The sequence below is a fragment of the Leuciscus leuciscus genome (assembly GCF_965113295.1).
Source record: "Leuciscus leuciscus genome assembly, chromosome: 1".
NCBI classification, from domain to species: domain Eukaryota; kingdom Metazoa; phylum Chordata; class Actinopteri; order Cypriniformes; family Leuciscidae; genus Leuciscus; species Leuciscus leuciscus.
In genome coordinates, this window is record NC_138725.1 from 21,058,894 (window position 1) to 21,203,072 (window position 144,179).

Here is a 144,179-nt window from a genome sequence, read left to right on the forward strand (position 1 = left end):
TCGCTCCGGCTCCGACTCTGGCTCGAACATGTAAGGCTGGCTGGACAAGTCTTCCGTTGTTGACATTTTGTTAATAACGTGTGAATAAAAAGTTTCTGTGCCGCTAGATAATTGTATCCCTGCTATCAGACTACAAAAATGGGCGAACGGGGTGGAGTTGAACCGAGTGTCACCGCAGCAACCTGGAGAGGGGGCGGGGTATGAAGTGTCTCAATTGTATTTAAAGAGACCGCAACAAAACGAGTTGCTCTCAGACGCACATCAGAAAAGGGGTAGAAAAGGGTCCTGTGGAGCTATAATAATGAGGAATTCAGACCCAAGCATTGCAGTTCCGCTTTATATAGACTATAAATGTATCATTTATATGTAAAAAGGAACAATTTAAAAGCATGATATGTCTCCTTTAAATCTAAATAAGGCCGTGTGTAGATGTATGACAGAAATAAAGTCAAACTGGTCAAATAATAATTGCAATAATGGTTCAAAGTCAGTAGTTCTTGTGTTTCTTTTACTGTTCTTGTTTCTCTTTCCGTCAATGATTCTGCTTATTAACATCAGGTGTCACCACTAATGGCCAATCATCACTTAATTAATCACTTAATTATCTCATTAACTTCAACACTGCTTCAGTGTTAATTTTAACACCCTGTAGTGTGGACACATATGTACACTGAGGACACTTTACACTCTTGAGTGTGGACTCATATACACTCCCAGCCCCAGGAGTGTTAATTTAACACCGCTCCATCTGAAAGCAGGTGATGGCGATTTACTACTAATTAAGGGAACCGGCTTTACTGACGAGATGCGCATAACAATATCGTGCGATATATCGCCCAGCCCTATGTTAAAGTAACACTGAAGCAGTGTTCAAGTTAGTGAGACAATTAAGTGATCAATTGAGTGATGATTGAGCATTATTGAAGACACCTGATGATAACAAGCAGAATCACTGAAGGAGAAAATCTCAAATTGTAAGCCACCGTTATGGTGATGGGTGTTTGCTTTAGTTGGGCTCTTGACCCTTACTGTAAATTATTAATTTTAGACTTTGTTTGTCTGCTGTTATTGATTTATAACAGTCAAATGAACAAAGTAAAAAAAAGTGTGATCTGAAAGTGTTGGTTATGTTTAGATATAATCATGCTGTAATCTGAAAATGAAACTTATTGAGATAGTTTGGTTTATCTTGTTAGTAGCAGCTCTGTGATTCAACAGCATTTTTCTTATAATGCAATATATTTAATAAGCATTGTTCTGATCAAAACACTTTCAAATGTATTTATTTAGAAACACAGACATCAATAATCAGCCTGTGAATCTCAACAATGGTGACAATAATAAAGCATGATGCAGTGGCTGCCACCAATCACAACTCATTAATGGCTCCCATCATGCATTGCGGTATGAATAAATTATGATCTGAATTGTCTATGTAATTTACTTTTCCCAATTGTCACCATTGTTGAGATGCATAGACTGAATGTTTATGTCTGTGTGTGCCTAAAAAAAAAGATTAAATGTTTATGTCTGTGTGTGCCTAAAAAAAAGATCTTTGAACAAATCCTTTGTATTATATCTAAAATTCTGGATATTTATGCAGAATCACAGTTATACTGTAATCAACAACATAAATCAAAAACATAAAGTTCAAATGATGATTGTCATAACATAACCGTGTTAGAGTGGGACCATATGTGCTCTGAGCAGTGTTAATTTAAGACTGGGGAATTTACTGTGTACTCTCGCATTGCGCGCTGAGGACGGGGCCTACGCCAAAGAACTTTATAAATTTATGCTTGCTGGGCTGTTAATAAACATGCGCTTGTTATATCAATTTATCTCCCGAGTCTTTCTGGTAGAACTGTAATTTTTTAAAAATCCTATACAGTTTGTATTGGTATTATTACAAAAAGGTATGCAGTGAATGTTCTTGCTAAATTGCTCCCAAATGTAAGATTGTTGTATCATAATAGTAGAATAAGTACCTCTTAGTACTATAATACTTACAGTATAAATATTGCTTTAATTCTCCTGGTTGTTACCCATTTATGCCCCAAACTTTGCATAATTATTGTTCCCTTACACCTACATGCAAGTACTTCATAGGTACACTATAATTACCGAAAGCTAAGCTGTAAATGCGTCTTAATTACGCAGTACTTTCCGGGCTATAATCTAAAGCGTTACCCATTTGGCTTTTCTTGAGGTTTGGACACTGAATGAAAGTGAAATCATGTAGAGTCGTTTCTAGCAGTATAAAGATAATCAATAAACATTGATTATCTTTATTATCGCCCCAACTAAATAAAAAAACTGCAAGAAAATGATTTCCCATAGTTTAGTTTGTTCTTGGTGAGGACGTTAAAGTGTTAAGAAGGGTTTATCCCTTTAACCCTTAATCACTGTTAAAAAAGGACAACACTTAAGGTGTTTGGGGTCATTTTGACCCCAAACTTTTAAAGAGCAATTGCATAAGGAAATATAAATTTTTTATATGGAAAACTATATGTGACCCTGGATCACAAAACCAGTCTTAAGTTGCACGGGTATATTTGTGGCAATAGCCAACAAAACATTGTATGGGTCAAAATTATTGATTTTTTTTTTATGTCAAAAATCATCAGGATATTAAGTAAAGATCATGATCCATTAAGATATTTTGTAAATTTCCCACCTTAAATATATAAAAAATGCTTTTTTGTGAGTGGATGCTGCACAATCGCCTATAGAAATGGACAACTTTAAAGGAGATTTTCTCAATATTTCGATTTTTCTGCACCCTCAGTTTCCAGATTTTCAAATAGTTGTATCTATGCCAAATATTGTCATATCCTAACAAACCTAGTATCAATGGAAAGATTATGTATTCAGCTTTCAGATGATGTATAAATCTCAATTAAAAGAAAATTACACATAAGACTGATTTTGTGGTCCAGGGTCACATATATCATTTTTTTTATTTACTTCTCAACTATACATTTATGCTGTGTTTTTGTGGAAATTTTTAAGCTTTTTACCTATTTACTGCACAATTACATAACTAGGCCATAAATTGGCTCATGAAAAATGATTTTTTAAAGAAAAAATCACTTAAATGATGATCATAATTAAATCTAAATAGTTTCTGGACATTGCTCTATGTGTTAGGGATAGAATACTGCCATCTAAAGGTTAGTCAAAAAACTTTATTTCTTATAGGTAAGGAATTAAAGTGCAATGGCCACATGTATCCAATAGAGGGCCATAGAAACTCATTCATTTCCACTTCATTTTCTTGATGGTTTTTCTTGAAGCTCACAACTTTGATATATATTTTGTGATGTGAATATTTATTTAAACATTTTGAAATGCATAAAAAATCTGTAGTTTTGTCAGAATTTAGTTAGTTAGTTAGAATTTGTTGTTTTCTGATATATTTTGAATTATCTGCTTTTGCAAATGAAGAAGAAACATTACAAGTCACCACTATGACATGATTGTAATCACACACTATTTATTTCAGAAAATTATTTATCAACAATTATTTATTTTTTTAGAACAAGAGATTTTAGAACAAGATGAATTTTAAAAGTAAATAAACCAATATAATACAAAACAACAGCACCAATAAACTGTAATGAACAGGAGTGAAGGGTACACAGAACAACTTTTTTTATAAATCACATGGCTAATAAACATGTGAAAGAACAAGCAGAGTGCAAAACACTGATAATGGTACTTCATATCATGAACTAAAGTCGATGCACATCTGGCAGATGTTGACAGTATGAGCAGTCCAGATGTTCTTCCAGTTTGTGCAGTCCCATCTGGACTTCACGTCTCTGCTGCGTGGACACACCTCACAGCGCTTTCTTTTTGTGGATGGATGAACTAAAGTCCATGCACATCTTGCAGATGTTGACAGTATGAGCAAGGCAGATGTTCTTATTGCACTTTGTGCATTGCCTTCCAGACTTCGTGTCTTTGTTCCGTGGACACACCTCACAGCGCTTCCCTTTTGAGGATGGAGGTTTTGTGGAAGGTCCTGGAGCTTCCTCTTCACTGTCAGATGAAGGATCTTGAATTTTCTTCAGTACGTTGACTGAGGCTGGTGTGCGAGGCAGGCGTTTTCGGCTCTTCATGTGTGGACTCACGAGAGCTTTTCCAAGTTGTTCCAGAAACAGCCTCCTCTTGAAACACTTTCCTCTCTCCCATTCTGGATTTATTGCTTTCCACACCACAAAAGCATTGATGGCGGACACATCAATCATGGCTGAGAAAAGAGCCATTGGCCAACGAGCTGTTCTCCTCTTGCAGCTGTAGGTTGCTATCATCTGCAATATTACAAAGACACATAGATTAGTACATTTGCTGACAAAAGAAATGCATTATAAATTTAGCAAATTATGCATAATTATGAATATCAAATATGGAAATACCTTGTCAATGGTGTCAACTCCTCCTTTACAATGATTGTAATCTAAGATTACTTGAGGCTTCTTGTCCTCCCTGTCGCTTATTATCGCCTCCTTGTGGCAGGTGCTCATTAGCAACACATTTTTGCCTTTTTTGGGACAAAAAGATACAAGGCAATGTGTGTCACTGAAGGCAAAGAGAGAAGAAAAGCGATCTCTGCCTTTTGTTGTGAGAAGAGCAGGTGGAAGCTCAGGCTTGTTTTTTCTTATTGTCCCAACCATTGTTAGCTGTTTTTTCAGCAGCTCCAGGCCAAGGGCATGTGACGTAAACAAATTGTCACACGTTATAGTGTGTCCCTGAAGACCAGCGGTCATGTCGAGGACGACGCGCATACCCTGGTTTTTTTCAGGCTTTCCATCCAGAGGCTTCCCTGTGTATACCTGCATATTCCAGGCATAACTGCTTGTGGAATCACATGCAGCCCAGATGTTTATTCCATACCTCGCAGGTTTGCTGGGAATGTACTGTTTGAAAGCACATCTTCCTCTGAACGGAATCAAGCACTCATCTACAGTTACATCTGGGCCTGGGTTATACATCAGAGGGAGACGCTCAACCCACAGATCCCAGATGTCACGTATTGCAGCCAGCTTGTCCGTCTCACGTCGACCTCGTCTTGTGTCCTTGTTGTCAAAACGGATAATTATTGTCAATACTGTGAATTTTTGCAGGGACATGACGGCACGAAAAATTTAACGACCAGTTTCAGCATCCCACAGGCTTGTCAAGGCCTCATTGTGTGACCGATAAACACCGGCAAGAAGGATCAATCCAAAAAAAGCTTCCAACTCTGTCCAATCTACATCCTTCCAGCTGTCACCATACACTCTCTTGCCTTCCAAATTAGTCATTTCAATCAAGATGTTCTGGATAGACGGTGGAAAAAATAATAAAAAGGCAGACTTTATGTCATCGACGCGAGAGCATGCATACCTTGTCGGTCCTGGTGTTAGTTTGATGATTCTTGATGCTGAAGCTCTTCCTGGCCTCTGTAGAGGTGGAGTAGAATACCAGACAATGTTTCCATTTTTTTACAAATACATTTCGTCTGCATGGCCTTCCTCCTCATAATCCTCCTCTTCAGATTCCTGGTAATCTTCTTGAAACTCTGTTTCATCTTCTGTTTCAGTGGTAAAGTCATCAGGATTATCTGGGTCAGCGTTCTCCAGGTTGTAACAACAATGACTTTGTGTCGGGGAATTAATTAGCTCAAATTAGCGGTAATATTCATCAATGTGAATATGCATCTGTTGCTTCCATAAATTAATTTATTCAAAATAGGGAATAGGTCAAAACCTCGGCTTATATCAGCGATTACACAATTACTTGTAATAATCACTGATAGAGACGGGTAGAATTTACTCAATTAGGGGGAATTTGAGGTAGAAGTTGAAATGTTCATTTATCATGCAGACGGGCCGTCCGGCGGACAGAATGTATAATTTATGAACAGAAATCGGGCGTCTTTAACACTGATAGATAACACTTTCTTGTGGCCACAAAGAAGATAATTATCTTCGTGTTTTAGACACTTTTAGGTTTCTTTTAAGAATAAAACCAATCGTAGAGCTTATAAGGTAAAATCTGCACTCCTCAGGGACTCAGAATTTGAAACAAAACAGGCAAACTTAATTCAAATGATTTAACAAAGTTTATTTAAACAAGCTAGCGATTACACAATTACTTTAAATCACGCAGGAATAAAAATGCATAAACAAAACAGGCAATATAACGATCGTAATACAGAAATACAACAAAATAAAAAGGTTTGAGAGAGAGGAAGGGAGAGAGATTGGGAGAGAGAGAGAGAGAGAATCAGCGAGAGGAAACTAATAGTTGAGATAAGAATGATTTTAGGTGTGCGTGTGAGATGTTGAGATGGTAGCGTTTGTAAGGAGAGATGGGTTTGCCGGCGGCTCCGTGAGCACGTGGTAGTGTGTTTGTCTCGGCACACATGTGTGTGTGTGAATGTGTATGTTTGTGTGTGTGAAAGAGAATTTAGAGAGAGAGATAGAAACAGTTTTAGTCATTCACCACAAAACCCCAACGTTTCTTAGTAATATTTAGACAACTTTAAACAGCATTTCCTTCAGATTGCAAATTTAAAAGATCTACGTTACTCTGTTTGGAAGATCGGCCTTCTGTGTGTGTTCGTCTGTGTTGGATAAAGACACCTGGATCACGTGGTCACAGCGTTCTGGTTGCTATGGCGACTTGAAGCGAGCGAAGACTATTTAGATTATCTTAGCCTTAAGTTGGTTTCGTGGGTTGGTTTCAGAAGACTATACTGAAGTAATAGTAGTTCTAAGAAAAGACTTGGAAATAAAAAGGAAAATAAAAAGGAAAACGAGCGAAGCTTCCTTGAGGGAAGGAGGCGTGTCGTCTTTCTCTCTCTGGCGGACTGCACTGAGAGGAGAGGGGCGCGAAATTTTAAAGGGCTAAACTCACGCCTCCCTCACGTACGTGGGCCAATCGTCTTTAACAACGTATGGGCCCACCTCCTGACGTTTCGAGGTCTATACGCCCCCTTTCCGCGGGGTTTTGAAACGATGAATTCGTCCATAACTTTAATAACACTGGTATTCAATAAACAATGCATTCTCTGATATTTTGTGTTAAAGATTCAACATCGTTGGGGTTTGTGGAACACGGCAATACCGTGAATGACAGTTCTAAGATCTAAAATCAAGGAGGTACATCATTTCTTGTAATTGTGGACACCACAGAGTGATTACAGGCCAATAAACTACATAGGCATAATATTTGGGACAGGGGATCATACACATCAAGAAAATACATTTAAAATATTTTATACAAGGATTTTGGGTCACACGTGGTGGGGCCTGCGTGTGTTTCTGTGTGTGTGTGTGTGTGAATGTGTCTGGAAAGTTCACAACCGCACGCTGAACTCTTGTCCCCGGCGCTGCGGGGTGAGGGTTATGTGTGTGCGTTCGTTTGACTCCTTGAATTGAGGTACTCAGCAGAGACCACATGTTTTGGCATCTGGTCTTACAACACTGTTTTATTGTTGTGAAGAGTTAATTAGTGTCTACGTGTAAATCAGTGTCCGAGAGACTCCCTGGGGGGGGGGGGGGGGGGGTGCTTTCGGGATCGCTCTCATTGGTCAGTGTTAGGCTCTCCCGGCCATAAACAGACGGTCTTTGTTGATTTAGACGTAAGAGATCATGTAGAGAGAGAGGTAATCAGTGATTTACACCATTTTTCGGCGCCATCTGGTCTGCACGTCTTGCGCAGAGCAATCTCAAGACAACAGAGGTGTCGTGAATGAGAGTGCTTTGGAATGTCAGAATAGCTTGAGTCAGAGCGAGACAGGGGTTTTTGTAGATTTAGACTGCATTAATTAATTTAATTTAATCACCATACAAACTGGTGATCTGCTCTCCGTTACAAGGTGTTCTTCGTTATCACTTTCATCCAGTATGAAATGCAGGGTCTGCTCAAGACTGTACCTTTTGTCCATGGTGCTGTCACAGAATGAACTGTGTGTGGGAACCAGACTGCCACTTTTATACTCTAACTGGGATGTTTTCAAAATACTGCTACAGCTCTTTCATCTAACTGTAAACTTTCTCCGAGTGCTAAAGTTCAGCTGTATTTCATCTTTCTTTTATCTGCCCTTTCCCTCTCTCTCTCTCTCTCTCTCTCTCTCTCTCTCTCTCTCTCTCTCTCTCTCTCTCTCTCTCTCTCTCTCTCTCTCTCTCTCTCTCTCTCTGTGTGTGTGTGTGTGCGGGAACAAGCTTGTTCCATGTTGCATATGTGACATTTTTTAGATTTATGCTAGTTTAGTTGATTTTATTTGCCAGTTTCTATAAAAATGCTCTCTGTTGCAGTGACATACATGTGTGTGTGTGTGTGTGTGTGTGTGTGTGTATGAGATAGAAAGTTTGTTCCACTTTGGGTTTATGCTCTAGGACCAGACCTTGATTTAAATGTAATTTTTTTTAGATTTATGCCAGTTTTGTTTATTTTATTTGCCAATTTCTGTAGAAATGCTCTCTGTTGCAGTCACATGCATTTGTGTGTTTGTGTGTGTGTGTGTGTGTGTGTGTGTGTGTGTGTGTGTGTGTGTGTGTGTGTGTGTGTGTGTGTGTGTGTGTGTGTGTGTGTGTGTATGAGATACAAAGTTCGTTCTACTTTTTATTTATGCTCTAGGACCAGACCTTGGTTTATTTGTAGAAATTTTCAGATTTATAATGGATTTACTTTTATTTTTCTGACAAACAAAATAAAAAAAATTCATTTTTTTCATTTTCCCATTCATTTTCAATGTGGGGTCATTTTGACCCCAAACACCTTAAAAGGTAAAAAAAAATGTACACACCTTTAGAACAACCAAATCAAGCCCAGTTTTTTTGTGCATGTTTAGATAGATAGGAAAAGTCACAGAGTTTCATGCCCCTGAGATGAAGTTAAAATGATGAAGATGAAGTTTAACTTTTAAAAAATGAAGGAAAAATCCATTGGGGTCAGTATGACCCTTAAAGGGTTAAACATTTACTTTATTCACTAGGGGTGTAACGATTAGTTTTAACAACGATTCGATTCGTATCGCGATTCGTGGTTGTCAATATGATTCAAGGACGATATTGGTTCATTTAGAACGATACAATCCGAAACGATTCAGTGACTTGAAATCGATTCAGTGACTTTTAGCCAAAATTATTGTAAGGGAATCAGGTATCAATTAATTATGGATATAAACAAACAAGTAAACAACAATTAATGTCAAATGCATTCACATTTTATTTGAATAAAGTAGGGCTGCATGATTATGACAAAAATCATAATTGTCGATTATTCCCTTGAAATTGTAAATTACGATTATCACAACATTGAATGATGTTTTGAATAGTTTGGCCATGGGACCCACATTTACCCAAAAGGTCATCAAGCCGCGACCCACCTTTTTAGGAATTATATAGGCCTATTATAATACATTTGCTTACACAAGTTCTGTCCCCCTTTACTTAACATACAAAACAAATGGTAAGAATATGACAAATACTGATAAACAGTAGGCACTGCGAGGTTAAGCTATTAAATAGCACTCCGAAACTAGTTTTTGTTAATACAAAACATGGCTATGAGCCACCACAGTCATATAAAAATATACAAAATAACCAGTAAGTGGCATTTTGTTATGGAAACAAATAACAATTAGGCTAACATGGTGATACACAATACTTAGAAGCACTGGTAAAGAAACATGGAAACTGCTCCTGATAAATAGCAACCCACATAGCAACATTGTGTCGGCCCAGATCCGGCCCACATCTGGCACACGTGGAAAGATGATCTGGCCCACATGCAGCGTGGAATTACGGCACTTGGGTGGGCCGCTCCTGTTTGCCAGATCTGGGCCACAAGCAGGCCATAGCAATGCCACATCTCAGCCAAGAGCAAAGAAATAAACCACAGCTGGACCTTATCTGAGCCACAAAATCTGTGTATATTAAATATGGAGTCATCTCAGCCTTAATAAGCCTGTTAACAAGCAAAATCACTGAAAGAAAGAAGAGAACAGAAAAAAGAGATAAGCAGAAACACAAGAACTACAACTGACTTCAGTCACAGTCTAAGATGAAATCAACTGAAGAGAAAAGAAGACATTAAATCTGTGAAGATCTCAGCAGAGGAGGATTAAACAACTCCACAAACAGCATTACCAGCTTGAGGTGGGAGTAAGTCACACATGTGCAAGTCACAAGTAAGTCTCAAGTCTTAACCTTCAAGTCTCAAGCAAGTCCGAGTCAATTTTGTGAAAAGCAAGTCAAGTCAAGTCAAGTCACTGCTTTATGTCAAGCAAGTCAAGTCAAGTCGTAGCTTGGGTCACAAGTCACTGGCAAGTCATACAAACGTTTGATGATTTCACTGAATTTATATATTAAAATAAGTTAAAACTACATAAGCTGTGGACTATGGTTTTATTTGCAACATTTTTTTTTTAAATATGCATTTCCACATACAGCTGAGTGGTTACTACAATAAAAAAAAAATTAAAAAAATAAACATTTCAAACTACATAGCCTAAAATGTAAATGTAACTGAAATTAGGCCAACATTAAAGCATGAAAAATAAATATGCCTCAAACATTGCAGAAGACCATTAAAAGGTATTAAACAATTCACAATTCAAGTATAATGGTTCCTATGCCACCAAATGGCATTCTTCAAACTGGCATCCCCTTTATGGAACATGAACACATCCCAACAAGTTAGATCTTTCCTTTTTAACAAAAGAATAACAAGAAAAAAACAGTAATAATTGAATTGACACAAAACTTGCACCTGTCAATCAGGTGGATTGACTATTGTACATGATTAATCTGTGTGAGTGAGTGATTTATTAATATTTGTGAATGAATGTGTGTGCATGTGTATGTGTGAAAAGTGTATTGTTTGCATGTCCATGGTTGTGTGTGTGTGTGTGTGTGTGTGTGTGTGTGTGTGTGTGTGTGTGTGTGTGTGTGTGTGTGTGTGTGTGTGTGTGTGTGTGTGTGTGTGTGTGTGTGTGTGAGTGTGTGTGTGTGAGAGAGAGAGAGAGAGAGAGAGAGAGAGAGAGAGAGAGAGAGGTGATTTGATTGAGTGTGATTGATTCATTAATATTTGTGAGTGAATGTGTGTGCGTGTGTATGAGTGAAGAGTGTATTGTTTGTTTGCATGTGTGCATGGTTGTGCTTGCAAGTTTGAATTTTTGTTTTGTGTATTTGTGTATGCATGGTTCGGTTCGAAAGTCTGTATGTTTTTTTTCTTTGTGTGTAGGTGTCTTTTTACAATCTTTTAGTGGTATTAACTAGCGATTTCTTTTTACTTACTCTATGCCCTATATACTAGCGTTATAAGCTAAACAGTTTTTAGAGATAAAACTCTTTACATTCAATTATCATGAAAACAAATCCCAGAGAACGGTAGACTGTACCTATGCATTATTAATTATTATTAAATTACAGTTAGATTTTTTTTATATTTCTTTTAACATTCAAGTCAACCCTGGGATCATAGCAGACTATATTGGTAGCATATAACTAGACAGTACAAAGGGATGCATGCAGGTAAGAAAAAAATGGAATATGGCATATTTTAACCTGATTTTCATTTTCAAGAAAAAATTTTTTCTCTGTGCTTTTGTATGTAAGGGATTATTCAGATCATAAAAAAAAAAAAATTAATCCAAGGCACTCGAATATTATTAAAAATATATAGAAAGCCTTTATTTCATCATGGCTTTAATATTTTAAAAATAGGGTGACAAGTACTTGCACAACTATGCGTTGTGGCTAATGAGCCTTTGTCAGGGTGTGTGACCAAAGCCCCACACAGAGATTCCAAAAAATACACGGATAAAGTGACCCAAGATTTGACCCGGGTTCGTTTGATTTAGGTTCATTCACACTGCCAGTCTGGCAGTGCCAGTGATTTCCCGGAATCAGAGATTGCGTTCACACACAACCCCTAAAGACATGTAATGTCTTAAGTTTGCTTATGAGCTGCGATCTCTCTCTCTCTCTCTCTCTCTCTCTCTCTCTCTCTCTCTCTCTCTCTCTCTCTCTCTCGCGCTTGTGCATTTTTAATTTTTTTCTCTGATTCATCATAAACTTGCGCATTACACCGTTTCACAGCTGGCGAACGATCCCGCGCTTCAGCGTCATCACTACGACACAGCATTATTACGGCTTTTGTTCACACAGCGCGCGTTCCTGCTGCGTCACGTGATTGTTGCGGTGCGTTCAAATACAGATATTTATTTTTAAAAAGACAAGTTATTTCGAGTCATTTACCTCAAGTCCGAGTCAAGTCTCAAGTCATGAATATCAAGTCAAAGTCAAGTCAAGTCTTTTATTAATATTTGTCAAGCAAGTCTCAAGTCCTAAAATTTGCGACTTAAGTCTGACTCGAGTCAAGTCATACGACTCGAGTCCCCCATCTCTGCCAGCTTCACTTATTACTAACCAGACTGACTTTATTTCTGTCAGACGTCTACAGAAGTTTTTATTGAGAATTAACAGAGGTTTAACTCTATGTGTTTCATTTGAAGTCACCATAATAGTGAATAGTGTTTACATTAGTTGAGCTCTTAACTCTTATTATATATTTTGTCTTTTTTGGCCGCTTTGACAGTGTGTTTGTCAAACACATTTGCTGCTGCAAAGAAAGATAAAGTGAACTGAGATCAGGTGATGATGGTTTCCTGTTGATGGTTTTATAATCATCATGAAATAACCTGTTTCACTGAGGTCATTTGAATCTAGCAGTTGTGTTATTCCATTAATATATTCACATCACAAACCCTGCATTACTGCAGCGTGAGGTCCAGCAATATTATAACAATCAGTTAGAAAATTTTAACAAACATGCGCACAAAAAATGTATCTGTGGTGACACACAGAGATATCAAAAATCAGCGTATGAATCTCAACAAGGGTGACAATATATATATATTTTTAGATAAACAGATTAATTCAGAACATCACTGAAAAGCTACTAAATGTCACAACAAAAACAACAGCAAAAAAATAAAAGCACATATTTAGAATTAAACAAAATAATAGGACAATTCAGCTGCATAATTTATTCATGTTGCAATGCATGCTGGGAGTTTTGTACAATGATGGTACCCAGCATGCATTGCAGCAAGGTACTTTTGATTGTCACCATTGTTGAGATTCATACGTTGATTATTCTGCCGTGCAAAGGCAAAAAATCGTAACTTAGTTTTTGGTCGAAAATGAGTTACTTATATTTTTGGCACATTCAAGACTTCCTTTATCATGTGGATGAGTATCTTGATTCAATTCCGTTGTTTTTTCGAGAAAATAATGAGTTGTCTTAACAGTAACTTCCAAAAGCCCATGAGAAACAAAGGCAGAACACCGTAACATCAGTTACCGCTCTTTGGCTTTGCTCAAATTGAGTTACGGTGCTCTGCCTTTGTTTAGCCGCGCGTCAATATGAAGTTACTGTGCCGGTGTTCTATCAAATAATGCTACCTACCAGATTGTATGGTTATCATCCTTTGTTTTAATGTCCATTAAAATTAAAATGACGGTGTAGCCTGTGTACTTTGTACTGCTGCCATCAGTCCCTGTAACTTCTGATGAGCTCAGAGCTTTGTCCTGCATAAACGCGGTCAAAAGATTTAGTATGGTCTGAAACCGCTCCATCGACAAACGTGCGATAGCAGATGAATACAACCAAGAACTAAAGCCCCGCCTCACCCAGTTCAGGTAGCAGACCTAGTTGAAACACTCATGCATCTAGCTGGCAGAGTGCCAAAACTTCGCCGGCGACTTCAGCCCCGCCCTAAACACGGTCGAGCCAACGCTGGACTAATATATCTATGGAGGTATTTTGTCATGTCAAATGTATTAATAATGCCATCAGAATGCAACCAAAGCACAGGATAGCAATAGATGGCTATAAATAATTGTAAATCATACAAAATAAATGCCATGATCACTAGATTTTATACAGGTGTTACTATAATGATTTTGTTAATGGTGATCAGCAACCAAATATTGATAATGTGGAAGTTACTGCCTTTTGCCTTGGCATGACTTCTCACTTTTTGCTGACAATACAAAGGCAGAGTACAGTAACTTAAAAATAGTGGTCAAAAGTCAAGTTTGAGCTCAAGATTTTTTTATGTATATAATTGTCATTACTAAAACATCTATTTGCCAGATTTCCAGTGTCCTACCTATAATTAATTTGGCGGGACAACTAAAAATCTTTAAAGTCATTTTTCTCAGTTCCACACTCTAGCGACTTAAGGTCTTTTGCCTTTGTAGGGCAGTATTGATGTCTGTGTTTGTCATCGAACAGTAATGTTTCGTGCTCATGTTTGTTAAAGTCTTCTAACTGATTGTTATAATATTGCTGGATCTCACGCTGCAATAACACAGGGTTTGTGATGTGAAGATAATAATGGAATAACACAAATGTTAGACTCCAAAGAAATCAGTGAGACAGGTTTTTTAATGATGATTATAAATCCATCAACAGGTAACCATCATCACCTGATCTCAGTTCACTTTAGTTTTCTTTGCTGCTGCAAATGTGTTTAACAAACACACTGTCACAGCAGCCAAAGAAAACAAAATATATGATAAGAGATAAGAGCCCAACTAATGGAAACACTATTCACAGTTATGGTGACTACAAATGAAACACATTAGAGTTAAACCTCTGTTAATTCTCAATAAAAACTTCTGTAGACGTCTGACAGGAATAAAGTCAGTCTGGTTAGTAATAAGTGAAGCTGGTAATGCTGTTTGTGGAGTTGTTTAATCCTCCTCTGCTGAGATCTTCACAGATTTAATGTCTTCTTTTCTCTTCAGTTGATTTCATCTAAGACTGTGGCTAATGTCAGTTGTAGTTCTTGTGTTTCTGCTCATCTCTTTTTCTGTTCTCTTCTTGCTTTCAGTGATTCTTTTTGTTAACAGGCTTATTAAGGCTGAGATGACTTCATATTTAATATATACAGATTTTGTGGCTCAGATAAGGTCCAGTTCTGGTTTATTTCTTTGCTCTTGGCTGAGATGTGGCATTGCTATGGCCTACTTGTGGCCCAGATCTGGCAAACAGGAGTGGCCCACCCAAGTGCCGTAATTCCACGCTGCATGTGGGCCAGATCATCTTTCCACGTGTGCCAGATGTGGGCCGGATCTGGGCCGACACAATGTTGCTATGTGGGATGACGTACCAATAACGTAATTTATTGGTATTTTTCTTTTATTTCGTAACTTACTAATTTACGACGTTGCATGCTCGTATTTCTTTTGCGCTTTAGTGAAGTGATACAGCGCGCTCTGGCGCATTTGCGCGTGCAATTAAAGAGTGCGCGCTACTGCAGTATAGCGGCTGAGAGGACAGGAAAGTCAGTTTTTCTGAGGTGAGAGACTTTGTGCTGCTTGTTGTCTTTGCGCTGCTGCTGGCGCGTCATGAATCGAGAAACGTTTAATGCCTTTATCATTAAAAGTGCTAAGAAAAAACATCCATATAGTCTGACGTGCTTAAATCCAATGCGTTATTTCCTAGTATCGATACAATCGATTGATTACCATTTAAAAACGATGTTAGATCGATAAATGTCGTCCGGAAGGCCAACTTGCTGAGCACAGATTGATGTAGTTGGATCACAGGAATATAAATCGATACATCGATGTAGTTGATGAATCGTTACACCCCTAGTAATAACATTTGGAAAAAATAAATAAATAATTATATAGATAAATAACGTTTTATAAATAATAAATAACCATTTACAACATAACTTAAATATCATCTGACAACATAATTTAAATTAACAGTACATAAAACAAGATTTCAGCTGAGCAGAGAGACCCAGGTGATGCTGCTGGACCCGGGTGGGCTCCACAATAGAGACCCTGGTAAGGCTTCTCTGCTGGTGGGACATCATCTAGGATGGTCTCCAGAGTGTTTGACTGCATAATTTCCAATGTCCACTGCATTGTCTAACAACAGGTTTGCAGGGCTGACTCAATTGACGGCTGCCATCTCACTGAGATCATTTCAAAAAGAGGGAAGAATAAAATAAATTAACTCGCATCCTCAAATCAAAGCATCAAAAATTTCAACATGTAAACACATTCTATGGACATTCATTTTTGGTTTTGGCCATTATAGCTTTAAAGTTCTCTGACTTGCCTGTTACAAATAATCATGGTCAATGGGAACCTCCTCCAGGGCAGACACCTCTGTAGACAGCTGGTCTCGCCAGGGAGCCCCACTGACTGTCTCCAAAAACATGCTCCCCCTCATCCTCTGCATCATCCTCCTCATGCTCATCCTCCGGGGCCATTATGTCACCAACCCCAAGACAGATGTTGTGGAGGATGGCACAGGCTACTGCAGTCAGATTCACCCGTGTTCACTCTGAAGGAATCACTCACATGGCTGGGCACTTGTAATGACACATCAAGGATGTTTAGAGGCTAAAAGCAGGTTTAAAACTTGCCCCATTGAAGTCAACAGGGTGCAAATTTTAAAAAGAGGATAACACGGTGTAGGCAACACCGATTTTTGTCATTGTTCTCTGTATTGACAGCACTCCAAATTTACAAAAAAATGGCTAGTAATAAATGAACACACATATAAAATGTCTTTCGTCCTGTAGGCGTCCTGGAGAATATTTCTGTTCGTCCTAAACAAATTTTCTATCGTCCCCAGGACGATAGGACGCCGTTAGTCTCGAGCCCTGCCTGATATTAACAAGCAGAATCACTGAAGGAGAAAATCACTATTATGTCACTATTATGGGGATCAGTGTCTGATCTTTAGTTGGGCTCATGATCCTTACATTTTTAACTTTATATTTAGTTTGGCTGCTGTAATTCAGTTGTAACAGCCAAATGAACAAAGAGAAAAAGTGATCTGATGGTGCTGGTTGTGTTTTAAAGGAGCTGTATGTAAGAAATGTATTTAAATTAATCATAAAATGGCCCTGATGTGTCACTCGACATTAAGAAATCATGTTCATTTCAAATACTTATATCACTGACAACAGTAGTATGGCTAGGATATTGTCATTTAAAAAGTGGACTTGCAGCCCTCAACTGATGTTGATGTTGTCATTTTGTGTTTTGGCCTGACGCGCCTCCCTCCACCTATCTACCAATCACGAAGTCAGTAGTGTTTCGGGATCCGGGTTTCCAGCTTTGCTCTAACCTACCCTAACTCTAGTCGAATAAAAATGTCTAACGTTACTAAATCAAAAAGACCTCGTTATAATTCAGAAATTCGTCGTGACAAAGTCCGAAATAAAACCAGAATTTGTATTGGAGATACTTTTGAAAGATGGAGACGGCTGAAAACGGAGAAGAATTTGAACACAGACGCCATCGTTGCTAATTTTCTCCTGGACAGGTAAGATTCATCTATGCTTGGCTAACTTGTACTTGATGTCAATGGACATTTCATATATTCATGACAGTCGAACAAAGTTATGCATGTTCGTGCAAAGTAACGTAACGTTAGCTCACATGGACGTATACTAACATTAGCAATGCATTATAGGAGCCCGTTTCTCTGTCATTATGCTGAGACGCTGAGGAAAACAACATTAGCACGCCCAAGCCTAACTTTACCTCAGAAGAAATGATTCGTCATTCGTTCTTCACGTATATCGTGGACTAAGTTACATATGCTGCAAGTTGACCTGTATTTCACATCACATATTTTAACGTTATGGACGTGTGCTGCAGGGTAAGTAAAAAAATACAGCTGGCCACTTTCACTTATAGCATCAGCTAAATGAATAGCTGTATCTTTGATATTGGTTACACATAGTGACATAGGCTTGTGCTTGTTGTAACTTACATTAATGACAGATACATAATGTTACAAGTTAGACTAACAGCTATACCGTTCTGTCTGTCACATACGAGCATAAGTTACATCTTTACGATTATACTGTCACATACGAGCATAAATCTTTACAATTATATTTTGACAATTAGAAATTTTTTTAATTACTTATCAAAATATCTTTCATGAAGCATAAACATAATTAACAGAAACACCGCTCTACAGTATTTTTAAAGTGATTGCAGTACCAGTTTTGGCCACAATCCTACATACGGTTCCTTTAACAATCACTTTTGACCTGAATCACTGAACTCTTTAGAGCCTATCTCTGAGTGTGACTAGATTAAGGTAATCAGAAATCCCTGTTTCAGAGTATTGTCAGAGAATGTCTAATAAGGGGAGAACTTCCAATCTCAGTAAACTTCCGGCTTCTGAAATGGTTGCAGTTTCACTCCGGTTCCATATGAGGGCGCTCACAGGACGAGTGCAGAATGAATGGGAGTCTATGGGAGCTACAGTATACCCCTCAAAATCCACTTTTCTCAGGATATAATTTTTTTTTCTAGTAATTTATATGTTGTATTCGAAAGGAGATTTTTTAGAGTCACTTATTTGCTTTAAAAAGTCTTTTAAAATGTCAATGACGTCATACACATCGTACGACCAGAGATACTGCTTTACGGCAATCCTTCAGTCACTTTGGTGCTTTCGCACTCTGCACTTTCTTTTCTCTTTCTTTTCTCTCGAGGAAAAAGTTGCTGTGTTGAAAAAAAAATCCGAAGCAGGACCAGAATGTTAAGGCGGACTTTTTCGCCCTAACATTCTGGTCCTGCTTCGGATGCCACGATGCCATCAAGCGGTATCTCAGTCCTTCACTGACCAATCAGCGTTCATTAGCAGAATGCTAGCATGTTATGGGCAGAAACAACTCAACCTGTAAGAAATCGAAACACTCACACTCATTTTTATCATCAGTGTTTAACGGCTTTAACTACAATCATTAAATGTGTGATTCAGACATTTGTGTTCCATCAAGAGAAACTGATACTTTGGGAAAGTTAAATAACAATAAATCAATAAATCACTGAGATCTATTGGGATTTCTGCTGTAGATGAAAAACTGTAAGTGTGTGTCTGATCTTCAGCAGCATCTGATCATCTTCATTTCATTGCCTCTTAGAGTCTGTGTTTTGGTTTAAAATAGTTAATTCTTACTGATTGCAATGTTTGACTTACTAATTATGTTGGCTTGAGAAAATTTGAATCATTATTAATATTATTATTATTATTCTGAGACTACATTTTCTAATTGTAACTCCTCCTAACATCCACCAAACTTTGTGCCGGAACACGCCTCATCTTTGCGCTGACCCCACCCCCCCCTCCCCTCCCCTCCCCTCCCCTCCCCTAATGGACTTAATGTAATCTACTAGAATCAATCATTTCACAGGATGATTTCAAGTCGAAATGAATCCAAATGTAACAATTTATTATTAGTCAGGTATATGTATCATGCCAATTACAAAATCAATTCAAAGAAAATCAATACAATAACATAAAATGCTCCGAGATAAAGAGTAAAAAATCTACCTGACTCAGGAAATACATAATTCTGAGTGTCCTCCAGACACTCGGCATTATGGGTCGATCTCATCACAAATCGCCCCGAGCCTCTGGAGACATTTCTTTATATACTCAGACCAAGACAAAACATCCCCCAAAGTGGGGAATGAACTTACAATAGGAATTTGCATTGACTAGAGTTATAGACACAGGGAGTTCACACCTTGTCGAGGAACAGGAGGTAGTTTGGATGAAGGACCCTGGGAAAAAGTGCACATCCAATAAGCAAAGTATATCTCTAAACCCTTATTAACATTTGGCTTACTTCTGTGGAGATGAGACCATTGTACCAGGCGCACTGAGACATTTCAAATGATACCAAACATTACTGTTAATTCACTTATATTGTCATAGAATATTATCATTTTATATATAATCTTTCTAAGTGAAGAGAAGGATGTGTAAAGGGAAGGAAGTGGGGGAGAAGGAACGAATGTTAAGGAAGGGCAGGAGGGAAAGAAGCTTTCCCGCAACTTCACTCTGTTTGTGGTGTCCATATCTCAGGAGATCAAAGTATCTGAGGTTGAACTCTATCTGAACTGTTGAAGACACTCTTTTACAGACACTGTGACTTCATGACAGAAAAACAGGAGCCTTGACCATTTTCTTGACACACGGGACAAGAAAGTTCAAAATATAAAACAAATGACATGATGAATAATAATAAAATGAATATATGAATAAATGATTACATGGATAAATGATTGAATGAATAGATAAATGAATAAATGTGGGCAAAAGAAAATGTGAATTTTTGATTATCTCAGCTTGTTGCTTAAATTTGTGGTCATGAGTTTATATATTTCAGTACCATGATAGGTGCATGACACTTCTGAACCTAGAAAAGTTATACTGCTTTTTAAACCAACTGAGAATCCATTTCCCAGGAATTTGAACTCTATCCCAGTCCGACCAATAGATGCACCCATGTCAAATCCATATCTCACTTCCACACCGACTGGACCGGCTTTAGCTGATGCACTGGCGATGTCGGCCCGAGCAATTGCTCCAACTCCATCCAAACTGGCTTCAGCCCAAACTGAAACACTGGGGCCTTTGACTTCTGCCTCAAATACACTGAATTCAACACGAGCTCGTCCAACTCCTGCTTCTGCAAAGGCTCCAGCCATATATGTTCCAGTTTCAGCATAGATGCCTTCTGCACTGACATCGGCTGGTCGGTCATATGGGTTAATTATGTATATGGTGTCGAGTACATGGAGCCAATATGACTTTATAGTTTCCTCTTTGTATCCTTTTCCTTCATCCAAAAAACAAAACAAATTAGCTTTAATGCAGTGCACATATACACACATACACAATCCTCTATACAGAATGTCTGTAACTGCCCATAAAGCCTGGAACACACCAAGCCGACGCCGACGAACTAGCGCTGATGGAAGCCGACTGTGTTGTCGGGGTAAAAAGCTGTGCTTGAACACACTGAGAGAACTACAGCGGACTGTCAGCTAGCATGCGCGTTCTGCGTCTGGGTGTGAAAGAGACAACTGTCTATTTCTGCAGCTATATTCGTCTATATTCGTCATTCAAAAAGGGAAAACTGCAGATACACAAACCGTAAACAAAGCAGTGTGTGCTTACCGTTTTGAATATCAATCCTGCTGAACACTTTCTTTATTCCACTCCTCTCGTGTTAATATTGAAATATTTGCCAAGGAACACTCAGGTAAGATCACGTAACATTAGAAAAGCCTTCTGTCTGTACCGTTTTTACTTCTTTGCTCGCTGTTTTGCTATTATTCTCGTGCACTGACTCGTTCAGTAAGCTGAACAGCCAATCAGAGTTCTCTCATTCACTCAAAATATGGAATCGGACGGAAAAAAGAAGAAGACGAGGACCAATTTCTGCCGACGGTGCGGAACACACTGTGGAAACTTAGTCGGCCTATGCACAAAAACTGCCCGACGGCCGACCGTCGGCTTGGTGTGTTCCAGGCTTAAAGATGAACTGAACTGAAAAAAAAAACATTGATAACGTGTTGTTTATGACAATTAAAAGTAAACTACACTAAAAAAAATTATTAAAAATATCAATATAGCTTTTTTTTTAAAGCAACACAAAAATTGCGTTTGTTAGTATAAGAACGCTGACAATTCTGATGACGTCACTGGAATGGTAGGACCTGCGAAGGTATATGGCAGCTGCAGCTGCAGGTCCTATACACACGAAAATGAGTCATTTTGGTTACGCGTTTGAGCCTGTGAGGGACAGGCCAGTAGTACTGACTACCACCACAAGGAGGACAATCAGTTTCAGGCTCCTAACAGTACAGGATCGTTTGGGGGGAGCGGCGCGCGCTGTATCGATTCGCCTCACTGATCAAGTGCATAAGAAACTACGAGCATGCAACGCCGTTACGTTGTAAATTACACGAAATAAAAGTAATGCAGGTATGATCCAGATTGTATTTGCAATGTACATAGTCAATTATTAATGGAGCAATAGTGGTTCATGGTGTTATAAGAGGGAAATGTGGTGGGAGGTTGGAGGGCTGTAGTAGCCTGTCATGCACTCTCATTTATTGTATACAAGCACATTATGCATTTTATTAAATAGAGACTGCTTATATATGTCGTGTGCATTTAGAGAAAAATACTAAAACATGGTTGAGGTACTGTGCGTTTTAGAAAGTCGAGGCAGATAAATGGCAAATGTGATTGGACGAATTCATCCAATGGGATCGCTTGTTCAGTTAGCTGCACGCAAAATGTTAAAATCAAAATACTGCACAGATACCTCTTATGGACCTAGCAGCTAACGTTAGTTCTGCGAGTTGAACTCCCTGCATCAACAATGTTTCCTGACACGATGAACATCAGCTAGCTTCAGGGTGAGTAGAGAGGGACATTGGATTCTGTTTACAGACCTGCTGCGGTTTAGTTAGCTGCTAGTAAACGCATTATTGTTGATCTGTGATATCGTCGCAGTCATGATTTATTTATACAGTTTATATAGTCGGAGTGGTGGCTAGCTTGTGGAGTTTGACAAAAGTGCTTCCAACGTGTTTAGCTGCTAGCTCTTTACCTAGGTTGGATCGTTTGGTATCTAGCTTGGTTTTGTGACTCAATTTCAATGAATGCCGAGTGTGTCAGTCTCAGTTTTGTTGAACGCTATAAAGCCTGGTTTCCTAGTCAAAGGTAACGTTAGCCTGTGAAAATGTATCGTAACCCCAGCTGCCTTAATAATGCGTTTACTAGCAGCTAACTAAACCGTCAGCAGGTCTGTAAACAGAATCCAATGTCCCTCTCTACTCACCCTGAAGCTAGCTGATGTTCATCGTGTCAGGAAACATTGTTGATGCAGGGAGTTCAACTCGCAGAACTAACGTTAGCTGCTAGGTCCATAATAAGAGGTATCTGTGCAGTATTTTGATTTTAACATTTTGCGTGCAGCTAACTGAGCAAGCGATCCCATTGGATGAATTCGTCCAATCACATTTGCCATTTATCTGCCTCGACTTTCTAAAACGCACAGTACCTCAACCATGTTTTAGTATTTTTCTCTAAATGCACACGACATATATAAGCAGTCTCTATTTAATAAAATGCATAATGTGCTTGTATACAATACATGAGAGTGCATGACAGGCCCTCTAACCCAACAGCTCTCCAACCTCCCACCACATTTCCCTCTTATAACACCATGAACCACTATTGCTCCATTAATAATTGACTATGTACATTGCAAATACAATCTGGATCATACCTGCATTACTTTTATTTAGTGTAATTTACAACGTAACGGCGTTGCATGCTCGTAGTTTCTTATGCACTTGATCAGTGAGGCGAATCGATACAGCGCGCGCCGCTCCCCCCAAACGATCCTGTACTGTAGGTGGAGCCTGAAACTGATCGTCCTCCTTGTGGTGGTAGTCAGTACTACTGGCCTGTCCCTCACAGGCTCAAACGCGTAACCAAAATGACTCATTTTCGTGTGTATAGGACCTGCAGCTGCAGCTGCCATATACCTTCGCAGGTCCTACCATTCCAGTGACGTCATCAGAATTGCCAGCGTTCTTATACTAACAAACGCAATTTTTGTGTTGCTTTAAAAAAAAAGCTATATTGATATTTTTAATAAATTTTTTTTGTGTAGTTTACTTTTACTTGTCAGAAACAACACGTTATCAATGTGTTTTTTTTTCAGTTCAGTTCATCTTTAAGGCCAAAAAAATATATATTTGTGCAATCTGTTATGCTTGTGTCTCTTGTGCATGGATACGTCCAGTTGTGAAATCTGGAGCTTTTAGGGTTTGCAGCTGTTATCAGTCCGACTGGCAGGAGCGTGTAGTGGGTGTGGCCAAACTATTGCATATCACTATCAAATGCATTCAAAACATTTCATCTCGCAAGCAAATGTTTTAGCCAGGGATGGGTAAACTGGGTCTTGGATAGGGTTGCCAACTGTCCCGAATTAACCGGGACGTCCCGTATTTTGGGTCTAATTTATTTTTCCCGTATGGGACCTCCCTTGTCCCGATTAAATAGACTGCTACGCTGATCTAACCACTGACTGATACAACAGCAACACAACACTTGAGAATGATCACGACACTGCATCATCCAATCACAGCCCACACTCACACGCATCAGACCATACGAATAACAAACTCTAAATTGAGAATTAATAAATTGAAACAAATTATTGTTTCATTTGCGAACAGAATCCTCTGCTGGCTGGTCTGGATATTCCATACTCGCGCTAATGGCAAATCCCTTTCACTGTCCGGCCAGGTTTTGATTTCAGCAAATCAGTTTTGGTGAATTCAAACAACGTGATTATTGTTCATGAGTACAACATCCAGCCACGCAAGAAAACATGAAATCTTCCTGAGGGAAAAGTGTGCTATTACTTTCTTTAATTTCTTTAAAATGTAGTGTATAATATTACAAAATCTTTCTTTTTCAGATAAATGCTATTATTTTAAACTATGGTTTGTGTGTGATGTGACTTTTTTGTGACCTTAAAATTCGTTTTAGAATTAAATTGTACATAAATAGGTTAAGCAAAACGAATGTGTTTATATCTGAGAAAATGTTAAACACATACGAACCTGAAATGACATATACTGTGTGATACAGTACAAATATTTTGAGTGTCCCTTATTTTCCTGTAAAGAACAACAATTGTCCCGCATTTTTCTTATCTGAAGTTGGCAACCCTAGTCCTGGAGCGCCACTGTCCTGATAAACTCTCCTGCCTGTATCTTTCTAGTAATCCTGAAGACATTGATTAGCTGCTTCAGGGGTGTTTGATGAGGGTCCCAGATAGCAAACAACAGATAGCACCCAGATAGTTCTACGTCACGGCGCTTCCTCCGCTACGTCCTACGTCATACGCCAGCATCCATCTCTGTGAACGCGCGCCGACCGCCACCGGAAGCCAGTTATTTTAGTTTATAAAGTTTTAAATATGTATATTTTTACGACAAAACCACACGTTTATCCCCCTGGAGCCGGATGGATTATTTTTGAGAAGGATGCATGCACATTTTCGGACTTGAAGCAGCTGGACCCCATTGCTTCACATTATAACCACTGAAAGATCTAAGACATTTTCTAAAATAACTGAAAATGTGTTCGTCTGAAAAAAGATTGACATATGCATCTCGAACGGCTTGAGGGTGAGTAAATCATGGCTTAAATATCATTTTTGGGCGAACTATCCCTTTAATAGGCTTGTTTGACTTGAACCGGCGCTGCACAGACTGATTGGTGAATGACATCAAAGTATCGCAAGAGGGATTAGAGAGACGGCTCGTATGCTTTTGAATCGTTCTTGCGGTATTTTGATGTCATAAACCGATCAGCCTGTGCAGTGTCGGTTCAAGTCAAACAAGCCTAATGTGTCAGTGTTAAAGGTGCTATAAGCGATCTCGGTTGGCGTAACCTCTTGTTGATGTTTGAATTATTATCAAACAAAACGGAGGATAGCTAGACCCTCCCTCCTCCTCATCCGCGCACTAACCCCCGAAACCCACCCCCACATCATTCTTGTCGGTTATTGGCTGGAACAGTTTGTTATGTTTCGTGCTGTGGGTCGCTCTGTTTGTTGCTCAGTTTGTTTTTGCTGCAGTTTGTGGAGCCTGGGCTGTCTGCAGAGACCGTGTTTTTTTACAGTGTGTTCAGGGGACAGGCAGCGAGCGGATAGTGAGGAGATGTTTGCGGTATGTGAAAAAAAATGTTTTGGCCTAAAAAACACGTGAGATCGCTTATAGCACCTTTAAGTGCATTGAATCAACATCACTTTTGCAGCCCGCAATTAATGTTGAAAAAGTGTTGAAATTTTATCCAAAAATAAATTGCAATGGTTTTGGATCGATGTTACAATGTGATGTATTCAGTTTTTCTCTGTTCTATTTTAATTTGAGATGTTTATGTATTGTACACTGTGTTATTATTGGATCCATGACTATTTTGGAGATGATTATTATCACAGTGATCAGCTGCTTCTCACATATTTGCTAAAGGGCATTTACGTGCTAGTAGCGCCCTCTTGTGGCGATGTTCAGAATAATCACTCAACATTGCCCAATAATACTTTATTAATGTCATTGTCGTATACAGACTGAATACTGTTTAATTCTTCAATGGATGTTTATGGAACATCTGTTTGTATATATTAATAAGTTTATGTCTCCTGTTCAATTAGTTATACTCAAACAGCTCTTCAGTAAACAAAGTGAAAACTTAGACCAGGGCTATTCACTTAGCTAAAGTCGAGGGCCGGATAATCAAATCGAAAAGTTGCGGTGGGCCAGTGGGTTTAGCTTATTTATTGAAACATTATTTATTATTTATTGAAACATAACAGTTTAAATGAATAAGCTAAAGAAAACCTAAAAAAAGTATTGCATTTTTAAGTTTGGATATTGCTATAGTTTAAAGGTGCATTGTGCAACATTTCATGTTAAAAATACCCGTTTTTCTAACCCATACATGCTTGAACAATTGCCTGATGGGCTGAATGAGCCCTTCTCTGATCACTGCGATTGCCTCTATAATCCTGTACAGTAAAATAAATAAGAGGGATTCGGGTCGGAATTTGAGACTGGGCCTATTAAATTGCCTATATTGCAGTTTCGCTTGTCGCCAGAGGGGGCATAGTTCTGCAAAAACTCAGAGACTTGCGCAATGCACCTTTAAGTTAAATTCCCAGTGTTTTGGATATGTGGGAATTTGATTAACTCTTTCCCCGCCAAACACGGAATTTTCCGGGTTTTATGAAAAAGCGCTTCCCCGCCAAACACGGAATTTTCCGGGTATCCGTGTTTTAGGTGGTATACGGTAAGGAAGACCCGCGTGCATGCTCTGAAAGAGTACGGAACTTTTTGATCAAAGAAACCGACTGCGATCGGCTCAAACATGAATGGAGTAGCGAGAATAACGTTAGGTCAAAATATCTGAAATGAAGAGGTTTACGGCTGATCAAGTACTGGAGGTGTTGATGGACTCGGAGTCCGATCACTCCTTATTTGATCATTCTGAATCTGATCGGGACGAAGTAGTTAGTGAGAGAGATGTTCATGTCACAGAAATATCTTTATGCACAATGTTGGATAATATATATATATAAACACTATAATGTTTGTGAGTGTGCATGTAGGCTATTTGTGTGGCTGTGTGCATAAATATGAGCGTGTAATGCCCAAATTGTTTCTCTTTGTGCACATTTACCACACTGTAATATGTATTTACAGGTGGAACTATAGATATAGAATATTGTGCAAAAATTGATGATTATGGCTTACATCTTATGTAAACCCCAAATTCTAAATTAGAATATTGTGAAAAGGTTTTCATAAGCTGTAAGCCATAATCATCAAAGTTATAACAAATAAAGGCTTGAAATATCTCACTTTGCATGTAATGAGTCTACATAATATATTAGTTTCACCTTTTAAGTTGAATTACTGAAATAAATAAACTTTTGCACGATATTCAAATTTTTCGAGTTTCACCTGTGTGTGTGTATATATATATATATATATATATATATATATATATATATATATATGTGTGTGTGTGTGTGTGTGTGTGTGTGTGTGTGTGTGTGTGTGTGTGTGTGTCTATGTCTTTTTTATTGAAAGTAATTCCAATTATTCATATAATTATTTACAGGTAAAACACAGCGAGGGGGAAATGTTTCCACATCCTGGGAAATGTTACTCAGTGTACCACTCAAAAGCAAATTACAGTGCCTAAATTTTATATATTTTAGATTTATTTATAATTGTAATTTATTTTGGAAGGTTTTATATATGATGGAAAAGACATCTGAATGTATTCTGCTTGAAAATGCACTTGTTTGATAAAAATGCCTTTTTCTCAGCTTTTTGTCCAGAATGTTGTGTTTTTGACAAAACCTATCTATGTTCAAGTGGCAATAAAAAAAGAAAAAATTAAGATAAAATATTATTTATTTTTTTGTTTAAAAGCAGACGCTCAGGTCTTTATTTTGATATGTAGCATGTTCATATATTCATAGAACAAAATATTCTGTGGGCCATTAAAATTTAGCGAAAATCATCAAAAACCCTGGCGGTGGCTGGCAACTTTTCAAAAAAATGCTGGCGGGGAAAGAGTTAAGAGGGGAGAAACTGATGTTTTTGTGTTAATTTAAACTTACCTGATGCCACTGAAGGGCAGATGCTGACAAGTAATAAAAGAAGAACAAGTTGTTTTCCCCATTTTCGTGGTGTTGCGTATGTTCCTGGAAAGAATATATATATTGATGCAGTGTTGTATATTGATGCAGACATAACATACAATTATTTTTTTCTAATCAATTCGTTTTTCGGAACGATAATGTTACAGGAGGACGCATGGACAGAAACTATAAACGTAACACTAAAGTGAAAAGCATGATAACTCTTTAATATTGACTAAAGTCATTGTAAACATTGTACATTTGTGTAAGGTTTTGGATAGTAATGACTCAAGTGTTACTCCATCCTTCTAAAGAGATTATTACCTCTTTATTTAAGACTTTTTCTTAGACAATTGAAATGAAATAACTTCACAGTTTTAATATGCTCATGTTATTAGCACATTAGTTTATAAACCTAAATGTAATTTGGACATTTTATGGCAGTCAGTTTCTGGCAAAAATGTGAATTAACTTGAGTTTTAATTTAGTGCAACTGTGCTGCCAGCAATTTACAGACAAATTACAGGACCATTTTTTACAGTAAAAAAACTGTAAAAACAGTACTTTGTAGGTGAAGCTGCTGCCAGTTAATTACTGCAAATTTACACTGCAAAGTTTTAGTGTGTTTCAGCTCTGTAATTTTACAGTCATGAAGACGTTCTTACCAGGAAATGGATCAGGGTCTACTGCCATTTTCAATGTCTCTGTGGCAGATCACAAATGCATTAAAATACAAATAAATAAAGAGTATTAAAGATAAAGATAAAAGATGTAGTTCTTCAATAAAGAACTCAATATATGTTGTTTATCATTACTTATAATACCAATAAATCAATGCATTTGGATAAAACGTTGTTGCAAGAAATGCACTCTCACCTCGGGCTGCTATATAAGGTTGTTAACTTTCTGTTCTAGTAGGTCAGAGGTAACGCTCCTTCCTGCTGTGTTACATGGTAAAAATCTGTATTTTGTACACATCATACATCCTTCATGAACTGCTCTTGTTTCTCTACACACAATGATCATCTTACCACGATTTATAGACATCATATATAAAATAACAATTAATGTTATTCATGTAAATAAGTAAATAACAATTCATGTCACAGTATTAAAGTTTTATAAAGTTTCATATATTGTTTTGTGTGATTTTCCACAAAGTGGTAAAAAGAAAGCATCTCAAGGATCACACAACGCATGCAAATAGAGCAGTGAAGAGTTATTTTAGAACTCAGAAGAAAAAAACTAAATCATTTACCTATAACAAAGTTTTTAAATCCCAACAGAACGTTAAAGGTTTAGTCGCGCATACATCATGAACTCACTCTGAGGCCCACACGGAAGAAACAAAAAGTATTCTCGTTGCTTGATAAACTTAAGGTTGAGCCACTGTAGTCACTTGGACTATTTTAAACATTGTCTTTACTAACTTTCTGGGCCGGCTGTATGAAATGTCATAGAAGCCTATGAAGGAGTGAGACAGCTCTCAGATTTTAATAAAAAATATCTTAATTTGTGTTCTGAAGATGAACGAAAGTCTTACAGGCTTGGAACAACATGAGGGAGAGTAATTACTGACAGGATTTTTAGGTGAACTAACCCTTTAATTCTCCTGGTTGTTCTCCATTTATTCCCCAAACTTTACATATTGTTCCCTTATACCTACATATAATTTTTATAGGTCCACTATAATTACCGAAAGCTACACTGTAAAATGGCTTTAATTACACAATAATTTCCAGGCTGTAATCTAAAGCTTTACAGAGTGAAGTTTCTTCTTCTTAGAGACTGCAAAAACTGCCCCCTCGAGGACTGAGCATGATCATCACCTATGGAAATGACGCATCCATGGAAAAGAAAACACTGACACGGATGCAAACACTGCCTGAAAGACCAGTGCTAGCTTCCATTGATTGCCTTGTTTAGATATGGTAAACAAAACTCCTTGAATACTTAAATGTCCACCACTGCGATTACAGCAAAGATCATTCAAAACCGGTTCTGCCTGATGAACAATGCCAACACTGTTTTTTCTTTCTTTTTTCAATTACATTATAATTAAATTCCATAATATGTCAGTATTTCTAAATGAATGAGGTTTTTATACAACAGAATACACAATGTTTTATCAAGTATCCTAAAATGTGTTTTATGTGTCAACATACAATAAAGAATTAAAATTACTCTTTGTATTTAAGACATAAACAATATTTAGTATGTTTAAGGCTGAGTAACTACACACTATACACTGCTTTTTACATTTTATATATCTGTAATGCCCCCAATGGCTTTTTATAATCAATTTAATTGGATAAACAAGATGTTTCTTTTTAAACCTGAAGTTTTTATCAAAAACATGCTATAGCTATAGAGTAGACAAAGGAGTAAACAAAATATGTAGAATCTACTGAAAAATGTAAAAACTTACCTAACTTTTCTCACCAGACAATTTTGTTGGTTAGCTGTACAGTACAAAATCTATGGGTAGTTACAAGAAAAAAAAAGTACCTTGGAGGTGTGGTTGTTTTCCAGCCAGTTTTCATGAAGGTGGAGCTCTCGAAAGGTGAGGTGCACGTGTTGTTATTTCTCCATCCAGAAAATTACATTGACGTCAGCTGTTTGATTCACATTTCTGAACAGAACAGGAAGAATGTCATACACCCAACATAAACAAAACTGGTTTTGTCAAATTTAAAAAATGCTCTGAAATAAATTGCAGAACATGCCATAAACACAAAGCATTTAACTGATGTAATAATTGTAATGTTTGAGCTGTTTGTTTGCTTATTTACAGTTTTCTCATTGTCTAGTCAAGTTTATCCATATTATTATTTATTTCAGTTATAACAGCCAAACTACATTTAGATGTAAAAAATGTAAGGGTCAAGAGCACAACTAAAGCAGACACTGATCACCATAATGGTGACTTGACATTTGTGATTTTTCTCCTTCAGTGATTCTGCTTGTTAACATCAGGTGTCTTCAATAATGCTCAATCATCACTCAATGAATCACTTAATTATCGCATTAACTTCAACACTGTTTCAGTGTTACTTATAACACTCTCCCCCAGTTCCACAGACAAGGCTTAAGATAGTCCCAGACTAAAATGCATGTTTTAGCTGTTTTAATCGAAAGCAACTTGTACTGATATATCTTAAAATATGTCAGTGCGATTGTTTTGTCTCAAGATGCACACCAGTAATGTTTCTTTCTAAGGCACGCTTATAAAAACGACTTAAATGCCCTAATTGAACTAAGGCCTAATCCTGGCTTAATCTAAGCCATGTCTGTGAAACCGGGCCTCTGAGTGTGGATTATATAAACACTGAGCAGTGTTAATTTAACACTGGGGATTTTGCTGTGTACTAAAATAAAAAAAATTAAAAATTAAAACACCTGTATATATTAAACAGAGTACTCTATTTTGTTACCAGTAACATCTTATTTTTACAATTATACAATAGATCGTAGAATATTATTAACCGTATCCAATGATATGGAAAATACATTGTATGTAAAGTATTAGAGCGTAAATGAAAGGGAATGACCTTTAGACATTGTTTAACCAGAAAACACAGGTGTGGCTTGTACTGTAAAACATTTGCAAGGTAAACTAAGAAGAAAGTATGGTATGCTCTGTCAACAAGATCACAATGCACGCCATGTACACAGCAAAAACTCCAGTGTTAACCCTTTTGTGGTGTTCATATTTTTGTTACTCAGCCAGTGTTCGTGGGTCTGGTGGACCCGCTGCATTTTTGGGTTTTTAATTCAACACAATCAAAAATGTTATGTTAAAATACTCAACAGATGTTTACTTCATCCCAATTACAAGCAATATAAACAGCATATATGGTCAATATTTTCTCTTTACCTTTGTTAGATCACGTTTAAGAATTGCAACCTCGTGTGGGAATGGCAGGAGTAGAAACACAAAACTCACTCTTGCACTCTTTCACACTTACACACAATCTCTCTCACACGCACGCACACACACACTCATGCAGACACATACACACACCCACAACACACACACCCACAACACACACACAGACACACACAAAACACACACCCACACCCACACACACACATGCACATACACACACACACTCACTTGGATATGTGGTGTATGGTCACTCTCCATAGGCATAATGGTTTTTCTAATGTACAAACTGTATAATCTATCCCCCTACACTAACCCTACCCCTAAACCTACCAATCACAGAAAACTTTTGGCATTTTTTGAATTTCAAAAAACACCATTTAGTATGTTTTAGTATGAGGACACAGATGTCGTCATAAACCATGTTTACGTTGTAATACCCATGTCATTATACACATTTGTGTCCTCATAAACCATATACAAGAACATACACACACACACACTAACAGCAGGCCCTGACAGGAGGAGGACAGAGTAAAGGTACACAGGACCTACAATTTCCACACTTTTATTAGCCCCGGGTCCAGTGGACCCGAACCTCCTGTGTGTAATATAAATGTGTAGGGGGGGATGTACAGTGTGTTTTCATTAAAAATGTGTTCTGATATATATTCCTCACAGAAAATGAGCCAAGGCCAATGAGTCTCAGTTTGAAAAAATAATTAATTGTATCATTTTTCTTTTGCTAAAAAATGAAAACGGGTCCAACAGACCCGAACACCATACAAGGGTTAAAGGGATACTTCGGGATTTAGCATTAATATTTGTATTAGTAGAAAACCTGTATTATTTTCGAATTACCGTGCTTTCCACCCTTTCACCGTTTTTCCTCCTCTGTTAAAAAAAAAAAAATCACGTCCACATAAAAACGTAAAAACACCCTATGAAGCACTGTCAAGAGCATGCCAAACCAACAGGTGGCGATATAACCCTAACCCTAATGCCATGTTGGCCAATCAGAAGCCTGGAAAAAGGATTATTACAGGTTCTGACGTCACAAGCCAGAATCTACGGTTTCACCGACTACACGACAAGCACTGCAACCGGAGTTTCTGAAAATCTTCACCCTGGCAGCACAGTAAAATCCCTGGTGTTAAATCAACACCGCTCTGTGTTTATATGGGAACCACCAGCAGGGTGTTAAAAGTAACACTGAAGCAGTGTTAGAGTTAATGAGATAATTAAGTTATTAATTGAGTGATGATTGAGCATTGAAGACATCTGATGATAACAAGCAGAATCACTGAAGAAAAGAGAAACACAAGAACTACGACTGACTTCCGGAGATGAAATCAAATGAAGAGAAAAGAAGACATTAAATCTGTGAAGATCTCAGCAGAGGAGGATTAAACAACTCCACAAACAGAACACGCAGGAGAATAAGTCACAACTACACACTAACATAAACAATACCGCACAATGAAACAATGAACTGAATTAACTGAAACAGAACAGGTATGATGTACTGATTAACAAACAATGAAACTAAATAAAGAACACAGGCTGGCAAACCAGGGACAGTACACAGTGAACATGAAACCAAAACTGAATATAATCATTACACAGTTGGTGTCAGTGGAAATAAAGTCCACAGAGTCCTGACTCGTTTACACACTTGGCAAAGAAATTGCCTGCTTAGGTTTCTTTTTAAACAAACTACATTTTGCTCTATTTGTAGATCCGGATTCTTCTGATGGGCAGGAAGGGTTCTGGGAAAAGCTCATCAGGAAACACTATACTGGGACAAAAAAAGTTTCAAGTAGACAAACGTAAAAAGAAGCATAAAGCTGAAGTTTGCAAGGATAAAACACAGATCGGAGAGAAGCAGGTGTGTATGATTGATTGTCCAGATCTACTTCATCCAGATCTGAATCAGGAGAAACTGGAGGAACTGAAGGATCAGCTGATCAAACTATGTTCAGCAGGACTCAGTGCTGTTCTGCTCACCGTTCCTCTAGAAGAACCTGTGCAAAATGAGGAGGAGATCCTGGATTATATTAAGTGTTTATTTGGTCCTGAAGTTCAGAAGTACATCATGATTCTGTTCACACATGGAGATGAACTGGACAAGAATCAGACCATTGATGAACATCTACAAGATAAAGATCATGCAGATCTCCAGCAACTGGTGACAGAATGTGGAGGAAAGTTTCATTGTTTAAAAAAAAGAAGATCGTAAAAGGTCTACTGCAGAAGATTGAAGTATTAATGGGAGAAAATGGAGGGAAATTTGTCATGGAAAAAATGAAAAGGAGATTAAGCAAGGATGAGCCTGATGTCGAATGTAAGTTTAAAAAAAAAAAAACAATCAAAAAGGATTGACAGCAAGGAGACAGTTATTATGGTTATGTTTTAAATTACTTCAACAATAAATGATTTGTCATGCTAAAATTAATTAAGGGCATTTTAAATTGTCTTAAAATGTAAAAAGAAGAAGAAGAAAAAAGAAATCTAAATTCTAAAAACTAAAACTCTAAAAACTTGTACGACTGACCTAAAAAGAGAGTTTATTGAGAATTTTAAGCTTTAAATAAACAGCACATTGATATTGATTGATACAGATCAGACTGGTTCTGCTGGGAAAAACTGGATCTGGGAAAAGTGCCACTGGAAACACCATCATCGGCAGAAACGTGTTTCAATCCTCCATCAGTTCAAAGTCTCAGACGAAACAGTGTCAGTCAGAAACTACAAAGAGGATCGGTAAACAGATCTCAGTGATCGACACGCCTGGACTTTATGATAATAAACTCAACGAAAAGGAGGTTAAAACTGAAATAATGAAATGCATAACTTACACATCTCCTGGACCACACGCTTTTATTATCGTCATTAAAGTGGGTCGATTCACTGAGGAGGAGAAGAATACAATAAAGGAGCTCAAATAAGTGTTTGGAGAACAGATGGAAAAATATTCCATGATCCTCTTCACCCATAAAGATCAGAAGAAAAATAAAACCATTGAGCAGTTTCTAACCGATTCTTTTGTTTAGACAATGATTCTGCCAGTTTCCCACAGTTCAAAGATCTGATCAGTAAAATAGAGAAGATGATGGAAGAAAATGGACACTTTACAAATGACATGTTTAAAGGAACAGAGAAATGCATTCAGGAGATCCAGAAGCAGAACTTGGATGAGAAATAATGGGATATATATAACGCTCCACTCAAATCACAAATCAACCAATTTGACCAATTCATATTTGACCAATGTTTTGCAGGAAATATTATGTAGTGACAAACATTTATCAATTTGTGACAAGAGAAAGTAGCGAAAAAAGACTGACTTATACAGCAATGGCTTTGCATCTGAATAGAAACATTTGTAAAGAGATTGATAAAGTACTATTTGACTTTATATGGAAACCAAAATACAGTACATAATGAAATCATGTGAATTCATATGAAAATTGTGAATTTTAAATAATACATTTTAAGTAAATTGGCTTAGTCAGATTGTTAGAAATCCTTACTCCATTTGGAACTTAATCCCTTCCCATATGCTTTCTAAAGTTGTTTATATTCATTTTCTTCTTGTTTGTAATTATAACATAGACAAAATACCAGTGAAATGATCTGAATTTCATCGCCAGGCATTTTTATCATGGTCCTTCATTTTCAAGCTTAACTTTTTACCGCACAAGTATATGGAACAAGAAGGATATGTTATAAATGCAAATCATTGTTTTTGACAGCGGCATCATATTGGTAGATCAGTTATTTAATTTAATGGTTTTCTTTTCACTTACAGTGAGTTTTTTGCACATTATAAGATTCCTGTTACAGGGGAATATACAAATGTTTTGATGCAATATCTCCAGAAATTTGTATTTGTATCCACACCTACTATAGTAAGTTCTAATAGGTAATATTTATTTTCCCCTTAACTCACAAAACAGATACAAATACATGTATAAATTAAATAGAAATACATTTTTTTTTTTTTTTTTTACCATCACTTTGGCACCCCCATGGTGCTGCCCCCCTCCATGCGCCGCATATAGCGCATACCCACTTTTTGCGCCACTGCATAAGAGCGTTATTTCAAACAGGTTTAGCTTATAATCAATATTTAATTACAAACAAAGTTAATGATGTATCATTTAAAATTATACATAGAATTTACCCAGTTAAACTTTGTGAAATTCAAAACCAATTTTGTGACTGATTTAAAATGAATTTTTTTGCGACGGTTGCGCTGAAACTGTGGTTCATGTATTTTGATTCTGCCCATTTGTAAGACCATTCTGGCAAAATGTTTGTGATTTTATCACTCAGAACATTGATGGCCAATTTGTGTTGTTTTGGAAACATCTATTATTTGGTAAATTAATCCCCCTAGTGTTACATTTGTTGTGTTTTATTGTATACTGTAGTATTTGTAAGATACTCTTCTTTTTTGTTAACAGTAAAAAAAAACTACCACCAAAAAATTCAGCCTTTGAATTGGGACATCCTTCATCGCGCCGCTGTGACGCAATCGCACTTCAAATGCGCCCCCCACACACACACCCACAGTTTCAGCGTCGAGTCTTCTGAGGTGAGGAGAGCTGTTCACGGTATTTCTCATATTTACACAACTTAAATATAAAGCGATACTTGTTTGTCTTTCCTGGCGTCTTCCTACTGAAATAAACATTTAGTGCAGCAGCAGCGAGCATGAGGAGAATATGTGGAGTTCATTCAGACCTGAGCGATTTTGTGTTCGTTTGTGTGATTGTCTCGATGTTTGGAGTGAGAACTGTTACTGAATGTCAATAGCCTGACTTCGTCATACCCATATTCTAGTCAGAATGTGAGTCTGATACTGCTCCACTGAGCTTTGAATATGAGGTGTGTCTTAACCGAACCAGAAAAAAAAAAACTCTGCACTCAATTGGATAGACCTACAACCAATCAAAGCAACACAGTGAGCGACGCATAGTTGTCAACAGAGCTCAACTGCACACACACAGGAAGAAGTTGTAAAGTAATGAGTAAAGTAATAATAAAGCACTCCATGAGTGCGACCAAAGGAGAAACCACAATGACCACAGGGTTTTCATTGCGTCCCATCTTCTTAGCGACCATCGGAGTCAGCTGATAAATTAAATGTTTACCGAATCCTGTAGAAAGGACGGCAAACACATCTTTCCGATCGACAAATGCCTTGATTGCGGTTCTCTGTTCGTCTTTTAAAATGAATGCGCTGTCGATTTCTTTTATATCAGACGCGATGGCGGAATCTAAACTTCTCAATTTTCCTGCTGCAGTCAACCCAAGCGCTCTTTGGTGACGTGGGTGATTAGATCATCTGCCATCATCGATTAAAGCCCGCCCTGGCAATTTGATTGGCTCGGCCTTCTGGGAGCCGAGCATAATTACTCCTCAACGGATCGAGTTCAGACCGAACTTCCAGACCAAAAAATGTTGTGGGCGGGGTTCGGGCTGGCACCCAGGCTATAATAGGCTTGTTTGAGATGAGCAAAATCTGCGCAGAACCGATCACCGGTGATCACCGCTAGATGCATGCCGGTTAGAAATGTGTCCGAGTCCGGTCCGCCTTGCTCTGATGTCATGCTGACGTATGTCAAAAAACTCTCGCGACCGCAAGCCGCACGTGTCGTATTCTGCAGTTGCTCTCCACCGACTGCGCTGATCAAAAGCATGATGGGAAACGACTTGTGACGACACAGCTTAATGCTCATTGGTTTAAACAACCGTGATGTATTGTTCTCTTTTAAAATGTTTGAATGTTAAAACTCTGGTATCATGTTTTATGTGTATATGTTATGTGTATACACGTTATGTGTGAATAAACGCTCTGACAGTGCGATTTGGGTTATGTGATGTCATTTTTATTAATATATATATATATATATATATATAAACATGTCTGTATTAAAGAAAAAAATATTGATAAACACGTATTTGGAATGGAATTAAATAACAAATACTTTGGGTGTCTTGTTCATTATATTTATTTTCATATAAAAGCAACAGAACTTAAATTACATCCAGTTTATTAGCAACACTGTGCACGAGCGTGAATCCCGTGAATCCTGCGATATCCGCCTTTGATCTCACAGGTGTCAGATTCACTGCGAGAAGAGAGATCTGTCCGGCTTGTCTGCGCTTTTTTCACTCCTCCCCTCACTACAGCCGCTCCTACTCTCACCTACACTTCAGGTGAGGCAAGGCGCATCTCAAACAAGCCTAATGTGTCAAAAGTTAAAGTTTGAGATCTGAGATCAAGTGTTGCTGCTGCCGTTTTATTTCTACTCTTAACATCTTTGGATTAAATTTGGTATTCTTTACTTTGCATTGTTAAAATGAAGGTGAAGATACCACTAAATACTTTACATTGAGCCTATAGGGAGCCACGTGAGACAATGTAAACCTATAACCTACATGTAAAAAATTTAATAATTATATGAATACAGTTTGACATAGTAAACGTTATTATTTTGTGGTGCTCTTTATTTTAATAAAGGTTTTATGATCATTGTCAGTTTCCGCACATACAAAACTGTAACATGTTAATGATCTAATTACATTATTGCAATGTAAAATGTCGAACTATATTTAGATTCAAATGGACATCTTATGGTTTAGTAGGGTAGTTATTTACCTGAGTGTCAGCGGTGTTTGTTTTGTGTTATTGATGTTTTATCCATGTCGTATTGTGAAAAATAACAGTATTGTCTTTCAATAGAGCAGTTTTATCTATCCTGACTCAAATAATGTGTTTCTAACAGCAAACACTCAGAATAAAGTGAGATGATCTGCTGATGATCCTGAATGGCTTGTTGAATGAGTGTTGATAGTCTGAGGCTCATCAATATTAACAGATCTGCTGAAAACACTCTTTATTTCATGACAATAGTTCCTGTTTTCACCTCATTTATTATGCTGATGTCTTCAGATCTCCTGTAAATTGCCACTTAAAGCTCATTTCATTGGTGTCAGCAGACTGAGGGGATTTGTTGGAGACAAATCTGTAGATGTACTTCTGTTTATGCTTATAACTGTTTTTCTTATCATTGTTTATACATGGAAGATTTTACACTATTTATGTTCTGTTGTCCATGAGCATAAAAACAAACTCAGTAACAGATATATTTTTTATTTTGCTAGATCAGCTCCTCACACTGTAATTCATCATCAGTGAAGCTCCTCCCACTGTAATTCACCAATAAATGCTGAAATATTCCCATCAGCTACAAATGAAGACGAGCATCAGAGCATCAGGAAGAGCTGAAATCTGCAAAGACTGAGTTTATTAAAGAGGAAAGTGAGAACATGAGTGATCCAGAACCCTGCAGAATGAAACACACTGAAGATCCTGAAGAACAAAGAGGTTGGTGTTTATTCTTCATTCATTCATGATGCTGAAGAACATTCATGTTAGAAACATTCAAGCACTTCATCACATTTAGATAAACAGTTAAACTATTAAATGGTTACAAATGTTTTTTGTTTGTTTTCAACAAATGGTTAGTAAAGGGAGGTTTGAGAAACTTGAGCAAAACCAGATTTGTAAGTAACGTTGTATAGTATGTCATAAATAACAGAATTTCCCATTCGAATGGGAGCTCACACTTTTAGATAAACAGTTAAACTATGAAATGGTAAAAACAGTTTCATTTTTGGTTTTCAAAAATGGTGATTAAAGCGAAGTTTGAGAAATTTTCATATTGATTGTCAACATCAGGTCAAACTAAATATTATTATACCTCTTTTATTTTACATTTAAATCTGGTTCACATTTTCTGCATCCATGGGCCAGTTGTTCAAAGGTAAGCTGATCGGATTTTGGTTATCGGATTGGATCAAATCTTGAAAATGGGTTGTTCAAAATGGAAAGAAGGAATCTGAAATCAGATTAGATCATGGAATCCAATCCTAGTTTTAATCTGGATCAAACCTTCAGTTTGTGTTGTTCAAAACTTGTCAGTAGGATTTGGATGACTTTGATCCAAAAAAAAAAAAAAAACAGGATTATCCTGATCCCAACAGTTCAAAAAGTTTAATCTGGATCAGAATTATCAAGATTTGGAAATCCCATGTTTTGCTATCCAGGATCAGGTAATCCATCTTACTTTTGTGCCGGTTTTTTCAAAGCAAAATGGATTGGATCACCCTGATCTGGATGTAAACTTTTTCTGATTACCAAATCTGGATTACTGGTGATCTACAGAAGCCCCAAAGGGACATGGTCATGTAAAAAATATGAGATAGGGAAAAAATATATATTTCAATGCTTTTGCGTTCTCTCCGAAAAGTTTTGTATAACGTTCACCAAAAAAAACTTTGTGTTCACTTGCAAAGATCTTTTGACTGGTTCATCTCTTATGATTGTGCCAATGTAGTTTACAAACAGTGATAAAACACTATGAATTAAATATAATATTTTTGTTTGATTTTTACAGCTGTTTGGGGATTATTTAATGGCGCCAAAATCTCTTTTTTACTTTACAGTAGGCTACCGAAAGGCTTAATATATAGGCTATGTCTACTTTTAATGTATTACTTTAAGTTACTAGCCAAGTTAAAATGACTAATTTTCTTTGTTACTTTCACTTAACTAGGTTAAGTTTACTTAATTCCATATTCCAAGTACATTTAACTTAAAGATTTCTAATTAAAGCTACTGATAAATATGTTTAGGTTTTTACTTGGCAAATCTTTGTAAATTTACTAGCATTTTCTGAGTGGAAAAAGTTGCCTAGCTTTTTTCAAGTAAATCCTACTAGGATTTCTAATCCTAATTTTTTTCAGTGTAGGGATGTAGGCTCGTAGTAGTGAGTGAAAGTAGGAGGGAGCTGAGCCTGTGATAGATCTGTAAGCAAGCGCCAATGCCTTGAACTTGATGCGAGCAGCGAGAGGTAGCCAGTGCAGAGAGATGAACAGAGGAGTGACGTGGGCCCTCTTGGGCTCATTGAAGACAAGACAAGCTGCAGCGTTCTGGATCATTTGTAGAGGTTTGGTTGCACATGATGGAAGTCCCGCCAGAAGAGGATTGCAGTAGTCAAGCCTAGTAATGACCAGGGCCTGGACGAGAAGTTGTGTTGCATGCTCAGTTAGGAAAGGCCTGATCTTCCTGATGTTGTGCAGTGCAAACCTGCATGATCGAGCTGTCTTTGAAATGTGATCTGTGAAAGTCAGCTGGTCATCAAACGTTACTCCAAGATTTCTGACCGACCGATCTGATTGATGATGAATCTAGCTGGATAGAGAAGTTGTGTTGTAGAGATGGATTGGCAGGCAGGAAGAGAAGCTCAGTCTTTGCCAGGTTGAGCTGCAGGTGATGTTCCTTCATCCATGCCGAGATGTCCGCCAGACAGCTTGAGATCCGTGCAGCTACTGTGGGATCATCTGGTTACTGATAAAGTTGTATTTCTCATAAATTCTTGAAGTTATTAATTCTTATCACAGTAACTTTGGTAACAGGGTTGATAAATGTGATCGACACTGAACAGTTTGTGTAAAAATTAAAACATTTTCTTTCATTTCAGACCTGAGTGAAGTGAACGAGGAGGAAAATCATGTCAAACCTGGAGAAAAACCTTTGAGTCGCTCAAAGATTAAAAAGACATTTTTAAAGAAAAGAAGAGCCAAGAAATATTTCACCTGCACTCAGTGTGGAAAGAGTTTCTCAAATACGAGTAATCTTGACCGTCACATGAGAGTTCATACTGGAGAGAAGCCGTTCTCATGTGATCAATGTGGAAAAACATTTATTTGGGCATCAAACCTGAAGACACACCTGACGGTTCATACGAAGGAGAAGCCACATTCATGTTCTGTGTGTGGAAAGAGTTTTTCACTGCTGTATAGTTTACAAGTACATCAAAGAATTCATACTTGTGTAGGAGTTCATATGTGTTTTGAGTGTGAGAAGACTTTTACTTCAGCACAATGTTTAAAACTGCACCAGAGAATTCACACTGGAGAAAAACCTTACAAGTGTTCACACTGTGACAAGATATTCAATCAGTCATCATCTCTAAAAAGACATGAGAGGATCCACACTGGAGAAAAACCTTACAAGTGTTCACACTGCGACAAGAGATTCAATCAGTTAGCAAGTCTGAATGCCCATGAGAGGATCCACAGCAGAGAGAAGCCGCACACGTGTGATCAGTGTGGAAAGAGTTTCGCCTTTAAAAGTGAACTGAAGCGACACATGAAGATCCATGCAGAGGTTTGTTCAGTTATCTTCTATATTCACTCATATGAAAAACAATTACAGTCTGAAATCACAGTGAGTAGTTCATCTTTAGATGTTGAGAAACAGACTCGTTAGTTTCTTATCAGCCAGAATGAGCGACTGCACATTTTGTTGGTTGATCTCACATAGGGTCGTGTGATATTAAATAGAGGGCTCCTATTATGCAAAATTCACTTTTACATGGTGGTTGAACATAAATGTGTCTTGGCTGTGTGTGTACACAACTACCCTATATTGATAAAATTCCACCCAGTGCTTTTTTTTTAATCCCCATAAATCATAAGTACTGTCTCAGAACAACCCGTTCTCAGATTCGAGGCAAAGTGAGTAGATTTGCAGAAGCCCCTCCCACAACTGTTGACTGACACTGCAGTTTTGCATAGACCCGCCCCGAGTGAGCTAAACACAGTCCGCCATTGTTTCCACGCCGGAGCCGCTGTAGACAAGAATGTCTCCTAAGCGATTGAGATGTTTTGTTGTTGGATGTAAGAATGAACATAGCAGTCTTTATTTACTCTCGTTGTTACTCGAGGATGGATCTGTGCTAACTGTTCATGATCCAGCTTACAGTCTCCGGAGCGATACTGGTCACGGCAGAAATGAAAGGGAGAGCGTGCTCTTTAATACAGTTCATCAGAGTTGTTTTGTGGATATGAAGTTTGTTAAAGTCCCTGTAAAGGCAATTCTAAAAAAAAATTCTAAACACATTAGAAATGTTAGAAATGTCTTGCTAAAATATATTACAAAGACTGTGAACTGTGAAGTACTGAATTGTGGAGTTAGACCGTTAAACAGTTTTTCACCATTGCTGTGTTACGGATTTTTTGGGCGGGGCTAAAACGGGGGCTCGATGACGCACTGAAGCCCCTGAGCTCCTGGACACGCCCCTACTTGATGACGCACTGGAGCCCCTGACGCTGTCCCCTCCCCTAACAATAAATAGAGCACATTCACATCAGTTTGCTGATCGCGAGTTTATATGATATCTATGGTTACTACAGCCTACAGTTTGCTAGCTAGCTATGCCTCATCACGGAAATGCATATAACCTGGATGCGATCACGTACAAAACAGATCAGTGTCCTTATTTAAATTTCCGAAAAACTAACGTATCACATCAACGAGGTGGATTAATTTTGTGAAGAGCCACCAGAGCTGAGGATCACCGCCAAAACCTGCCTCTGTAGTGATCATTTTACAAGGGATAGTTTTATAAACTTTCGTCGGAGACAACTGGGATTCACTGATAATCCGCTGTTACTGGTGAATGGGGCCGAGCCGACTATCTCCCGCCTCGGCCTTCATCCTCCCGTCGCGCCGACAACTGGTGCCATCGTTGGCAGTGCGTGCCCACCAATGAGTGTAAGTTGCCTTGTGTGCTTATGTTATAATTAAAGTAGGTAGTCCAGGCTCGAACATGTATGGCTTTGTAAAAACAATTAAGCTGCTAGGAGCATCCATTCCGGCTGTAGCGGTGACAGACAGTTGAGTGTGGCGACGGTACACGGTAGCTTTCCCGCGAGTGGGCGTGGTTTCAGCGCAGCCAGCGGACACGCCCCCAGCGTTTGAGAGCAGAGACTCCTGCTCATTTTTTCAAGATTTTGATAGCTTATTTTATGTACTTGGCGGCTTTTTTTTTTCATTCAAATTTGGCTGGGTGGCTAATAACACATTTTTCTGTGGTGTGACAAACTCAGAACACATACTTAATTTTGACTTTACAGGGACTTTAAGCACCCCCTGAAAAGGTGTGTATATATTTGTTTGCTGTTAGTTGTAATGAGTGTTTTGTGTAATTCGCTGTGTATGTTGATGATAATACAAGGGCGTGAGAGAGTTTATGGATCAGACTTTAATCTTCTTAGACGGTGTTTATTCAGTTCTTGCAGTGATTTTCTGGAGTAAAACTGACGCTTCATCTTTTGTGGGATGTACAATAAACTTCATTATAATAATAATATGTTACATTTATATAGCGCTTTTTCTGAGACCTCAAAGCGCTTTACATAGATGGGGGAATCTCCTCAACCACCACCAATGTGCAGCATCCACTTGGATGATGCGACGGCAGCCATTTTGCGCCAGAACGCCCACCACACACCAGCTTACTGGTGGAGAGGAGACAGTGATGAAGCCAATCAGTATATGGGGATGATTAGGAGGCCATGATGGACAGAGGCCAAGGGGCAAATTTGGCCAGGATGCCGGGGTTACACCCCTACTCTTTTTTTTGAAGGACATCCTGGGATTTTTAATGACCACAGAGAGTCAGGACCTCGGTTTAACGTCTCATCCGAAGGACGGTGCTCTTTTTTGGCGGTATAGTGTCCCCGTCACTACACTGGGGCATTAGGACCCACACAGACCACAGGGTGAGCACCCCCTGCTGGCCTCACTAACACCTCTTCCAGCAGCAACCTGTTTTTTCTCAGGTGGTCTCCCATCCAGGTACTAACCAGGCTCAGCCCTGCTTAGCTTCAGTGGGCAACCAGTCTTGGGCTACAGGGTGATATGGCTGCTGACATTAAACTCATCAGTATATTTTTTTCCTTCATTCGGACTGGGTTCGCTACGACAGGCTTGTATTAATAGTGGATAAAAGCAGATAACAAATAAGTTCTAACCGTAATTAAACTAAACTATACCGGTTCTATCTCCATACAGCATATTCTCTGGCTCTGTGGGCATTATTGTCCGACTCTCGGTCGAAATGAACACCTACTGAGAGTTTCTGTTTTGATATTATCATTCTGTGAGATGAGATTGTCCTGACACTGAAGCGTGAGCTTGTGAGGCTCCGCACTCTGTGCCGGCAGCAGCTGCTCATTTGCATTTAAAGGGGGACACACAAAAACGGCGTGTTTTTCTGAGCCCCAAAAAGTGACAATTTAAACATGCTGTAAAAAATGATCTGTTTTTGTTATGAGCTAAACCTTCACGTACACACTCGGGGGCATCAGAGACTTAATTTGCATCTTGGGGAAAAGGAGCATAATAGGTGTCCTTTAAATAGTACAATACAATATTGCTTTAGGTGTATAAAATAAAATAAATTAATAATATCTAAACTGAAAATGATGTAACAAGTCTACACTGTATTGCCAGAGTAATTCAGGTGTTCTAATCACGTCCATGGTCACAGTTGTATAAAATCAAGCACTAGGCATGCAGACCATCTGTGCAATAAGTCCATTCGTGAAATTGACTCACTACTAAATATTCCATGGTCAACTGTTAGTGGTATTATAACAAAGTGGAAGCAATTTGGGAAAAACAGAAACTCTGCTACGAAGTGTTAGGCCACATAAAATCACAGAGCGGGGTCAGCGCATGCTGAGGCTCCCAGTGCGCAGAGGTCGACAACTTTCTGCAGAGTCAACAGCTACAGACCTCCAAACTTTGTGTGGCCTTCAGATTAGCTCAAGAACAGTGCGTAGAGCTTCATGGAATGGGTTTCCATGGCCGAGCAACTGCATCCAAGCCTTGCAGAGTGGCCTAGCCAGTCTCCAGACCTGAACCCAATAGAAAATCTTTGGAAGGAGCTGAAAGTCCCAAAACCTGAAGGATCTGGAGAAGGTCTGTATGGAGGAGTGGGCCAAAATCCCTGCTGCAGTGTGTGCAAACCTGGTCAAGAACTACAGGAAACGTATGATCTCTGTAATTGCAAACAAATGTTTCTGTACCAAATATTAGGTTCTGCTTTTCTGATGTATACTTAAAAATCATACAATGTGATTTTCTGGATTTTTGTTTTAGATTCTGTCACTCACAGTTGAAGAGTACCTATGATAAAAATGACAGACTTCTACATGCTTTGTAATTGGGAAAACCTGCAAAATCGGCAGTGTATCAAATACTTGTTCTCCCCACTGTACATACAGTACATGCATACATGCATTCCCTGACAGCAAAGTAAGCCATAATAAAGATTCAGTGAAAAAAATATTATATTCCGTGAAATCGACAGAATAAAAAAAAAAAAAAAAAAAAATCATCAGTATATATAGGCATTATATTTGCCATCGACCACCCTGCCGTTTAAGATATCGGCATCGGCCATAAAAAAAACAATATCGGTCGACCACTAGTTTGACTATTTTGACAACTGATTGTTTAAGCACATTGGTCAACATGTGTTGTTTGAATGGTGCTATACAAATAAAAGTGACATTGACATTGACATAATGCAATACGTTTTAATTTTTGCAAATGGATATGTCCATACGCGCTTGTTCCAGTCTGAATTTTCTATATAGTACATCTCAAAATTGGTTGATCGTGATTGTTTGTTATAAGATTGTTACATGAAATTTTGGGAAGATTGCCCACCCCTAATTTGAAGATCAATGTACCTCATTCATGAAAAATTTCAAGGGACATATTTTGTATAGCAATTGTTTACTGTCCACTGTTACATCAGGGTTCACTTTTATGGCCTTCACATTTCTCTGTTTTATTATGAGTTACTGAAAATGAATCGTTTTTTCTTTTATTTCAGAGGAGAATGAAGAATTGAGTGAAGTTGAGGAGAAAAACCAAGTCATAACTGGAGAAAAACCTATGAGCTGCTTTCAAACCAAACAGAAAGATGTAAAGAAAAGAAGAGCCAATAAATCTTGGCTCTGGCAAAGGCCCTTGGCTTGGCTCTTGGCTCTTGGCTCTTGGCAAAAAAAGGCCTGAGGAACATCACCAACTACAAATCACCATCCCCCCGATCTGTGGAGAATCAACAACTGGCTGACACTCTCAATGCATTCTATTGCAGGTTTGAGAAGCCCAGACTCACACCTCACACCCGCTCTGATGTGCACTTCACACATCCACCATCACCTCCTGCAACCCCTCTCCTCCCCCCTTCTGCCATCCAACCTGAGCTTAAGGTCTGTGTGGAGGACGTGAGCCGAGTCTTCAAAAAACAGAAGACTAGGAAAGCTTCAGGCCCAGACGGCATCTCATCTGCTTGTCTAAAAGCCTGCGCTGACCAACTGGCCCCAGTCTTCACGCAGATCTTCAACAGATCATTGGAGCAGTGTGAAGTTCCCTGCTGCTTCAAACGCTCCACTATCATTCCGGTTCCCAAAAAACCTAAAATCACTGGACTAAATGACTACAGACCTGTTGCTCTCACGTCTGTGGTCATGAAGTCGTTTGAAAGACTGGTGTTGGCCTATCTGAAGGACATCACTGGACCCCTTCTGGATCCCTTTCAGTTTGCTTACAGAGCAAACAGGTCTGTGGATGATGCAGTCAACATGGGACTGCACTATATCCTGCAACATCTTGACAGACCTGGGACTTATGCACGGATCTTATTTGTGGACTTCAGTTCGGCCTTCAATACCATCATCCCTGATCTTCTCACAGCCAAACTGACTCAGCTCTCCATGCCATCCTCAATCTGTCAGTGGATCTCCAGCTTCCTGACAGACCGGCAGCAGCGAGTGAGACTGGGGAAGCTCACATCCAGGACCCTCACCATCAGCACTGGCGCCCCCCAAGGGTGCGTTCTCTCCCCACTGCTCTTCTCCCTGTACACTAATGACTGCACTTCTAAAGACCCCTCTGTCAAGCTCCTGAAATTTGCAGACGACACCACCGTCATCGGTCTCATCCAAAATGGTGACGAGTCTGCTTACAGACTGGGGGTTGAACAGCTGGCTGTCTGGTGCAGCTATAACAACCTTGAGCTGAACACGCTCAAAACAGTGGAGATGATTGTGGATTTCAGGAGAAAATCCCCAGCACTCCCCCCTCTCACCATCATGAACAGCACTGTGGAAGCAGTGGAGTCATTCAGGTTCCTGGGCTCTACCATCTCTCAGGACCTGAAGTGGGCAAATCACATTGACTCCATTGTGAAAAAGGCCCAGCAGAGACTGTACTTCCTTCGCCAGCTGAAGAAGTTCAATCTGCCACAGGAGCTGCTGATCCAGTTCTACTCAGCCGTCATTGAGTCTGTTTTAAGCACTTCCATCACTGTCTGGTTTGGTTCAGCTACCAAATCGGACATCAGGAGACTACAACGGACAGTCCGGACAGCAGAGAGGATTATTGGTGCCCCCCTGCCAACCCTCCAGGACCTGTACTCTTCCAGAGTGAGGAAGAGAGCAGGTAAAATCATCACAGACTCCACTCACCCTGGACACCCCCTGTTTGAACTGTTACCGTCAGGACGGCGACACAGATCACTGGCCACAAGAACATCCAGGCACAGGAACAGTTTCTTTCCACAGGCCATTTCCCTTCTGAACACTTAACATGCCCCCCAAGGCATATGCCTGCAAGTGCAATACTCCCACTGTCTAGTGCAATATTCTCTTAACTCAGGTGATATTTATATTTATATTATTCATACTACTCAAAATACTGTAAATATGTTCATAATCTGTAACATGCACTAGACTCCCACTGTCTAGTGTAATATTCTCTAACTCAGGTGATATTTATATTTATATTATTCATACTTCTCAAAATACTGTAAATATGTTCATAATCTGTAAATGTTTATTCAGACTAAACCCAACTGTGACCCCTTTTTTTTACTTTTTATACTATTTTTTATTTTTTTTATTTTTTTATATATTTTATTCTTAGAATTTGTATTACTATGTTTCTTGTTGTATTTGTATTTGTATATGTGCACTGGAAGCTTCAGTACCAAGAAAAATTCCTTGTGGGTGCAAGCACACTTGGCAATAAAGCTCTTTCTGATTCTGATTCTGATTCTGATCTTTCACCTGCACTCAGTGCGGAAAGAGTTACACAAACAAACAAAGTCTTGAGCGTCACACTGGAGAGAAACCGTACACGTGATCAATGGGGGAAGAGTTTTGCACAATCAGGACACCTTAAAGAACACATGAACATCCACCCTGGAGATAAACCTTACAAGTGTTCACACTGCGACAAGAGATTCAGTCTCGGAAAAACATTTTTGTGGTCTTCAGTCCTGAAGATGCACCTAAAATTGCATACAAAAGTAAAGCCCCTTTCATGTAATTTGTTGAAAGTGTTTTTCACTTCTAGAACATTTAAAAGTTCATCAGAAAACATATACTGGTGTGAGAGAGTACATGTGCTTTGAGTGTGAAAAGATTTTTACTACAGGGAGCGATTTAAAAGTGCACCAGAGGATTCACGCTGGAGAAAAACCTTACAAGTGTCCATACTGTGATGAGATTCAGTATGTCAGGAATCCTGAAAACACATTCGTAGGTAGTCATCATATACTCACCCTCATGTTGTTTCAAACCTGTATGAATTTCTTTCTTCTGCTGAACAGAAGGAAGATATTTAGAAGAATGTCAGTAACCAGACAGTTTCTGGTCTCATTGACTTCCATAGTAGGAAAAAATATATACTATGGAAGTCAATGAGACCAGAAACTGTCTGGTTACTGATATATATTATTCTAAATATCTTCCTTTCTGTTCAGCAGAAGATAGAAATTCATAAAGGATTGAAACAACATGAGGGTGAGTATATGATGACAGAATTTTCATTTTAAAGTGGAGTGTCCCTTTAAAGTGACAGCAGCCTAATACAACTTGAAGCTGTCCATGTCATTAATGGTAATCAAACAAAAAAAGAAAAAGAGAAAATCACTCTCTTCCAGAGTATGTGAGCGGAGCAGCAACAATTTCCCCTCCGCGCTCTAAGCATTCAATAATCACTCCGCTCCGGGTTCTCCATTTCCCACTCCTCGCTCACTAGCTATGTTTCCATCAACACGTTTTTATCCGAATTATGTGATATCGAATGAAAAATGCCTTATGGAAACAGTAAAATTCGATTGAATTTCTTGAATATCGACTAAAATGAAATACGGTCGGTCTCATCGGATTTTATCTTGATCGATGTACGGTTTATGCGATAAACGCTGATGGAAACGTTATTTGCCGAATAAATAATGGATTGCGATTAAGTTTTAGGTCATTTTATGGGTACAACCCGCCACAAAAGAAGAAGTTTTAGTTAATTTTCGCCCAGTTTGTACCCATTATATACTGTCTGGTTTGCACACATGGCCGGTGTCAACTAAGTGGACAAACGAGGAGACGAGATACTTTTTGAATTTAATTTAACAGAAAAATAAAACGGCTATTATAGCAAAAATCTAAGAAATGTCATAATAGTCAAATAATGTCGCTATCAGCTGTCACATAAGCACCTAGAGTCCTGCAATGGGTTGGGTACCCGCATAAAAGTGGCTAAAACGGGTGGATTGTTTGTGACATTCCTAAAATTCACAGGCGGAGATGCAGGAGGATAATGAACTCCTTGCGGGCGGGTAGCGGATGAAAAATATGTGCAATATTTGTATGTCTAAATTGCCATTACACACTCGCAAATATGTGTTTTGGGCATCCTTAAAAATATTCTTGTTTGCCGTTACCCGACCGATCCTGTCAATTTAGGACCGACCCAATTAATTTTTTTCCCCTTTTAGTCCGACCGACTGCCCGGTTGTAAACTTGCGTTAAGATCGACCGAATTTTATTTTATTTTATTTTTAATTTTTTTTTACTCTTCAAACAACTAATACAAATGCAATAAAATAATATTAATTATATTTTAGTAGGCCTAAGTATTGTGTAGGCTACGCTCTTTCTTTTAAATAAAAACCCGTCAATCAAGCAAAATAATATTCAATGATTGTAGGGCAGGCTAATAAGCCTATGTGCTGTAGCCCAGTCATTAAAAAACAATTTAGTTTCATATTCATGTTTAAATAAAATAATATATATATATATATATATATATATATATAATATATATTTGTTTAAAATTGCATGTTGATTATATGAAAAGTGAAAAAAGCATGAATAAGATAAGATGATCCCGAATATCGGGAGACAAATGGAGTGGGCAGACATGATTTTGACCACTTTATTAAGTTTGTTTTTGTAGAAAGACTTTCTTTAAAGTGAATTTCGTTTTGTATTAATTGTATCTTAATTTTAACCAATGTTTAATCAACCATTTTCCTTGGATTTAATAAATAAGAGCTAAATATAGCAGGCAATAATCAGGACACGGAGAGGCGCCCGCGCGTGAACTGGAGGTAGCCTAGGCTACTTGAATGGCCCAAAACAAAGCGCACTTTAGCACTCATTAGCCCATTCATGAGGCTATTGTGATGTTGAGAGAGGTGCGAGATAAAAAATAAAGCACTTTAAATGGAATGATTTTAGCTTGTGTGAGATTTATCGCGGGCACGGGTCAGATCTGGTGCTGAACTTTGCGGGTACGGGCGGGGGCGGGTCTCCAAAAATGGACCTGTGCAGGACTCTGCACTATTACAGCTTGTGCAATATTGAACATTTGTTGGTAGATGGCGTGATCCATTTTGTCTAGCAAAACTTTGTTCGCAAATGTTTGCTTGAATGTTGTGCGATTCAGTGCGAAAATGAATGGAAACACCTTAAAATGTCTCAAATCAATTCGATATACCAATTTGATCGCAAAACAGCATGTGACGTCATTACGCACAGGTTTTTATTCGCTTTAAAGCCGTTTGATGGAAACACACTTTCACGAGCTTTATTCGCATGATTTTTTTTACCGAACTTCAGATAATTCGATTGACAAGTTGATGGAAACATAGCTACTGATATCAGAAACTCCACTCCATCTTCTCTCCCTGAGGAAACCTGCGGCTAAAGTTTTTAAGTATGCTCTGAAATCTCACAAAAGTTCTGTTTATAACATACTGTATATTAAATAAATAAACAAACAATTTTAGGATAATAGTTTCAACGTGGTTTAATGGAACATTAGTGTGTAAAAAAAAATTTCCTACGAATGTGAAGGTTATGATTATGGCGATAGACATGAGCGGGAGGGCTACTGAATATGATTGGGTGTAGTGCATTTTAAACTTATTTATTCACATGTTATCACTCTCTCACTAATGCATTAAATCATATGTAATCTTACAGTGCTACTTTATCTGTATCTGATTTAGAATGAGCAGAAATCTGTAAGAAATCATATAAAATAACTGACAAAAACGCACTGTTATTTTCATCTTTCCAAACAAAATTTGCACTGCACAAAGCAGCAATGATATTTAACTTTTAATGTTGATAACCATGTAATAGGCTTGGCATGGCGTCTTTCTGACTTGAGTGATCCCCCTGTATCAAGCTGTGTGAGCTCTTGCTAAAATGCAGTTATATTTTGCGCCGTTTGCATGAATTGTACTCGTGATGGAGTGGTAGTGGAGCGCTTTTGGAGCGAGTGAAAACCAGGACGTTCGCTCCCGCTCCCATCCGCTCACAAACTCTGCTCTTGACTGAATGACTTTAGTAGCATTAATCCATCAATTTATACAGTAAAGAATGTGCAGTGTTATTTTACATTTGATAAATGTATTTAATTTCTTTACCTTAAAGGTGCTTTATGTAAGAATGAAGGTACTGCAGTCCAAATTCAAAATGTCGGAGACTGTTGTTTCTCCTACTCAGACTCGATGCTCACGCGGGTCGCCAGTTTGAGGACACGCAACAGGATCGAGTGCAATTGACGACGAAAACCGAGGAGACTTATGGCGCTTTTCCATTACCAGTACCAGCTCAACTCGACTCGACTCGCCTCGGCTCGGCTCGCTTTTCGCTCCGTTTTCCATTGCAGATAGTACCTCCACAATAGTACCTGGTCGTCATAGCGACGCTGCAGGAAACTGCCGTGACTTAATCTTTTACGCGAGACGCGCGAGACACACCCGCTACCCACACACACAGGACAATGGAGGAAATCGAGTGTATGCTGTTTTTGGATGTTTTTGTTTTTGCTGTTTTTTATTCAGGATACTCCGTCTGGCGCGTGCAATGATGACGCAGTGAATAGTGACGATTCTCTCTGACCAATCAGCAGTCTGCCGTGTTTTCACGTCACATTTTAGTATCGCTTCAGCTCACTAGAACCTCGCCGGAGGTGGTATGAAAAAAAGTACTTGGAAGCAGGTACAGGTACAACTTTTACACAGTGGAAAACCAAACAGAGCCGAGTCGAGTCGAGTCGAGGCGAGCTGGTACTGTGTAGTGGAAAAGCGCCATTACAGACTTTAAGTCATTGAGTTGATTTTTTTCCGTGTTTTAATATGTTCTCGTTCATAGAGATGTTTAGATGGACACAGAGGCTTTTTAGGTTGTGTGGAATCTGCAATCTCTGACCAGTTTGTTTGCTTGTTTCCAAGGCAGCGAGACGCTGTGTTTCCCGCTGTAGAGTTGATAAATGTTGCTATACCCCTTTAAGGTTGGTGTTACATGGGAAGGTGGGTGTGGTCTGGTATAGCAGACTGCAGGGTTGCAGAGAAAATAAAAACAAGGAACACGTTCAGTTGTTAAAGCTATCCTGTGTTGTGGTCAGTTATTGATAAATCTACACCCGCCAACTGGCATCCCATGGTGTGGAAATACTATTGGCTGAACTGGCAGTGGGCGGAGTCACACAGACCAAAATAAAACCTGACTGACAACACCGAAGGTGTAAAATAATAAGTAAAATAACTGGCTTTAGAAGTGTTTTTCAGAGAAACGAGTATGTGAAGCATGTTTCCTAAATATCTGCAGACATGTTATGGTATTTTTTTGCTTTAGTAAGAGTAAAAAAGTACCATACAGCACCTTTAATAGGCTACTACTGTTAGACCTTAGTTACCATAGTATAATGGTAATCTTGTTTCTCCACGTCTTCATACCAGTGTATTTACAAATATGTTTTGTTAATTTGTTTTTCATAATAGTAATTTGTTCAACATGCTGTTTCTTTGCTGTAGATTTTTACATTTCAGAATATAAAGCCACTCAGTTTTTACATTATTCATTCCAATAAGAAATACCATATTGTATCGCCTGGACGGGATCACGAGGATTGATTCAGTTCTAAGCTTTTAACCTTTTTGGACCACTTCATGTAAATCACAGGCCTAGCTTGGATGAGTCTGGATCAGATTGCCCCATTGTCACTTTAGTGGCCTGGCAGAAGATAACAGAGATGGGGGACTCGAGTCACATGACTTGACTCGAGTCAGACTCGAGTCTCAAATTTAAGGACTTGAGACTTGCTTGACTAAATTAAGAAAATGACTCGACTTGACTTTGACTTGAGATCCAATGACTCGAGACTTGACTTGACTTGAACTGTGTGACTCGAGAATGACTTGATATACATTTTTATATAAATCATTGCAACATCAATTGATGAACAAAATGAAAGCAACGGAACCATTGACGCCAGTCATCAGATTCTGCGCGATTGCGTGACGCTGCACAAGCCCAGAAAAAACATACATCGCGGTGAACGCGCTAAATACAAAAACTTCTCCCAGCATCTTTTATTTTTGGATATAAACACTAGAAATTGACCATATTCATACACGAAGATTTGCTGTACGCATAATAACAGGCAAGGGATATCGGACGACCATCACAACCTCGAACAGTCGAACTCCATTCGCCACGTCTAAAAGTAAGGCCTGTTTAGCCTAACCTGTTTGTTATAGTTAATTTGACTATCTTTATATCTAGAGAGAATATTGGTCAAAACAGCATGCCTCTTTATACACAATTATGTTTTCAAATGTAGCTTAATGTTGTTAATATTCAAATGATAATTAATGATGGCATGTTTTGTATAACATTTGCACATTTCTTTCCAATCATGCTTTAAAGCCAAATATGTCGTTCTTTCCAATGACGAAAAACAACATAGAAAACTGTTAATGTTTTGTCGTGTTTTATGTTTCTCTTAAAGCAGGGTTAGATGTTATCAGGGGGTTGGGGGCAAAATGCCAGCAGAATTAATATGCACCCAAAATTCAAAATGTGGTGGAAAAATTGACCCATATGAGTTATTTTTATAATTAGCCTATAACATATGATATTAAAACATATTTCCAGAATATTGGCGCGATTGCAAATGTGATAATGATTTTTTAAAACAGTTCAGTAAACAAAGAGTGAATATTGTGATGTGACATTTTAGACATAATATTCCCAATATTCTCAGTTTTTGCTCTATTTCACCAATGACAACAGTTCCAAACAAGCCATAGAAAGAGTAATGCGTATTTGTGATTCAGTGACCTAGTTGCTTAGTTCCAGAATGAATCTGCCGTTTTGAACAAATCAGTTGAATGAATGCTTCTATGACTCGTACATTAAGACGGTGATTTGGCGCCACCTATTGGCGGATTTAACTTAATTAAAAATATATAACTTATATAAAGGGGATGCCAGTTTGAAGAATGCCATTTGGTGGCATAAGAATCATTATACTTGAATTGTGAATTGTTTAATACCTTTTAATGGTCTTCTGCAATGTTTGAGGCATATTTATTTTTTCATGCTTTAATGTTGGCCTAATTTCAGGTACATTTACATTGTAGTTTGAAATTGTATTTATTTTAATTTTTTAGATTTTTATTGTAGTAACCACTCAGCTGTATGTGGAAATGCATATTTTTTTTAAAAAAATGTTGCAAATAAAACCATAGTCCACAACTTCTGTAGTTTTAACTTATTTTAATATATAAATTCAGTGAAATCATCAAATGTTTGTATGACTTGCCAGTGACTTGTGACCCAAGCTACGACTTGACTTGACTTGACTTGCTTGACATAAAGCAGTGACTTGACTTGACTTGACTTGCTTTTCACAAAATTGACTTGGACTTGCTTGAGACTTAAGGTTAAGACTTGAGACTTGCTTGTGACTTGCACATGTTTGACTTACTCCCACTTCTGGAAGATAAACAGAAACACCTTTGTGAGCTTCAAAAAGATCTTAATCAACTCAACTTCACTCCCACAGCAGGCTCGAAAGACCATGTGGCTTGGACACCGGAGAAACACACTCAATACAATATACAGACACAGACATTCTTTTCATTTCACTCATAATTAAGTGATCCCAGAATGTGTATGATATATTCCTGTGTGTATGTATGTCCCCCACCTTATATCAGCCTATTTATGAGTGTTTAGTTGTGTTAGTCAAAGTCTAAGTGCTTATATTCAAGTATAAGAATGTATATCTGCTTTAATATCTTCCATATTAATAACCATACCTTCCATGGTATCGAAATAATCCTCTAGTTACACCTTAATTAACGATGTGTAGTAAGTTACGATAAAATGTATTATACTATGTTTACCATCCTTTGGAATAAAAATGACCATAAAATTTGTATACCACCATAAAACATGCTAATTAGGTCATTTAAAGGAGATAAAGGAACGACGCACTCTCCGGAAGAGCCAAAATAAGGCTGCAAGCTCACGAACCACATCGAGGATCTACAGACACTCTCTCTCTCTCTCTCACACACACACACACACACACATTCTCGCTCAGCATTTAGATGCGTTTAAGATTGTTTGCCCCTGCCTTAAGGTTAACTGTTTGTGATATTTGCCATTCTTTGATCTTCTCTCTCTTTCTTTCTTTTTTTTTGATTATTCTGTGTATTCTTTGGTGTCTTATGTTGTTGTATGTATTCGTAGTTTCATTTATTAAAGATCATACAGTAATATTTCAGTACTGTAGTGAATTTTATAAGAATGTGTATACCTCTACTCACAAGTGACAGATGATGCTTTTTGAAATTGTTGCAAATTAAACCCATTGATAAACCTGAAAAGGACACTTGTGATAAACCTACTGCAATTTCTGAATCGACGGATGCAATTAATCGTCTGAAAATTTCAACAGTTTTTTTTCCAAAGAGCTCTTTTCTAGTAGAGGTGTATGTTGAAAAGCATTGAGAGACCGTCTCTTCCACCCACACTAACACAAGGTTTAAGTTTTGGATGATATTCAGAACTGATTAATGATAATGGGTTTATACTATTCTTTGATTTTTATAAAGCATTCGACTCTTACTAAAGATCAGCACAAAAGGTGTTTACTTAAAGGAGTCATGAACTGGATTGTTTTATTATTTTATAATGTTGCCTGGGGTGCCCTTATAATGTTAGTATGATTTTTACATCAAAAATTGTCATAATTTATAAATAAAAGCCATTTTTCCAGAGGTGGGAGTAAGTCACACATGTGCAAGTCACAAGCAAGTCTCAAGTCTTAACCTTCAAGTCTCAAGCAAGTCCGAGTCAATTTTGTGAAAAGCAAGTCAAGTCAAGTCAAGTCACTGCTTTATGTCAAGCAAGTCAAGTCAAGTCGTAGCTTGGGTCACAAGTCACTGGCAAGTCATACAAACGTTTGATGATTTCACTGAATTTATATATTAAAATAAGTTAAAACTACATAAGCTGTGGACTATGGTTTTATTTGCAACATTTTTTTTTAAATATGCATTTCCACATACAGCTGAGTGGTTACTTCAATAAAAAATAATAAAATAATAAAGATTTAAAAATTTCAAACTACATAGCCTAAAATGTAAATGTAACTGAAATTAGGCCAACATTAAAGCATGAAAAATAAATATGCCTCAAACATTGCAGAAGACCATTAAAAGGTATTAAACAATTCACAATTCAAGTATAATGGTTCCTATGCCACCAAATGGCATTCTTCAAACTGGCATCCCCTTTATGGAACATGAACACATCCCAACAAGTTAGATCTTTCCTTTTTAACAAAAGAATAACAAGAAAAAAACAGTAATAATTGAATTGACACAAAACTTACACCAGTCAATCAGGTGGATTGACTATTGTACATTATTAATCTGTGTGAGTGAGTGATTTATTAATATTTGTGAATGAATGTGTGTGCATGTGTATGTGTGAAAAGTGTATTGTTTGCATGTCCATGGTTGTGTTTGACTGTGTGTGTGTGTGTGTGTGTGTGTGTGTGTGTGTGTGTGTGTGTGTGTGTGTGTGTGTGTGTGTGTGTGTGTGTGTGTGTGTGTGCGTGTGTGTGTGTGTGTGAGAGAGAGAGAGAGAGAGAGAGAGAGAGAGAGAGAGGTGATTTGATTGAGTGTGATTGATTCATTAATATTTGTGAGTGAATGTGTGTGCGTGTGTATGAGTGAAGAGTGTATTGTTTGTTTGCATGTGTGCATGGTTGTGCTTGCAAGTTTGAATTTTTGTTTTGTGTATTTGTGTATGCATGGTTCGGTTTGAAAGTCTGTATGTTTTTTTTCTTTGTGTGTCGGTGTCTTTTTACAAAGTTTTAGTGGTATTAACTAGCGATTTCTTTTTACTTACTCTATGCCCTATATACTAGCGTTATAAGCTAAACAGTTTTTAGAGATAAAACTCTTTACATTCGATTATCATGAAAACAAATCCCAGAGAACGGTAGACTGTACCAATGCATTATTAATTATTATTAAATTACAGTTACATTTTTGTTATATTTCTTTTAACATTCAAGTCAACCCTGGGATCATAGCAGACTATATTGGTAGCATATAACTAGACAGTACAAAGGGATGCATGCAGGTAAGAAAAACTGGAATATGGCATATTTTAACATATTTTAACCCGATTTTCATTTTCATTTTCAAGAAAATATTTTTTCTCTGTGCTTTTGTATGTAAGGGATTATTCAGATCATTAAAAAAATCATTAACCCAAGGCACTCGAATATTATTAAAAATATATAGAAAGCCTTTATTTCATCATGGCTTTAATATTTTAAAATCAGGTGACAACACAGAGATTCCGGAAAATACACGGATAAAGTGACCCAAGATTTGACCCGGGTTCGTTTGATTTAGGTTCATTCACACTGCCAGTTTGGCAGTGCCAGTGATTTCCCGGAATCAGAGATTGCGTTCACACACAACCCCTAAAGACATGTAATGTCTTAGCAGCGTCTTAAGTTTGCTTATGAGCTTTTCTCTCTCTCTCTCTCTCTCTCTCTCTCTCTCTCTCTCTCTCAAACCACGCTTGTGCATTTTTTTCTTCTTCTCTGATTAGATCATAAACTGGCGCATTACGTACCGTTTCAAAGCTGGCGAACGATCCTGCGCTTCAGCGTCATCACTACGACACTGCATTATCACGGCTTTTGTTCACACAGCGCGCGTTCCTGCTGCGTCACGTGATTGTTGCGGTGCGTTCAAATACAGATATTTATTTTTAAAAAGACAAGTTATTTCGAGTCATTTACCTCAAGTCCGAGTCAAGTCTCAAGTCATGAATATCAAGTCAAAGTCAAGTCAAGTCTTTTATTAATATTTGTCAAGCAAGTCTCAAGTCCTAAAATTTGCGACTTAAGTCTGACTCGAGTCCCCCATCTCTGCATTTTTCCAAGCCTGATTTCAGCCTCAGATTTGAACGCTCTGTTTTAAGGGGCGTGTCTGCTGTGAGACTGCAGTGCAAACGCCCACTGCTGTGATTGGCTGACATGCTTGCATATGAAATAGCTAGTATTACATTTACATTTATTCATTTAGCTGACGCTTTTATCCGAAGCGACTTACAATTGCTATATATGTCAGAGGTCGCACGCCTCTGGAGCAACTAGGGGTTAAGTGTCTTGCTCAGGGACACATTGGTGTCTCACAGTGGATTCGAACCCGGGTCTCTCACACCAAAGGCATGTGTCTTATCCACTGCGCCACTCCTCCCGTTCATTACATGAACTCTCTCGAAAACTTTTACTACGTTTTTACTATTACAGCTATCGAGATGAACAAATCGTGAAAAGTATCGTTTAAAGCATTATATTTAAATCTATTCCATCACATGAAAGGTTGCAGCATGATGAGCACTGACTGAGCAGATGACAGACAGTCTGTTGATTGCGTGAATAAAGATCTTATCATTGCAACGCAATTTTTGTGAAATGTTTAGCACAGACACCTAAGCCAGTGGGAAGGGTTGTAGGAACCGCGTCATTAAAAATGAATTTAATCCACTGGTCCCTGATAGCTTGGTCCGTTCTTGGGAGAGAAAAAGCATTTCCATGTTGATTCTGGCAGTCAACAACAGAGCAACTCACGTGTGCACCACGTTTCTGCATCTTTCACGGTCGAGTGCGTACTTCGAATCGGAATTCAGTAATGGCGGCGCTCGACTGAATATGAGGGGGAGAGGGGCAGGGCGGGCTTCCTGCAGCATAGGTCTGCGGTGTCTGCGCAGAAATTAACATCACGTATTTGAGTGCGCGTGCACGTGGGCTGGTTGACGAACCCAGGGGGTAAACAAACGCTTCACTTTTAAATATCGGCTTCCCGGCCAGTGTATAATCGTTAGGCAATCATAACATACATTTTTTTCTCGTGGAAAAGTGAAAATTACAGGTCATGACTCCTTTAATTTAAATTATATTGACTTATGTGTTTGTTATTTGTGTTGTAGACTTATTTGTTGTTTGTTGTGTAAGGGATAATGTATAGAGAGGCGGTCGTTATAGCGAATAACAACCCCGACAGGCTGAACAGGACCCCGACGCGAAGCGGAGGAAAAAGAAAATTCCGCCAAAGAAAATAGTCCGTTCCGCGTCCATAGCAATGCGCTGTTTTTCATGGCAACGGTCTGTTATACTTCCCAGTATAACCAGGTATAACAAGTATAACAGTCTGTTATACTTGTTATAATTCTACATTGGAATTCAGCCAAGCCATGTAATAATTGTTATTACAAAAAAAAAAAAAAAAAAAAAACCCCCCCAAAATAAGGGTTCAGCCTTTGAATTGGGACATCCTTCGTCGCGCCGCTGTGACGCAATCGCACTTCAAATGCGCCCTCCGGATTGACACACACACACACACACACACAACGTCGAGTCTTCTGAGGTGAGGAGAGCAGTTTACGATATTTCTCATATTTACACAACTTTCAAACACACATTATACTGTTTGATTAAGCGACAGGCTCATTTCTGTATTGTTTTCATCGATCACAGCCATACTTGTGCGTCTTTTCTGGCGTCTTCCTACTGAAATAAACATTTAGTGCAGCAGCAGCGAGCATGAGGAGAATATGTGGAGTTCATTCAGACCTGAGCGATGTTGTGTTCGTTTGTGTGATTGTCTCGATGTTTGTGTGAGAACTGTTACTGAATGTCAAGACAAAAGTAAAAGTTTGAGATCTGTGAGGGGAATGGGACTCGATATCAAGTGTTGCTGCTGCCGTTTTATTTCTAACTTACTCTTAACATCTTTGGGTTAAATTTGGTAGGCTATTTCTTTACTTTGCATTGTAAAATAAACTGGAAAGGATACCGCTAAATACTTTACATTGAGCCTATAGGGAGCCACGTGAGACAATTTAATATACATGTAAAAAATAATATATACGTATAATGAATACAGTTCGACATAGTAAATGTTATTGTTTTGTGGTGCTCTTTATTTTAATAAAGGTTTTATGATCATTGTCAGTTTCTGCACAAAACTGTAACATGTTAATGATCTAATTACATTATTGCAGTGAATGTAGTTATTCAAATTTAGATTCATATGGACATTTTATTGTTTAGTAGGGTATAGTTATTTACCTGAGTGTCTGTCAAGTGTCTGTGTTTGTTTTGTATTATTGATGTTTTATCCATGTCATATTGTGAGAAATAGCAGTATCCTATTTCAATATAGCAGTTTTATAGTCTTTTATCATGTATCCTGACTCAAATAATGTGTTTCTAACAGCAAACACTCAGAATAAAGTGAGATGATCTGCTGATGATCCTGAATGGCTTGTTGAATGAGTGTTGATAGTCTGAGGCTCATCAATATTAACAGATCTGCTGAAAACACTCTTTATTTCATGACAATAGTTCCTGTTTTCACCTCATTTATTATGCTGATGTCTTCAGATCTCCTGTAAATTGACACTTAAAGCTCATTTCATTGGTGTCAACAGACTGAGGAGTTACTGTTTATGCTTGTAACTGTTTTTCTTACCATTGCTTAGCCTATACATGGAAGATTTTACACTATTTATATTCTGTTGTCCATGAGCATAAAAACAAACTCAGTAACTGATATATTTTTGATTTTGCTTGATCAGCTCCTCCCATTATAGTTCATCATCAGTGAAGCTCCTCCCACATCAGTCACATCATCATTGAAGCTCCTCCCATATCACTCACATCATCAGTGAAGCTCCTCCCACTGCAATTCTCCAATAAATGCTGGAATATTCCCATCAGCTACAAGTGAAGACGAGCATCAGAGCATCAGGAAGAGCTGAAATCTGCAAAGACTGAGTTTATTAAAGAGGACAGTGAGAACATGAGTGATCCAGAACCCTGCAGAATGAAACACACTGAAGATCCTGAAGAACAAAGAGGTTGGTGTTTATTCTCCATTCATTCATGATGCCAAAGAACATTCATGTTAGAAACATTCAAGCACTTCATCACATTTAGATAAACAGTTAAACTATGAAATGGTAAACAGGTTTTCAAACTAAATATAATTATATCTCTGTTATTTTACATTTAAATCTGGTTCACATTTTTTTGCATCCATGTTACCAAATTTTTTTACATTTCTCTCTACTTTGGTAACAGGCTTGATAAATGTGATCGACACTGAACAGTTTGTGTAAAAACGGAGAAAATGGATTGAGATTATTTTATTGTCCTCCCATCAGCCAGTAGAAAGAGCCCAGATAATGAGTGATCGACCGATACAGATTTTTAAAAATATTATATTATATATCATTTTTTATAACCAATACCGATTATTTGCATGGTTATGTCCCCTATAACCGATATACAGAACCAATATTTATTTATTTATTTATTTATTGTTTTATTTCTGTTTTTGAGAATTACAGCAATATCACTGAACTATAAAACTGATTAACACTTGTTTTCAATTCTGTAATTTCACTTGCATGGAAAAAAAACTAACATTCTAAACCACCTGAATAAAAACATTGCTACTCCAGTGTAGCTTATGCTGAGTTCACACTGGACGATTTTAGGCCCGATATTCGCCCGCCGACAGGTTTTGTGAGATCGCCGACAAGTGTCCGAAATCATAGGCAAATCGTTCACGTGATTGACAATCAGGCAGTGTGAATTATCAAAGATGCGATCTGAGAGAATCGCCGGTGATTTGCAGACGCACGTGAGATATTTGGCATGCTAAATATCTGGAGCTGTTGGCGATTCATAATCCTGCTGTGTGAATGTGTTCTGACTGAAAACGGCATCGGCGATGACCTACAGCCAATGAGAGCGCAAGATACAGGGCAGCGGGATGTTCGGGGAGGAGTTATAGACCACAATATCAGTATTTTAATATACCTACAATTATATCAAACAGAAACAAAGCACAAACATTTGCTTGACCAGCAACAACAACAGCACAAAAACAAGAACAGTGACCACAATTAATTGAATTTCTAATTATGATTACGGATGTCACGATTATGTAATCGTATAAATATAGATTACGAAAAAAGGTCCATCTACATTATTCTACGTGCTTATGTTAAGTCCCCTTCATTTATACACCTTCATTTAACAATATAGATGGTTTCAAAGCAGCTTTACAGTGATAATAGTAAAATTACAGTAACAGAGGTTGTTTTGGCTTTACAGCAGCTCTAGAATAAAGTTATTTTCCAACTAAAGTTAGTTTTGATTGATTCACTCAATCAAAGATATCATTAGTTATTAACTTAGGGGTAACACGACACAGTTCTAACAGAAAACACTCAATGCTCTCCGGTCCACTCATCTGCACAAAACAGTGCCTGGTGGCTCGAGAACGCGATATAAAAAATCATCGTGCTGATTGTTTTTGGCCATATCGCCCAGCCCTACCCCCTTCAGCATGTTATGTTGTGAGAGGAGAATCACGACTACTTCAGAGAACCCAGCGCAATATAGGAACTACCAAAGTGTACACCGAAATAAAGCCTCACGCACAAATGTGGCGCTGCGCACTGTATATCGCTTCGCTATATATAATGCGCAAAAGAAACTACGAGCATGCATAGTCGTTACGTTGTAAATTAGCAAGACATGAAATTAAAGTAAAATACCAAAAAATCACGTTACTGGTACTTCAGTCTTCATGTGTTCGCTGAGAAGGATTTGCTTGCAGGTATGATGATGTTCATTCTGTTCATCAGGAGCAGTTTCCATGTTTCATTAACCGTTCTTGTCAGTATTGTGTATTCATCATGGTAAATGGTGTTTCCATAACCACAAAATGCCACTTAATGTGTTATTTTATACATTTTTAAATTACTGGTGGCTCATGCGAATGTTGTATTAACAAAAACTAGTTTGGGAAATTGGGATATTTAATCATTTAGCCTCATAGGCCTAGTGTTTATTTATCAGTATTAGTCATATTCTTACAATGTATGTCTATATACGTGTGTGTGTGTCAACAATTATTATTAATGCCAAGAATTATTAATGTTTTTTTCTATCTAGATTATGAATTACCTGTTGGTTATAATAAAGACTCGGCACTCATTTCTTTGTAAAACGCACTGAACAAAATAGTGTGTTACACTTTACCGTGCGTTCAAAAACATGTAGTACAACTATTCTTCTGTGAAACAAACAGAATACAAAGTGTGTATTTTTCCAACCATACAAAGCTGACAAAGCTCTATTTTTATCTGTGCGTTTACACAGAACGTCTGTGATCATAATCTCCACACAGCGGTAATGATTTAGACGTTTAAGCCCTGAAGACATTTTAAGAATTGTTTTGTCTGAGTGATAAAGCAAGGAGAGTCAAAAGGGACGTATTGTTTGATAGAACACTTTTCAAACCTTTAGACCATATATATATAAAAAAAAACATATTTGGACATTCTCATCCCGAGAAACTGCTTATAAAAGAAAAAAAACATTTTTTTCTTATTATTTTAAATTCTTAATTGACATGCAATATCTCAGGAAGGAAACTTTTTTTGGTGAAGTTCCCCTACATGTGAGCTGCATCCAGATCAGATTTTGTGGTGATTTCGTAAAGTAATCAAAAGTTACAGCATTTGGAACGACGGAAGCCTTTTTTGTTCAGCCCTTGACACCCCTAATGGGCATTTTTAAAACTGTTCCTCCGTGAGGAATATCTCGTGATCAACGCAATAGATTATATTTTAATCGGGAGAATCTGCTGTAAATAATGATGTACCGTTTTCTACGATCTATGTATGTTTCATGAATGTATGAGCAAAAATACCACTTAGACTTTTATGTCCTTTCACTTCATATTTCTCTCTTTTAATTATTTTGATATGCTGAAAATTATAAAAATTTCTTTCATTTCAGACCTGATGGAAGTGAAGGAGGAGATTGAAGAACTGAGTGAAGTGAAGGAGGAGAGTGAAGAACTGAGTGAAGTGAAGGAGGAGAGTGAAGAACTGAGTGAAGTGAAGGAGGAGAGTGAAGAACTGAGTGAAGTGAAGGAGGAACATCATGTCAAACCTGGAGAAAAACCTTTGAGTCGCTCAAAGACTAAAAAGACATTTTTAAAGAAAAGAAGAGCAAAGAAATCTTTCACCTGCACTCAGTGTGGAAAGAGTTTCACAAACACATGTGATCTTGACCGTCACATGAGAGTTCATACTGGAGAGAAGCCGTTCTCATGTGATCGGTGCGGGAAAAGTTCCTCAAGGAAAGATAATCTAGAGAGTCACATGAGAGTTCACACTGGAGAGAAGCCGTTCTCATGTGATCGGTGCGGGAAGAGTTACTCATGGAAAGATAGTCTAGAGATTCACATGAGGATCCACACTGGAGAGAAGCCGCTCCCCTGCGCTCAGTGTGGGAAGAGTTTCACAAACACACGTAATCTTGAGCTTCACATGAGAGTTCACACTGGAGAGAAGCCGTTCACTTGTGATCAGTGCGGGAAGAGTTTCACACAAAAACCAAATCTTAGTCGACATATGATGATCCACACTGGAGAGAAGCCTCACACATGTGATCAATGTGGGAAGAGTTTCGCACAATCAGGACACCTTAATGTTCACATGAGGATCCACATCGGAGAGAAAACTTTCACATGTGATCAGTGTGAAAAATCATTTCTTAGGGCATCAAACCTGAAGGCACACCTGAGGGTTCATGTGAAGAAGAAGTCTCACTCATGTTCTGAATGTGGAAAGAGTTTTTCACTGCTGTATAATTTACAAGTACATCAAAGAATCCATACTGGTGTAGGAGTTCATATGTGCTTTGAGTGTGAGAAGACTTTTTCTTCAGCACAAAATTTAAAACTGCACCAGATGATCCACACTGGAGAAAAACCTTACAAGTGTTCACACTGTGACAAGAGATTCAATCAGTCATCATATCTAAAAATACATGAGAGGATCCACAGCAGAGAGAAGCCGCACACGTGTGATCAGTGTGGAATGAGTTTTTCTTTTATAACTCAACTGAAGCGACACATGAAGATCCATGCAGTGGAGAAACCACATCACCGCAGTCTGAGATCACGGCAAGTTGTTCATTTTTATGTGCTGAGAAACTCAGTCTGTTCTGTGTAAGTTAGTTTCTTATCAGCTAGGATGAGCATCATGACATTTTGTTGGTTGATCTAACATAGGGCTGTGTGATTTTAAAACAAAGTGCGATATACAATACCTTGTTAAATAATGTGATATTCAATATGCTATACGGTATTGCTTTAAGTGTGTAAAATGAGTTAAAATTATATTCAAAAATATTTAAAAGCTGAAAATGATATAACACATATACACTATATTGCCAAAAGTATTGGGACACCCCTCCAAATCATTGAATTCAGGTGTTTTAATCACTTCCATGGCCACAGTTGTATAAAATCAAGCACTAGGCATGCAGACGCTTCTACAAACATCTGTGAAAGAATGGGTCGCTCTCAGGAGCTCAGTGAATTCAAGCGTGGTACCGTGATAGGTTGCCATTTGTGCAAAAAGTCCATTCGTGACATTTCCTCACTACTAAATATTCCACGGTCAACTGTTAGTGGTATTATAACAAAGTGGAAGCAATTGGGAACAATAGCAACTCAGCCATGAAGTGGTAGGCCACGAAAGTCAATACAGACCTCCAAACTTTGTGTGGCCTTTAGATTGGCTCAAGAACAGTGCGTAGAGCTTCATGGATTGGGTTTCCATGGCCGAGCTCTGCATTCAAGCCTTACATCACCAAGCGCAATGAAAAGTGTGGGATGCCACTGGACTATAGAGCAGTGGAGATGTGTTCTCTGGAGTGACGAGTCACGCTTCTCTGTCTGGATATCCATTGGACGAGTCTGGGTTTGGCGGTTGCCAGTAGAATGGTACTTGCCTGACTGCATTGTGCCAAGTGTAAAGTTTGGTGGAGGGGGGATTATGGTGTGGGGTTGTTTTTCAGGGGTTGGGCTTGGCCCCTTAGTTCCAGTGAAAGGAACTCTTAATTCTTCATCAAATAAAGATATTACCGACAATTTCATACTCCCAGCTTTGTGGGAACAGTTTGGGGATGTTCCTGTTCCAACATGACTGCGCACCAGCGCACAAAGCAAGGTCTATAAAGACATACATGAGAGAGTTTGGTGTGGAGGAACTGGACTGGCCTGCAGAGAGTCCTGACCTCAACCTGATAAAACACCTTTGGGATGAATTAGAGCGAAGACTGCGAGCCAGGCCTTCTCGTCCAACATCAGTGCCTTACCTCACTAATGCGCTTCTAGAAGAATGGTCCAAAATTCCAATAAACACACTTCTAAATCTTGTGGAAAGCCTTCCTAGAAGAGTTGAAGCTGTTATAGCTGCAAAAGACGGGCCAACTCCATATTAAACCCTATGGATTAAGAGTGGGATATCCTTAAAATTCACGTGCATGTAAAGGCAGACGTCCCAAAACTTTTGCCAATATAGTATAAATGCTTCACATTCTTTTTGGAAAAGAAAGCCTCACTACAACTTCTGAAAGTGACCTGCAGTGTTTTAGCATTACATAAAAAGTAATGTCACAAATCTGACAACGTAATATTAACATGAATGTAAATAAACTCCTCTTTGGTCAACTTGGCAATACAGACCCTTTCCAAAAAATTAGAATATCATGGAAAAGTTTATTTATTTCCACAATTCCATTCAAAACGTTAAACTTCCATAGATTATAGATTCAGGGCCCACAACTTAAACGATTTCAAGTATTTGGTTGTTTATTTGTACATAATTTGGGCTTCCAGCTCATAAAACCCACGAAAACAGGATTTAAAAAAAATTTAATATTACATGAAATCACACAGTAATTACACAGTGATACCATGGTCATTGAACCAGGTTTTGGTTCTTTTGGCAGTGTGGGCAGGTGCAAATCCTGCTGGAAAATGAAGGAAGCATGAAGTGCTCTGAAAATGTCCTGGTAGACGGCTGCGTTGACTCTGGATTTAATAAAGCACAGTGGACCAAAGTCCTCTTTTCTGAGGAGAGCAAATTTTGCATCTCATTTGGAAACCAAGGTCCCAGAGTCTGGAGGAAGAATGGAGAGGCACACAATCCAAGATGCTTGAAGTCCAGTGTGAAGTTTCCACAGTCTGTGTTGGTTTGGGGAGCCGTGTCATCGGCTGGTGTTGGTCCACTGTGCTGTCCACTCAACGCAGCCGTCTACCAGGACATTTTCAGATCTTCATGCTTCCTTCAGCAGACAAGCTTTATGGAGATGCTTCCTTCATTTTCCAGCAGGATTTGCACCTGCCCACACTGCCAAAATAACCAAAACCTGGTTCAATGACCATGGTTTCACTGTGTAATTACTGTGTGATTTCATGTAATATTCAAATTTTTTGAAATCCTGTTTTCGTGGGTTTTATGAGCTGGAAGCCCAAATTATGTACAAATAAACAACTAAATACTTGAAATCGTTCAAGTTGTGGGCCCTGAATCTATAATCTATTAAGTTTAACGTTTTGAATGGAATTATGGAAATAAATAAACTTTTCCATGATATTCAAATTTTTTGGAAAGGGTCTGTATATAGTTATATCACCCTAAAACTTAATATCAAGATTTTGTGAACAAAAACTCGTGAAACTAGGGGTTGACAATTAGTTATTTTTTTATAAAAAATAAGAACTACAAAAAAATTGCATTCAAGTTTAAAACTGCACCAGGCAATTCACACTGGAGAAAAACCTTACAAGTGTTCACACTGCGACGAGATTCAGTCTGTCAGCAAATCTGGATTATGTGATCTAATCCTTTATTTATTTATTTATTTATTTATTTACATGTGATTAGCCTGAGTACCAGAAAGCATCTGGAAGGAGAGGACGGAGAGAACACCAGTGATCCAGAACCTGCAGAATGAAACATCATGATACTGAAGAACAAAGAGGTTGGTGTTTATTCTTTATTCCTCATTCATTCTTCATGCTGAAGAACATGCTGATGCTCACTAGATTTTTTTTCTAGAACTTTTTAGATTTTTGACATTTTATATAAAATTGAGACGGATCTTCACTTTATAATACGGATCCAAATAATTAGTAATTCCCCTAGAAGTATGCAGTAACACTTGAGTCATTACTAGTTAGTTACCATGATTCTTACAGTAGTTACTAATGAAAAGCCATTAAAGTGTAGATTCTTCTAATCATTCACAAGATTTACACACACACACACACACACACACACACACACACACACACACACACACACACACACACACACACACATATATACATATATATATATATATATGATTATTGCTATATGACAGCATAGGCTAATTACTGAAAGCTTTCTCAAATCATAAGTCTGCTATGCTATTAAATATTGATAATGTAAATAACCTTGTGTATTCGTTTACAATAGCAGTTAAAATGTTAATGTAGTGCTAGTCATTTGTCCTGCATTAGTTATTGATTAGTTTTGCATGAATTATGAAACTTGTTCAGTAGTTCTCTGGGAAGCATTAAAAAATAGTAGTTATTGACTAGTTAATAGTGAACTATACCACTTTCATCTGTGTGCTATTACTTACTAATTCGTTGATCAGAGTTTCTTGTTAGTTATTAGTAGTAACTAGATTGTTAATATTGTGTTGCTCATTTGTTCCTGTGTAGATCTTCATTAACGAATGAACCTTATTCTAAAGTGTTACCTGATTAAGTTGATGTTTATAGGTGTTTTGTCATTCTGAACAGTATTTGGCGCGTCTTTGATCATCTACCGTTGGAGGCCGATGACGTCACTGCTCACGCCGTCTTTTCCGTCATTCAGTTTCACCGTCGAGTCTTCTGAGGCGTTTCAATGAGGAGGAACTTGAACTTTGAGTTTTTGTTTTCAGAATGGATCCACAAATGAGCTGTGTTCAATGGGGTGTTCAAATGAGCTGTTTTATTGGTTGGCGCCGAGCCAATGAAATGGGACTTCTATTGTACGTGATGTCATGGAACCCGCGTCCTCTAAAACATTATGAATTCTGTAGCGAGCCGGATCCGGGCCGTATCCAGATCAGATGGTGGACCTGCGCCTGGACACGACCACAGCGCATCCCTGAAGTGTCAGCAGAGATTGTCAACTAGACTCTCCTCTGTGAAGACGACATGACACGACAGTCATCGGCACTCATCCTCAGCAAACTCGTCTCAATACCCGTGACTCCGATCTTCAACCAGATGGAACTGGATAATATTCTGAATGTTCTGATCCAACACTGTAAAAAAGCCAACTTACTGAAAGTTCTCCAAATAAACATAAAACAGTCAAATGAACTGAGATATTTTTATTGGAAGTGTTCATGCATCATACTAAGTTGATTCAACAAATTCGTTACTTAAATTTAGGGGTGGGCGGATCGATCCTGAAGTATCGATACTTTCGATACTGACGTGGTATCGAAAAGGATCGATCCTCACATAAAAATATCGATCCAAATGTGTGTTTTTTACCAATATTTTTTTTATTAATTTAGCACGCAATTCAGTGCGAAAAATAACCTACGTGGAAAAATAAGCGAATGTTAGCGGATAATTGTGTAGGATAGAACTTTTTCTCCTAGTCATCTGGATACAAGACGAAACCAATCAATCACAGTTCGTTGCTGGTGCTTCGCTGAGTTCGCTCTCAGGACCAGTGCGTTTGGGAAACGAAGCCTTGCTTAGATGACAGAGAAACAATCGGGAGTTATTTCGCAATAAACTATCCAAAAGTGTACATAACGGTTCAAAATGTTGACGTCAGTAAAAATTTTTTAATGATATTAATATTTTTATTCAACAAGGATCGATGCATTAAATTGATCAAAAGTGACAGTCAAGGGTTTTACACTGTTAAAAAAAAAATCTACTTATAAATGCTGTTCTTTCAACTTTGTTCATCAAATAATTCTGCATAAAATGTATCATGGTTTCCACAAAAATATGAAACTGTTTTCAACATTGATAATATAAGAAATGTTTACTGAGCAGAAAATCAGCATATTAAAATGAATTATCATCATGACTGGAGTAATGATGCCGAAAATTCAGCTTTGATCACAAGAATAAATTACAGTTTACTATGACACAGAAAACAGATAGCCTATGTTAAATTGTAATATTATAGTTTTTACTGTATTTTTGATAAAATAAATGCAGAAGAGAATTAAAAATCTTACAGACCCCAAACTTTTGAACAGTAGGCTAGTACTAGTAGGCTAGTAGTAGGCTAGTACTATAATTAGGGTAGTTTTGTAAAAGTCACTGACTAATTACAGGCGAGTTGAGAGCACAAATCACAAAATATTTAGTAGTCATGAAAACGTATTCAGATTTAGCATATTAATGATGCATTCACCTCATAAATCATGACACACTGCTCTAGCACAGGAAAGTACATACAAGTTCAAGTGCATGCTTTTAAAATGAAAAAGTATTGGTATCGGTATCGATATCGGTGATACTGGCCCTGTATTTACTTGGTATCGGATCGATACCGAAATTTGCAGTATCGCCCATCACTACTTAAATTATGAAAACGTACAATGTTTTGTTGTTCAAACTAAATCGTTTTAGTTTTCATTGAAGTCCGCGTTTTTTGTTAGCGCGTGCGCAGTTTGAACCCTGAACGCATGCGCAGTTTGAGACTTCAGCTACTCGGCGGTTAGGTCTCGGTCTGCAGGCTGGTGAGAAGCATAGACGGGTGAGAAGTCGGCAGCGAAGTGCTGCCTTCAATTCAGCGTTTCTGCAGAATCACTGGTATGTATAAATCATTTTTATAATCGACTGTATGTTATTTGTCATATATGATGTATTGTGCTCTTCCAAAAACTGATGGCCTGATGTAATTCACCAGTACTGCCGATTTCGCGCACTTTTGGGTGCTTTTGCCAATGCTGATGTTATCCTGCCTATTCAATCCAGTCACTGGTATGTATTAACGACACACTGACGGGAATATTGCTCTTTGTGTTGTTTACTGTATCGCTTGTTTATACAAGGGGATTGTTACCGCCCGCGCTCTCTGGAAGACTACATTACCCATCACTGCCTAGAACTACAGCAAACTACGGCAGCTCAAATAGGTCAAAATACACAACACGTTTAGTTTTTTTTTCTCGTGGTGACTCTCCCTGCATTCCAAATGGCATAATGTTATGTATTTTAAAAATAATATATTTTTTTATTTTGAATACAATTTTATTTTAAATTAATTCATTAATGATTTAAGTAATAATTGATGTGCTATATTAGACATTTTTGAAGTTGAAATCCGTTTTGAAAGTTCAAAACACTGTTAATTACTAGGTTAGCTGAAAGAAATATTGTTAAAAAAAAGGTACAAACTAAGACTTGACTTGGCCTTTAGGGACTTGAACATGTCTGGTATTTATCATTTTTATAATCAACTGTATGTTTTGTCATATCAAATTAGATGTTTGCTCATTATGTATTTACACTAGTTGAGGAGTCCAGAGAGAGATGGCCTGCCACCTGCACTTTTTCTAAAGGATGAGGTAAACCATTTAATAGCAACTGTCAATATTCATTATTATTTTAATTATTATTTCTAAAGATTATTATTAATTATTATTTCTTTAGAACATTTTAGGAATACTTTTAGTAGTAAAACTTTGTGGTGATTCCAATTGACTCATTTTTTACAGATCTCCATGCAATTTTCGTGTATCTGTAACGTCGACCATGAGAATCTACTTTGAATGAACACATATAGAGAGGAAAATAGTCAGTAAATAACTTTATAATATCAGTTATCAATTTCATAAACTTAATTATGACATCAGTCTTTTTTTCATTCAGTTGTCAATTGGGAAACTGCATGTTTTGTTGACAAATTTTATGATTTTACATCTTTTTCAATGCCACTATGTAAATCTGTACATTCTTTAAAAAAATCTTTGTTATGGACCAAGTCATATGGATTTGGAATTACATGAGGAAGAGTAAAAGATGACAGAATTATCATTTTTGGGTGTGCTGTACCTTTAACTCCCAAAGCAGTAGATATCCCTATATTAAATTATTAAGAGTTAAGGTCATAGTGCATGTGCATCTCTCTGCTCGCATCAAGTTCAAGGCACTGACGCTTGCTTACAGATCTGTCACAGGCTCAGCTCCCTCCTACTTTCACTCACTCCTACAAGTCTACATCCCTACCAGAAGCCTTCGGTCGGTCAACGAGCGACGTCTCGTGGTCCCATCACAGAGAGCCAAAAAATCACTTTCCAGAACATTCTCATTCACAGTTCCATGCTGGTGGAATGATCTCCCCACCGGCATCCGGAATGCAGAATCCATGACAACATTCAAAAAAGAGCTGAAAACTCTTCTCTTCCGTGAGCACTTAACCTCATAAAAAAAAGAAAAAAAAGAAAAAGAGTATATGAAGAGTTCAGATGCAAAAGCCTCTAAACGCCACCTCCGTCAAAAATGAGATAATGACATTGAGTGAAAGCTATGTGAACATAGTACACGTTCAACAAATATATTTGCTTCAAATCGTCTAAATCTCAGCCTCAGCCCATTCAGAAATATCAGTTTGTTGGCAAAAGCCTCTAAACGCCACTTCCCTTTGGCAGCAAAAGCCGCTACGTCCCGAGAACCAATCAGAAGGCGCGAATCAGTACAGGCTGTTTCAATAGAGCGGCGCGCTGAGGAGAGAGATTTTTTGAGACGGCTGAGGAGATTGTTTTGGTTTTAGATTCAGATTTTTTACATTTTAAAGATGGAGTACGATGAAATGGATGAGCCTGTCCTACTGACATCAAATGGCAGAAGAAAACGTCGTTTACCTCAAAACTCTTCCCGTTACAAGGCAAAAGAAAATCGGTACAGTGGAAATGACTTGGTTGCAAGTGTAGCATGCACCCATAACAGTTCCTGGTGTCGTGCTGTAACTCTGAACGAATCTGATTTATTATACATCAAACAACAGCTCTTTTTCACCAACGACAAAGTCAAACAAGATGCCATTCTCCTGTCTCATATGGAGGCTATGCCATGTAAACGGAGGAGACAACAAGTGGAGGCTGAAGAGAAGAGAAGACACAGAGATGTATCGATCAAGTATGCCGTTTTGAAAGAAGATAAAACGAAAGTTCCCGTCTGCCATGCTTCATTCCTGAGCATTTTCTGTAAGTACAAAGATTTCCTCATCAAAAGTTTCTATTTTTGCATTAGTAAAAAGTATTTTTATTATTTTTAGTGTTTTAATTTTTTCAAATTTGTTGTTTGACGTCGTCAAAGCCATGTTTATCCAGTTATCTTCCTCTAGTACGTGCTCAGTACACAGGCTAATTTTTCAACAGTTAGTTATTATCTGGTAATGCATCTCTGCGGTATTAATGGACATACATCTTACTTAAAATATTATCAGTGATGGTCAGAGGCTTCCTAAATTTGTTAAAAACAATAACAGAATCAGAAAGAGCTTTATTAAGTATGTTTGCATGTACAAGGAATTTGTTCTGGTGACAGAAGCTTCCAGTAAACAGAGACAACAACACACAGAGAATGAAAAATAAAAATAAGTGAATAAAAATACACACACATATAAAATACATATGTATAAATAAACAAACAAGCAAAAAAAAATAGACAAAAATTGTATGTGCAGGTGAGCTATAGATGGAATAATTTATAGGGATAGACTCAGATGGGTGGAATCAAATAAATATAAGTGATATTGCACATATTATTATTGCAAAAGAGTAGAGCATTTAATATGAGTAGACCTTTGCAAAAAAAATGTATAACTGTCAATTCATGTTTTTAAATTGTGTGTAATATGGGTAATATGGCTGCATGATTGGTTTCATTTTTATTTTCATTTTAGGTGTCAAGAAAGACAGAGTTCAAAGTATTGCAAAGTACTGGCTTGAGAACGGCAAAGCACGTCCTGAAAATCGTGGTGGTGCCAGGGAAATTGAAGAGCAAACTGCAAAGAAGGACATGGTTCGAAAGCACATACAGTCTTTTAATTGTAGAGCAAGCCACTATGCCCGCCGTGGTGCACCTGGGAGAAAGTTCCTGCCGAGTGACTTGAGTGTGGCAAAAATGCATCAGCTGTTTCTTGAGCAGAATCATCAACAAGTTTCCTACTCACTATACTGGAGCATCTTTGTGTATGACTTCAACCTGGCTTTTGGTCATCCTGCCAAAGATGTGTGCTCTTCGTGTGTCAAATTCCGCATTGCAATCAATGATCCTGATCTGACTGCAGAAGAGAAGCGGAACAAGATTCTTCTTTACACACTTCACCGTCGCCGAGCTCGTCAGTTTTATGACACACTAAATGACGTGGGTGACACATTCACGGTCTGCTTTGATATAATGGAGAACCTGGTCCTTCCTAGGTCTGCCATCTGTCAAACGTATTACTCACGGCAGGTATACTTTTATGTATTCGGTGTGGTTCGTCACCGTGGCAGAGGAGAACCCCAGAGTCGGAATGAGATAAATCTGTACACCTGGCTAGAATATGAGAACTCAAAGGATAGTAACATTGTCGCCTCAGCTCTACATCATTACTTCACCTCAGTGGCTAGAGTTGATCTGCGCCAGTGTCAGAGCCTCCGCCTGTTCTCAGACTCTTGCTACGGCCAGAATAAAAACATTAATGTTCTGTCAATGTTGTTTGCCCTGCGTTCTCAGCTGTACCCTCAGCTCAACATCACTTACTTCTTTCCTATCCGAGGGCACAGTTTCCTTCCGGCTGACAGAGTGTTTGGAAGGATTGAGCAAGATATCCGGAAGCATACAACTATTCTGTTGCCGGAAGAGTATAACAACATTTTGCTGAAGCATGGCACTGTCTATCAATATGGAAAGGAATGGCAGTGTTATGACTTCAAAGAAGCAGCAGCCAGGTTCACAACAACTCAGAGATCATTCAAAATAAGTGAAGCAAGAGTGCTGCAAATCTCTGGAGATAAGCTGGGGCTTAAGCCTGCGTTTGCTGGTGAATTTTGCCAGCACTCTGTGCTGAAGCGGGGTAAGAAGTGGTTTCAGTTCAAGCCGGCTCCTCTTCCGGATGTGAACTGCGTCAAGGAAGCAAAGAGGACTGATGTCTTGAAGCTGCTGAGTGAGTTGGGAGCACCAAAAGCTGTGCAAGAGTTCTATGAAAAAGTCCTGGCAAGTGATGGTGGCAAGGACATTGAACAAGACCTTGAGGATGAATGAATGACAGCACCTAAAAGTGTCTGAGAGATGTCCTTTTTTTCCACAGTACTGCCTGTGTTTTATTTGCTAGTGTAAGCTATTGTAAGATATTTGTAATTCACAAAGAGGTCAAGTTCTCTTGTTATTTATTGTTATCTTAATGTCGCGTTACATTTCATGAATTATTTTATTACATACAATGAATCTTTTCATGAATCTTATATGCAGTTTATATTGGAACATATTGGAATTGTTTAGGATTTTCAAATGTTTTATTAAATTTAGAATACCTGTTTTGTGCACTGAATTTTTTATATTTGAGATATACATTATATTACTTTACACTACTTAAGTCTTATAAGCTTCTTAAACAAAATACTATATGCACAGATATTGATGTTTAAGAATGTTGCTCTGTTCTACTTGATTATACAATAAACTATTTGAATCGCCAATTTTTTTTGCCAGTGTGGTTATACTCTGTGAATCTGCTTTTGTCTTTATTCAGACAGGGCAAAAAGGTGACTGCAGAGAAATGGGGTGGGATTTGCAAATAATTGCAGATCTCATTCAACCCCCCTGTAAAGAGGTTTGTCTACTGTTTAGTTTTGAAATGATTGTGCTCTAATATTTTTCAGTGTTTCTAGTTAATTTTTTTGTGATTTTCCAGCTATTTACTATGTCGTGTCCCAAAGAGGTGGATTTAGAGGTTTTTGCGAAAAAAGCACAAGTGGATTTAGCTGTTTTTGACGCAAAAGAAAATCTAATTTGTTAAAAATCACTGAATTGACTAAAGTGACATTTTTGAAAAAAAGTTATTTTATTCACTGACTAATGACCTTATCAGTACCTTTAAAATGAAACTACTGGATGTGAACATAAGATCCTGATAAAAAATGCTAATTTAAAGAAAACAAGTCTGACGGATTTAGAGGCTTTTGCATCTGAACTCTTCATATATATATATATATTTTCCTGTAAATTCTCGCTTATCGGGCTTATGCTATTCTGAATAATGCCTGAACTTCGTATTTTGAGCACTTCTTGCGTTGTTTTTTTGTTGCCTCTTTACGATGACTTGCTTAATTTAGTCCCAATTTGTAAGTCTGCTAAATGACTAAATGTAAATGTAAATGTGCAGATTTAAAAATATTTATATATATATATTTTTTCCTTTCTTTTTAGGTGAGTGACATTACCACACGTCAGAAAACAACAGATCTTGAGGGATTGCCACTTTTCCAGCATGAAAACTCTACAAGTTTACTCAGGATGCGTCTGGTAAATTACCATTTTCATTTTCATTTCTTGGTCATATTTTAAACTATTTATGTTTTACATGTATTCAGGTTATTTACACAACAACATCAATAATAATAATGTTGTTGTTGTTATTATTTTTAAATTTACACTTCAATTAATACCCCTATCTCATGAATTATTCTCCCAGGATACTGATCCTTTAGACCACGGCACCAAAGATGTAGAGATCGGAATCCTTACTGTGGCCGAAGATGGAATCTTCGCCGATGTAACGGAAAATCTGCTCCGCCGTTACATCACTACCAACTCTGACCAACTAATACTGGAAGAGGCCATTGTTCTTGAGGACATTACAGATCTACCAGCAGTATACGCTTGTTCGGAATCATGAATGCACTGAATATGGATTATCCAGAAGAACTGAAGTATACTTTCAAAGTAATTCAGAAGATTTTCATGGATCTTGGAGGTACCTTCTCTGCAAGACAAAGCCATTTTGCAAATGTCATGGGAAAATTTGTGAGACATTCCTCCACTGGACACTGGTTCTTTTATAGTTGTAACGACAATGACTATGACATACGGTCACATGCTGTTCAAATTAGTAAATCCTGATCTCCAAACACATCCTTCGTTGTCTCCTTAGACAACGAGTTTGTTCATGGCGCCTCTGAGTCTGCTTGAACGGTCAAAATTGCATCTTTGTGGCTCCCCAGAGGGACATTTGAGTCACATAGGGAACCCTGTTTTGGAGAATCCCCTCTAAAACCCCCATTTCAGCATGGACTCCCTGTGACTTTTATAGACTCGTGACATTCCAGATACTCCACACACACGTACATACACACACACACACACACACACAAACATCCGTTGTGTGTAACTTAACATCCTTTTAATGTGTGTAACTCAGACTTGTATCTGAACTTCCTGTATGCATGTGTGATTAATGTTGTTTTGATCATATAGTTATGATCTTCGAGTGTTTGGCTCTGAAATGTATTTTTGAAGAATGTTCTCCCAGTAGAATCGCATCCCGTAACCCGATCTCATTGGCAGGTCATAAAAGTTGACCATCAAGCTCATCCAGCCCTATTGCAAAGGAGACCACGGGTGCGCAACATTCCAACGCACACACACAAACACACTCTGGACTTTGAAACAGAAACCCCCTACAGAAAAGGACTTTTACCCATAAAGCCACTCTTAACTGTACTAAAAATATCCCTTTTTGTGTTAAGAGGTGTGTGTAAACCATAGGGAAGCATATGTGTCCTATTGTAACATTAATAGAACTGCAAATGCCTATACTAATGCATAATAATGTATCTTTGAATTGCAACAACGTCTATATTCTATTTGTGATATCTCTGTTATAAGAAATTATGGTCTGTTCCAAACCACTTCAACTCCAATATATATATATCAAAATGTTCCTTCACTTAAAAGAGCTTAATTATCATATAGAGACGATTACATCCAATCTCAGTAATATGAAAATAGTATCACAGAGGTACAGGTGTCACCTATAGCTTGGGAGTGACTGAGGGCAATCGAGAACCATCTTGATTAAAGGGACTTCAAACAATCTTATCACTTTAACCTTTGGCTGTTCTTATTTGAAAGAATAACAGAGAACCTTCTGTGGGACACTAGGGACCATGGGGTGTCTCAATTTCATTAACATACAGACCACAGCTGTTGCAAGAAGAGCAACTTCATTTACATTAAGACCAGGATAAAAGGTTTAGGATGGGGTATGCTCGGGGTTCATTCTGACGCCGGTGAACCCAAGGTGCTTCGTGTACCTTGCCACTACTATGCTGTAATAAACTTCATTTTTTGAGATCTTCGACGTCCACTTCATTTTTTCTTACATTGGCGAGCCAGCCAGGAGTCGACGGATTTCCAACAAAAAAGGGAAAAGGTAAGAAAAAGCTGTTTTCTTTCATTTATGCTGTTTTTGTCAAGGAATTCCTCGGTTTAAAAAAAATCTAGAAAAGAAAAATTAAGGACAGAAGAGATCGAATTTGGTTTATTCAGTATTAGCAGGAGGAGTTTTAAGCCTATTCCGTACAATTTTGTTAAAGATTGTAACGTAACTGAATAAGCCCGAAGCAGTGTGGTGACAGACTTGTATTGGAATTGTTGTTTCTAAAGTAATTGAAACAAAGTGCTTAAGTGTAAAGTTTCTAAAGTAACTGAAATTTGGTGTTGGTCTCTTATAATTCTGTTAAGATTCTAAAGTATTTGAATAAACCCGAAGTAGTGTGGTGACAGAGTTATTTCAGATTGGTTGTTTCTAAAGTAACTGAAACAAATGTGTATGTTTCTAGCCTACTTGAAACCGATTGTGAAGTTGTAATAATTCTGAGGAAATTCTAAAGTAATTGAATAGACCCGACGCAGTGTGGTCACAGAATTATTTCACAACTATTGTGTGTTATAGCATAGGCTAGACTAGTGAGTCTGATGTGCCGTGACTTTGTGAAGTTTAAAACAAAGAACCCGAAGCAGTGTGGTTTTGCCCGACGTACTGTGGCATTGTTTTAAAATTCATAAATATAGTTTGAACCCGAAGTACTGATAAGCAAGCTGTTTTAAGAAAATAACATAAAAACCCGACGTAGTGTGGTTGTGTCCGACGTACTGTGACAGTGTTAATTTTTTTTGATATTGTTTAAGCCTGACGTACTGTGGCCAAGTTGTTTTAAGAATATAACATAAAACCAGACATTGTGTGGTTTTGTCCGACGTACTGTGACAGTGTTGCATTTCTTAACTGTTTTGTGTAACGAAATTTAAGGACCAATGGATTGTGGCTGTGGTTAAGTTTAGAAGCCTCAGGTAGTGTGGCTATTTTGATCATTTGTGTCCGAAGTACTGGAGCTGTGAATAATTAGACTAACGGATATCTTAAAGGAACTAGATAACGTGTAGTCATTTAAATCAGACTTTGTGAATAACTATTAGATCACGAGATATTTTAAAGCTTGATAAGACTTTTGAAAATGGAAGAAATTATTGTTAAATACATCGCTAAACACGGTTCTCAGGGAATGTTTGACGGAATAGAGAATATTGTTGATAAACCGTACAAGTGGGCTATCTCTAAATTTGAAAATGATCCCAAAATGCCTAAGAACAAAAATGGGAAAATTGCTAATGCGCTTCAAGCACTTTTTGCTTCATACAAAGTAACTAGGAGGAGAGTAGATGAGTTAGAGGCTGAAAATGAGCGACTCAGTGTTGGGGTAATTTCTACAAAAAATTACCTTGCTAGTGAAATGATATGGAAAGAAAAGATCAAGATGCAGAATGAGATTTCACTTCTTAGAACTAACAATAGTATGCTTAAATCATCAGTGGAAACATTGTCTAAAAATTTGGAGGAAGCGAAGGCGACTTGTCAGTTTATGATAAAGAATGGCACAACTGAGAAAAACCCTGGTAAGACATTGTTAGGTGTCACGTTGTGTAACCCAGTTCCAGAGATGCCAGATTTACAGGAAGACAGGACTGAGGGTTTGGAAAAAGATTATCAGTCATTCAGTAGCCAATACTCTGACTGTAGAGTTAGATTTCCGATAGCACCAGTCCATGCTACTACGACTACGCCTGCTAGAGAAGGAAGGGAGGAACCAATGACCACTACCATAGTCCGAGGATTTAATCCAACTGAACTAGATGCTGTGATCAAGAATATTGGGAAATTTGATCCTGCCAAACAAGATCCATTAGATTTTCTAAAAAACTTGGAGGAATATGCTGAAGTTTACAATTTAACAGATGGTGATGCATGCGTTTTGTTAAGAATGTGCCTGCCTGACACTTTGTCTGGAGCCTTAACTAAGAAAGTAAAGGACAGAAATGCTAATAAGTCAGAGAGGAAAAAGGCACTGCTTGAAGTCTTAGGTGTGATGTCAGTTAATTGGGATAAAATATCTGAGATGCACATGAGGAAAGGGGAACATCCAGCAGCATTTTCAGAACGATTATTGGAGATGTTTAAAACTTTCAGTGGCAATCCGGACATTACTAAGAATGATGTCACTTTCAAGTCTGCCTTGATTAACAAATGTGACAAACTCACCCGGTCTGCTGTGACAATGCATGTGACACCACTATCTGAATATAATGACATTATTGCTAAAATGACACAGTTTTACAACAATAATGTTCATGCAAATAGTCAAATGAAAGCTGCCAAATCTAGACATCCAGTTGCTGCCTTTGGCAAGAGAGAATGTTCTATTACATTGCCTAATGGTTTCTATCAGGGACCAAGGAGATTTGCAAGAATAAATTCAGAAGGTGTTATTCTTTGCTATGCATGTGGAAAAGCTGGTCACATTGCTAGACATTGTCAAGACAGTGAGAGACCTCTTCAAAACTTTGTCTGTCATGCATGTGGAAAGGATGGTCACATTGCAAGGCATTGTTTGGAGAAAAGAAAGGAAGATCAGGAAGTTGTTTGTTTTGCTTGTGGAAAGGATGGTCACATTGCAAGGCACTGTTTAGAGATAAGAAAGGAAGATAAGGAGGTTGTTTGTTTTGATTGTGGAATGATGGGGCACAAGGCAAGACAGTGTCAATTTTCACACAAAAGAAAGATGGACTATCGTTGTTTGCTTAAGAAAATAGGCAATTTAGAAACCAAGTTGGCACTGTTGAAAGGAAATAAAGAAGTCATTCACACCTTGTCAAATATATCACTGCACCAGCAACATGACTGTAGCTCAGTCACAAGCAAATGCTGATGCAAATTAGAATAAGTTTTTGATAGTAACACATTGTAGAGAAAGGTTTACTATCAAAAGGGGGGTGATTCTTTATGATTCTTTGATTCTTTCATGTGATTCTTTATGATTTTTGATTTGTAAAGTGTAATTTTATGACATTAATAATGTTTGATGTTTATTTGATTAAACCTTTGACTTTAATGTTTTGAATGTGAAAAGATGATTGTGGGGAAAAGGGGGGGCAACTTCTTTTTGATTATCATTTCAGATATAAGCATAAAGATGTTTGCCTGAAAGGAGTAACCTCATGTAGAAACATGACATGGTTGTTTGAAGGACGAGAAGGAAGTACTGTAGAACCAGTGGAGCCAGGGGATTTTCTCATGAAAAATGACAGAATACAGAGATTTCCAGACCTGCAAGATCATGAACTGCAGGCCTAAAATACCTAAAAACCCTGAAACCCACCATGGGATGGATGGAACTGATGAAGAGGCACAGACTCGAACAACACCAGTGACTGCTTCTTCTAGAAGGACTTATGGTCCAAGTGGAAAAGAATGGACAATGAGAAGAGAAAGAAAAGGAGATTTCAGAAACAAACCATTTCTGAGACTATGGACAACAGTCTTTCCACAGAGGGAAAACAAGTGGATAAAGGATGTCCACATGGAGAAAATGGACACAAACACACACATGCACAGTACACACACGCACATTTTATTGTCTGTTGATTGTTGATAGTTTGAGTTATCAAAACTAAACAATATGCTAATATCACTGAGGCAAAGGAAAGATTGAGACATTGTGAGAGCCCAACAAGGCCTTGAAGAAAGAAAACAAATGCTTGATGGACACTTTGAGATATGCCCTATTCTGGTTCAATTTGGAATGTCACATTTAAAATGGCTGTATGTATATTTCTTATTATTTGCCAATGCATAATGTTATTTTGTTCCATGTTGAGACGTAAGATTGAAGATAATTCTATGATCAATATTGAATGTTCCAATTGGATATGATGGTTTTTGATTACCTCTTAAAAAAAAAAAAAAGAAAAAAAAAAGATTTTCTTTCTTAAACACAAAATATGATAATTCTGCTCAAGTGAAGTAGAGCCATAACTCAGTGTGCAGGAGGTGTTTGACCCTATGACGGGTAAGATTCTCTGATGGCCATAGATGGGAACGACCTAAGACACGGGCTACACCGCCACTGGGGCACCTGCCCACCAGGTTTCGGGAGGTGTTATCTATGAAAAGGGAGTGGTTGTGATGCTACTTTGGGCCAAGAGCATCAAATGGGGGTCTATAAGAAATTATGGTCTGTTCCAAACCACTTCAACTCCAATATATATATATCAAAATGTTCCTTCACTTAAAAGAGCTTAATTATCATATAGAGACGATTACATCCAATCTCAGTAATATGAAAATAGTATCACAGAGGTACAGGTGTCACCTATAGCTTGGGAGTGACTGAGGGCAATCGAGAACCATCTTGATTAAAGGGACTTCAAACAATCTTATCACTTTAACCTTTGGCTGTTCTTATTTGAAAGAATAACAGAGAACCTTCTGTGGGACACTAGGGACCATGGGGTGTCTCAATTTCATTAACATACAGACCACAGCTGTTGCAAGAAGAGCAACTTCATTTACATTAAGACCAGGATAAAAGGTTTAGGATGGGGTATGCTCGGGGTTCATTCTGACGCCGGTGAACCCAAGGTGCTTCGTGTACCTTGCCACTACTATGCTGTAATAAACTTCATTTTTTGAGATCTTCGACGTCCACTTCATTTTTTCTTACACTGTAATCCTCTCCAGCTAACGGAGTTGAATTCCGATAGCAGAATGCAGTGATGCGCATTGTTTTATACAGTTCATATGTCTGGAGAAAATCCTCTTAAGTTAAAGTCAATCATGACTCATTCGAGTGGGCGTGTCTAACCGGACAAAGGAATCTTCCCGCTCGAAAAATCTCGACAGATGATTTGCCCTTCACGCAAAAGGGATTCCCACGGGATTCCCTCAAAAGACGGGACTCGCCTGTTACACGCTCTCTCTCAACTCTCGTCCCTGATCTCTCACCCTTCCTCCTCTTCTCCCCGGTGCAGCGCTTCTCCAAGGAACATCTGAAGGAGGCCCTGGCCTTCTCTATCGAACGAACACATGTTCGAGTCGTAGCTGCGTCCTTTGCAACCAAGATTTGCAACCTCTCCCTGCCCGGGAGATGAATCTGAACTTTCTCGGTAACGTTACATTCAGTGAGCCTTTTTAAGCTTCCCGCGACACCGGAAGACGCAGCAGAAACAGGACACCATCCTCGCTTCCTGCCTCAGCCTCAGCCTCACCCGAAAGAGCACAGAATCTTGCAAGTAGGCTATATTGATTCCTATAAAAGCTGTTCCAGGTGTCTCGTGAACTTAGGTTTCTGTATGTAATAATTACTAGCTTTTCCCTTCTCTCTATATCTTTCTTTCTTTCATTTCATTTCATTCTGATCACGCTATGTTTTATGTTTTGGTTCGGTTAAATGTTTGTTTGTTTATTGTTTGCATTTTTACGTACGTTTATATCTGTAGCTTATATAATCTCTAGTGTGTGCCATTTTATTAATAAACCCATTTATACTTTTAATTGTCTCTGTGTTTGAAAACCCACCTTATAAGTCAATGAAACTAAAAGATCTAAGCTACAAAGCTCGATATTGTAGACTACATTTAGTAGTTCTTAATTCATAAACTCAGAAAGTTTGATGTTCGTGGCCAGAAGATAAAACTTTCTTGGAGTTTGTAAAGGGATACCCCCTTCTTAACTGTGATAATTCGCTGGACGAATGACTGATGACCAAACCAGTTACAGAACAAGGTAATCTCGACAATTGATAAAATAAATGTACATGCGATTTCTGAATTATTATGACCATGAGTTATAATTATTAATATTTCCAAAATTCCCTATATCCTTGAGCTAATTCACATTTACCCAGAGTCTTTTACGTTACATAGTTAACGACTAAAAAACAAACAAAAAAACAATACTGCTCTGTCAATGTATTAATTTAATGTTAAGTATTAATTGGTTTCAACCTTAGCTTTAAAGGGATAGTTCATCCAAAGATGAAAATTATGTCATCATTTACTCACCCTCATGTTGTTCGAAACATGAATGAGTTTATTTCTTCTGCTGAACACAAAAGATGATATTGTGAAGAATGTTACTACCAAATATTTGATAGTAGCCATTGACTGCCGCAGTATTTTAAGGCTACCGTCAACTGTTTAGGCACCAGTATTCTTCAGAATATCTTCTTTTTAATTTCAATTTCAATTTAAGGGTAAATCAATGATGACTGACTTTTCATTTTTGGGTTAACTGAACCTTCAGGCTAATGTTCTTTAACATGCATTGGTAAGTACCATGCATTGAGTTAACAAATTCAAGACTTGCTACGATAATGTCATTGTTGTGCATCGGACACAAACTGTTTAAATAAATAAAATAAAAGTTATCTGACTCGTGTTATGGTCTGTCTCTTATTTAATTAAACTATTTAAATAATATATAATAAATCAATATAGGCCTATAAGATAATAGGCCCATTTGTGTTCAGCCAACTAAAAATACTTTGTTCTGTTATTCATTAGCTAAACATGACTATTTATGTTGAAGCAACTTATGATTTTAACGTAATCTTTTGAGTTGCGTGGACTTCAGTCCCTGTTTGTGGAGTTTACTCAAAAAAGAGCTTGCGATAAGTTGCCTTATTTTTTTAAGTTGACCCAACTTTTTTTTTTTTTTTTTTTTACAGTGAATCTGACTTCTGACCTGTAATGCTGCCTGGATCATAATCATACACTGTTCTCTCGTTGGCCAGAGGAGAACTGAGTGACTGAGTCTGGGTTCTCCCAAGGTTTTTTTCTCCATATCTGTCACTGATGGAGTTTTGGTTCCTTGCCACTGTCGCCTTTTTTGCCTTTATCTTTTGGCTTGCTTAGTTGGGGACATTTAATTTAATATTCAACAATATTATTGATCTGTCTGCATCGACACCATTATATGAGAACTGAACTGAGCTGAATGATGACATCACGTTTTATTTTTATTTTTTTACATTAGTGTCTGGTGAGAATTCTTTTGCCAGGGTATCTACTAACGTACTTGGGAAAATTGAGTTAAAAGCTGATGAAAAATCCACAAATAGGATTTTAACATGAGTCTTTGGTTTCTCTAAATGTGAAAACAGCAGATGTAATACAGTTAAAATGGCATCCTCTATTCCCCTAGAGGACTGATATGCAAATTGCAGAGGATCTACAGTGTGAGATGTACTTCTTTACTAAACGCTCAACTTTTCATCACTAGAGATGTTAGTGCTATTGGTCGAAAATCATGTTATCCTAAAAGCCTTGAAACTTTTGCCACTGGAACTATTGCAGAAGTTCTCCATAAGGCAGGAACAATACCAGAATTATAAGATACTCTAAGAATCTCAGTAAAAAACAAAACCAGATTTCTGTGGCTACTGAATTAATCTGGATATGTTCAAGGGCATCTGGTATAGGCCTATACATTTTGCTAAATGTGAGCTTATGGCCATCAAGGAATGTTCTGAAGCTTCTTCCCACATAGCAAATTTTATCTGTTGTTGTTGTATTTATTATCCTTGAACTGATCATGAAATTGGCATGATACATTTACCTGACATAATAAATTGTTACATTTGACTTTACTCTGACTTGCTCTGAAATTGTTTTCCCAAGTAGATTAAACGGATTTGATTCCTATTTTGTCCCAGTGCAGGGCCAGTTGTGGGTTATTAATTGGCCGAGACTTGGGCCAGTAATGGTCATTGTGTGGCCCTTGTCTTTGATCCAGATCTGGGCCACTACAGGGCCGTCATTCTTTTTGTTATGTGGGCCGAGGGAAAAGGGGTTCTGTGGAACAGAGCTGGGCCAGATCACATTTCATATGTGGGAAAGTGCATTTATATGACCCAAAGTCACACTCCTGATTTGGATCAGATGATCACTGGATTGATCTGGATCACACTCCTCCCACCAACATTCAACCCTCATGTGTTTTGCCGTGATCATGCTGTGCCATTATTGCCACACACGGCCTGGCTCCGGCTGACAGGAGACATGCCATTGCCCACAGGAGGCCAGCAGTGCCAGATCGAGGACACATTCGGGACAAGACTGCTTGCTATGTGGAGTATTATGGTATTCCCTTGAAAAAATGAGGTTCAGTATTTGGGAATAGTCATTACTAAAGATCAGCACAAAAGGTGTTTACTAAATTTCATCCCAATTGTTGAAAAGGTGAAAAGGAAATTAAATCAATGGCTTTTGGGAGATCTTTCTTTAAGGGACAGAGATCTAATTACAAACGCTGAGGATATTTCTAGACTGACTTATACAGCAATGGCTTTGCATCTGGATAGAAACATTTGTAAAGAGATTGATAAAGTACTATTTGACTTTATATGAAAACAAAATACAGTACATGATGAAATCATGTGAATTCCTATGAAAATTGTGAATTTTAAATAATACATTTTAAGTAAATTGGCTTAGTCAGATTGTTAGAAATCCTTACTCCATTTGGACCTTTATCCCTTCCCATATGCTTTCTAAAGTTGGTAATATACATTTTCTTCTTGTTTGTAATTGACAAAATACCAGTGAAATGATCTGAATTTCATCGCCAGGCATTTTTATCATGGTCCTTAATTTTCAAGCTTAATTTTTACCGCATAAGTATATGGAACAACAAGGGTATGTTATAAATAAAATAAATAATTTTTTTTTTTTTTTTTTTAAATATTGTTTTGCCAGTGGCATCATACTGGTAGATCAGTTATTTATATTAATTTAAATGGTTTTCTTTGCACTCACAGTGAGTTTTTGGCACATTATAAGATTTCTGTTACAGGGGAAAATACAAATGTTTTGATGCAATATGTAGGATTTGAGGGCGAACTAAACACAAATGAATCTTCCAGGTGATTCATTCAAACATAATTCCACACAGAACTCAACACTCCAGACCCCAAATCAAAGTCTAATCTAGGGCCCTAAATAGAGTGGGCTCCAGCCAGTCTACGCTAACCAACGAAAAAACCCCAGCTAAGAACTTTATGGCCATGCAAGCTTCAAAGAGTCCAACTAAAGGCTCATCTTTGTTCTGTTGTTTTGGAAACGTCTATTTTTTGGTCTTTTGGAGAACTACAGAGATAAGCACAGCCAGGTTTATATAATACATTGTATATAACATGTTTTACATCATTTAAGAAAGTAATTGACTTTATATTGATCAATCTGATTTTCTATGAAGAAAAAAGCAGTTCAAATTTGTAAATGTGTCAATGTCTTATGTTCTACATTAATCCCCCTAGTGTTACATGTGTTGTGTTTTCTTGTATACTGTAGTATTTGTAACATAGCCTACTCATCTTTTTTGTTAACAGAAAAAAAAAAGAAAAAAAAAACATTTTATTAATGCCATGAACAAGAACAATACAATGAGACATAATCACTTAAAGTAAACAAATAAAAAATAATAAAGTAAAAAAAAATAAGAACAGTGCCAGAGGACAAGAAAAAAAAAGTAAAAAGCTTTTGAATTGGGACATCCTTCGTCGCGCCGCTGTGACGCAATCGCACTTCAAATGCGCCGCCCTCCGGATTGACACACACACACACACACACACCAAGCGGGAAGGAAGTCGACCGGAAGTTGAAGCCGGCCGCGTGCCACCATCTTGTAGCAGAACTTCACCTGCTGTTAGCATCCCATTGACTCCCATTCATTTTGGCGTTACTTTGACAGTGAATAACTTTACATCTGAGGCGTTTGAAGACTCCATTTGTCCATTATTTATTTCTAAAGAAACACGACAATGTATAAAAGGCTCCATTACCTTGTATCTTACGTTATGGCCCCGTAGAAGCAGTTTTTGTAAAAGTAGGCTAACGATTGCGTCATAACCACACGACTCTCTGTCGCACAGTAGAGAGATTACCGTATGGACAGGAGGAGAAGCTCGCGGGCAATCGGGGGGACGTGGAGGCAAAATTACAAAATAATTAATCAGAATACCTAGCAAAAGTTTCTCCTGCTCGTAGCTCATGGACAGCTCCTACTCACACTCTCCGTCTCTGCAAGATTCGGAAGGGAATGATTCAGATTTCTCTCGGCACAGCTACTAGAGGACAGACGGGTTGCTCACGTCACATCTACGTCGTCAAGCTCGGTTTGAGTCTGCGCGTCAGGAACGGAAGTCCTAAGAAATCGCTGAAAACGGGCTTCACTTGTCTCAATTGAGTTCCAATGAGATGACTCTGTCCACTTCTTATACTGTCTATGACACACACACACACACAAGTCAGCGTCGAGTCTTCTGAAGTGAGGAAAGCAGTTTACGGTATTTCTCATATTTACACAACCATCAAACACACTTACAGTTTGATTAAGCGACAGGCTCATTTCTGTATTGATTTCATCGATCACAGCGATACTTGTGCGTCTTTTCTGGCGTCTTCCTACTGAAATAAACATTTAGTGCAGCAGCAGCGAGCATGAGGAGAATATGTGGAGTTCATTCAGACCTGAGCGATTTTGTGTTCGTTTGTGTGATTGTCTCGATGTTTGTGCGAGAACTGTTACCGAATGTCAAGACAAAAGTTAAAGTTTGAGATCTGTGAGGGGAATGGGACTCGATATCAAGTGTTGCTGCTGCCGTTTTATTTACTCTTAACATCTTTGGAATAAATTAGGTAACGTTATTTCTTTATGTTGAATTGTTAAAACAGACTGGAAAAGATACCGCTAAATACTTTACATTGAGCCTATAGGGAGCCACGTGAGACAATTTAAATCTATACATGTAGTAGTAATAATAATAATAATAAAATATATATATGGGCTGGGCGATTTAAATCGCGATATTGTTATGCGCATCTCTCGTCAGTAAAGCCGGTTCCTTGATTAGTAGTAAATCACCATCACCTGCTTTCAGATGGAGCGGCATTTAGGGCTGATGAGATAATTAAGTGATTAATTTAGTGATGATTGAGCATTATTGAAGACACCTGATGTTAACAAGCAGAATCACTGAAGGAGAAAATCACAAATTGTAAGTTACCATTAAGGCGATGGGTGTTTGCTTTAGTTGGGCTCTAGACCATTATATGTTTACTTTAATATTTACTATTGTTTGTCTGCTGTTATTGATATAAGTAAAATGTTATCTTATAGTGTTGGTTATGTTTTGACATAATCATGCTGTGATCTGAAAAAGGAAACTTATTGAGATAGTTTGGTTTAACTTGTTAGCAGCAGCTTTGTGATTCTTCAGACTATGATTATCAGTACTTTACTTATAATTCAAAATATTTAATGAACATTGTTCTGATCAAAAGACATTCAAATAAATTAATTTAAAACACAGACATCAATAATCAGCCTGTGAATCTCAACAATGGTGACAATAATAAAGCATGTTGCAGTGGCTGCCACCAATCACAACTCATTAATGGCTCCCATCATGCATTGCGGTATGAATAAATTATGATCTGAATTGTCTATGTAATTTACTTTTCCTAATTGAATATTCTGCTCCTCACCATTGTTGAGATGCATATACTGAATCTTGACATCTGTGTGTGCCTAAAAGAATGATTTTTTTTAAACAACTTTTAAGAAATCCTTTATATTATATTAAAAATTCTGGGCATTTATGCAGATTCACAGTTATGCTGTAACCAACAACATAAATCGAAGTCAGAAAGAAGGATTTTAATGAGTTCAGTGATCAAGTTCAAATGATGATTGTCATAATATAACCAACACCATCAGATCACTTTTTTTTCTTTGTTCAACTGACAGTTATAACTCAGATACAGCAGCCAAACAAAATCTAAAGTTAATAACATATGGGTCAAGAGTCCAACTAAAGCAACCATTGATCGTCATAACGGTGGCTTACAATTTGAGATTTTCTCCTTCAGTGATTCTGCTTGTTAACATCAGGTGTCTTCAATAATGTTCAATCATCACTAAACTAATCACTTAATTATCTCATTAACTTAAACACTCTTGAGTGTGGACTCATACACTCCCAGGAGTGTTAATTTAACACTGGAGTTTTTGCTGTGTACAAAGAGCCGTAGTTAACTGACAAGCTGAGCCATATCGCATTAATTATCGCTGGCGATACGTCCGCGATATTAATGCGATATGGCTCAGCTTGTCAGTTAACTACGGCTGTTTGTAGTAAATTCTGCTCCATCTGAAAGCAGGTGATGGCGATTTACTACTAATCAAGGAACCGGCTTTACTGACGAGATGCGCATAACAATATCGCGATTTAAATCGCCCAGCCCTATATATATATATATATATATATATATATATATGTATGTATATATACGTATATATGTGTGTGTGAGTACAGTTTGACATGGTAAACTAGACTATTGTTTTGTGGTGCTCTATATTTTAATAAAGGTTTTATGATCATTGTCAGTTTCTGCACATACAAAACTGTAACATGTTAATGATCTAATTACATTATTGCAGTGAATGTAGTTATTAAAATGTGGAACTATATTTAGATTCAAAAGGACATTTTATGGTTTAGTAGGGTATAGTTATTTACCTGAGTGTCAGCGGTGTTTGTTTTGTATTAGTAATGTTTTATACATGTCATATTGTATCGTCTTTCAATAGAGTTGTTTTACAGGCTTTTATCATCTATCCTGACTCAAATAATGTGTTTCTAACAGCAAACACTCAGAATAAAGTGAGATGATCTGCTGATGATCCTGAATGGCTTGTTGAATGAGTGTTGATAGTCTGAGGCTCATCAATATTAACAGATCTGCTGAAAACACTCTTTATTTCATGACAATAGTTCCTGTTTTCACCTCATTTATTATGCTGATGTCTTCAGATCTCCTTTAAATTGACACTTAAAGCTCTTTTCACTGGTGTCAACAGACTGAGGGGATTTGTTGAAGATCAAATTCTTACCATTGTTTATACATGGATGATTTTACACTATTTATATCCTGTTGTCCATGAGCATAAATCAAACTCAGTAACTGATATATTTTTGAATTTGGCAGATCAGCTCCTCCCACTGTAATTCAACATCAGTGAAGCTCCTCCCACTATAATTCATCATCACTTAAACTCCTCCCACTGTAATTCATCACTTAAACTCCTCCCACAGTAATTCTCCAATAAATGCTGTAAATTCCCATCAGCTGTAAGAGAAGACGAGCATCAGAGCATCAGGAAGAGCTGAAATCTGCAAAGACTGAGTTTATTAAAGAGGACAGTGAGAACATGAGTGATCCAGAACCCTGCAGAATGAAACACACTGAAGATCCTGAAGAACAAAGAGGTTGGTGTTTATTCTTCATTCATTCATGATGCTGAAGAACATTCATGTTAGAAACATTCAAGCACTTCATCACTTTTAGATAAACAGTTAAACTATGAAATGGTACAAGCGGTTTCATTTATGGTTTTCAAAAATGGTCATTAAAGCAAAGTTTGAGAAATTTTCATATTGATTGTCAACATCAGGTCAAACTAAATATTATATATATATAAAAAATGTGTGTGTGTGTGTGTGTGTGTATGAAGAGTTCAGATGCAAAAGCCTCTAAGTGCCATCTGAAATTTTCTTCTAGAATGATCATTTTTATCAAGCTTGTATATTTAAGTATTGCCATTTAAGTGAAACCACTTAACCTAAATATACAAGCTTGATAAAAAATATTCTAGAAGAAAATTTCATACATATATATATATATATATATATATATATATATATATATATATATATATATATATATATATATATATATATATATATATATATATATATATATATATATATATACATACATATATACATACATACATACACTACTGGTCAAAAGTTTTGAGATCGGTAAGATTTTTTATATTTTCAAAAGAAGTCTCTTCTGCTCACCAAGGCTGCATTTATTTGATGATAAAACAATAAAAAAACAGTAATATTGTGAAATATTATGACAATTTAAAATGACTTTCTATTTTAATATATTTTAAGCTGTAATTTATTCCTGTGATCAAAGCTGAATTTTCAGCATCATTACTCCAGTCTTAAAATTCTGACCCCAAACTTTTGAAAGGTAGTGTTTAATGTTACAAAAGCTTTAGATTTCAGATAAATGCTGTTCTTTTGAACTTTATATTCATCAAAGAACTGTTTGCATCATGAAATAAAAATGTAAAAAACTGTTTTCAACATTGATAATAATAATGAATGTTTCTTGAGCGTCAAATCATCAAATTATAATGATTTCTGAAGGATCATGTGACACTGAATACTGGAGTAATGATGCTGGAAATTCAGCTTTGATACAATTACAATTAAAAAACAGTAAACTGTATGAATTTTCCAAAATGTTGTAACGTAAATGCCTCTGGGTTAATGCGAATTAGCTCAAGAATATAGGGAATTTTGGCAATATTAATATTTATAACGCATGGTCATAATTCATAAATCGCATATGCATTTACTTTATCAATTATAGGAAATGCCTCGTTCTGTACTGTCTGATCATTACAGTTAAGAAGAAGTATTCCTGTTTACAAAACTCCAAGAAAGTTTGTCTTCTGGCCACGAAGACAAAACCTCTTTGGGTTTATAATTTAAAACTATTCAAAGTAGTTTTATAATATAGAGCCTGTAGCTTTATAGATCTTTTGTTTCATTGACTTTATAAAAAGTGGGTTTTCAAACACAGAGACAGTTAAAAGTATAAATGGGTTTATTAATAAAATGGCACACGCTAGAGATTATAAGCTACAAATATAAACGTACGTAAAATGCAAACGATAAAACAGACAAACATTTAACCGAACAAAAACATAAAACATAGCATGACGTGATCGGAATGAATGACATGAAAGAAAGAAAGAAAGAAAGAAATAAAGAGTTAAGAGATAGAGGGTAACTTAATTCGCAGACCTACAAGCTAAACACCAGGAATCAGCTGTTAGAGAGAAAGATACTTGCGAGATATGGTACTCTTTCAGTGTGATGCTGAAAAGGGGGCGCGCGCATGCGCGTGTCCGGCTGGTTTGCGTCTAGCTTCTTCTTCTGGGTCGTTTCGAAAAACGATGTAAAGGCTCACTTGAATTTAACGTTACCGGAAAAGTTCGGATTCGTCTCCCGGGATGGGAGAGGCTGGAAATCTTAGTTGCAAAGACCGGCTGTTACGACTCGAACATGGGTTCGTTCGATGGAGAAGGCCAGGGCCTCCTTCAGATGTTCCTTGGAGAAGCGCTGCGCCGGGGAGAAGAAGGTCCGAAGAGAGGAAGTTGAGTTGGAAGCGATAAGAGCGGAGGAAGAGAAGAGAGCGATATGAGGGGGCTTCTGCCGTTTTATCAGACATCTGTTTACGCCCCCTTCCCGAGGCTCAGCGAATCAGATTGTCTTTTTATCTGAGGCGGGAAGAATTCTGTGTGTTAATGCAGCCCGACCCCACGTGTGGAATCACGAGGGGGCAAAATATGGTATTATGCTCGGGGAATTAAAAACGCATGGAACAATAACGTTTATCACAGTCCCTTATCAAAAATCTCCTTCGTCTTGCGACGGGGATTAAAACAACACCAAAAACGAATAGTGACAAAGATAGCAACACAGAGATACGTTCATATGCATCATTACACACAAATAAAGTTTGATTAAACGCACAATAAAGTTGTCAGTGTTTCCGTTATGGCAAGTGACGACACTTTGAGAAACATAGGAATACGTATCAAACATTTAGTGGCTTGTTATGTGGAAGAATATCTGTTTCCAAAGTTCCAGAGTGTGTGTGTGTGTGTGTGTTCTGGAATGCCTTTGAGGCTTGGGTCGTAAAGTTTTATGGTCTGAGTTAGGGTTACAACAAGACACGACTGAGGAATTCCCTTCAATGAACATTTAGAATTCAAAACTATACTCTAGCAAACCAAACCTCTATCACACGTGCATATAGGAAGGTACACACATTATAAAGGAAAATAACAGATATTTCTCTTATTCTCAGTTATACACAAAAGGGTGTTTGTGTGTGTGTGCGGAATGCCATGAGGCCGTAAAGTTGGGGGATACGAGTCACATGGGCGCTGGTAAATGGGTCCTCGTGGGGCAATTATTAACCAGCAAGGACAAAGACGATGTGTTTTGCCATCACATGATCCACTTAATGCGAAAAGCAGATGCCATTGTTGTTACAATGTCAAACAAAGTTGTAAGCAATTTAACTTGAGCAAAATTTGTACAATGGAAAACACATACAATGGATTGACCACCTCCTATGGTGTGTAAGGTATTTTGCAGCTCGTCCTGTCCAAGCATATAGTTAAGATTCTCTGAGTAAAGAATGATTAATTCAGTGCTGCAAATTGTGGAAAAAATATCCCCCTTGTCGTGGGACAGACAAGAAAGTGTTTTCATCTTCTGTCTATCTGATTCAATCAAAGTCTGCTAATTCATTGGTAATAATTTAATTGTTGGTTTTATTTATATTGTTGTCCATTTACCGAACTTCCATGCCTCTTATATAGTAATTATATATTATTATGCACCAATTTACTAATGTGCAGACTAGGGATGTCAACGATTAATCGACGATCGATTAATTGTCGATAATACATTTAATCGATACAACTTATCGATCATCGATTAAGCAGGTCTTCATGCGCGAATTACACAAAACATGTAAAGCGAGCGCGCCGGAGTTATGTTTGGGACCATTTTACATCTTCATCATGACTATAAGTTTGCGTGTGCATTCGCAGCCTTTTGTTTTGTGCAAATGTAAGTTGTAATACTGTTTATTTTCTGTAGGCCTATCTATATCTGATTTATCTCATATTGGATGCATTTGGTTAAGAATTAACTCTGTAGTAAAGCGTCAGCTTCAGCGCGCGCAGCTCAAACGGCAGTGCACGACTAATAATGACTATTGGGACTGTAATATTACATAACATTATAAAGAGAACAATATTGTAATAAACATTGTGAATTATTTGGGTTTAGTTGCCGTGTCGCGTTGCTCCAGGAAGAGCGCGTCCACAACATGATTAGTTCTTCTGAATGAATGGCACGTAACTTAGTTCAAGTTCATTTGTGCATGAATTTGCGTCATTTTGTGCAGATATAATTTGTAATATTATGTTTATTTTGAATATACCTGATTAATCTCATATAGGACGCGTTTCTTTTAGATAAATAACGTGCTAGCAAAGTGCTCCAGTTTAACGGTAGCAGATTCATTCAGCGCGTGCAGTTGTTCCAGGAAGAGCGCGTCCACAACAGTCACACATTCTAAGCGCATATGAGGCGGCGTTGGTGACACGTTGTATTAGTAGTTATATTTGATTATTAAATAATCAATTTAATTATCAATCACATCGAAACATTTTACAATCCTACTAGCCCTTTATTTATATTTAAAACCATTCTAATTGATTTGGTGAGGAACATATAGCGTTTTGAGCAGCATTTGCAGACCCTGTCATGCTGTCATAGCCACTGCAGTAGACGCATATCGCAGTATTAAGGCTAACGATTAATCGATTAATTGATCGTTAATTTAAACGACGATCGATCATGGGAATTTGTGAAAATTGACATCCCTAGTGCAGACACACTCTGTCTCTCTCGCGCAGTGACCCTTGAAAATATATAATTGTTCTTATTTGACATGCAATATCTCAGGAAGGAAACGAGGTGGGAGGACATTTCTTTGTTTGTGAGCTGCATCCAGATCAGATTTTGTGGTGATTTCGTAAAGTAATCAAAAGTTACAGCATTTGGAACAAAGGAAGCCTTTTTTGTCCAGACCTTGACACCCCTAATGGGCATTTTAAAACTGTTCATATTTTAATCGTGAGAATCTGCTGTAAATAATGATGTGCCGTTTTCTACGAGCGGTATGTTTCATGAAGGTATGAGTGAAAATACCATTCAGACTTTTATGTCCTTTCACTTTATATTTCTCTCTTATAATTATTTTGATATGCTGAAAATTAAAAAAAATTCTTTCATTTCAGACCTGATGGAAGTGAAGGAGGAGAGTGAAGAACTGAGTGAAGTGGAGGAGGAGAGTGAAGAACTGAGTGAAGTGGAGGAGGAGAGTGAAGAACTGAGTGAAGTGAAGGAGGAGAGTGAAGAACCGAGTGAAGTGAAGGAGGAACATCATGTCAAACCTGGAGGAAAACCTTTGAGTCGCTCAAAGACTAAAAAGACATTTTTAAAGAAAAGAAGAGCCAAGAAATCTTTCACCTGCACTCAGTGTGGAAAGAGTTTCTTAAACAAACGTAATCTTGAACGTCACATGAGAGTTCACACTGGAGAGAAGCCGTTCTCATGTGATCAGTGCGGGAAGAGTTACTCACGGAAAGATGGTCTAGAGATTCACATGAGGATCCACACTGGAGAGAAGCCGTTCCCCTGCACTCAGTGTGAGAAGAGTTTCATAGACAAACGTATTCTTAAACTACACATGAGGATCCACACTGAAGAGCAGCCGTTCCCCTGCGCTCAGTGTGGGAAGAGTTTCACAAGCACAGGTTGTCTTGAGCAACACATGAGAGTTCACACTGGAGAGAAGCCGTTCACTTGTGATCAGTGCGGGAAGAGTTTCGCACAAAAACCAAATCTTAGTCGACATATGATGATCCACACTGGAGAGAAGCCTCACACATGTGATCAATGTGGGAAGAGTTTCGCACAATCAGGACACCTTAAGGTTCACATGAGGATCCACACTGGAGAGAAAACGTTCACATGTGATCAGTGTGAAAAAACATTTCTTAGGGCATCAAACCTGAAGGCACACCTGATGGTTCATACGAAGGAGAAGCCACATTCATGTTCTCAATGTGGAAAGAGTTTTTCGCTGCTGTATAGTTTACAATTACATCAAAGAATTCATACTGGTGTGAGAGAGTACATGTGCTTTGAGTGTGAGAAGACTTTTACTTCAGCACAATGTTTAAAACTGCACCAGATGATTCACACTGGAGAAAAACCTTACAAGTGTTCACACTGTGACAAGAGATTCAATCAGTCATCATATCTAAAAATACATGAGAGGATCCACACTGGAGAAAAACCTTACAAGTGTTCACACTGTGACAAGAGATTCAGTCGCTCAGCAGATCTGAAAACACATGAGAGGATCCACACTGGAGAGAAGCCGCACACGTGTGATCAGTGTGGAATGAGTTTTTCTTTTATGACTCAACTGAAGCGACACATGAAGATCCATGCAGTGGAGAAACCACATCACCGCAGTCTGAGATTACGGTAAGTTGTTCATCTTTATGTGTTGAGAAACTCAGTCTGTTCTGTGTAAGTTAGTTTCTTATCAGCTAGGATGAGCGTCATGACATTTTGTTGGTTGATCTAACATAGGGCTGTGTGATATTAAAACAAAAGTGCGATATACAATACCTTGTTAAATAATGCGATATCCAATATGCTATACGGTATTGCTTTAAGTGTGTAAAATGAGTTAAAATTATATTCAAAAATATTTAAAAGCTGAAAATGATATAACAAATACACACTATATTGCCAAAAGTATTGGGACACCCCTCCAAATCATTGAATTCAGGTGTTCCAATCACTTCCTTGGCCACAGTTGTATAAAATCAAGCACTAGGCATGCAGACACTTCTACAAACATCTGTGAAAGAACGGGTCGCTCTCAGGAGCTCAGTGAATTCAAGCGTGGTACCGTGATAGGTTGCCATTTGTGCAAAAAGTCCATTCGTGACATTTCCTCACTATTAAATATTCCACGGTCAACTGTTAGTGGTATTATAACAAAGTGGAAGCAATTGGGAACAATAGCAACTCAGCCATGAAGTGGTAGGCCACGAAAGTTAATACAGACCTCCAAACTTTGTGTGGCCTTTAGATTGGCTCAAGAACAGTGCGTAGAGCTTCATGGATTGGGTTTCCATGGCCGAGCTCTGCATTCAAGCCTTACATCACCAAGCGCAATGAAAAGTGTGGGATGCCACTGGACTCTAGAGCAGTGGAGATGTGTTCTCTGGAGTGACGAGTCACGCTTCTCTGTCTGGATATCCGTTGGACGAGTCTGGGTTTGGTGGTTGCCAGTAGAACGGTACTTGCCTGACTGCATTGTGCCAAGTGTAAAGTTTGGTGGAGGGGGGATTATGGTGTGGGGTTGTTTTTCAGGGGTTGGGCTTGGCCCCTTAGTTCCAGTGAAAGGAACTCTTAATGCTTCATCATATAAAGATATTACCGACAATTTCATACTCCCAGCTTTGTGGGAACAGTTTGGGGATGTTCCTGTTCCAACATGACTGTGCACCAGTGCTCAAAACAAGGTCTATAAAGACATACATGAGTGAGTTTGGTGTGGAGGAACTGGACTGGCCTGCAGAGAGTCCTGACCTCAACCTGATAAAACACCTTTGGGATGAATTACAGCGAAGACTGCGAGCCAGGCCTTCTCGTCCAACATCAGTGCCTTACCTCACTAATGCGCTTCTAGAAGAATGGTCCAAAATTCCAATAAACACACTTCTAAATCTTGTGGAAAGCCTTCCTAGAAGAGTTGAAGCTGTTATAGCTGCAAAAGACCGGCCAACTCCATATTAAACCCTATGGATTAAGAATGGGATATCCTTAAAATTTATGTGCATGTAAAGGCAGACGTCCCAAAACTTTTGCCAATATAGTATAAATGCTTCACATTCTTTTTGGAAAAGAAAGCCTCACTACAACTTCTGAAAGTGACCTGCAGTGTTTTAGCATTACATAAAAAGTAATGTCACAAATCTGACAACGTAATATTAACATGAATGTAAATAAACTCCTCTTTGGTCAACTTGGCAATACAGACCCTTTCCAAAAAATTTGAATATATGTGAATGTATTCTAGGTTTTGGTTCTTTTGGCAGTGTGGGCAGGTGCAAATCCTGCTGGAAAATGAAGGAAGCATGAAAAGTGCTCTGAAAATGTCCTGGTAGACGCTGCGTTGACTCTGGATTTAATAAAGCACAGTGGACCAAAGTCCTCTTTTCTGATGAGAGCAAATTTTGCATCTCATTTGGAAACCAAGGTCCCAGAGTCTGGAGGAAGAATGGAGAGGCACACAATCCAAGATGCTTGAAGTCCAGTGTGAAGTTTCCACAGTCTGTGTTGGTTTGGGGAGCCGTGTCATCGGCTGGTGTTGGTCCACTGTGCTGTCCACTCAACGCAGCCGTCTACCAGGACATTTTCAGATCTTCATGCTTCCTTCAGCAGACAAGCTTTATGGAGATGCTTCCTTCATTTTCCAGCAGGATTTGCACCTGCCCACACTGCCAAAAGAACCAAAACCTGGTTCAATGACCATGGTATCACTGTGTAATTACTGTGTGATTTCATGTAATATTCAAATTTTTTGAAATCCTGTTTTCGTGGGTTTTATGAGCTGGAAGCCCAAATTATGTACAAATAAACAACTAAATACTTGAAATCGTTCAAGTTGTGGGCCCTGAATCTATAATCTATTAAGTTTAACGTTTTGAATGGAATTATGGAAATAAATACACTTTTCCATGATATAAAAATTTTTTGGAAAGGGTCTGTATATAGTTATATCACCCTAAAACTTAATATCAAGATTTTGTGAACAAAAACTCCTGAAACTAGGGGTTGACAATTAGTTATTTTTTTATAAAAAATAAGAACTACAAAAAAATTGCATTCAAGTTTAAAACTGCACCAGGCAATTCACACTGGAGAAAAACCTTACAAGTGTTCACACTGCGACGAGATTCAGTCTGTCAGCAAATCTGGATTATGTGATCTAATCCTTTATTTATGTATTTATTTATTTATTTACATGTGATTAGCCTGAGTACCAGAAAGCATCTGGAAGGAGAGGACGGAGAGAACACCAGTGATCCAGAACCTGCAGAATGAAACATCATGATACTGAAGAACAAAGAGGTTGGTGTTTATTCTTTATTCCTCATTCATTCTTCATGCTGAAGAACATGCTGATGCTCACTAGATTTTTTTTCTAGAACTTTTTTGATTTTTGACATTTTATATAAAATTGAGACGGATCTTCACTTTATAATACGGATCCAAATAATTAGTAATTCCCCTAGAAGTATGCAGTAACACTTGAGTCATTACTAGTTAGTTACCATGATTCTTACAGTAGTTACTAATGAAAAGCCATTAAAGTGTAGATTCTTCTAATCATTCACAAGATTCTCACTCACACACACACACACACACACACACACACACACACACACACACACACACACACACACACACACACACACACACACACACACACACACACACATACAGATATATATGATTATTGCTATATGACAGCATAGGCTAATTACTGAAAGCTTTCTCAAATCATAAGTCTGCTATGCTATTAAATATTGATAATGTAAATAACCTTGTGTATTCGTTTACAATAGCAGTTAAAATGTTAATGTAGTGCTAGTCATTTGTCCTGCATTAGTTATTGATTAGTTTTGCATGAATTATGAAACTTGTTCAGTAGTTCTCTGGGAAGCATTAAAAAATAGTAGTTATTGATTAGTTAATAGTGAACTACCACTTTCATCTGTGTGCTATTACTTACTAATTTGTTAATCAGAGTTTATTGTTAGTTAATAGTAGTTACTAGATTGCTAATATTGTGTTGCTCATTTGTTCCTGTGTAGATCTTCATTAACGAATGAACCTTATTCTAAAGTGTTACCTGATTAAGTTGATGTTTATAGGTGTTTTGTCGTTCTGAACAGTATTTGGCGCGTCTTTGATCATCTACCGTTGGAGGCCGATGACGTCACTGCTCACGCCGTCTTTTCCATCAATCAGTTTCACCTTCGAGTCTTCTGAGGCGTTTCAATGAGGAGGAACTTGAACTTTGAGATTTTATTTTCAGAATGGATCCACAAATGAGCTGTGTTCAATGGGGTGTTCAAATGAGCTGTTTTATTGGTTGACGCCGAGCCAATTAAATGGGACTTTTATTGTACGTGATGATGTCATGAAACCCGCGTCCTCTAAAACGTTCTGAATTCTGTAGCCAGCCGGATCCGGGCCGTATCCAGATCAGATGGTGGACCTGCGCCTGGACACGACCACAGCGCATCCCTGAAGTGTCAGCAGAGATTGTCAACTAGACTCTCCTCTGCGAAGACGACATGACACGACAGTCATCGGCACTCATCCTCAACAAACTCGTCTCAATACCCGTGACTCCGATCTTCAACCAGATGGAACTGGATAATATTCTGAATGTTCTGATCCAATCTGACTTCTGACCTGTAATGCTGCCTGGATCATAATCATATACTGTTCTCTCGATGGCCAGAGGAGAACTGAGCGACTAAGTCTGGGTTCTCCCAAGGTTTTTTAACTCCATATCTGTCACTGATGGAGTTTTGGTTCCTTGCCACTGTCGCCTTTTTTGCCTTTATCTTTTGGCTTGCTTGGTTGGGGACATTTAATTTAATATTCAACAATATTATTGATCTGCCTGCATTGACACCATTATATGAGAACTGAACTGAGCTGAATGATGACATCACGTTTTTTTTTTTTTACATTAGTGTCTGGTGAGAATTCATTTGCCAGGGTATCTACTAACGTACTTGGGAAAATTGAGTTAAAAGCTGATGAAAAATTCACTAATAGGATTTTAACATGAGTCTTTGGTTTCTCTAAATGTGAAAACAGCAGATGTAATACAGTTAAAATGGCATCCTCTATTCCCCTAGAGGACTGATATGCAAATTGCTGAGGATCTACAGTGTGAGATGAACTTTACTAAACGCTCAACTTTTCATCACTAGAGATGTTAGTGCTATTGGTCGAAAATCATGTTATCCTAAAGGTCTTGAAACTTTTGCCACTGAAACTATTGCAGAAGTTCTCCATAAGGCAGGAACAATACCAGAATTATAAGATACTCTAAGAATCTCAGTAAAAAACAAAACCAGATTTCTGTGGCTACTGAATTAATCTGGATATGTTCAAGGGCATCTGGTATAGGCCTATACATTTTGCTAAATGTGAGCTTATGGCCATCAAGGAATGTTCTGAAGCTTCTTTCCACATAGCAAATTTGATTTGTTGTTTATCTGTTGTTGTATTTGTTATCCTTGACATGATTATGAAATTGGCATGATACATTTACCTGACATAATAAATTGTTACATTTGACTTTACTCTGACTTGCTCTGACATTGTTTTCCCAAGTAGATTAAACAGATTTTATTCCTATTTTGTCCCAGTGCAGGGCCAGTTGTGGGTTATTAATTGGCTTGGGCCAGTAATGGTCATTGTGTGGCCCTTGTCTTTGATCCAGATCTGGGCCACTACAGGGCCGTCATTCTTTTCGTTATGTGGGCCGAGGGAAAAGGGGTTCTTTGGAACAGAGCTGGGCCAGATCACATTTCATATGTGGGAAAAGTGCATTTATCTGACCCATGGTCACAATCCAGGGGTGCGTTTCCCGAAAGCATCGTTAGCCAACTATGGTCGCAAGTTTCCTCGTTACCAATAGAGTTCAATGGACATTGCGATGATCTTGCGACCATAGTTAGCCAATGATGCTTTCGGGAAACGCACCCCTGATTTGGATCAGATGATCACTGGATTGATCTGGATCACACTGACTCCTCCCACCAACATTCAACCCTCATGTGTTTTGCCGTGATCATGCTGTGCCATTATTGCCACACACGGCCTGGCTCCGGCTGACAGGAGACATGCCATTGCCCACAGGAGGCCAGCAGTGCCAGATCGAGGACACATTCGGGACAAGACTGCTTGCTATGTGGAGTATTATGGTATTCCCCTGAAAAAATGGGGTTCAGTATTTGGGAATAGTCATTACTAAAGATCAGCACAAAAGGTGTTTACTAAATTTCATTCCAATTGTTGAAAAGGTGAAAAGGAAATTAAATCAATGGCTTTTGGGAGATCTTTCTTTAAGGGACAGAGATCTAATTACAAACGCTGAGGATATTTCTAGACTAACTTATACAGCAATGGCTTTGCATCTGAATAGAAACATTTGTTAAGAGATTGATAAAGTACTATTTGACTATATGGAAAACAAATACAGTACATAATGAAGTCATGTGAATTAATATGAAAATTGTGAATTTTAAATTAAACATTTTAAGTAAATTGGCTTTGTCAGATTGTTAGAAACTCCATTTGGAACTTCATCCCTTCCCATATGCTTTCTAAAGTTGGTAATATACATTTTCTTCTTGTTTGTAATTGACAAAATACCAGTGAAATGATCTGAATTTCATCGCCAGGCATTTTTATCATGGTCCTTAATTTTCAAACTTAACTTTTTACCGCATAAGTATATGGGACAAAAAGGATATGTTATAAATGCAAAACATTGTTTTTGAAATATTGTTTTGACAGTGGCATCATATTGGTAGATCAGTTATTTAATTTAAATGGTTTTCTTTTCACTCACAGTGAGTTTTTTGCACATTATAAGATTCCTGTTACAGGGGAATATACAAATGTTTTGATGCAATATCTCCTGAAATTTGTATTTGTATCCCCACCTACCATAGTAAGTTCTAATAGGTAATATTTATTTCCCCCTTAAATCACAAAACAGATCCATAAGAGCAGGGGCGCAACTACCCAGTGTCAGAGAGGTACGCAGCACCAATTTTGGCGCCCACAATTATAAATTAAATATAAATAAATTTTTATTGTTTTATTTTTTTTTACCATCACATCTTTTTACCAAAAACTTTCAATAATTTTCGTGGGTGTGTCTTTTTTTTTTTCTTACACCTTTAACCCTTTCTTTAAAAGAAAATATCTCCCTAATATATCACTGTTTTTCTGCAGAGCTATTTTATAGATTAACTTAACTAATTTAATAATTAATTGATGATCTTTACACTGGAACTGAATTAAAACTGAACTGACTTCAGCTAAAAAAAAAAATACTATTTTCTTCTAGATCTGCTGTACAGATAAAACAAACGTTGCATTATTTTCCTGTTATCTCCGTAAAGCTGCTTTGAAATGATCTGTATTGTATATTTAGATTCATATGGACATTTTATGGTTTAGTAGGGTAGTTATTTACCTGAGTGTCAGCGGTGTTTGTTTTGTGTTATTGATGTTTTATCCATGTCGTATTGTGAAAAATAACCGTATCCTCTTTCAATAGAGTTGTTTTACAGGCTTTTATCATCTATCCTGACTCAAATAATGTGTTTCTAACAGCAAACACTCAGAATAAAGTGAGATGATCTGCTGATGATCCTGAATGGCTTGTTGAATGAGTGTTGATAGTCTGAGGCTCATCAATATTAACAGATCTGCTGAAAACACTCTTTCTTTCATGACAATAGTTCCTGTTTTCACCTCATTTATTATGCTGATGTCTTCAGATCTCCTGTAAATTGACACTTAAAGCTCATTTCATTGGTGTCAACAGACTGAGGGTATTTGTTGGAGACAAATCTGAAGATTTACTTCTGTTTAATGCTTATAACTGTTTTTCTTTCCATTGTTTATACATGGAAGAATTTACAATATTTATATTCTGTTGTCCATGAGCATAAAAACAAACTCAGTAACTGATATATTTTTGATTATTCTAGATCAGCTCCTCCCACTGTAATTCATCATCAGTGAAGCTCCTCCCACTGTAATTCATCATCAGTGAAGCTCCTCCCACTGTAATTCTCCAATAAATGCTGGAATATTCCCATCAGCTACAAGTGAAGACGAGCATCAGAGCATCAGGAAGAGCTGAAATCTGCAAAGACTGAGTTTATTAAAGAGGACAGTGAGATCATGAGTGATCCAGAACCCTGCAGAATGAAACACACTGAAGATCCTGAAGAACAAAGAGGTTGGTGTTTATTCTTCATTCATTCATGATGCTGAAGAACATTCATATGTAGCGACAATGAGAAGGAACCAACCACCAACTAATCTTCCAGAAAATTATTTCAAACTTTCCACTTCCTGCCGAACAAAGAGGAAGATTTGGTCAGGACTTCGTATCCTCATCAATCTTGCCATCGGGTCCGGCATCACCGGTCTGACTATTTAAAAGAGCCCCCAGCACTAACGAAATAACTGGTCAATGCTTTGTTGCCAAAATACTGATTGGTTAAGAGAAAGACAGAGACCAAGGTCTCACACAAGAGTCCTCACATTCCAGACTCAAATTACCCAACCCAGAGCCATGAATCATTCACAGTCTCCAGAAAGTCTGCTAACCAAGGACTTTTATTGGTTAACTTTAAGGAAGAACGTTGTCAAGTTTTTTGTGATAGTTTTGCAAGACGGATCGGTTCAGAAGATGGTACTGCTCAGGGCCCTAACAAGTGGTCACATGACCCCTGCGACTAACAGACCTTCTTAAGGACCAAGGAGATGAACAAAACAGACGTCAGCAGGAACTATACATGACCTCAGATTGGAATTTCTTAAACCCCATAAACTTTACACACCAACACACTTTACATATCAAAATAAATAAAATCATCTCAGAACAAGTTTCGATGAACATCATGCAACTACATAATCCTGTGTTGTTTTCTACCACATATGTGCATTTTTAATAAGTTTAAATCCCATGTAAGTCATTTAATGGTTATAACTGTTAGATGTTTGAATGAAAGTGTGTTGTGTTTCATATCAGTATGATCGTATGCTCGTGATTCAAAAGATGGCTTGATTGAAATCTGTGTAAAATGTTTAGTATTCTTATAATAGTAATGATGTCTAAACTGTGGCCTCTGTACTCTCTGTTAGAGCTTGGAAAGTAAGGAGATCCCAGATAACGCATGATTTAAGATGAGACAAACAAAGCCAGTGTCTAATTGGTCCGATCTCTTCAGGAGGGGGGACAAACTTTTGAGTTTAAAATCTTAGACCCGAAACAAAGCTCTCTCTCTATCTCTGTGCTCTCGCTCTCTGGGTTCACCCTCAAGAAACGCTCTGCTATCACTCTCAAGAGAGATGGGCAGAAAAAGATGAAGATCTAAACCAGACCCCTCCTTGAACTGCCACCTTACCGTGGTGGAGGGGTTTGAGTACCCGAATGAACCTAGGAGCTATGTTGTCTGGGGCTATATGCCCCTGGTAGGGTCTCCCAAGGCAAACAGGTCCTAGGCGACGGGTCAGACTAAGAGCGGTTCAAAACCCCTTATGATGCCCAAAAAAAGGAGGACCGTGACGTCGCCCGGTATGGCGCAGCCGGGGCCCCACCCTGGAGCCAGGCCCGGGGTTGGGGCTCGTATGCGAGCGCCTGGTGGTCGGGCCTCCCCCCATGGGGTCCGGCCGGGCTCAGCCCGAAGGAGTGACGTGGGGCAGAGTACCCGGCCTTCTTGGAGTCTCTGGGAGGGGTGCTGGAAAGTGCTCCGACTGGGGACTCCATCGTTTTACTGGGGGACTTCAACGCCCACGTGGGCAGCGACGGTGACACCTGGAGGGGCGTGATTGGGAGGAACGGCCCCCCTGATCTGAACCCGAGTGGTGTTCTGTTATTGGACTTCTGTGCTAGTTACAGCTTGTCCATAACGAACACCATGTTCAAGCATAAGGGTGTCCATCAGTGCACATGGCACCAGGACACCCTAGGCCGGAGGTCGATGATCGACTTTGTGGTTGTTTCATCCGACCTCCGGCCGTATGTCTTGGACACTCGGGCGAAGAGAGGGGCGGAGCTGTCAACTGATCACCACCTGGTGGTGAGTTGGATCCGATGGCGGGGGAGGAAGCTGGACAGACTCGGCAGACCCAAACGTACTGTGAGGGTCTGTTGGGAACGTTTGGCCGAATCTCCTGTCAGAGAGATCTTCAACTCCCACCTCCGGCAGAGCTTCGACCAGATCCCGAGGGAGTCTAGAGATATTGAGTCCGAGTGGACCATGTTCTCCACCTCCATTGTCAACGCGGCCACTCGGAGCTGTGGCCGTAAGGTCTCCGGTGCCTGTCGAGGCGGCAATCCCCGAACCCGGTGGTGGACACCGGAAGTAAGGGATGCCGTCAAGCTGAAGAAGGAGTCCTATCGGGCCTGGCTGGCTTGTGGGACTCCTGAGGCAGCTGATGGGTACCGACGGGCCAAGCGGACTGCAGCCCGGGTGGTTGCGGAGGCAAAAACTCGGGCCTGGGAGGAGTTCGGTGAGGCCATGGAGAAGGACTATCGGTCGGCCTCGAAGAGATTCTGGCAAACCGTCCGGCGCCTCAGGAGGGGGAAGCAGTGCCCTACCAACGCTGTTTACAGTGGAGGTGGGCAGCTGTTGACCTCGACTGGGGATATCACCGGACGGTGGAAGGAATACTTCGAGGATCTCCTCAATCCCGCCGTCACGTCTTCCATTGAGGAAGCAGAGGCTGAGGGCTCGGAGGCGGACTCGTCCATCACCCAAGCTGAAGTCACCGAGGTAGTCAAGAAACTCCTCGGTGGCAAGGCACCGGGGGTGGATGAGATCCGCCCTGAGTACCTCAAGTCTCTGGATGTTGTGGGGCTGTCTTGGCTGACACGCCTCTGCAACATCGCGTGGCGGTTGGGGACAGTGCCTTTGGACTGGCAGACCGGGGTGGTGGTCCCTCTTTTCAAGAAGGGGGATCGGAGGGTGTGCTCCTACTATAGGGGGATCACACTTCTCAGCCTCCCTGGGAAAGTCTATGCCAGGGTACTGGAGAGGAGAATCCGGCCGATAGTAGAACCTCGGATTCAGGAGGAACAGTGTGGTTTTCGTCCCGGTCGTGGAACACTGGACCAGCTCTATACCCTCTACAGGGTGCTGGAGGGCTCATGGGAGTTTGCCCAACCAATCTACATGTGCTTTGTGGATTTGGAGAAGGCATTCGACTGTGTCCCTCGCGGCGGCCTGTGGAGGGTGCTCCGGGAGTATGGGGTCCGGGGCCCTTTGCTAAGGGCTATCCGGTCCCTGTACGACCGGAGCAGGAGCTTGGTTCGTATTGCCAGCAGTAAGTCAGACTTGTTCCCGGTGCGTGTTGGACTCCGGCAGGGCTGCCCTTTGTCGCCGGTTCTGTTCATAATTTTTATGGACAGAATTTCTAGGCGCAGCCAGGGGCCGGAGGGGGTCGGGTTTGGGGACCACACGATTTCATCTCTGCTCTTTGCGGATGATGTTGTCGTGTTGGCCTCATCAGACCAGGACCTCCAACATGCACTGGGACGGTTTGCAGCCGAGTGTGAAGCGGCTGGGATGAGAATCAGCACCTCCAAGTCCGAGGCCATGGTTCTCAGTCGGAAAAGGGTGGCTTGCTCGCTTCAGGTTGGTGGAGAGTTCCTGCCTCAAGTGGAGGAGTTCAAGTATCTTGGGGTCTTGTTCATGAGTGAGGGAAGGATGGAACGGGAGATTGACAGGCGGATCGGTGCAGCTTCTGCAGTAATGCGGTCCCTGTACCGGTCTGTCGTGGTAAAGAAGGAGCTGAGCCGCAAGGCGAAGCTCTCGATTTACCAGTCAATCTACGTTCCTACTCTCACCTATGGTCATGAGCTGTGGGTCATGACCGAAAGGACAAGATCCCGGATACAAGCGGCCGAAATGAGCTTTCTCCGTAGGGTGGCTGGGCAATCCCTTAGAGATAGGGTGAGAAGCTCGGTCACTCTGGAGGAGCTCAGAGTAGAGCCGCTGCTCCTCCACATCGAGAGGGGTCAGTTGAGGTGGCTCGGGCATCTTTTCCGGATGCCTCCTGGACGCCTTCCCGGGAAGGTGTTCCGGGCATGTCCCACCGGGAGGAGACCCCGGGGAAGACCTAGGACACGCTGGAGAGACTATGTCTCCCGGCTGGCCTGGGAACGCCTCGGTGTCCCCCCGGAAGAGCTGGAGGAAGTGTCTAGGGAGAGGGAAGTCTGGGCATCCCTGCTTAGACTGCTGCCCCCGCGACCCGGCCCCGGATAAGCGGTAGAAGATGGATGGATGGATGGATGGATCTAAACCAGACCAGTAACCATGTAAACGCAGAGACAAAGAACCCAAATTAAGATCAGAAGAACGGGTTCAACAGCTTTATTCAAGCCATCTTACTACTCTCGTCTAAGTTTTCTTTTCTTTTCTAAGTTTTCCTTTATTTTCCGTTGTGAGTCTCGGTTCTAAGTTAAGTTTTGCGGCAAAGTTTCGGTCCACGTTTCTTCTGCAAAGCCAGCTTCAAACAAAGACTTTCATTCCGCCAGCACACCACGTGACTGGCCGCCGCAGACCCAGGCACGAGGAGACCAGCCAACGAACCCGGGGAAACCCCCTTTTACTCAACGAAGGGAATTCCCAAAAAGGAACGCAAAGACAAGCAAGTACCTCCAGACTAAAAGCTGAACTGGTGTATTGATATAAATTTAATAACCTGTCTAAGAAACGTTAGAAGGGTTAAATTAATGATTGATGGTTCGTTCCAGGTCATGTCTTATAAGTGCAGAAACTTGGGATTTCATCATCTCACTCTTAAACTCACTCTAAAAACTTAATCTTTCCTTACTCTTTTTCCTTCTGCAACTCGTATGAATGTGTGTGCGTGTGTTTGTGTTAGATATTAGTTTTATGTGTTAGAATTATTCAATCAATAAAGTCTTGTTTGTATTTTAAAGAGAATTACTTGTGTTATGTGCTTACGAATTTAATGTCTTAAACTTCTGATCTAATTACCTTGCTAACTATAGTGTTTCACTATAGTTCGGATATTTATATCCGTTGCAGAGTTGATAGTTACAGCCAGTTCAAATGAACCGCGAACGAGTCATTTGCTCGGTTGTAATAAGTGACTCTTTCGAATTCCCTATAAATTAATGAATAATTCCTTTGAGCTAAATTGACGAATCACTACAAATACAAATATCTTACACATGTTAGAAACATTCAATCACTTCATCACATTTAGATAAACAGTTAAACTATGAAATGGTACAAACAGTTTCATTTTTGGTTTTCAAAAATAGTCATTAAAGCGAAGTTTGAGAAATGATCATATTGATAGTCAACATTTAAATCTGGTTCACATTTTTCACAGCCATTTTACCAAAATTTTGGACATCATTCTCTCTCTCTCTCTCTCTTATATATATATATATATATTATAGTATATATATTATACGCAGTAATCAACGCAATAGATTATATTTTAAACGGGAGAATCTGCTGTAAATAATGATGTGCCATTTTCTACGATATGTTTAGCCTATGTTTCATGAAGGTATGAGCGAAAATACCACTTTTACGTCTTTTCACTTTATATTTCTCTTTGAATTATTTTGATATGCTGAAAATTAAAACATTTTCTTTCATTTCAGACCTGATGGAAGTGAAGGAGAGTGAAGAACTGAGTGAAGTGGAGGAGGAGAGTGAAGAACTGAGTGAAGTGAAGGAGGAGAGTGAAGAACTGAGTGAAGTGAAGGAGGAGAGTGAAGAACTGAGCGAAGTGGAGGAGGAGAGTGAAGAACTGAGTGAAGTGAAGGAGGAGAGTGAAGAACTGAGTGAAGTGAAGGAGAAACATCATGTCCAACCTGGAGGAAAACCTTTGAGTCGCTCAAAGACTAAAAATACATTTTTAAAGAAAAGAAGAGCCAAGAAATCTTTCAACTGCACTCAGTGTGGAAATAGTTTATTAAGCAAACAAAGTCTTGAGCGTCACGTGAGAGTTCACACTGGAGAGAAGCTGTTCTCATGTGATCAGTGCGGGAAGAGTTTCACACAATCAGGACACCTTAATGTTCATATGATGATCCACACTGGAGAGAAACCTCACACATGTGATCAATGTGGGAAGAGTTTCGCTCAATCAGGACAACTTAAGGTTCACATGAGGATCCACACCGGAGAGAAGCCGTTCACATGTGATCAGTGTGAAAAAACATTTCTTAGGGCATCAAACCTGAAGGAACACCTGACAGTTCATAAGAAGGAGAAGCCACATTCATGTTCTGTGTGTGGAAAGAGTTTTTCACTGCTGCCATCTTATCGAAGACATCAGAAAATTCATACTGGTGTAGGAGTTCATATGTGCTTTGAGTGTGAGAAGACTTTTACTACAGCACAGAATTTAAAACTGCACCAGACAATTCACACTGGAGAAAAGCCTTACAAGTGTTCACACTGTGACAAGAGATTCAGTCACTCATCAAATCTGAAATCACATGAGAGGATCCACACTGGAGAAAAGCCTTACAAGTGTTCACACTGTGACAAGAGATTCAGTCACTCATCAAATCTGAAATCACATGAGAGGATCCACACTGGAGAAAAACCTTACAAGTGTTCACACTGTGACATGAGATTCAGTCAGTCAGCAAGTCTGAAAGCCCATGAGAGGATCCACAGCAGAGAGAAGCCGCTGTGACAGAAAAATTAAAGGATAAGATAATAAACTGTATTTTGAACTAACCCGGATTCTAACAGTAATAACACATGAACTTTACTTCCTCTTTCTAGGTCTAACATTCTAACACTTGGGGACACATTGTACTAGAAGGTTCTGTTCTTGTCTATTTGAGTTATGGAAAATTGTCTAATGCTGACTACAACAAAATCAAAATAATACTGTCTATCCAGTCCCATGACATATTGAGTAATCAACAGAACTCTTAACCCTTTACTTGTGTTTTTTCTGCATTCCAAGACATTTTTTGCATGTGCCACTAACAGGGGGTGTAAAGGAGGGGGTTTGCTTCTTTCTCTTAATAGAAAATGACAACATCAAAGTCATGAGTTAAGCAGGTGATTTGGTTTCTGTGCGTAATGTCTTTATCCTGTATAACCTGATGTATTATTCTATGTGGGTGAGATTTCTCTGAGAACTGCTCGAGAAACTCTCCCGGCCGTGATTAAAGCATCTAAAGGACAATAGCTGGAGTCTGTCTGTCATTTATGCTGCGCAGCAACAGAACAAGTAAGTCAGGAAAGCGAACTAGTTAGAATAGGACTCAGACAGTTGTCGACTGGAGACGCAAGAGCTAGAGTATAAAGGTATTGGTGTCGATTGGAGACGCCACATAAGACTAATTGGGTGTCGAGTGGAGACGCCACAGATATTAAGACTAATTGGGTGTCGAGTGTAGTATTGGTGTCGATTGGAGACGCCACAGATATTAAGACTAATTGGGTGTCGAGTGTAGTATTGGTGTCGAGTGGAGACGCCACAGGTATTAAGATCAGTAGGGTGTCGAGTGGAGACGCCCCAGATAGTTAGGTTTAGGGAAATTTCTACCACACCGCACACGTTTGATCAGTGTGTAATGAGTTTCGCCTTTAAAAGTCACCTGAAGCGACACATGAAGATCCATGCAGAGGTTTGTTCAGTTATCTTCTATATTCACTCATATGAAAAACAATCACAGTCTGAAATCACAGTGAGTAGTTCATCTTTATGTGTTGAGAAACAGACTCGTTAGTTTCAATTTAAACATGCTGTAAAAAATTATCTGTTTTTGTTTTGAGCTAATTCTTCACGTACACACTCGGGGGCATCAGAGACTTAATTTGCGTCTTGGGGAAAGGGAGCATAATGGGTGTCCTTTACATAGTACAATACAATATTGCTTTAGGTGTATAAAATAAAAAATAAATAATTTTTAAACTGAAAATGATGTAACAAGTCTACACTGTATTGCCAGAGTAATTCGGGTGTTTTAATCACTTCCATGGCCACAGTTGTATAAAATCAAGCACTAGGCATGCAGACGCTTCTACAAACATCTGTGAAAGAACGGGTCGCTCTCAGGAGCTCAGTGAAGTCAAGCGTGGGACCATGATAGGTTGCCATCTGTGCAAAAAGTCCATTTGTGAAATTTACTCACTACTAAATATTTAACAGTCAACTGTTAGTGGTATTATAACAAAGTGGAAGCAATTGGGAACAACAGAAACTCTGCTATGAAGTGTTAGGCCACGTAAAATCACAGAGCGGGTCAGCGCATGCTGAGGCTCCCAGTGCGCAGAAGTCGACAACTTTCTGCAGAGTCAGTAGCTACAGACTACAAAACTTCGCGTGGCCTTCAGATTGGCTCAAGAACAGTGCGTAGAGCTTCATGGATTGGGTTTCCATGGCCGAGCTCTGCATCCAAGCCTTACATCACCAAGTGCAATGAAAAGTGTGGGATGCCACTGGACTCTAGAGCAGTGGAGATGTGTTCTCTGGAGTGACGAATCACGCTTCTCTGTCTGGATATCTGATGGACGCGTCTGGGTTTGGCGGTTGCCAGTAGAACGGTACTTGTCTGACTGCATTGTGCCAAGTGTAAAGTTTGGTGGAGTGGGGATTATGGTGTGGGGTTGTTTTTCAGGGATTGGGTTTGGCCCCTTAGTTCCAGTGAAAGGAACTCTTAAAGCTTCAGCATACAATACATTTTGGACAATTTCATGCTCCCAACTTTGTGAGAACAGTTTGGGTATGGCCCCCTTCCTGTTCCAACATGATGTAATACCAAAAACTCTTCATTCACATTGGTAATATAGCCTAGTTATATCAACACCTGAACAAAACACCTTAAAACTAGGGGTTGACAATTAGGTGTTTTTTTTTGGTTTGTTTTCTACTACAAACAATAGGACAAATACAATAGCATTTCAGTTTAAAACTATTCACACTGGAGAAAAACCTTACAAGTGTTCACACTGTGACGAGATTTAGTCAGCAAATCTGAAAACACATGAGAGGATCCACAGTAGAGAGAAGCCGCACACGTGTGATGATCAGTGTGACGTGTGGTCAGTGTGGATCAGGCGCGTGTCCATTATATTTTCTGCTATATGCGTTGACTTAAAACTTTGACTATTCGCAATGTTTTGAAGTAGCCTATTAAAATCATTCAGATATCGCAAGCCGCTGCGATATGTACATTTGCGATGCTTTGATAAATTTGATATATCGTGCAGCCCTAATCTCACATCATGTCTTTATCTACTTGATCACTACACTGTAAACAAATCCATTACAAAATATAAATATGTATACTACATATAAACGCTGTATTATTTGACCAATTTTAAAGTTTTATAACATTATGTTTCTGAAAGTTATCCCAATCCTACTAAAAGTTTTGAACAACACAAACTGAAGGTTTGGTCCAAATCAAAACTTGAGTGCAGAGTCTGATATATTGATTATTTATCTCGCATCCTGTCTGTTGGAAATGAAACTTGTTTGTTTTTGGCAGAATTACCAGAAAGCATCTGGAAGGAGAGGCCGGAGAAGTAGCTACAGACTACAAAACTTCGCGTGGCCTTCAGATTGGCTCAAGAACAGTGCGTAGAGCTTCATGGATTGGGTTTCCATGGCCGAGCTCTGCATCCAAGCCTTACATCACCAAGTGCAATGAAAAGTGTGGGATGCCACTGGACTCTAGAGCAGTGGAGATGTGTTCTCTGGAGTGACGAATCACGCTTCTCTGTCTGGATATCTGATGGACGCGTCTGGGTAGTAGAATTACCAGAAAGCATCTGGAAGGAGAGGCCGGAGAGAACGCCAGTGATCCAGAACCTGCAGAATGAAACATCATGATACTTATTCTTCATTCATTCATCGTGATAAAGAACATGCTGATGCTCACAAGATTTACATTGCTTCAGGCTCAGAATAAAAACATGACAAATTAAAGCACAAATTATTATTATTTTTTTACTTTTTAGATTTTTGACATCTTATATAAATTTGAGACTAGAATAGAAACAGTGGATTCCTAAGAGACCTTATTCTCCTGAATAATCACCTGTTAATAAATTAACTGTCAATATTTCAACTGTATTTCAACTTTTTTTTGACCAATTTACCATAAACACTGAACCAATGTATTTAAATATTGAGCAAGCAAGCTCATTGGCTACGGAAACAACCTTGGCCAATCAGCTTTTAGTGTGTAGTGAACAAGTCACCTTCATTTCTATAGCGCGTTATACAAATATACAGATACAAAAGCAGCTTTACAGTGATCAGACATAATAATTCAGTGATGCAAACAGTTCAATTCTGCTGTAGAGCAGCTCTAAAAAGAAAATGGTGTTATTGTTCCAGCCCGATCTCATCCCAAGTTGTCATATACTGACGCTTTTGACATTTCGTCTACATCGAACGCACATGGCACCCTTTAGCGTCAATATGAGACGCAGATAGATATGGGCCAGAAGGCGCCTCCTAGCGGTCTAACCCTAACCCTACCCCAGACCTAAACCTACCCATAACCGAACAAAGCTCTATGCATCTCATATTGACGCTAAAGGGTGCCATGTGCGTTCGATGTAGACGAAATGTCAAAAGCGTCAGTATATGACGACTTGGGATGAGAATGCGTTGTATTGTTCAGCTGAAGTCAGTTCAGGTCCATGGGAAAGATCATCAATTATTATATTAGTTCAGTTCAGCTATAAAGCAGCTCTGCAGAAAACAGTGCCGTCAAAGATTCCCGTCAGATAGTGTCATTGTTCCTCTAAAGTCAGTTTGGTGTTGATTCAGTTCAGGTCGAAACAGTGTAAAGGCCCTGATATACTTCAAACTAACCAGAGAACGAATTGATGTGACACTTCAAACAAAATCAGGCCAAAACAAAGTTCGTTTGTATTCGTTTTGAGAGTTTGAAGCTTCTTGCCAAAGCGAAATATTTGGAAAAGTTCGCTCTGGTAAACACCTTGGTACTATCATTGGTCTGTGGCGATAACACATAGGCAGAACTACCAGATCATACACAATGCATGTTATTTTTTATTTAGTACTGTCCTGAACAAGATATTTTAAATAAAAGATGTTTACATATAGTCCAGAAAATTACCCATTGAAATGTTTATTATAGAAGTTTATGTCCCCTTGATTCATATATATATATGTTTTTTTATATATATAATTGTTTTTTTTTTTACAGACAAGTACAGTGCAAAAAGTTCAAGACAAATGCAAGGTATTTTGGTGCAGTTCAGAGTATGTAAAACAAAGAATAACCACAACAATTAAAATTGTGAATATTTCCATTGTTCCATCTAAAATACCTGCTTGGAGAAAATTGTGTTTGTACAAAAGTGGCCATAGCAATAGGACGTTTAACAGTTATATAAGCACATTGCAAATAAATAAAAAATGCAAACAATGTCCTTCAGAAATTCTTCCGTTTTTTTCAGTTTTTTTTCTAGGTAAAACATTTTGAATTTGAAGAAAGTTAAATTTGACTTAGACTTCTGGGAAACATGCATGTATCGTCTGTTGCTTGATTGTTCAAAAGTTTTCACCCCCGGCTTGTAATGCATCATGTTTCCTTCTGGAGCATCAGTGAAACTGATTTCTTACAGATCACACTAGACAGAACATCTAGTTTCTCTTCTACCTCTACTCTTCCATGCAAATTAAATATATACTTTCAGGTAACACTTTATAAGTGTCAGGCTTCTGGGTGGATGAAGTAGGAGGCAAACTCGCAGATGAAGTAATCCAAGGTTTTAATTCACAATCTCACAAAAACAAGGAACAGGGAGCGTGTGCTCAGGCAAAGAAAGCCTAACATAAAACATTGACCGACACTGAACAAGACAAAACTCAGGGTTTAAATACAAGGGAGAACAGATCAGGGAAACAAGACACAGCTGACAAGACTAACGAGAAACCAGGTGATACAAATTAACTAAATGACAGTTGCTGTGGAAACCAAGGAGTGGCGGGAAAACAGAACAAAGACAGACATGTGACCAGTGACAAAAACACTCAGACAGAACAGAACTGTGACATAACTCCCCCCTCCCGGTAGGCGCGTCCTCGCGCCGTAGAAAGACCAAAGGGGTGGGAGGGTGGGCGCCCTGGAGGCTGACGGGGAGACATGGCAGGAAGCCTCCAGGGCGGAGCAGACTGAGGGCGTGGACACGGCGGAGACCCCTCGGGCGGCCATGGCGGTGCGGACCCCTCGGGCGGCCATGGCGGTGCGGACCCCCCCCTTCGGGTGGCCACGGCGGAGAAGCCCCTTCGGGTGGCCACGGCGGAGAAGCCCCTTCGGGTGGCCACGGCGGAGAAGCCCCTTCGGGTGGCCACGGCGGAGAAGCCCCTTCGGGTGGCCACGGCGGAGCCCTTTGGCCCCCCCCAAAAAAATACTTGGGGAAAGTCCCGGGTACCAGAGAGGGATGATTAAAAACAGTCTCTGACCGGGCTGATGGGGACCGTGAAGAGGGCTCGGTGCTGGGCAGCGATGAGGGCTCGGTGCTGGGCAGATCCAGCGATGAGGGCTCGGTGCTGGGCAGATCCAGCGATGAGGGCTCGGTGCTGGGCAGATCCAGCGATGAGGGCTCGGTGCTGGGCAGATCCAGCGATGAGGGCTCGGTGCTGGGCAGATCCAGCGATGAGGGCTCGGTGCTGGGCAGATCCAGCGGTGAGGGCTCGGTGCTGGGCAGAACCAGCGGTGAGGGCTCGGTGCTGGGCAGAACCAGCGGTGAGGGCTTTGTGCTGGGCAGAACCAGCGGTGAGGGCTTTGTGCTGGGCAGATCCAGCGGTGAGGGCTTTGTGCTGGGCAGATCCAGCGGTGAGGGCTTTGTGCTGGGCAGATCCAGCGGTGAGGGCTTTGTGCTGGGCAGATCCAGCGGCGAGGGCTTTGTGCTGGGCAGGACCAGCGGCGAAGAGGGCTCTGAGCTGGACGGAACCAGCGGCGAAGAGGGCTCTGAACTGGACGGAACCAGCGGCGAAGAGGGCTCTGAGCTGGACGGAACCAGCGGCGAAGAGGGCTCTGAGCTGGACGGAACCAGCGGCGAAGAGGGCTCTGAGCTGGACGGGACTAGCGGCGAAGAGGGCTCTGAGCTGGACGGAACCAGCGGTGAAGAGGGTTCTGCAAACTCTGGCACTGGCTCAGGCTTTGGCGGGCAGGCGACAGGGTCTGACGGGCAGGCGACGATCGGACGAAACTCTGGAGGAGCTGCCATCTTGGCAGATCGCACTGACATCAGCGGAGGATCTGCCAGGCTCGATAGCAGTCTGTGATAAACCGATCTGGTGGCAGGCCTGATGTGAAGAGACCCAGACCTGGCAGGCATGACGCTTGCTGTCCCAGGCGCAGCGGGCATGACACTCACAGTCTCAGGGCCGGCGGGCACGACGCATACTGCCTTGGTCTCGGCAGCTCTGACGTGAAGTGTGGGCTCAGCTGGACTGGCGTGAAGTGCAGGCTCGGCTGGACTGACGTGAAGTGGTGGAGAAGGGAGACCGGGCTGGACGAGGGGGTCAGGCTGGACGAGTGGATCGTCCACAACTCCCACTGTGAGAGAAGAGCCACACACCCATAGAGTGCGATCGATGAACTCCATGAAGGGGAGATAAAAATCGCCCCACAAGAGCATCTGATCTAGTGGATTACTCAATCCACTCCAAAACGTCATCTTCAGAATATGTGGATCTTTACTCACATCTTGGAAGTAGTCAAGATATATTTCAACATATTCTTCCAGAGACAAACTCCCTTGCTCCATGTTTGGTTTGGTCGGTCAATCTGTCAGGCTTCTGGGTGGATGAAGTAGGAGGCAAACTCGCAGATGAAGTAATCCAAGGTTTTAATTCACAATCTCACAAAAACAAGGAACAGGGAGCGTGTGCTCAGGCAAAGAAAGCCTAACATAAAACATTGACCGACACTGAACAAGACAAAACTCAGGGTTTAAATACAAGGGAGAACAGATCAGGGAAACAAGACACAGCTGACAAGACTAACGAGAAACCAGGTGATACAAATTAACTAAATGACAGTTGCTGTGGAAACCAAGGAGTGGCGGGAAAACAGAACAAAGACAGACATGTGACCAGTGACAAAAACACTCAGACAGAACAGAACTGTGACAATAAGGTTCATTAGTTAACAATAGTTAATATATAAACTAACATAGTCATGAAGTATCCTGATATGATAGTTTTTTGAGCTTTCCATGTTGTTAATTTCTCTATAGAGCTTTTAAATGCCTAATACATTATATTTCACCCACACATGACTGACATTGAATGATATTGCTGTCTGTCTACATTATTAACAGTTTCACCCTTGATATCCAGTATCATAGGCTATATACATTTCAAAGAGTTTGTTCTAGTCAGTTTGATGTTTCATTCATTCAGACCATGAGGCTTAATGAAGTCAGAACAATATGAACTTTAAACAACACAGTTTTTACAAAATACACTGAAATTACTAAACTGATTACTGTCTGGAATAAATAGAAGCGGTGTGTAATCCTTGTTGTTATTTTTGAGTAATTATGGGTAACACTCTAGAATAAGGTTCATTCGTTAATGAATAACTACACTATATGTAAAAGAAGGGTTCAGCCCATAGACGGTAAAAAAATATGGACGTAGTGTCCGTGACGTCACCCGTAGGTTTCTGAAGAGCATTTTTGAAGCCTAAAGTGGGCGGAGCTGGCCGTCGCCATCTTTGCCTTGCGTCACTCCCCGATAACAGAAAATGGGCAAAGAGGCGGGGCGTGAGTGGAGCTGAGGAGCATGGCTATCTGAAATGACGCCCACCTAGCTCGACGTGATCGAGTTAGCTCAGGCTGGGGAGGTAATGCTATATGCTACTGACAGAGCCTCGCGCTAAAGTGACAAGTGATGTAAAGCCAATTAAAAGTTCCTATTTTTGCCCTTCAAAATATTGTAATAGTTAAAAGACATGGCTACAAGTGCGCCTGTGTATCGTGATTCGGTACTATTCTGCTAGTTAAAAATGTATTATGCAGTAACTTAATATTACTCTGAGAGAGTGTGTGACAGTGATTTATGTGCATAACGTTACATGTCAGTCACTCTTTTTTAACGTTATTATAGTCTACTAATGATAGAAAACACAAAATAGGCAAAGTGGCAAGCAGCACGAGTCCACGAGCCGTGAGAGCAGGGCGAGGCCAGTAGCGCGAGTGTTAATGAGTCACCTGCGCGCCGCACCGGTTTCAAGTTTCTCACGGATGAGCTTCGGGGGCGCGCGCGCCGTACCGGTTTCAAGTTTCTCACTGATCAGCTTCGGGGCGCATAAAAGGATCGGAACGAAGACAGCGGAGGACCAGACATGGACTGTGTGTGTGTGTGCAGACTAAATCACACGACTGTGTGTGTGTGTTGCGTGTGCGTGTGTGTGGTAGTCGTCCACGAGGGGCTGCTGCTTTTACTTTCGTTTTGTCATTTGCGTATTAAAGTGGAATGAGTGGCCGACTAAAAGTGGCCGACAGCAAGTGGAATGAGTGGCCGACAGCAAGTAGAATGTGTGGCCGACTAAAAAAAAATATTTTAACTATAAGCAACCCAATTTGTCTAGATCTGTATTATTTCCTTTGTATAATGAGCTTAAATATTGCTGCGCAGTCATGTGAATTAGTCTGCTTGATTAACATTATTACAATGTATTCCTATTTAACTCTGATATGTAGCCTATATATATATATATATATATAAGGTATATATAAGGTCCTCGAATGTGTTCGAATATTTCACCAGCATCAGCCTTTTCACAGTTTGTATCACTCCGCTTGTCTGTGTTTGCCAACTTGCATCATTAAGCCAGTAGGTGGTGACAAGTGACTGTCTTTATGAGTGAACAATTGAAATTTAATTGAACTGATTTAATAGTGCCAAAAACATTGATTAACTCAAGAAAGAAACAAGTTGCTGAAACCAATCTTTAATGCTAAAAAGTTTACAGCAAAATAATCCTTGAAATTTCTCATTTAAGGCCATTCCTGTTTGGAATATGTGATTGTGTATTGTCAACAATAAGCAGAAACATTTTGCATTTCCATTTTGTAGTGTGGATCATTCATTTCAACATTTATCCTCATTCTCATGTTTAAGAATCTGTTATCTTGACAAATAATTTATGCTACTGCCCACTGACATGCTTTTAAAGCTATTGTCATCAAAAAATGTTGGCCTTCAAACACCTTAAAATGCACATATGTAGGTCCGAGAAATCAAAATTTTCTCTGGGGAGCATGCCCCCGAACCCCCCGAACTACCTCACATTTGAATGTGTGTGTCTGTGTGGTAATATGGGCTGGTGTGGCTACAGTGCCAGGACTGAATTTTTTAACCAGTCTGCCCCCTGCATATAGGCCTAAAATATACATTATTCTCTGTTTCGAATCATGTTATCTTGTTACCCACCCCCAGCCCCTGATGTTTCGGGCTCAGCCCCTGATGTTTTTAAAACCTAGAGACACCCCTGCTTATTACAATGTCCCTTAAAGAATGTTAAAAAATTGTAAATGGCCCTTTATAGGAAAAAGGTTCCCCACCCCTGCGCTAAAGTGACAAGTGATGTAAAGCCAATTAAAAGTTCGGTAACACTTTATAATAACGGCACGCTATTAATCATTAGTTAAGCATTAGTAAACAGTTAATTCATCATTTATAAAGCATTAATATACATTAATAAGCAGTTTATAAATACAGTTATAAATGCTGTATTCTTGATTTATAAGCATGTCTATAATGTGTTTAATAATTGTATTTTCTTAATTTATTAATGATCACTTTATCATTTTTAAATGAAGTATTGCATTATTTACAAACCGGTTATTTAGGAGTTGTCAGTGGCTAATAAGATCACTTAGAAAGTGTAAGTAAATGTAGTAGATTCAGGTAGTTATAAAGCATTTAGTAGTGGTCAGTTAACTATGTTTGTGAGCTAATCTAAAGTGAGGACTAGTTATGCTTTGTAAAGCATTTATAAAGGAGATTTAAAGACTCAGTTTTCTTCTAAACAGAAAAAGTAAACAAATACAACACAGCGATACAGAACATAAAAATATTAACAGCCTTTAAATCTTCTTTATAAACGCTTTACAAAGCATAACTAGTCCTCACTTTAGATTAGCTCACACACATAGTGAACTGACCACTACTAAATGCTTTATAACTACCCGAATTAACCCTGAATTACAGTAGAAATACATGTTAATAAACCATTTATTAACACACTAAGTAACTATTACTATATGTCTGAATAATAATATGTATTTAAACAGTTTATTAATAATTTACTTACACTTTCTAAGTGATCTTATGAACCACTGACAACTCCTAAATAACCGGTTTGTAAATAATGAAATACTTCATTTAGAAATGATAAATTGATCATTAATTAAGTATGAAAACACAATTATTAAACACATTATAGATATGCTTATAAATTAAGAATACTGCATTTATAACTGTATTTATAAACTGCTTGTTAATGTCTATTAATGCTTTATAAATGATGAATTAACTGTTTACTAATGCTTAACTAATGATTAATAGCGTGCCGTTATTATAAAGTGTTACCAAAAGTTCCTATTTTTGCCCTTCAAAATATTGTAATAGTTAAAAGACATGGCTACAAGTGCGCCTGTGTATCGTGATTCTGTACTATTCTGCTAGTTGAAAATGTATTATGCAGTATCTTAATATTACTCTGAGAGAGTGTGTGACAGTGATTTATGTGCATAACGTTACATGTCAGTCACTCTTTTTTAACGTTATTATAGTCTATGGTCCGTCAGCGCGGCATCGCTCGTTAAGTTCGTAGAGAGCTTATTCAGTCCATTTTAAATTCTGATTTTGTCCGCCTCTCAAATGGGTTAAACCATATATATTATTGCCTATGAAGTTCAAGTAAATGCACTAGAAAATCCGCGCTCATTCAAGAATGTGCATTTATAGCATGGACGGAGAAAGCGCCGACACCTGCAGGATTTCATCTGACGGTACATAAGCATGTTATAATCTATCTGTTCTGTGAGAGCAGAACGAACGAGCCTTTATTGATGTTTTTAAATCTGAAAACTCCAAAAAGCAACGAAATTGTCAGACATCCATTAGTGCATGTTCACAGAGAGGAAAACAACTGAAATAGCGCTGGTTGTTCTCTTGAACGATACCCGACGACAACGACGGAATCCTAAACCGTGGGCGAAGTAGGCCTAATGGGTGTATTAAATTGTATGAAACAATCCCGAAAAAAATCACAAAACACTGCAGAGATGGCAAGTTCAGCAGCTAACATTTGCTGAGGTGAAGTGACGGCTAGTAACAGCAGACAAACGGCTAGCATTGACATCAGCGGCAATCCACTTGTCACTCAAACGTGGAAACACCCTTAATTATGCAGAACTTTAAGGATTAATCAACTAAACGGATGAGTTATAAAAACATTCACCCCCCTCACAGTTGTCATGAAGGGCAAACTTAGCTGTATACCAAAGCTACATACAGACACCAGGCTGTAAACGGGCATTTCTCAGATTAAGGGCCAAATTGGGTTGCTGCAATTTTGAAAATTAAAATTCCAAATGTGACTAATTGGTATACATCAAATTATCAGTCCTTAAGTCAGGAGCGATGTTATGAGCTTGGTTGAGACCATAAGATAAGGGAATTTATGATTTTTTGCCATTTTCTTAACTATGTCAAGTAAATGTGTCATTACCATCACATCATCGAATATATGTAAAAAATAAAACTTAAATGATAAATCAGTGCTTTTAAAACATTTTGTGGTTTCACATAACAATCTATTTTATCTTGAACTTACTGGGATTGTTGATTTTTACTTGCAAGATGAATTATAGTCATTTAAGTATCTAAATTTCTGATTCATCAATCTACCCTGGCTTGGAATATAAGCTTATTTTAAGTGAATGCCATATATCAAAACTTTTTAATACAGTGATCATTTAGACTGTCCAACATTGTCAGAAACATATAATTGTAGGATGTTTTTGTAATTTATACATAATTTATTGGCAAAAATATGTATGGTGATGGTGATGACACTGCAGTTCTGGTAATGACAGTTTGTTGCGGTGATGACAAATCACTGATCATAAGCTATTGTAATTTAAAGGGATACTCCACTTTTTTTGGAAATAGGCTCATTTTACAACTCCCCCAGAGTTAAACAGTTGAGTTTTACCATTTTCGAAGCCATTCAGCCGAACTCAGGGTCTGGCGGTACCACTTTTAGCATAGCTTAGCATAGATCATTGGATCGGACAAGACCATTAGCATCTATCTCAAAAAATGACCAAAGAGTTTCGATATTTTTCCTTTTTAAAATTTGACTCTTCTGTAGTTACATCGTGTACTAAGACCGACGGACAATTAAAAGTTGCGATTTTCTAGGCTGAATTGACTAGGAACTATACTCTCATTCCTGCGTAATAATCAAGAAACTTTGCTTTCGTACCATGGGTCCAGCAGGCGTAATGATATGACGCAGCGCCTGAAAATAGTCCCCAGCTCGATAGACTATACTAGGATCGACTATTTTCAGGCGCTGCGTCATTACGCCTGCTGGACCCATGGTACGACAGCAACGTTTCTTGATTATTACGCAGGAATGAGAGATATTCAATGATCTATGCTAAGCTATGGTAAAAGTGGTACCGCCAGACCCGGAGATTGGCTGAATGGATTCGAAAACGGTAAAACTCAACTGTTTAACTCTGGGGGACTTGTAAAATGAGCCTATTTCCAAAAAAAGTGGAGTATCCCTTTAAGAGCCTAAGTGACTTCAGACCAACAAAAAAAAATAATAAATAAACAGCTAGTAATCTGTTTAAACATCAAAACATAGTTTAATCTGATTATGGAAGATCAAACATGAACTGTGTTCCTTGTGAACAGGATTGGTTCAGTATAATTATAGTCTAAACAGACTATTTAATCATTTCATAACCATGTTGAATAAAGAAAAAAACATGAAACAGGAGGGCAGTTTAGAACAGGTTGTCACAGTTGTGTTCTGTTTGTGTTAGTCCTATTAGTCCTATTTTGGTGTGTGTAACCTTCTGCCTGTCTGTACCCGTTGGATATTATTATAAGGAAAAGTTTGTATTGGAACTTTTGTCTCCTCATCTTCTGCCTGCACCACACCGTGATAGAACTACGGACCTCCAAAATGGATGATGGAGCTCAGTTTATTTCGGTGGCTCAGGAGAGCACTGATTTTTTGAGTTTCACAATGAACTTCTGTCGTCTTAAATTTACCAGCCTGCTCGACGATGAGACCCTGAGGACCTTGTTCCTGATTGGGGCCACTTTCAACCGTCCCATTGATCTCCCCGACACCACGGGACTGAACTGGAGGGAAATTGTCCTCCGGTGTCTGAAAAGTGTCGGGCTTCGATCAGGAACACAGCCAGAGCCAGGGAATCCTCACGCCTCACCGTCTGTGCCCTCAGCCAAGATGGCCGCCGCCTCGCCGCCTGAGCCCTCAGCTAAGAAGGCCATCGCCTCACCGTCTGAGCCCTCAGCCAAGATGGCCGCCGCCTCGCCACCTGAACCCTCAGCCAAGATGGCCGCCACCTCGCTGCCTGAACCCTCAGCCAAGAAGGCCACCGCCTCACCATCTGAGCCCTCAGCCAAGATGGCCGCGGCCACGCCCAGTCCAGAGTCTCGTCCCGCCGAGACCGCCCTTCCTGGATCTCGTCTTCCAGAGGCCAGTCCTGCCGAGCCTGAGAATCTTCACATCATGTCTACCGAGCCTGAGAATCTTCACGTCATGCCTGACCAGCCTGATCTTCACGTCGAGCCTGCCGAGTCAGAGACTGTTCACGTCGTGCCCGCCGAGCCAGAGACGCTTCACGTCAGTCCGGTTGAGTCTGAATCTTCTGTTCCCGAGCCTGAATCTGAATTCCCACCCAGCCTCCCTCTCCCACCTCCTCCCATCTGCCTCCTCTCAACCCTTCTTCCACCACTGCCAGTCAGCCCCTCTGCTCCTCTAACAACCTTCGGGGAGGTGGAGTCGCCGTGGGTCTGCCTGTCATCCACTCCATTAGGGTCGGTGGATCCCCGGTCTCCGCCTCCGACCTCCTCGACCCGGACTCCATTGCGGCCTATCGGACCATTGGCTCCGCCGTGGCTCCTGTCTACCTCATCTCCGCTGTGGCCCATCAGTCCACAAGCTCCCCCGGGTTCCCTCGTCCCCCCAGTTCCACCTTGGTCATTCCTTGCCCTGCCCTCGCCTCGGGACTACCCTCCTCTGGCTTTGCCTCGTCCATTCGTCCCTCTGGCTCCGTTGAGCTCCTCTCTCCCTCCAGCTCCACCTTGGTCCTCGGTCCCTCTGGCTCCACCGTGGCCTTCTGGATCCCCGCCTGCGCTTCAGTCGCCAGAGCCATCTGCGTTGCCAAGTCCCTCCAGATCCTCTGCATTGCCCTGTCTCATCGGCTCTCCGGCTCCACCCTGGTCTCCTCTCCCATCAGCTCCCTTATCTTTTAGACATTTTCTGTATGATTTGGACCTTTAGGCAGCTGCTTTTGGATCCATGTCACACCTAAACACAACAATTATAATGAATTAATTTAGTATTTTAAAAACAAATGCATTACTTAATTTAAAATATAGTGACTTTTGATTGGTAAATGTATATTAATTCATTTAAGATAACGTATTCAACATAAATTCTTTAAAGAACAGTATGTTTAATGTATCTGCCGTCATCACCACCACAACCTGTCATTACCAGCACAAGCTGTAATGTGCTGGTAATGACTGTGCTGGTAATGACATTTTTGTCAAAAAACTAGCCTTACAAGCAAAGATGATGACTAAACAAGTGTAGCTAGCTTTCTACATGTAATGTACACCATTTTAACTATTAAAGTGATAAAAATAATCTAAAAATGTTTAAAATTACAGAAATACAACACATATGGTAATGACGCATAATAAGTGTACATGCCCAACACAAAAAATAAAGAGTAGATTTACTTACTTTTCTGAACATCAAGGCATCAGTCTTGCAGCTTGAAATCCATATGCTCCACTATGATATTAGGTTACCATGGCTACCAAATAAACTTTTGATGAAAAAAAAGTAGGAAAGTGCCTTTATGCAGAGCGTGTTGGTAATGACGGCTAAACCATGGGACAGGTAGAAATTAAGCAACATAAAGTACAAAATGCATATATATGCTTAATCTGTGCATGTAGTTTATTAGTTCAGGTAACATTTAATTCATATACTTTTTTTTTAAATTAATTTGTGATAAATAATGTTTGAGATATGGCATGACATGAGAAAACTCTGGTGGCGGACAACACCAGAACACAGATAATGTACCACAAAACACCAATAAAATGTGTTAAAATAATTAGTAAGAGCAGCCATTAAAAAGTCTAGGCTTGTTTTTGTTTATACTAATTAGTGGTGCTAAAATATATTAGATTTAATTAGTTTTTAATAGAATTACACCCTGTGGACAGAAATAGGCCCGAATTCTGGGAAATACCCAAACACGTTTTTTTCTGCTGTAAAATTTGGCATTTTAACATGGGGGAGATACAGATTTGACTCACTTTTGACACCAGCCTCAAGCGGCCAGTCAACGAATTGCAGTTTAACTCACTTCCGTGTTGGTTTCAAGAGAGAGACGGGGAGGTTGCCGCTTGGTTCAGCCTTTGAATTGGGACATCCTTCGTCGCCCCGCTGTGACGCAATCGCACTTCAAATGGGCCGCCCTCCGGATTGACGCACACACACACACACACACACACACGAGTCAGCGTCGAGTCTTCTGAAGTGAGGAAAGCAGTTTACGGTATTTCTCATATTTACACAACTTTCAAACACACTTACAGTTTGATTAAGCGACAGGCTCATTTCTGTATTGTTTTCATCGATCACAGCGATACTTGTGCGTCTTTGCTGGCGTCTTCCTACTGAAATAAACATTTAGTGCAGCAGCAGCGAGCATGAGGAGAATATGTTGAGTTCATTCAGACCTGAGCGATTTTGCGTTCGTTTGTGTGATTGTCTCGATGTTTGGAGTGAGAACTGTTACTGAATGTCAAGTCAAAAGTTAATGGGGTGAATTGGACTCGATATCAAGTGTTGCTGCTGCCGTTTTATTTCTACTCTTAACATCTTTGGAATAAATTTGGTATTTCTTTACTTTGCATTGTTAAAATGAAGGTGAAGATACCACTAAATACTTTACATTGAGCCTATAGGGAGCCACGTGAGACAATTTAAACCTATACATGAAAAAATAATATATAGGCTATATACAGTACAAGTCAAAAGTTTGGAAACATTACTATTTTTAATGTTTTTGAAAGAAGTCTCTTATGCTCATCAAGCCTGCAGTTAAAAACAAAACAAAACAAAAAACACAGTAATATTATGAAATATTATTACAATTTAAAATAATGGTTTTCTTTTTTAATATACTTTAAAATGTAATTTATTTTTATGATGCAAAGCTGAATTTTCATCAGCAAGTACTCCAGTCTTTGGTGTCTTATGATCCTTCAGAAATCATTCTAATATGCTGATTTATGATCAATGTTGAAAACAGTTGTGCTGCTTAATTTTTTTTTATAACTTGAGATACTTTTTTCAGGATTATTTGATGAATAAAAAAGTTAAAAAGAACTGTATTTATTTAGAATAGAAATCTTTTGTAACAATATACACTACCGTTCAAAAGTTTGGGAACAGTATTGCGTTCAATTGATAAAAGGTAATGGTAACGATTTATATTGTTAGAAATGTTTTTATTTTGAATAAATGCTGTTTTTATGAATAAATGATGTTAACGTTTTACTCATCAATGAATCCTGAAAAAAGTATTCCAAAAAAATATACTAAACAGCACAACTTTTTCCATCATTGATAATAACTGAGTATCAAATCATCATATTAGTAATTATTTCTGAAGGATCATAAGACACCAAAGACTGGAGTACTTGCTGATGAAAATTCAGCTTTGCATCACAAAAATAAATTACATTTTAAAATATATTTAAAAAGAGAACCATTATTTTAAATAGTAATAATTAGTAATTAGTTTGACATAACGTTATTGTTTTGTGGTCCTCTTTATTTTAATAAAGGTTTTATGATCATTGTCAGTTTCTGCATTTTATGGTTTAGTAGGGTAGTTATTTACCTGAGTGTCAACAGTGTTTCTTTTTGCATTATTGATGTTTTATACGTGTAATATTGTGAGAAATAACATTATTGTCTTTTAAGTATAGTTAAATATAGTTTTATAGTCATGTATCCTGACTCAAATAATGTGTTTCTAACAGCAAACACTCAGAATAAAGTGAGATGATCTGCTGATGATCCTGAATGGCTTGTTGAATGAGTGTTGATAGTCTGAGGCTCATCAATATTAACAGATCTGCTGAAAACACTCTTTATTTCATGATAATAGTTCCTGTTTTCACCTCATTTATTATGCTGATGTCTTCAGATCTCCTGTAAATTGACACTTAAAGCTCATTTCATTGGTGTCAACAGACTGAGGGTAATTGTTGGAGACAAATCTGTAGGTAATTTGTTGGAGATCAAATTCTTACCATTGTTTATACATGGACGATTTTACACTATTTATATTCTGTTGTCTATGAGCATAAAAACAAACTCAGTAACTGATATATTTTTGAATTTGACAGATCAGCTCCTCCCACTGTAATTCAACATCAGTTAAGCTCCTCCCACTGCAATTCATCATCACTTAAGCTCCTCACACTGTAATTCATCATCAGTGAAGCTCCTCCCACTGCAATTCCCCAATAAATGCTGGAATATTCCCATCAGCTACAAGTGAAGACGAGCATCAGAGCATCAGGAAGAGCTGAAATCTGCAAAGACTGAGTTTATTAAAGAGGACAGTGAGAACATGAGTGATCCAGAACCCTGCAGAATGAAACACACCGAAGATCCTGAAGAACAAAGAGGTTGGTGTTTATTCTTCATTCATTCATGATGCTGAAGAACATTCATGTTAGAAACAATCAAGTACTTCATTACTTTTAGATAAACAGTTCAACTATGAAATGGTACAAGCGGTTTCATTTTTGGTTTTCAAAAATGGTCATTAAAGCAAAGTGTGAGAAATTTTCATATTGATTGTCAACATCAGGTCAAACTAAATAGTATGATCTTTTATTTTACATTTAAAACTGGTTCATAATTTCTGCATCCATGTTACCAAAATTTTGATCTCTCTCTCTCTCTCTCTCTCTCTCTCTCATATATATATATATATATCCCTCTGATGGTCCTCGGTCATTTCTGACCGAATAATTTTCTGTTTTGAATTTCTAAAAATCACAGCTTCATCGGAAGGTTATGATACTTGGTGACTTTTCTGGGATTAGGTATGTGAATACAAAAAAAAATTGAGGTCATGATCCGAGCATGCTAAGTGGTCGTAAAAAAAATAGTCACACTCGTGGTCTTCGGTCAAAAATGGCCGACCCATAGGAAATGAATGGGAAATTTACAAAAACACAAAAATTCTCTGAATTTTTGTCTGTATAATCTACAAATCGGACACGATTCTAAAAAAAAGTACACCGTAATAAAGGGGTGACACTCTACAACATCAAGAGTGCAAAAAATTCCCACCCACCCACCCACACACACATACAAACACACGTTTATACACATACACACCAATAAATTCAGATTACAAAAATCTGTTTTGAATTTTTTAAAATCACAGCTTCATCAGAATGTTACGAAACTTGGTGACTTTTCTGGCATTAGGTATGTGAACACACAAAAAAATGTAGTTCATGATCCGAGCATGCTAAGTGGTCGTAAAAAAATTAGTCATGATTTTGGTCTTCGGTCAAAATTACCCCCATAGGAAATGAATGGGAAATTGACAAAAACACAAAAATTCTCTACAAATCAGCCACGATGCAGAAAAAAAGTGCTCAGCTATGAAGGGGTGAAGCTCTAAAACATCAAGAGTGAAAAATATAACATAATTAATAATTATAATTAATATATGTATATATAATTAATATAATAATTATTAAAATTATTAAAATAATAATTAATAAAATGTTATAAACCTTGGCAAAAAGTATTATTTGAGAATTTCTACAAAAATACATTAAATCCACATCTTAAAAGTAAGTAATTTGGTCCAAAAACAACTAGAATTCACAAACATCTCCATTTAGAGCTATACAGGCATCTAGTGGTAAACCCATGCAATAACATGTTTTATTTAATTTTATGTTTAATAAATTGATAAAAAAAAAAATATTTTATTTTTTTCTGAAAGCCTAGTCTCTATTTTACCCGAAAATACTGCATAGAATAAAAAAAAAAAAAAATACATAAAAAAAATCATTATTTCCAATGGCAAAAAATGGACTATAAATATTGCATAAATATTAAAAAGTTCAATCAAATTGTCTCAAAATTCTAAATTAAAAAGAATAAATATTATAGAACAAAAATAAATTGCATTGGTTTTTACTGGGATGGAGGAAGTTTCATTTTTAGGTGTCCGGTCATTTATGACCGGGAAGGCCCCCACTGTGACTGCTAAACGAAGACCATCAGAGGGTTAAATATGTATATGTGTATGTATGTGTGTGTGTATATGAAGAGTTCAGATGCAAAAGCCTCTAAGTGCCATCTGAAATTTTCTTCTATTAATGGGTAATTTGCATTGCCATTTAAGTGAAATCACTTAACTTAAATATACAAGCTTGATAAAAATGATAATTCTAGAAGAAAATTTCATATATATATATTAGGGCTGCACGTTTTCAAGTTTTTCATTAACCGTTAACCGAGGCCCTTAGCGGTTAATACTCGGTTAACCATAGTGTGCGCGCCGCAACCCCGAGATAGGCGTAATTTGCGGGTGGGACATGTCCCCACCACTATTTTCTAAGGTCGATATTGTCCCCACCACTTTTGAAACATCTCGCGGCACGAATACCAATACAAATAAACAAAACATCTCCAGTTAACTAGCAGAGCATTCATTTCGTTCGTTTTTTTTAGGCGATCTAGCACTGAAATGTTTTGTTTTTTAAATCAAGTGATCAAAGTGCTCGTTGCCGCTGCGATCGAGAAGGGTCTTGTAAAACGTGCTGAGGTATTATTAATTCGTGGCCACGAAACAATTTACCTGAATATTCACCAATTCACCCAAAAAAAAAAAAAAGGAATAAAAAGCTGTACGAGAATAGTCGGCCTTCACTGAAGAGCTATCTTCACAGGTAAGAAAAACAGTTTAATAATTATTATTAATTCGTGGCCACGAAATAATTCACCTGAATATTCACCAATTCACAAAAAATAGGTCTTTAGCATTCACTAATTAATAGTATCAAACTGTTTTTGGCCACGTTGTAATTCGTTAAATCAAAATGAGGGAGGGAATTAGTTCAACGTGTCCACGATTTATTAAAACGAGGGAACAAATAAGTCGTCGTAACAACTAATTATTTAGATCAGTGGACAGGGCGCATAAGAACAAACAGTGAGAGAGCCCCGGCCGCGCACGCGCGCACTCTCACCGCCTTCAAACAACACGAGCGCTGTATTGCTCTCCCTCCCTCGCGCATATCAACACAATAGTAAAAGGTCGGAAGACCGATTGTGTTTTATAGATTAGTAGTTTGTTCATATAAAGTGTTTGATTAGCAAGTACATGTTTAGGAAATGCATAATACAAATTGTATGGGTGATGAAACTGCGCATGCGCGGGGTAAAACTGCTGGGGTAAAGCTGTGGCTCTGCAGACAGATATTATTGTGCTGCGATCAGTGACGCGGATACTATGTTTGTTTCTGGCTCGCGCACAGCCTTCACTCTCGGACGCCCGCTTCATATTAGAAAACTGGTCTAGCGGTCTCTGGTGGTGCAAAAATGTATTACAACTAAATTCAATGCACGCCATTGACGCCACTTAACCGAGCAAAATGTTTCACTCGGTTACGCAATTTTTAACGGTTAATCGGTTAACCATGGACACCCCTAATATATATATATATATACACTCACCTAAAGGATTATTAGGAACACCATACTAATACTGTGTTTGACCCCCTTTCGCCTTCAGAACTGCCTTAATTCTACGTGGCATTGATTCAACAAGGTGCTGAAAGCATTCTTTAGAAATGTTGGCCCATATTGATAGGATAGCATCTTGCAGTTGATGGAGATTTGTGGGATGCACATCCAGGGCACGAAGCTCCCGTTCCACCACATCCCAAAGATGCTCTATTGGGTTGATATCTGGTGACTGTGGGGGCCATTTTAGTACAGTGAACTCATTGTCATGTTCAAGAAACCAATTTGAAATGATTCGAGCTTTGTGACATGGTGCATTATCCTGCTGGAAGTAGCCATCAGAGGATGGGTACATGGTGGTCATAAAGGGATGGACATGGTCAGAAACAATGCTCAGGTAGGCCGTGGCATTTAAACGATGCCCAATTGGCACTAAGGGGCCTAAAGTGTGCCAAGAAAACATCCCCCACACCATTACACCACCACCACCAGCCTGCACAGTGGTAACAAGGCATGATGGATCCATGTTCTCATTCTGTTTACGCCAAATTCTGACTCTACCATCTGAATGTCTCAACAGAAATCGAGACTCATCAGACCAGGCAACATTTTTCCAGTCTTCAACTGTCCAATTTTGGTGAGCTTGTGCAAATTGTAGCCTCTTTTTCCTATTTGTAGTGGAGATGAGTGGTACCCGGTGGGGTCTTCTGCTGTTGTAGCCCATCCGCCTCAAGGTTGTGTGTGTTGTGGCTTCACAAATGCTTTAATGCATACCTCGGTTTTAACGAGTGGTTATTTCGGTCAAAGTTGCTCTTCTATCAGCTTGAATCAGTCGGCCCATTCTCCTCTGACCTCTAGCAACAACAAGGCATTTTCGCCCACAGGACTGCCGCATACTGGATGTTTTTCCGTTTTCACAGCATTCTTTGTAAACCCTAGAAATGGTTGTGCGTGAAAATCCCAGTAACTGAGCAGACTGTGAAATACTCAGACCGGCCCGTCTGGCACCAACAACCATGCCACGCTCAAAATTGCTTAAATCACCTTTCTTTCCCATTCTGACATTCAGTTTGGAGTTCAGGAGATTGTCTTGACCAGGACCCCTAAATGCATTGAAGCAACTGCCATGTGATTGGTTGATTAGATAAGTGCATTAATGAGAAATTGAACAGGTGTTCCTAATAATCCTTTAGGCGAGTGTGTATGTGTGTGTATATATATATATATATATATATATATATATATATATATATATATATATATATATATATATATAAAAACAGTAAACTGTATGAACTTTCAAAAATGTCAAACAAGGTTGTAAGCAATTTAACTTGAGCAAAATTTGTACAATGGAAAACAACTACAATGGATTGACCACCTCCTATGGTGTGTAAGGTATTTTGCAGCTCGTCCTGTCCAAGCATATAGTGAAGTTTCTCTGAGTAAAGAATAAATAATTCAGTGCTGCAAATTGTGGAAAAAATATCCCCCTTGTCGTGGTACTTGGGACAGACAAGAAAGGGTTTTCATCTTCTGTCTATCTGATTCAAATCACAGTCTGCTAATTCATTGGTAATCATTTAATTGTTGGTTTTATTTATATTGTTGTCCATTTATCGAACTTCCATGCATCTTATATAGTAATTATATATTACTATGCACCGATTTACTAATGCAGAGACACACTCGGGTCTCTCTCACGCACTGTCGCTCGCGGACTCTCGGTCTCTCTCGTGCACTGTCGCTCGCGGACTCTCGGACACACTCTGTCTCTCTCGCGCAGTGACGCTTGAAAATATATAATTGTTCTTATTTGACATGCAAAATCTCAGGAAGGAAACGAGGTGGGAGGACATTTCTTTTTTTTTGTGAGCTGCATCCAGATCAGATTTTGTGGTGATTTCGTAAAGTAATCAAAAGTTACAGCATTTGGAACAAAGGAAGCCTTTTTTGTTTAGACCTTGACACCCCTAATGGGCATTTTTAAAACTGTTCCTCTGTGAGGAATATCTCGTGATCAACGCAATAGATTATATTTTAATCGTGAGAATCTGCTGTAAATAATGATGTGGCGTTTTCTACGAGCTGTGTGTTTCATGAAGGTATGAGCGAAAATACCACTTAGACTTTTATGTCCTTTCACTTTATATTTCTCTCTTTTAATTATTTTGATATGCTTAAAATTAAAACATTTTCTTTCATTTCAGACCTGATGGAAGTGAAGGAGGAGAGTGAAGAACTGAGTGAAGTGGAGGAGGAGAGTGAAGAACTGAGTGAAGTGAAGGAGGAGAGTGAAGAACTGAGTGAAGTGAAGGAGGAGAGTGAAGAACTGAGTGAAGTGAAGGAGGAGAGTGAAGAACTGAGTGAAGTGAAGGAGGAGAGTGAAGAACTGAGCGAAGTGAAGGAGAAACATCATGTCCAACCTGGAGGAAAACCTTTGAGTCGCTCAAAGACTAAAAATAATTTTTTTAAGAAAAGAAGAGCCAAGAAATCTACAACCTGCACTCAGTGTGGAAAGAGTTTCTCAAACACACGTAATCTTGACCGTCACATGAGAGTTCACACTGGAGAGAAGCCATTCTCATGTGATCAGTGCGGGAAGAGTTTCCCAAGGAAAGATAGTCTAGAGATTCACATGAGGATCCACACTGGAGAGAAGCCGCTCCCCTGCACTCAGAGTGGGAAGAGTTTCATAGACAAACGTAATCTTAAACAACACATGAGAGTTCACTCTGGAGAGAAGCCGTTCACTTGTGATCAGTGCGGGATGAGTTTCACACAAAAACCAAATCTTAGTCGACATATGATGATCCACACTGGAGAGAAACCTCACACATGTGATCAATGTGGGAAGAGTTTCGCACAATCAGGACACCTTAAGGTTCACATGAGGATCCACAATGGAGAGAAAACGTTCACATGTGATCAATGTGGAAAAAAATTTCTTAGGGCATCAAACCTGAAGGCACACCTGAGAGTTCATATGAAGAAGAAGTCTCACTCATGTTCTGAATGTGGAAAGAGTTTTTCATGGCTTTACAGTTTACAAGTACATCAAAGAATTCATACTGGTGTAGGAGTTCATATGTGCTTTGAGTGTGAGAAGACTTTTACTTCAGCACAATGTTTAAAACTACACCAGATGATTCACACTGGAGAAAAACCTTACAAGTGTTCACACTGTGACAAGAGATTCTGTCAGTCATCATATCTGAAAATGCATGAGAGGATCCACACTGGAGAAAACCCTTACAAGTGTTCACACTGTGACAAGAGATTCAGTATATCATTAAATCTGAAAACACATGAGAGGATCCACACTGGAGAAAAACCTTACAAGTGTTCACACTGTGACAAGAGATTCAATCAGTCATCATATCTAAAAGTACATGAGAGGATCCACACTGGAGAAAAACCTTACAAGTGTTCACACTGTGACAAGAGATTCATTCGCTCAGCAGAACTGAAAACACATGAGAGAATCCACACTGGAGAAAAACCTTACAAGTGTTCACACTGTGACAAGAGATTCATTCGCTCAGCAGAACTGAAAACACATGAGAGGATCCACACTGGAGAAAAACCTTACAAGTGTTCACACTGTGACAAGAAATTCAATCGCTCAGCAAATCTGAAAACACATGAGAGGATCCACAGCAGAGAGAAACCGCACACGTGTGATCAGTGTGGAAAGAGTTTCACTATTATAAGTCAACTGAAGCTACACATGAAGATCCATGCAGAGGAGAAACCACATCACCGCAGTCTGAGATCACGGTAAGTAGGCCTAGTTCATCTTTATGTGTTGAGAAACTCAGTCTCTTCTGTGTAAGTTAGTTTCTTATCAGCTAGGATGAGCGTCATGACATTTTGTTGGTTGATCTAATTTAGGGCTGTGTGATATTAAAACAAAAGTGCGATATACAATACTTTGTTAAATCATGCGATATTCAATATGCTATAGGATATTGCTTTAAGTGTGTAAAATTAATTAAAATTATATTTAAATATTTAAAAGCTGAAAATGGTATGACAAATATACACTATATTGCCAAAAGTATTGGGACACCCCTCCAAATAATTGAATTCAGGTGTTTTAATCACGTCCATGGCCACAGTTGTGTAAAATCAAGCACTAGGCATGCAGACGCTTCTACAAAACATCTGTGAAAGAACGGGTCGCTCTCAGGAGCTCAGTGAATTCAAGCGTGGGACTGTGACAGGTTTCCACCTGTGCAATAAGTCCATTCATGACATTTCCTCACTACTAAATATTCCACGGTCAACTGTTAGTGGTATTATAACAAAGTGGAAGCAATTGGGAACAATAGCAACTCAGCCATGAAGTGGTAGGCCATGAAAAAGTCAATAGCTACAGAGCTCCAAACTTCGCGTGGCCTTCAGATTTGCTCAAGAACAGTGCGTAGAGCTTCATGGAATGGGTTTCCATAGCCAAGCTCTGCATCCAAGCCTTACATCACCAAGCGCAATGAAAAATGTGGGATGCCACTGGACTCTAGAGCAGTGGAGATGTGTTCTCTGGAGTGACGAATCACGCATCTCTGACTGGATATCCGATGGACAAGTCTGGGTTTGGCAGTTCCCACACTGTAAAACCTGATGAGTTAGTTCAACTCAAAATGTTTGAGGAAACCGATTGCCTTAAATCATTTAAGTTTATTAACTCAAACAATTTAAGCATAAAAAAATATTTGATTTGTGTCCAAGTAACTCAATAACTTATTATGAAGATAACTTAGGTAAATAAAGTTAATAGTACTAAGTCCATTCAATTAAAGCTGTAGTCTACGATGTTGAAAATCGGTCGAGAAAGCTGGGAAGTTTTAAAAAACTCATCCCGCCCCTCCACACACACACCCCTCCCCTCTGTGCTACCTGATCCCTCCCACCGGGAAACGACCTGAACAACGTCACTCAGTCAAGCTGTGATCACTGGTAGTAAACACGCAAGATTAGCATAAGAAATATAATTACTTTGACCCGTGATAGGCGATGCTAAACGGCTAACATTCCAATGCCGACCGGCAGCATGAGCATGTTGTCAGACTAATAGAAAGATATTTATGTAACACCTCACACCATAAAAGTATAAATAAATGCTTAACGTTACCTGCTCAACAAAAAGTCAGCCATGTCAGCGTCGGTTTTCAGTCCCAAATCTCCCTGAAGCTTCCTCCAACGGTCAATGGTGGACCCTATATTGATTCTACTTTGAGTCTGGCGTTCTTCACATTTTTTTTTATCTCTGCTCTTTCCTCTACAGACTTTCTCTTTCTTCCAACCTTGACTGTAGGGACATGCAGGGGCCGCTTGCTGCTGTCGGTTTGTTTTTTCTCCATTGCTGAGCTGATGCTACTTTGCTAGCTACCATAGACTGTCAGCTGCTTGCCCACGAAATTTCATGTCGCAGGAGGGGGGCGGGGTGGGGTGCGGTGGGGTGGAGACGCGAGCGCCAGGTGGTTTCAAGTGGAGCGGGGGATTGGATGAGAGCAGTTGACCAATGTAAGCTGTCCGGCCGGACAGCTTACATTGGTCAACTTCTCTGCAGCTGTACACCCAATAGAGTGAATGGATTTTTTTCATTCTTTTTTCTCTTCATATTGTTAGGATTTTACTGTAGAACCATAACCAGCATCTAAACGAGGTTATTAATAATGAACAATCTTTGAAATCGTAGACCATAGCTTTAATATAACTCAAAATCTATGAAGTACACTGTAAACCTGAATAAGTTGGCAGAACAATCAATTGCCTCAAAAGTTCTTAAACTCAAAGTACATTAATGCATACACTTAATTTATAACTTTCATTGAATCTCAATGTGAACACTTTTATTAGTATAAACTTAGCTTTTAAAAGCTAATCTGCTAACATATATTTTACAGGTATTTCCTGAATAATCACGATCATATACCTTCATTGTAAAAAAATCGTTAAAAAAGGGTCAAATGACTGGCAGCTGCCAAACAAAAACCATAAAATTAAAGTAAAATATGCTCATTTAAATAAAGTGTAAAAAACTTTAAAATAAATTTGATGTCACCATGATTGAGATCAGTGTCTGCTTAAAGCCTCTGTTATACTTTCCGCGACCGCGAGGGCGCGAGGGTCTGCGAGGGTCCGTGTGACGTAAAAATCGTCATCGGGGGTGCGCGCGGAGGCTTCTTGCGGACAGCCGCGTGCCTCCCATTTTTTGTGACTGCGCGGTCAAAAGGGCGCGCGTTCATTTGGTTAAAACCGCGAAAGAGATGGAAATAACATGGACGCCGGATTTGAAAAAAAAAAACGGAAAACGCATACTAGAAATAGAACCTATTTTTCACGCAAGCGTGTTGGTTGGAAGCGTTTCCAGGCAAAATAGAATAGGAAAAGATGTTTATATGTCATTTTGACACGAATACATATTAATAAATGTCATTTTGATGTTTGAAAGTGTCTAGGTTTTGACATGCAAACTATAAATATAAAAAATATGATTGATTATACTGTCCCGACCGATCTACTGCGCATGCGTTGAACGCGTTCACCAAGCGGACCTCAGCAGAAAGTATAAATACAAGTAGTCCGCGTCCGAGCTGTGCACAGCTGTCGTGTACGCGTCCAAACTGGAGTATAACAGAGGCTTTAGTTGGGCTCATGACCCTTGAGATTTTACTTTAGTTTTCTCTGGCTGCTTTAACTGTGTATTTGATACACATTTGTTATAGCAATAAATGCCAGAGAAAACATCAGATGATCTTGGTCAGTTAATGATGATGTTATAATCATCATATGATGATCTGGTTCACTGCTTTGTCAGTCAAGCATGAATATATTAGGTTAGATTATGTAGATGGATTTTAGCTTTATACAAAGTCTATAATGCTATAATTTATCACATGACCCTTGAAATATTGTGGCATCAGTATTATAATGATCTGAAATTTTTATAAATATATAATAGTCCAGTCCAGGATGAGCAGAGAATCACTGATGATATGCTGCATGTTGCTTTATTTAACAGACAGTAACTGTGTAGTTGCTGATGCAGTGATGTATAGTCACAGCAAATCATGAGTGTAGTTAACTGCATGTTTTTCAGTAAAAAAATTCAGAAAGTAAATGTGAAATAACTGTGTTTCTGTTAAAAAAGATTAATGAAGATTTCTGTAAAAGTATTTTGCACTTATTTAAATTAGGATATTTTACATTCATTTTACGTTTTTTGTATGGCAGCCATTGCTGACAGTCATTGACCCTTTTTTTAAGATTTAATTTTTTACAGTGTAAAGCCAACATTAACAGAAATTCTTCTAAATTAGCACGACAAAACATTAATCACTACTAAATCTCACATTTAACATTAATCTTACACACACACACACACACACACACAAAAAACATTATATTACACTTAATTTTAGCATTTACTCTCCCTTTCGAGTGCCATCGGCAAAGCATGCTGGGAAATAGACATCCCAGCCGTTTCAGTTAACCCTCTGAGGTCTGAGCTGTTTTCTGGGCCCTGGAGGTGTTCTGACATGCTCTGACATTTGTGGTTATTTCTGTTACTTGTGACATTTTCATGGCTAAAGTCTAATTACACTGTATTCAGCACAAACTCTGCTACAATAATATATCAGCAGCATGTATGTAAAAGTTTGTAGTTTTGAGATAATGACATTTGTGCGTGGTTTGTGAAAATACAAAAAAAATTCTCACTGAAATAAGGCCATGAAACCCATACTGATTATTTCTTCACAAGACTTTTGAAAATTGTATCACGTAGCCTAGAATATTTGCTCTAAAACTATGTGAAAATCACCCCGACTGCTCATTCAGATAAGACAATATATTGATTTAAAAATTTTACGACGTGTTTTGTGTGAAAAAGCTTTATGCGGAGCTCATTAATATGTAAGCTTTTCACACCTGAGAAAGACAAAGACCCTCCCCTAACGGCCCTATTAGGAGCTATCAGGCCCTATCATTCTGAGCAACCTTGCACAATACTGTAAATGAGGAGATTTTAAAAAGAATGGCTTTTAAATTGTTTGGATTTATTTACAACACAACATTATCCAAAGATACACAAATGCCAAAAAGCACTTATTGAAAACAATGATCCAAAGACAGAGACCTTTGTGCCATTCCTAAAAACATTGTACATACCTTTCATTTCCAAGGTGTTTGATTTTCACTTTACCATGTTCATGTACAGAGACTCATGTGAATGTTGAAGTCCTCAGTGGCATCTGGGCCCTGAAAAAAAAAGTGAACATACTGATATCAAGAGAAAGGCCTGCACGATTTTGGGAATACATTTTAGATTTTTCTGGTTAAAATTGCTTTTTAAAATTCACAGAATACACACACACACACACACACACACACACACACACACACACACACACACACACACACACACACACACACACACACAAATGTTTCCAACAATATAATATAATGAACACCAGGTTTGTTGTGCCTTGTAGGCATAAGCTATGCGCAGTGCTGGATAAAATAATAATAACAATAACCAATAGCAGTATAAATCTTCCAAAAGATTTCAGTAACAACTAAGCTAGAGAAAAATATATTGATTATCATGTTACTTCAAATGTTTCCATTCGTTATGATGATATGAATTGAGATAATAGTAAAAACATGAAGCCGTTTGCTTTTCAAAAGCGATCGCGATCCAAAATATGATACATTCAAACGCGATCATGATCCAAAATATGATACATTCAAACGCGATCGCGCTTCAAAATATGATACATTCAAATGCGATCGCGCTCAAATATAAAACATTATGGTTACCATATATATATCTACGTTTGAGCAGATATCCACAAACACAGTAACAGTAAACACGGGTCTAAATATTATAATATTCACCATATATCTAGCAACAGTTCAACTGCAACGTGACATTTATGCAACAACAGCAAACTAATAAGTAAGAATTTCTTACCTTACACCTTTCTTGTCTTCAAATCGCGTTCTTCTTCTGCTGATGTAAATCCAATGTAAGCTCAGGCGCGTCTAAAAGCAGAGACTTGTGAAGTGTTTTGGTGTTTTGTGTTTGAGGTAACGAGGGCGTTCGCGTTCCATGTGGAGATTTGCATGTGAATCTCTTTTGCGCGAGTGGGCGTGGTAAATTAAAAAATAATTAGGAAGCGTTTGAGATACTGGACATCTTGTTGGTTTTATACAAATTACTTAAACAGAGAATATTTGTTTTCAGTTTGAATCCGATCATTTAAAAGTACACACTTAAATGTTTATAAAGGTATATGGCTCATAAATGTGTGACAAGTATTCGCTGAGTTTTGTTTCAGTTTATAGACGTGCTCAAGAAAAAAAAGTTTGCCGCGACGGAGAGGCAGAACGCACACCCTGTTTATTTTCTTTATTTTACAAAAGCACAATGTTTTGATTTGATTGTAAGTGGACACATACAAAAGTAGAAATATCACAGATTCTTTTTTTATATTTCTTTTTTCTGTATGACCATACATTATGGAGTAATTTAAGTTTATAGTGCTACAATGTGGAGAAAATCCAGCAA

General features: G+C 38.7%; 4 protein-coding genes, 1 long non-coding RNA gene and 1 pseudogene across 16 annotated transcripts in view; 5 read left to right on the forward strand and 1 right to left on the reverse strand.

Annotated features, from left to right (window-relative positions):
• The first annotated feature begins 10,151 nt into the window (after nt 1-10,151).
• Nucleotides 10,152-70,918, forward strand: LOC309501189 (uncharacterized protein). Its single transcript, XM_082173261.1, has 4 exons — nt 10,152-10,186; nt 65,431-66,604; nt 69,378-69,474; nt 70,265-70,918. The coding sequence occupies exons 2-3, from the start codon at nt 65,436-65,438 to the stop codon at nt 69,445-69,447; spliced, it is 1,239 nt and encodes a 412-aa protein (XP_082029387.1). The 5' UTR covers nt 10,152-10,186; nt 65,431-65,435; the 3' UTR covers nt 69,448-69,474; nt 70,265-70,918.
• On the reverse strand, nt 19,274-30,596 carry LOC309504998. 3 transcript variants are annotated; one of them, XR_014208249.1, is made up of 5 exons: nt 30,528-30,596; nt 28,976-29,040; nt 28,765-28,803; nt 28,079-28,162; nt 19,274-20,689 (listed from the first exon to the last, which is right to left on the reverse strand). It is a non-coding gene; the product is annotated as an uncharacterized lncRNA (long non-coding RNA). The 3 variants fall into 3 exon arrangements; XR_014208248.1 differs by lacking the exon at nt 28,976-29,040; XR_014208250.1 differs by lacking the exon at nt 30,528-30,596 and having other exon boundaries at nt 28,976-29,852.
• Nucleotides 33,579-35,190, forward strand: LOC309509113 (GTPase IMAP family member 8-like; annotated as a pseudogene). The gene is made up of 4 exons: nt 33,579-33,614; nt 33,724-34,220; nt 34,362-34,380; nt 34,607-35,190. The product of its transcript is annotated as a GTPase IMAP family member 8-like (transcript).
• Nucleotides 60,952-102,565, forward strand: LOC309500840 (uncharacterized protein). 3 transcript variants are annotated; one of them, XM_082172593.1, is made up of 4 exons: nt 60,952-61,545; nt 92,265-93,165; nt 97,866-99,123; nt 101,691-102,565. In XM_082172593.1, exons 2-4 carry the CDS (start codon nt 93,108-93,110, stop codon nt 101,758-101,760), a joined length of 1,386 nt encoding a protein of 461 aa, XP_082028719.1. In that variant the 5' UTR covers nt 60,952-61,545; nt 92,265-93,107; the 3' UTR covers nt 101,761-102,565. The 3 variants fall into 3 exon arrangements, 2 of the variants coding, with proteins under 2 accessions (XP_082028719.1, XP_082028718.1); XR_014206704.1 differs by lacking the exons at nt 60,952-61,545; nt 101,691-102,565 and adding an exon at nt 99,490-99,670 and having other exon boundaries at nt 92,207-93,165; nt 97,866-99,459; XM_082172592.1 differs by lacking the exon at nt 60,952-61,545 and having other exon boundaries at nt 92,207-93,165.
• Nucleotides 73,945-77,706, forward strand: LOC309499320 (uncharacterized protein). The gene is made up of 2 exons (XM_082170552.1): nt 73,945-74,715; nt 75,417-77,706. Exons 1-2 carry the CDS (start codon nt 74,307-74,309, stop codon nt 76,760-76,762), a joined length of 1,755 nt encoding a protein of 584 aa, XP_082026678.1. The 5' UTR covers nt 73,945-74,306; the 3' UTR covers nt 76,763-77,706.
• Nucleotides 102,566-129,221: 26,656 nt separating the features above from the next.
• Nucleotides 129,222-144,179, forward strand: part of LOC309499407 (uncharacterized protein) — a 19,459-nt gene continuing 4,501 nt past the window's right edge. For 3 of the 7 annotated variants that reach the window (XM_082170633.1, XM_082170632.1, XM_082170634.1), the window contains exon 1: nt 136,627-138,382. In XM_082170633.1, the coding sequence (XP_082026759.1) occupies nt 136,737-138,382 (1,646 nt within the window). In that variant the 5' untranslated portion in view covers nt 136,627-136,736. Of the gene's footprint in view, nt 129,363-130,731; nt 131,512-136,626; nt 138,383-144,179 lie in introns of those variants that run through there. The other 4 variants (XM_082170635.1, XM_082170638.1, XM_082170637.1 and 1 more) reach the window with 4 other exon arrangements.

What these genes read in the sequence shown, in the direction of transcription:
- LOC309501189 (XM_082173261.1), top strand. Translation starts at nt 65,436, where the DNA reads ATGGAAGTGAAGGAGGAGATTGAAGAACTGAGTGAAGTGAAGGAGGAG. An exon ending in CACCGCAGTCTGAGATCACG is followed by an intron (nt 66,605 to 69,377) that starts GCAAGTTGTTCA and finishes ACATGTGATTAG; the next exon opens with CCTGAGTACCAGAAAGCATC.
- LOC309499320 (XM_082170552.1), top strand. Translation starts at nt 74,307, where the DNA reads ATGGAGTACGATGAAATGGATGAGCCTGTCCTACTGACATCAAATGGC. An exon ending in TTCATTCCTGAGCATTTTCT is followed by an intron (nt 74,716 to 75,416) that starts GTAAGTACAAAG and finishes TTTTCATTTTAG; the next exon opens with GTGTCAAGAAAGACAGAGTT.
- LOC309500840 (XM_082172593.1), top strand. Translation starts at nt 93,108, where the DNA reads ATGAGTGATCCAGAACCCTGCAGAATGAAACACACTGAAGATCCTGAA. An exon ending in AGATCCTGAAGAACAAAGAG is followed by an intron (nt 93,166 to 97,865) that starts GTTGGTGTTTAT and finishes CTTTCATTTCAG; the next exon opens with ACCTGATGGAAGTGAAGGAG. An exon ending in CACCGCAGTCTGAGATTACG is followed by an intron (nt 99,124 to 101,690) that starts GTAAGTTGTTCA and finishes ACATGTGATTAG; the next exon opens with CCTGAGTACCAGAAAGCATC.